At 42.7% G+C, this 140,849-nt stretch overlaps 11 protein-coding genes across 12 annotated transcripts; 5 read left to right on the forward strand and 6 right to left on the reverse strand.

The window, feature by feature from the left end:
* The first annotated feature begins 5,591 nt into the window (after window positions 1–5,591).
* Window positions 5,592–13,919, forward strand: fip1l1b (FIP1 like 1b (S. cerevisiae)). Its single transcript, XM_071532068.1, has 16 exons — window positions 5,592–5,865; window positions 6,251–6,305; window positions 6,470–6,545; window positions 6,708–6,820; window positions 7,578–7,642; window positions 7,846–7,953; window positions 8,095–8,225; window positions 8,961–9,079; window positions 9,511–9,561; window positions 10,381–10,480; window positions 10,700–10,856; window positions 11,077–11,158; window positions 11,627–11,682; window positions 12,051–12,240; window positions 13,079–13,225; window positions 13,310–13,919. Exons 1-16 carry the CDS (start codon window positions 5,787–5,789, stop codon window positions 13,449–13,451), a joined length of 1,671 nt encoding a protein of 556 aa, XP_071388169.1. The 5' UTR covers window positions 5,592–5,786; the 3' UTR covers window positions 13,452–13,919.
* An 11,454-nt stretch (window positions 13,920–25,373) lies between these two features.
* chic2 (cysteine-rich hydrophobic domain 2) lies at window positions 25,374–31,465 on the reverse strand. 2 transcript variants are annotated; one of them, XM_071532084.1, is made up of 7 exons: window positions 31,340–31,465; window positions 30,335–30,537; window positions 29,618–29,672; window positions 28,789–28,944; window positions 28,575–28,631; window positions 28,388–28,447; window positions 25,374–27,940 (listed from the first exon to the last, which is right to left on the reverse strand). In XM_071532084.1, the coding sequence occupies exons 2-7, from the start codon at window positions 30,466–30,468 to the stop codon at window positions 27,890–27,892; spliced, it is 513 nt and encodes a 170-aa protein (XP_071388185.1). In that variant the 5' UTR covers window positions 30,469–30,537; window positions 31,340–31,465; the 3' UTR covers window positions 25,374–27,889. The 2 variants fall into 2 exon arrangements, with proteins under 2 accessions (XP_071388185.1, XP_071388184.1); XM_071532083.1 differs by lacking the exon at window positions 31,340–31,465 and having other exon boundaries at window positions 30,335–30,622.
* rhbdd2 (rhomboid domain containing 2) lies at window positions 31,082–32,791 on the forward strand. The gene has a single exon (XM_071532082.1). The coding sequence runs from the start codon at window positions 31,346–31,348 to the stop codon at window positions 32,417–32,419; it is 1,074 nt and encodes a 357-aa protein (XP_071388183.1). The 5' UTR covers window positions 31,082–31,345; the 3' UTR covers window positions 32,420–32,791.
* Window positions 32,792–33,097: 306 nt separating this feature from the next.
* Window positions 33,098–35,732, reverse strand: LOC139654861 (OCIA domain-containing protein 1). The gene is made up of 8 exons (XM_071532080.1): window positions 35,565–35,732; window positions 35,217–35,301; window positions 35,046–35,099; window positions 34,857–34,904; window positions 34,633–34,762; window positions 34,283–34,455; window positions 33,919–34,086; window positions 33,098–33,800 (listed from the first exon to the last, which is right to left on the reverse strand). Exons 1-8 carry the CDS (start codon window positions 35,613–35,615, stop codon window positions 33,763–33,765), a joined length of 747 nt encoding a protein of 248 aa, XP_071388181.1. The 5' UTR covers window positions 35,616–35,732; the 3' UTR covers window positions 33,098–33,762.
* Window positions 35,733–54,883: 19,151 nt separating this feature from the next.
* slc34a2a (solute carrier family 34 member 2a) lies at window positions 54,884–64,269 on the forward strand. Its single transcript, XM_071532069.1, has 11 exons — window positions 54,884–54,986; window positions 55,771–55,899; window positions 56,187–56,330; window positions 56,507–56,618; window positions 57,022–57,214; window positions 62,166–62,261; window positions 62,354–62,474; window positions 62,595–62,762; window positions 62,862–62,978; window positions 63,492–63,616; window positions 63,700–64,269. Exons 1-11 carry the CDS (start codon window positions 54,884–54,886, stop codon window positions 64,267–64,269), a joined length of 1,878 nt encoding a protein of 625 aa, XP_071388170.1.
* Window positions 64,270–68,772: 4,503 nt separating this feature from the next.
* Window positions 68,773–70,770, reverse strand: bglapl (bone gamma-carboxyglutamate (gla) protein, like). The gene is made up of 4 exons (XM_071532081.1): window positions 70,631–70,770; window positions 70,138–70,527; window positions 69,894–69,990; window positions 68,773–69,486 (listed from the first exon to the last, which is right to left on the reverse strand). The coding sequence occupies exons 1-4, from the start codon at window positions 70,689–70,691 to the stop codon at window positions 69,384–69,386; spliced, it is 651 nt and encodes a 216-aa protein (XP_071388182.1). The 5' UTR covers window positions 70,692–70,770; the 3' UTR covers window positions 68,773–69,383.
* Window positions 70,771–78,122: 7,352 nt separating this feature from the next.
* On the reverse strand, window positions 78,123–82,290 carry LOC139654867 (endoplasmic reticulum resident protein 27). Its single transcript, XM_071532087.1, has 7 exons — window positions 82,233–82,290; window positions 81,880–81,965; window positions 80,512–80,649; window positions 80,301–80,417; window positions 80,027–80,152; window positions 79,594–79,791; window positions 78,123–78,164 (listed from the first exon to the last, which is right to left on the reverse strand). The coding sequence occupies exons 1-7, from the start codon at window positions 82,288–82,290 to the stop codon at window positions 78,123–78,125; spliced, it is 765 nt and encodes a 254-aa protein (XP_071388188.1).
* Window positions 82,291–92,138: 9,848 nt separating this feature from the next.
* On the forward strand, window positions 92,139–94,469 carry LOC139654856 (retinal cone rhodopsin-sensitive cGMP 3',5'-cyclic phosphodiesterase subunit gamma-like). Its single transcript, XM_071532073.1, has 3 exons — window positions 92,139–92,269; window positions 93,328–93,443; window positions 93,685–94,469. Exons 2-3 carry the CDS (start codon window positions 93,340–93,342, stop codon window positions 93,800–93,802), a joined length of 222 nt encoding a protein of 73 aa, XP_071388174.1. The 5' UTR covers window positions 92,139–92,269; window positions 93,328–93,339; the 3' UTR covers window positions 93,803–94,469.
* Window positions 94,470–97,398: 2,929 nt separating this feature from the next.
* LOC139654858 (retinal cone rhodopsin-sensitive cGMP 3',5'-cyclic phosphodiesterase subunit gamma-like) lies at window positions 97,399–97,849 on the reverse strand. The gene is made up of 2 exons (XM_071532075.1): window positions 97,746–97,849; window positions 97,399–97,516 (listed from the first exon to the last, which is right to left on the reverse strand). The coding sequence occupies exons 1-2, from the start codon at window positions 97,847–97,849 to the stop codon at window positions 97,399–97,401; spliced, it is 222 nt and encodes a 73-aa protein (XP_071388176.1).
* Window positions 97,850–100,752: 2,903 nt separating this feature from the next.
* Window positions 100,753–103,177, forward strand: LOC139654857 (retinal cone rhodopsin-sensitive cGMP 3',5'-cyclic phosphodiesterase subunit gamma-like). The gene is made up of 3 exons (XM_071532074.1): window positions 100,753–100,796; window positions 102,467–102,582; window positions 102,679–103,177. Exons 2-3 carry the CDS (start codon window positions 102,479–102,481, stop codon window positions 102,794–102,796), a joined length of 222 nt encoding a protein of 73 aa, XP_071388175.1. The 5' UTR covers window positions 100,753–100,796; window positions 102,467–102,478; the 3' UTR covers window positions 102,797–103,177.
* A 1,791-nt stretch (window positions 103,178–104,968) lies between these two features.
* On the reverse strand, window positions 104,969–134,280 carry rbfox2 (RNA binding fox-1 homolog 2). Its single transcript, XM_071532070.1, has 12 exons — window positions 133,194–134,280; window positions 116,764–116,970; window positions 116,308–116,478; window positions 115,679–115,732; window positions 115,450–115,542; window positions 111,332–111,419; window positions 111,003–111,059; window positions 110,682–110,826; window positions 109,955–110,000; window positions 107,122–107,213; window positions 106,780–106,852; window positions 104,969–106,652 (listed from the first exon to the last, which is right to left on the reverse strand). Exons 1-12 carry the CDS (start codon window positions 133,434–133,436, stop codon window positions 106,608–106,610), a joined length of 1,314 nt encoding a protein of 437 aa, XP_071388171.1. The 5' UTR covers window positions 133,437–134,280; the 3' UTR covers window positions 104,969–106,607.
* Window positions 134,281–140,849: the final 6,569 nt, after the last annotated feature.

Raw genomic sequence — 140,849 nt, forward strand, 5'->3', positions numbered from 1 at the left:
TTGAATGCCTCATCCATAGTTTAATACATCCATGGTTATCACGAGAAAACCAAATGTCGTTTCCTCTTATTAGGCTACGTATCATTTTTTATCAGAGATCAGGAGTGCCATGCCAGCATGCATAGATGGCGTATGACAACTACAACAACGTAACTGCAGCAAACAAAACGGCCTTTTGTTTTCTCGAGATAACGAGATAAATGAACCCGTTATCTCGAGAAAACAACCTTTGTTATCTCGAGATAACGAAATAATTAACTCGTGATCTCGAGATAATTAAAATAATAATTGCAAGCACGGCAGTTCTCGGCATATATGGTGACTTAATAATAACTTAATAATTAATAATTCCCAGACAGTGAATGTCTCACTTCATTCTCACATTCTCAAAAGTGTCCTTGTTTTGCGCCAGTGACCTGCAGTGATGACAGCTGCCACTTGGCAGTAGAGTCTCCCTGCAGAAGACTGCTGACTTTCTGATGGACTTGGTCTCACTTTTCCCAGCTTTAATCAATATTATCTTAGTGAGATTCAACGATTACTCATGGTGTGAGTGCATCCAAATGTTTGCATGTGCACATATGCGTGGGGGGTTGATGCGTTTGCGTCTCTGGGCCTGTGTGTCTCCTCTTGCCCCTAGGGAAAGGTTAAAGTTAGTGTTAGCTGGAAACATTGGGGTCTTTGTGTGATTGCCCTGCAGCAGGGTTATGCCATCCATCCCCACATGACATAGATAGCTGTTAAATAAACCAACAGCAGAACATCCCTTGTGCTGATTTTCTTGTTTTGTTTGAAATAATTCTCTGGAAAAATGTGACCAACGATGTTTGAACCGCTGGTCTCCCTTATCAGATCAACGCCATTGGGACAAGGCACTACACTATGTGGTCTGGTTCATGGAGCAACTGACTTGCATACATACACAGGAATCTCCATTCAGGCAGCGTGGGGTTCAATTTTAGTGCGCCGTCCAGTGTTTTCCCTCCTGATGTCTACAGTATATGCAAAGCAGGTGAACTGTCTGCTCTTTTACCAGATAAGTGCAACAAACTGGACAGTTCCTATGTGTCCTGTCCACCGTGACCACAAGCCACATCAGATAAAGAGGCTGTTTTGGGTGGGCTGCTTGAAACTGGGATTAGGACGGAATAATCTGAGACATGCACCCTGGGGTGGGGGTGGGAGGCTTCAGAGCAACAGCTTGGGGTGTGAGAGGACAATAATAGACAAACCATGTGCTTATGAAAGATGTTTTTGTAGGCTGCAGCAGCTGAATGGGGTATTTCATAGCCGCACCACAATAAGGTTTGTTGTTTCCCACTCAGTAAATGGGTCTACTTCCATATCGTAGCGCACTTCCGATACAGAAACCAGGCTCATAAACACATACAGCCATAAGTACTTTACCCACACTTACTACTCTGCTTTGTTCCTGTGTAAAAATGAATATTAATGAAGAAGAATGTGCTTTAACAGGTTCTCTTCCTGACAGGTTTCACTCGAAAGCCATACAGTGAGCTGATCAGACTCAGCTATTCATTCTCCAGCTGAAGGCCTGCTGCTAAATATTCCATGTTCACTGTAACAAGCTATTGTCACACAAAGGAAACCCCCGCCTCAAAGTGTCAAAGTACAACACACTAGTTCACAATAGTCCAGCTGTCCATATGCTTGGGTCGATGACGATGTCACTGTGTGTGTGTGTGTGTGTGCGTTTGTGTGTATGTGTGTGTGTGTGTCCATCGGGATCATCCATATGTCTTCTGTCCCCTGCGTTCACATGTCATTTGAGCAGTTTATATGCCTGTCCCTGTTGCATTATTCATCACTGAGGTGAGCGTCTATGGCAGATCAGGGCTGACTCACTGTGTGTGTGTGTGTGTGTGTGTGTGTGTGCGCCCGCAGTGTGACTCACTCTCTGCTTTTAGACAGATGAGGACAGCCGCCTCACAGAGGGCAACAGAGGTTTTATACAAGAAAAATAGCCACTTAGATTAGATTACGTAATAATAAAAAAAAAAATCCTCTCTCTCTCCCCTCTCCCTCTCTCTCCCCTCTCCCTCTCTCTCTCTCTCTCTCTCTCTCTCCTCTCTCCTCTCTCCTCTCTGTCTCTTTCGTAGTGACGCACACACTCATCCTAACTCAATCACGTGCAAATGCAGCTATCCGCACACACACTCAGGCAAGCACGCACACACACCTGCTATGCCTATAGTCACGCAAACACACGGACACACACACTTTTTAGAGTATACCTCATCCTCTGGTATTATGATTGGCCAATCGCTCAGCGTAACCTTTTTTTTTTTCCTGATGCAATCCAACTCTCTCTGTCTGCTGACTGGGCAATATAAACCTGATATCTCTATCCATTTGTTTTTCCTCTCCTTTAACACGGCCAGTGCGGTGGATGCTCTTCGACCCTCTCCATGTGGTTGTTAAGTGTTCATCCATGGTTCAATTGCGGTCGTTCTCATATCAATCATGACCAAATGAACTGATCTAACCCAGAGGCGGGTCAAAACCAAAACATTTCCTCTGAGGAGCAAGATAAGGCCTTCGATTCCCTCTGATCAAAATCACTTGGAATAAATTCAGTAATAATCAACACCATAAAAAAGAGACATTGCCCTGTTATCCTGTGATGTATCTGTGTTGTACATGATGTTGTTTTGCAGTGAAGTTCTGACGCACCGACAAAGGACAAAGTCAATTATTTCTAATCTCCAATCTTATTAGCCCGTCATTAGAGAAATAACAGTTTCTGTAATCATATCTGGAAGAATTACTCCATGTTACGAGCTGTAAGCCAGGAATAGACTCGCATTTCTTTTTCACGACAGATGGATCTTTGTATTTCCAGACAAAGGAAGAGAAACTGCCACACTAAGCTGTCATGTGTGGCATTGCACTGGTAAACAGAGTGTGCTGTGATGACCATATGCTTGATCCAAAGAGATGATGTGGATTGAGAATGTGCCAGGACACATATCTGAGTAAGCTAATATCAGTGTGTGTAATTACCAATAGCCCAATGATCGCCCTCTGTCTGGATAAACCTGATTAGCATCGACTAGGCTGTAAACCATCCTAATCCACCGTAAGGAGGGAGGGAGGGAGGGAGGGAGGGTGCGTGGAGGCAACAAGGGGGAGAGATGGGATGATACGGAAGGCTGAGAGGTGGGAGGATAAAGCAAGGAAAAATAAAGGCAAGAGAGGGGAGGGGGGAGAGAGAGAGGGATGGAAGGTGAGAGGGAGAAGGATGATGGGGAAAGTGAAGCATGAAAAAGGCAGAGAGGAGAGAGAGTATGGAGGAGGGAAGAGAGAGAGGCAAAGAGGTGGGGGGGTGACTGAAGGTTGAAATGGAGAGATGGAAAAAAGAGGGGGAGAAGAGGAGGGAATGTAATCACAAAGGCAGACGGGGGTAACAGACAGAGAGAGAAGAGTATCAGATAAAAAAACAGATTGAGAGAGAGATGGGATGGGGGGAGACAATAAATGAGACAAATGCAATTTACACGATCAGTTTAACTGGGAGAGCATTAGCATTATTTGTGTGTGTGTGTGTGTGTGTGTGTGTGTGTGTGTGTGTGTGTGTGTGTGTGTATGCCAAGAACACAGAGAAGTCCACACAAAGCTCACAAGTACTGTATGGTGTGATTACCAGAAAACAACTTATGGTCCTCACATAGAAATCAATCAATATCCTCACATATTTAATGTACAATGAGTTTGTGTGTGTGTGTGTGTGTGTGTGTGTGTGTGTGTGTGTGTGTGTGTGTGTGTGTGTGTGCACATGTGCAGGTCCCTGTGCATGCATGCACATTAATTTCACTTAAGCATCATAAATTAAGATACACGTCAAAGAATGTGAGAAGGCTATTATCTACTCCTTATAATTAGCATTGCAAGCAAGTGATAATAACTAGGGAGAGAGAGAGAGAGAGAGAGAGAGAGAGGGAAAGAAAGAAAGAAAGAGAGAGAATCCATAAAACTATAGAGTCCCTTCATAGTTTACTGACAAAGCTAAAGTGGCCCCACTTAACTGGTCAATGGCCATAAATGCATTAACAATCCTCTTTGCATTAATGGGCAACGTATCTTGCGAACAGAACCGCAACACCAATCACGAGTGTCCAAAATGAACAGTCAGCTTATTGATGATGAACCCAAAGCTATCGTTTGATTTCATGTATACACAAAAGGATAATAGACGGAAAAGTGAGTACGAAATGAAGCTGGTCATACATTTAAGCTGATGTAAATCAAACAGGTTTGAGTTTTCTTTTGGAGTTTAGAATCTATGAGTCTATGCTTTGTGTTGATGTGCAATGCAAACAACATTTAATATGAGTAGGTGATGAGTGAGTGAACAACACATTGGACCAACATATTTTGATTCAGGTGCTGATGGGAATATTGTAATTTATTCACACCTTGAGCACATATGAAAGATCCAAAAAACTGGTAAATACCTCTGGAAAAGTTGAAATTTTCTATGATACCTGAGTTGCCAAGATGTGACATTCAGGGGCTGGAGAGAGCATGCAGCCTTGTCAACAACTAATGGTAAAAGTGTTGTATTTTATCATCTAATGTTGTTATTTGGCCCTTTTTTTTAACCTTTATTTATCTAGGGAAAGTCAACTAAGCTTGCTTGCTCTTCAATGCCCTGCTTCCAGGGATTCAACCCTGTAACCTTTTGCTCATATAAACCCGCTTCTCTAAACTCTAGCTGTACACATTATATATGTAACTAATTAGGGTAACACTTTATAATAACCATCATTAATAAATGGTAAATTGATAGTTAGTTAAACTTTAGTTAATAGTTATTTTACTGTTAACAAACAATGAAATGATCATTAATAATGTTTACTAATTATTAGTAATGCTATAATTTATGTTATTTTATCATTCTTTTATCATTGTATCATAGCTGATAAGAGACGGTAAAAAGGGTAAAATGCTATGATACAATATATAATTTATAAACAAATTATTTTATATTACACAAACGAATGATAAAATAACATAAATTATAGCATTACTAATAATTAGTAAACATTATTAATGATCATTTAATTGTTTGTTAACAGTAAAATAACTATTAACTAAAGTTTAATTAACTATCAATTTACCATTTATTAATGATGGTTATTATAAAGTGTTACCCTAATTAGTGTTGTTGTATTTCTATTTTCATTCTGTTTCAATTTTAGTTGTCACACAATATAGCCTAATATGCAATAAAATATACAACAGCGTTTGACTAATACATTTATTTAAACATCAATTACATGCCTGATGCACATCATAGCACTGTGGTGCTCAATTTCTAAAATACAACAGCACCTAAAAAAAACTATTTTAAAAACTTTTGTTTCAAGGTCTATTTTGTTATTATTGTCGATACAGAGCACCTGAATGCCCCTACAAGTGATTATTTACAACTTCTGCAGCCCCAGTCGGAGGTGCCGAGGAGGCCTTGAAGGCACCACACGTCACTGCCCGCCAGGCGGCGCTGTCAGTTCCCCACCGGGGACACAAACCGTGACCTTTCCGCGGCGCTACCAATCTCTTCCGGACACACTAACTTGTGGAGGCTGGAGGAGATGAATGTATGAAGAGATACTTTTTAGTACATATCCACAGTTCCCCACGCGAGGGAAAATATCGTAGGTGTTTTTGTCGTCTTCTGCTGTTAGGAAGCTTTGTTGAAGGTTTGGTGCGTTGAAGTGTGTCGGCTTGTGAATCTGGTGTTGGTGTTTTCCTGTCAGCTAAAGATGTCTGCGGAGGAAGCGGACAAAACAACCACCACTGATGCCAGTGCTGGTGATGAAGAGGAGGAATGGCTGTATGGAGGTAAACCGTTAGCTAGTTAATGTCCGCAGACATAATTCCTGGCGAACAAAGGCATGAGATAGTGTGTAAATTGCGCTGGTAATGAATGTTAACCAGTAATAATAGCTGTAATGAGAAAGCTAGCCTGGGCGCTAGCAGTGCCGTGTTTATTTGCTTTTGCTTGGGCTTTTCAGCTGTTGCAGGTGTAGTAAATAAAACCTAATTTGACATGTCGTGAGTTAGTGTCTTACCTTCAAATCTGGTAAATACTGCTCTACCTGGATGATCTATCTCGGGGTGTGCAGCATTGTTTATACACGAACAGCTAATGGCACTAGTGCTGGATAAGGTGAGAAAAAGCAACGTTAGTGCATCTTCATGAGGTATTTTGTTTTTCTTCTTTCAGATGAGTCTGAGAGCAAGGAAGAGGACGAGGAAGCCAAACTGAATGCTGCAGTCAGGTATTTAACATCCACGATGTTAAATGAGCAAAGACATTTCTTCCCTACTTTTCCTGATCAATATTTGCCTATTATTTGAGGATGTCGTGTGTCACTTATTTGGTTGCTGTGTCCTGTCTGTAGTTTAAAGCGACATCATATTTAATGCTTCGTTTCGTCCTCAGTGCACCAAGCGATGCTCCCCTTTCAACAACAGAGGATGCCTCTGCTCATGCCACAGGCAACGGAGTGGCTTCTGAGGTGGGCAGCTTGCACACACAGTCATGCTCTGTGTTGTAACGTGTCTGGTAGATGCATCAGTTTTGCCCACTTGCCTCCCAATCCCTTCAAACGTCATTCCTGTCACTGTCTTCTTCTGCCCACCTAACTCACTCACACGCTCCCTGCCTTTCTCTCTCTCAGCCCTCTGGTGAGGCTGCGGGCGAGGATGAGGACAGTGACAGCGACAGCGATGATGACGACGATGATGTCCGCGTCACCATCGGAGACATAAAAACTGGGGCACCGCAATACACGTAGGTTTCAGTCATGTTTTGCAGATTAGTTAACCAGTTATAGTGCTAGTTGAAGTGTTGCAAGGTGGGGTGTGTATTTCTGACAAGAATATTTTTTAGGTAAAGTGTAAACAATTAGAACGGGGAATTTTCTATATGTGTTTTTTTAATGTTTTTTTTTTTTATTGTCCTCACTTACTCACTTAAATAAGCAAACTTTTCTGTGTCGGTCTGTTTGTTCTACAATCCAAATAGAGTTTTGATATCAAAATAAAGTGCAGTATTTGGCATTTCAAAACCCTTTTCTATAGTTTTTACATCTCTATATGAGAATAAAATATATGAATATAAGAAAATTTCCTGGCAAAAAAGTAAGCCATGGGCCTGTTGTAGTATTCAATGCTGATTTTCATGAATAATGTTAGAATATTGTTGGCCATGATATGAAAGATTGATTCTGGCCCATGCCTAGTGTTCAGTATTGGTGTGATTTGGTGCTTTGACATGATGTATAACTAGCTTGTCCCGTCCACTAAACAGTGGTTAATAGGCATCATATAAAAGTAAATAAATACTGGACACTAGCTGGCACTGATCTTGTCATTGCACAACATTTGTTGATCAAAGAGCTTATAGTTGGTGTATTCTTTCAGGACTGTTCAGGTTACTTTCCTATTGGAATGTTTTGTTTACTCTAGTATATGTGGTATATATGGTAATTTAAGGAGATCCTTGCTATGTCATTGATGGCCTTTTAATACCGTTTTTTTCCTCCCAGACCATATGGAGTGCCACCCGTCAACCTCAACATAAAGACAACAGGCTCCAGACCTTATGGACAAGGTGTTGCTCTCTATTCTTAAACCAGAAGCTGTTGACTTTTTCTCTTTGGCTAACTCTATTCTATTCTATTCTATTCAATGCCCAGAATGTGCATATGTGTGGGTATTTTTATATATCCAGTAGTAAATAGTTTGAACAGCTTAATGAAAGCCTCATATCGGACTAGTAGAAGTCCAACAGTGTGTTGTGTTTGTTCCCTGTAGCCGCTAAGCTGAAGGGAGTGGACCTGGACGCTCCTGGAAACGTCAACGGGGTTCCAGTCCTGGAGGTGGACATGGAGTCCTTTGAAGAGAAGCCCTGGAGGAAGCCAGGTGTGTGTGTGTGTGTGATTAATATTTCAACCTGCAGGAACTAGTGTGCTGTGTGCTGTGGTGCATTTGGGGGATGTTTGGTATTATTGACGTAGACATGTGATGTCTAGAATGTATTTCACAAGCTGTGTGTGTGTGTAGGAGCGGACCTGTCGGACTACTTTAACTACGGCTTCAACGAGGATACGTGGAAGGCCTACTGTGAGAAGCAGAAGAGGCTGCGCATGGGCCTGGAGGTCTCCACTGTCGGGTCGGTGACGAGCAAGATCACCGTAAGAGACCGCCTGCATCTCTCCCTCTGTCCACTCTCACATTTCTGTCTTTCTTTCAGCTCCCTCTTCATTTCACCTGCTCTCTATTTCAGTTATAAGGGCACTTTATAAACCTTTCCCTCTCATCGGTTAAGCAGACTGAGCAGTTTGATAACTGCCTGAATGTTTCAGTATGGGAGATAAGATACTTTTCTATCCATCTGTAATTACCTTATTTTACTCCTCTTCATCCTCCTTCCCATTTCCTCCATTTCCTCCTTTGCTCTTTCTTACACCTAGGGATGCACATACAAAAACCTGGTATTGGACATTGGGGTGATACCAGACTAAAATAGGCTACCGGACCGGTAATGAGAAATTTTCCTAGTTATGGAATCTGTTATCAAGAGTAGGTTACAGCATGACAGAAATCAAAGCAAATTGACATTTCTGCCTTTTTCACACATTTCAATTCAGGATTCCAAATGGAGAAAAGTGGATTATATCTCAATATTTTTTCTCCAACATCCCCAAACTAATGATATAAGTCTCTCTGTTCTTGATATCGTCGTAACGTAATAGTACATGGAATCGGTATTGGCGCTGAAAGTGATATCCTACAGCATGTTAAGCATACATACATTTGTTTGGGCTCTTTAATCTAAAGCATTTTACGGAACTATGAGTTGATATGTTGACACAGATGGCCTCAATGTCCAAGATGTCAGTAAAGACAGATTGTTGACTCTTTCCCAGGTTCAGCAAGGCAGGACAGGCAATGAGAAGGACATGTCCAGTCTGCCTATCCACACCTCCAAGCCAGACTTCACATCTCCAGCCAGCCTGTACAAGCCTGCCATCAGCCAGGTCACCAGGTAACTCTTCTGGAAGTGTCATCAGATCATAAGATGTCTGGAAATAAAACAAGCATGCGTTTGTCACCGAAAGTGAGGGAATGTGGAAAGTATCTGAGCTAATAATCTTTGATTGTTGGGGCTACAACAGTTAGACAGGGAAAGACAGAGACGCGCAGTAAAAGGATAATCCTAAACTATATTTTGGAGAAAACTGGAAAGCAAAAACATTGTGTTTGCTTTTCAAATTTAATATGCTCAGACACTACTGCTCTCCTGGACACACACACACCAAAACACACCTGGCTTCCTCCAGGGTTTCGAGTTTCCCTATGCCAGAAATAGGCCACCATCCCATGACCTGTGTGTGTGTGTGTGTGTATGTGTGTGTGTGAGGGACAGTGTAACTCTCTCCCTCTCTCTCCCCCTTGTGCTCTGTTCCGAAATGGTAGGATCTCTCCCCCTCAGTGGACTGGCCCGGGTGTTCAGGACATTTATTATACGTAAGTGGGCATGGCCTCGTCCCTATGAGGTGGAATGGGCCTGGTGGGAAGTGTGTAGTTGTTGTATTGGGGCCTGGAGTTTTTCTTGACCATGGAACGTGACCACAGAAAAACTCCCGGTGCCATTCCCTGACAGATGCATCTTTCTGTTTTTGCCAATATTTCTTTGCTGTGGTGGTGGTTGTTGTGCATGTCTCACAAATTCTTTGATAGTGCATTGGAGAGAAAGTGATTTAATGGATACCTGATTTCAGTATGTGTGTTACAAATAAGACGTCTACATTTTTACTAAAAAAGTGATTTTGTAGTAATTGGACTAATCATCTAATTGTAGCATTTTGTATTGCTCAATAAGAGATTATGGAATCTATTCTGGGGCGAATGTTACAACCCCTAAAATCTCTTCTCCAGGGACTCAACATGGGTTATTGCTTTAGATTGATTATTCTCTGTGCTGACGGTCAGAAGGCTGGAGCAGGACGGCAGGGTTAAATCAATGACCAGTCCTAAAAAGTAGCTATAGATGTAGTCATCATCAAATGTTATGACTTTGTCAAAGCTTGCAGTCTGTGGAAGTGTTTTATGACCACAATGTTTGGGACTTACTTCACCTTCTACCTTCACATGGCACGTGGGTAGTTCAGCTGCCTTGAGACGTACAGGACATAGGTGATGGTCTTTGCTTTGTGTCTCTGTGTGTGTGCAAGTAGATACTGTGTATGTATGTATGTATGTATGTGCGTGTGTGTCCTTAGTTTTGACTGCTGCTCAGCGCCTTGTTTTGTATTTTTTTTTTTTTTCTTCATTAAATCTTCCCAGGAAGACGAGCGGTACCATCGATGTGATCGGCGGACAGACGGCCACCATCAGCAGGGTGGAGGGGCGACGCAGACACAACCTGGAGGGCAACAATATCCAGGTGCACACAAGCAGCGCAGACTCCCTCTAATGTAAAAAACACCCTGAATGATATTGGACAACAGTGTTATTTGGCCATTTTTGCACCGGCTGAATATTGGTATTCACTTATATTAAACTGACACGCTGTCAGAAACTGTCTGTATTGGCAGATTAATCAATCAATTATGTTTTAGTGAGGTGTAATCAATTAAACCTCCCCCTGTCTGTTGCGGTGCAGGTGATCTCGGAGCACTCGTCATCGGAGGCTGAACCCACTCCGGCCAAGATGCCTCCCTTCTTCCCCCCCGGTCCCCTCCCCCCGAACATCCCCCCTCCTCCCTTCCTCCCTCCTCCCCCCAACGTCAGCGCCGCACCCCCGCTCATCCCCCCGCCAAGTAAGACCACCGTACTCCAGTCACTCTGCTGTTTTTCTCATTTTTTTCTATTTATTTGCCTCTCTCTTGCTGCATTTCCATTTGATATTTATATATTTCTATGCAACCTTCCCCTCTCTTGCTAATATGTGTTTTCATGTGTTTTAATTGTTGTTGAACACTGACTTGTTTTATCAGTCGGTTTACCCCTCTCTCTTTCTCTCCTCCCTCTCTCTCTTAGGATTGCCCATTACTGTCCCTCCCCCTGGTTTCCCTCCTCCACCCAGTGGGCCCCCTCCTTCTCTCATCCCCACTATGGACAGGTAACACACGCACACACACACTAACACACACAAATTAAATGAATACATTGAATATTACTGAACTTGAACTGATTATGAAACAGGAAGAATAATTTGAACTTGAATTGAATGGAGTACAATTGAATAAAATTTAATTCAGTGGGGTTTACAATAGAGACACAGTTAACTGTCAAAAAATAGGTCGGTATCACACCTCCATTGAAAAATATACTTGTTTCCCTTCTTGAGAAACTCTCTGTATTGATTGGAATGAAAAGAAGACAGGAAATACGCGACTGAATGTATTAATTACAGTCTGCTAATTGATTCATTTTCGACAAAGAACTTTGCCACACAGCAATAGATAGGGGACACTTTTTCAGCCGTTTTACACAGGTTCACACATTGGAAAAGCACACACACACATGCACAGTACCATTAAGCTATAGCATGTAGTTGCTGATTAGTCTTTGTTCTGTGTTTCCGCAGCGGTCACCCTGGAGGTTATGATGGACGCTCTGTCCCACCATACCCCTTCCCTCAAGGTAGGGAGCTCTACCACATGATGTGGTATTCCAGTGCTACAACTTGTTTTCAGTTCATTAACGTACGCTAAGATCCCTGTGGGGAAATTGGGTCATCGCAGTAACAGAGGGTAAACAGGATGTACCAAAATTATATAAGCAAGTATATTGTCAAAAAATAATTACAACCAAATGTGTTGAAAATAATACAGCAAATAAATAGAGGTGAAGATAAAGTATCTTTATTGCCAGATTTAATGGAGTGTGCATTGCTAGCGATTCACATTATCAGGTGTATGGTTGGTGGAAGTGTGTGCACACATTTTAACACACATTTTACCGTAACCTAACAACCAAGTATTCCGCTCCCCTCCTCTTTACCTCCCCAGGTGCGTACCCTCCTCCCATGGCCGGAGGTGTGCCCCCCCCTTGGCCCCCCATGATGGACAACTCCAAGTCCTGGGACTACTACTCCCGCCGTGAAGAGAAGAGGGATAAAGACAGAGAGAGGCCCCGCGAGAGGCCGCATGAACGGGAGAGAGAGAGGGAGCACAGCCCCTCAGCTATGAGCTACACCAGGTGAGAGACACACACACACACACACACACACACACACACACACACACACACACACACTCTTAATCTTTAGGAGACACATTTAAAAATACCATAGAGTGCACTAACATGTCTGATTATTCTTGAACAGTTAATTTGTTATATATTTGTCTCTATGTTGTGCAGTCATTTTGCACACCCTGCATATGTGCTGTAAATTCATATTTTTTCATATTTTGTTCATTCCTATATTTTTACTTACTTATGTGTCAGTTGCAGTATGCTTAGAAGCTACAACATGCAACTTTTGGCTGAAGTGTATTGTTAGTCCGGCCCTCTTCCTCCTCCTCAGTTGGTCAAGTTCCCACCCAGACACTTGTCACTTGTCACTTGTCTACCTTGAAATGGCATCTAGCCTGAGGCAGAGGTAACCGGCGTCTGTAAAGCCACCAAAGGTGATGCAGAAGTAGACAGTGAATGCAGCCAATCAGTAATAAAATAAAGCAATGCTGATGTTCATTGTGTTTATCTTTGCTGTTGTTTCACCTCTTACTGCTTTCCACAATTGTTGTTGTTGCTGTGACTTCCCTGCTCTGTGGCCACTAGCCTCTCCTTGATAGCCACAACCAGCTCACCACTGGCCACACCCATAGCAAATGGCATATGTCCCCACACTTCCCGAACATCATGCAAAGAAACCGGGCAGTCAAAGATACACACAGGCTTATTATGTCTAATATCATCATTTGTTGTTTTATTGTGACAAAATGTTGCATATTGCAGCTTTAGCCACAGTATAGCCAGATTGCTCCATGCATGTAAATGTAACCAATGAAAGCTTTTGTCCTTTTAATCGCTATAGTGATGAGGAGCGCTACCGTTACCGTGACTACCCGGAGCGCGGCTACGGAGAGCGGCATCGCGAAAGGGCGAGCCGAGAGAAAGAGGACAGACACAGAGAGAGGCGGCACCGGGAGAAAGAGGAGGGACGCCACAAGTCCTCACGCAGGTACACACACACACACAGACAGAGTTGTCTGTCTTTTTCTGTCTCTCTCCCCTTTCCTGACCACCTGCTCTCCTCCGTCAGCAGCAGTAGCAGGAGGAGGCACGACAGCGAGGAGGGCGACAGCCACCGGAGGCACAAACACAAGAAGAGCAAGAGGAGCAAGGAGGGCAAGGAGGCCAGCGAGGAGATCAGCGGAGACCAAGAGAACCAGGAGGCCATGGAGTGATCGCCACCACCGCCATCCGTCATCTGTCTCCGTTCCCCTCTTATCCCTCTCACGTCTCCCCTCCAAGACCAGAGAGAACGACGGGGAGGGAGGTGAGCGTAGACCAAGAAAACCAGGGAGTCACGAAGCGATCGATGCGTCCTGTCATCTCCTCTCCATCAATCTCCATTCTCGCTGTCGTTCATCCTCTCCATCTCCATCATTATGTCAGGCAGAGCATTTTGATCTATCCTCCACCCCCCCACCTCCCCCACCCCTTCTCCTCAGCCCCCCCCCCCCCCCCCCCCCTTCTCAGAGCACTGCTGTAACATTAGATCATGCTCAGAGATTTTGTGTCGTTTCACCTTGCAGTCAGGACGATCACCAGAAATTGGTCTTTTTCTGTCATTTACTTTGTTGTCCCTTTATTCTTGTCCTGTACGAAGACATCTGTAGAAAGTTGTCTGTTTGTTAAATTGGATTAAAAACAACACTTTTGATAAGATTTGTCATGTCTTTTGTTTGGATTTGAGTATATTTGTGTTCACGTCCTTTCACGTAGACACTGCCGGATATACACTGATGTTTTAGGGCAGTTTTGGAATAAACAGTTCAGTGCGGTTTGGTCTAGAAAGGGACATACTGAAGTTTTATGTTAAGAACCTTCTGCGAAAGTGATTTGTTTTATGTAGAACTATAAAATTGCTCCCCAATTCTGATGAGACCCAAAGTTCTTGTATTAGTTCCTGTATTAATGGGGTCAAACACAGCAGTTATGTCTGTACTTTGTGTGATGGTGACGGTTATTGGTATTAGCCTGCACACAGCTTATTGGTCAGTGAGAGGTAAACACAAGATACAATAAAGTACAGTGAGGGGAGCAATAGACATAAGCGACTGTCAAATACAGTATGTTAAAGCCCAGGGAAAGAACTATTTGATACCTACAAAAATTACAATAAAAAACCTTCCCCCTTAACAGTAGTAATATCTTTGATGTATAGTCTAGCACTTTTTCTCTCCTTACTATCAAATGCAAATATCACTGCTCTTAAATACCTTTGTCTTTCTTTCACACTGCAAATTTGTTTGACCTAGCTTTTTTTTTTCAGTTTAGTTTGCCTGTTTACTCACTCATTACTTAACTTTCTTTTTCTTTCTTTTAACCTTTTAACCAGTGGTGGAACATGATGGGCCCCAGTGCAAATATTTTACTGGTCTCTTCCTCACATGCACACACGTACAATACACATACGGAGAACAAAGGATATACTGTATATGTAGAGCCTGGGTGGTTAGTGTGGGTGATTGGTAGTGTGCTATAAAAGTCTCAGTGACTGTTCTTAGCAGTCGGAGGCCCATGTGCAGGATCTGGAGGCCCACCGCAGATTCCTTGGAAGGCTGAGTCCCTCTGGATTTGGTCTTTTTGCCCGACTGTGGAGAAACGGATGCATGCAGCAGATCATTCTCAATGATGTTTCAGATGATTTAGAGAACAGTAACGATTGGGTAAAAACACTTTGGATTTTAGCTTTTGTCAGGGCCCTAGCTATAAATAATTGATGAATGCAATCAACAACCCCATTCAGTACTAACTACTACTAATTTCTAATTCCTAGATCACACCAGCCACACATACCTCAAACCAGCAGGTAGCCAGACCTAAGTTTGTTTGCAACAGAGACCATAAATTCTACCAGAGAGGAGAAAATGAGTCTAGGATACAGTGATGATGAAGGAATGGCTTAGATGAATAGAAAAAGCTGCTGTTTTATATTCAAAAAAGTGGTTACGGTGCATCTGTAAACATCAGCAAGTCCCAATGACAGATCAGACAGGATGAGGCTGAGGTTGGGGAAACAGTTAACAGCTATACATACTATACAGTATATAACAGTAGCTTCGAACAGAGTTCCCTGAGTAGGTGATAGGATTAGGATTCCACCCATTCCTCTCAGTTGACCCTGGGTTGTTTGTTTTGTTACATCAGCGCTGCAAACGGGGAATATCTGCTGCTGAGGTAAAACGCATTTAAGGGGGATAGAAGCGAGACATTAAGCTTGTGCCAGAGGCAGTGGAGATACACCTCAAGAGAGAAAGGAAAGCATATCGTGGGATTTCTGGGAGATAAACTGACTGGCGTGTAACGAGAGAGAGGAAAGCCTGAGAAACAAGAGCCATATAAGAGGATGAAGTGTGTTGCTGTTGTTGTGTTGCTGGGTCTTTTCTCACTGGGACGCGCTGCTCCTCTGTCCAGCTGTGAGAGTCTGGTGAAACCAATCGAAATAAGCAGTGAAGAGGTAAGTGCATGACGCCGTGATTTTGCCTCTGCAATGGAGTTGAATCCATTCCAATCCACCTGGGATGAAGACACTGTGTCCTCTTTTATTTAAAGAAGAGTCAGCCAGCCATCCTCCTCCTGTTTTTTGTAAAAAATGTGAACACTGCACAAAGACACAAAATAAAAGTGCTTCTAAGTGCAGTGCATGACTGTAAGTGAAGGCACAGCACCAATATGTCCTCTTGTCCTCTTGTATAATGTTTCAGCGAGGCTTACTGAACTTAGGAAACTTAAACTGAAGTTCTGAAAGACGAGAAGAGTAAATACGATAAATTCTCCCTTCTCCTTTCCCAGTCAGAATAAGCTTCGTTAGCAATAAAAGTGACATTTCTACCAGATCTCCAGTCATCATATTCCGAGGTCGATCATGGGCCAGTTGTGAAAGACTTTGTAGAGTGGGGTGACAACCACTTCCTGAAGTTAAATGTTAACAAACTAAAGATATGGCCATTGACTTCAGGAAAACCTCCCAACTTCCCAACTACAATCAAGGGCTCACTTGTCGAGATGGTTGAGTGCTGCAAGTACCTGGGAACAGTGATCGACAAGAACTTGAACCATGACCTCAACACATCTGCAATCTGGGCCTGCAGAGACTTCACTTTCTGCACAGACTGAACACTTTTAATGTGGACAAGACATTGATGGCTTTATTTTACAAATCCTTTATTGAGTCTATTTTAACCATTTGTTTAATTTCTTGGTATGGGAACCTTACAGTGCAAAACAAAAATCGTTTGTTCAACATTGTTAAAGTAGCCAGCAAAATATTTGTCACGCAGCAGCTCTCTTTAACAGATACCTATGACAGACAAGTTTTGCGGAAGGCACGGTCGATCCTGGCCAGCTCTGACCACCCACTCTTGGAGGAATTTGTTCTTCTCCCCTCTGGGCGGAGATACAGGTCCCCCAGGGTAGAAAGCAATAGGTTTACATTTCCCTTTGTTCCAAGTGCAATAAATGTGCTTAATTTGCACTAAACCTTGACTGCACTGCTCAGCAGCACTTTATTATGGCTACCATTCCCATGGTTTGATACTTTTAACGAACAGATACATTTTTGGTTGTTTGCTGTAACTGTTGTGATTAATGTCCCATGTCCTCTTGTATGTTGTGTTTGTGTTTTTGCCCTCTACTGCAAATCAAATTTCCCCTCGAGGGACAATAAAGATCTGAACTGAACTGAACTGAACTGTACATGTATTTCATAATGAGTAATTGAAACCTTAAGATGAAGCTTTAGGTTCATTTAGATTTAGGTTCAAAGTCTTGCAGTTGTATTGCCAGTCCAAATCAATGGAAGTGTGAATGTTACATAAAATCCAAAAATACACAAACTTTACTGTTTTTAAATGTACACAACACTGCAACTTAAAATGTTTACAAAATGAGATGCAGAACCATCGTTTTCACTTTCAACATCACTCTATGGATATTCCAAAAATGAATCCTGTAAATGCGAATCACTGAAAAAGTAGGAAAAGTAAGGAGTCATCCAAGACTGATGTATTTAACTGTATCACTACAAGTAGTTGTATCTGTTTTACCACATGAGGAAGTAGGATAGTCCCATCACACAGTGCATGTTGTGTGTGTGTGTGTGTGTGTGTGTGTGTGTGTGTGTGTGTGGTCCAGATGCTGGGCAGGTGGCTGTACATCGGGGGCAGCTCTGACCTGCCAGGCAGCCGCTCTCTGGGCCGCCTGCTGACCAGCGCCTGGCTGGACATCACTGCAACCACACACAGCAGCATCCTCAACCTCGTCCAGACTCAGAAAATGTAAGGCAGCTCACCATACTGGGAGCTCAAATTTAAAGGCTGCAATGTTGTTGCTGTCAGATAGAAAATCAAGTATCTCCAGAGGAATTTAAAAAAGATTTCTAATGGTCCAGTTGATGTCAGTATGCTTTTAATATACTTATACACACTGTGCAAAATATATTTGACAATGTAAAAATATTACAGAGAGAGCTGTAAATAGTGTGTGTGCGTGACTGCTTGATTTTGCTGTCTGATCAATTAAAGTGCCTATCTTAATTATTAGGCCCCGCCTGTTGGGTTTTCTCTTCGGCAGTATTGCATAGACATTCTGATATTATATTCTGATGCAGCTTTTGCCTTTATTCCTCCCTTTACAGATATGGCCAGTGCTCCAGCTTAACTTACAATGTGACTTTTGAAAACAGCACCATGCTGATTGGTGAGTATAGAAGAGCCATGACTTGACAGTGAGATGACTTCAAATGGAATATCTGCATTAAAGCATTCACATAATCTGCTGTGATTTCCTGTGTGTGTGTGTGTGTGTGTGTGTGTGTGTGTGTGTGTGTGTGTTTCACAGAACAACCATTCTATCTGAAAGAGGTTTACCTGGGAACTGACTGCCCTGACTGTCTGGTGGTCTATGAACACATTATCTCCGACAAAGATACCTTTACCAGTCTTCTGCTTTTTAGTAAGAAAAGTGTGATAGTGTGGAGTCTGAACACATACAAAAAGCTACAGTATATAGCCATTTAGTATGGAAAAAAAATCCTTACCTGACTATCCTTCAGTATCTTTATTCTATCAGTATCTTTTGAACAGTGCCACAATTAGTTTTAATTTTGTAAGAGCATGTGTCACGTTTTCAAATATCTCATTTTGGAATGAAATTCCTCAGATTGTCCATTTTGATTTCCAGGTAGGAGAAAGAGCGTCTCTCCTGCTGTTCTGGAGATATTTAAGAGACAGGCCGAGTGTCTCAAGATGCCGTCGCCAATGATGATAGACATAAACTATGGTGAGAATCTCAGTGAACATACTGCAGTTCCAGAAATTCATACTGAGCGGTTTGTTTTGTTGCTGACTCCTGTCCTTTGTGCACAGAAATCTGCCCGGACAGCACTTCACCCACAGCGGGGCTCGACGGCCTCAACTCCTTATTAGAGGCCAAGATGGGGCATCGAGTGGCAAGACTGCTGGATGCTTTCTTTGATATGTTTGTGAACTGATTTCTCATTTGTTTTTACTTCTGTGCCATCAGTCATGTTGTAAGAGCAAGGGTCGCTATTTTGTCAAATGGTGGACATTCACTGAAAAACAAAATAAAAACGCAAATGAAAGTACTTCACTCTCTGTTAAATGTTTGTGTGCTGTCTCTTGTATGGCACAGTTCTGATTTCTTCACTTGTCTAAATCATCATTTCTCAAAACAAGACTGTGAGGAATGTGTTTGAAGCACAAACTGAGGTGTAGATCCAACCAGGGATGGACTGGGACAAGAACATGGCCCTGGACTTTTTGACAAAGACCAGCCCACATCCAGCCTGCGAATATTCCACACCATCCCCACCCCATTGACGCATACATGAATACAGCAAGACTTAATGTCACTACTTATACAGTATATATAAATTAGTACTACATACTACATTTGTTGCAAGCAGACCACCACTGTGAGGATACCACAACAGATACAGGCTGCTATATTGTGCAGTTAGTGCATCATGATACATTTTAAAAGGCGATATCATCTGTATCAATACAGATGAAATCAGTCAGGGATTGCCATTGCCATTTTTATCACTTTAATTTGGTAACTTTCATCAATATATATTTAAACTATAACGTTGTCTAATAACAATAAACTACAAACAATTAGAAGGTGGAGTAAAGGGGTGGGCATCAGGGACGTGCAGAGAGTTCTTCAGGGGCAGGTGCTCAAATGAAAAAAGGGGCATCTACAGTGTCAAACAGTCTGTGGAATAATCTCTGTGTTTTAGGAGTGCAGCAATGCGGTGTTGTTATCTCCCTTTACTCATCTGTTATATTTGCTTCCATCTCTTGTCTTTCTGTCTGTCTCACTGTCCTATTCTTTCTCCCCCTCATCTCTCTGCATTTCTGTCTGCCTGTGCTAAATATTAAATACAAAAAAAACCCAAAACATATATATATATATATATATATCTTAGTGATGAATACTCAATTATCTTATTATATTTCTATCATAATAGTATGGTCTCTAAACAAAATGTAACAATCTTTATTGGATAGATTTTAAGATAAAGTCACTAAATCTATTTTTTTCCTTGCATGATGAAGGTAAGTCAGCTGCCCTGCCACTGTCTGACTCCCCAGTCTGCCTCTCACCTGTTGTCTCGAGTTCCTCTAGCTGCCCTCTGCTTTACTTTCTCCTTTACTTTCACCCTTGTTGCTGTCGAGGGCGTCTTGCAGCCTTGCTGCATCTCTCTGTGCTGTCAGTCTCACTTGTATCTTTACATCGTTACATTACAGCCTTTGACATTATTATCTACTCTATTTTACTGCTCAGCAGCTCCTCTGGTCCAGACTGTCCTGCTCCTCCTCAGGACGAGTCATTTTCCTTCTTTGAAATTATATTAATCTGGATTGAGGGAGCAAACATTCAGAGTCAGAGTTAAAAAGTTAATATTAACGTTATTTCTTTTGCTAGTGACTTGTAGCGGGTGTAACATAGTTATTGTCTCGTTTTAGTCAATCAAAAAATGTTGTTGACGAAAACTATAGCGCAGCTCTGTCGGGCAGGGGGGGTGGGGGGAACGTCCACATGTGAGAAGGACAGAGAAAGGGGCAATGCACTGTGCACTGTGCAAACAATTCATTTGTGTTTTGCAGTTGCTCAAATACTTTCGTTCGTATCGCTACAATTTATTAACTATTCGGAAAATGCCTAAAATAAAATAATAAATTTAGATTGAAAGGGGCATTTTGTTCAATTAAGGGAAAAGGGGCAGGTGCCCAAGCACCCATAGCCCCCCCCCTCTGCATGTGCTTGGTGGGCATGTAGAGAGAGGCACTGAGGCCAGAGTCCTTAACCTCCCTTCAGGACGGGGGAAGGTGTAGAGAGAGGCACTGAGCCTCTTGATGCCGTTCATCACCGGCAATAGAAATGCTGCTGGTGCTTGCACTACTCTCTTTGTTACACACACTCAAACTCTATCCAGGGAACGCAAACACTCACTCTGAATACACATTACATAAAAAGTACAGGCTGTTTGCTATTTGCTGGCAGGGTCACTAATCTGCTGAGAACAGACACAAGCACATCTTGTGAGTTTTCTGTTGGGTCACATATAACATGGTAGAGAAGAAGCAGTGCTGGATGTTGTTCAGAGAGAAAGAGGTAGCAGCTTGGCCTTGTCAGTAAATAAAAACACCCTCCAGGACAGCGTGGTCAATTTCATTCTGATCTGCTGGCACATCGACTGATCATGGATTTCACAGCTGGCAGAACGATGCAGCAGCAAACTGGAGCCTCAGTTTAGAAACCAGACCGCCTCACAACACAGTGGTCCCACTATCATATAGCGTAGTTTGTGCTTTATGTTATTAAAAATGTGTTATTGTACTTTACTTTTATTGTACTTTTTGTATTTCATAGCTTTAATCTTTGGTTTTACTGCTCTATTTCTCCACTTCACTATTCTCCTGTCTTCTTGTTATAGTAAAGCACTTTGTAATCCACTCCACTCCACTTGAATAGCACTTCAAAAAATAACAAAACAAGCAAGTAAGTGAGGGAGTAAGTAAGTATGCAATACAAACACTAACACTAATAATACCAATCAAAAGTTATTTGGGGCCAATGGGAAATGGCATTCATCCTGAGTTCAGGGCTAATTATACTGTCTGAACAGGATCAATAAAACTCTCCCTCCCTCCTCCCCTCTCATAACCTGATTACAACACATCTGTAAACAACCCAGAATGCTGCCACATCTGTAAATATCCCAACTCAGAAAGAACCCAGAACCCACACAATCTGGGATGAGCCTCTGAAGTTTGCAGCACCCTAGAGACATCAGCAGGCCACAAACAGACAGTAGGTGTAAAAAAAAAACTCAGAAAAAAGAAGATTTCTTTAATAGAAGTAGATGTGGCGAACCGCGATGGAGGCTGTTTATGTTGCTGCTGCTGTGCTCAGTCTTCTCTCAGTGGGACAGTCGGCTCCTCTGACCAGCTGTGAGAGTCTGATCAAACCTCTGGAAAACCCAGGAATAGACAAGGTAAGATTCTCTGTCATCTCACCTCCTGACCGTCTCTCTCTCACTCTGTCTTCCTACCTGTTACTGTCACTGTTATCCTTTGTCAGTGAGCTTCAAGCCATCTGATTTTGTAGCTCTTTGACAAAGCTGATTATCTGCCTGTGTCCCATTTGTCATCTTGTATAGTGGCGGGAGTCTACTTGTTTGTTTCAGATGGTGGGCATGTGGATGTACATAGCCGAGGCCTCTGAGCTCCCAGGGGCCAAAGAGCTGGGGAAAGCCTTTCTAGAGAGCGGCTGGGTGAACACCACTGCTGGCTCCCAGAATAACACCCTGAATGTCCTCCAGGTTCAGAAAGTGTAACTTGAAGCCTACTTGAATAAGACTGCATCCAAATTGTTTGACTTTACACTTTATTTCAGGCTCAGAAAGTGTATCTTGAAGACTACTTGAATAAGATTGCATCCAAAAAATTTGAGTTTACACTTTATTCCAAAACACAATGACTAATTTTAGGGGGAACATTTTGGGGCCAAAAATACAACTGATCATGTCATTTAAAATGTTAATATCTTGTAAACAAAAATCTGGTTGGAAGCTCATTTTGGAATCAAACTCGTCATGTGTCGAGTGGTATTTGTTTGCCAAATATCCAGGTGTTTTAGCGTCTAACTCTACTTTTGTTTCTACTTGTGAAAGGGTTGGCCATTGCCTTACGATCAAATTTAACATGACCTTTGAAAACAACAATTTCCATATCGGTGAGTAGGCTAATATGTGGATGAATAATGTTGTGCAAATATGCTTATTGACACGATGCACCTACAGATTTGGACTTTGTCTCTAGCATTACAACAGCACTTTCTGTGTGTGTGTCGAACAGTACACCCTATCCGTGCCTCTGAGGTCCTTCTAACTACCAGCTGTCCCGACTGTCTCCTGATCCACCAAAAAGCCATCATAGGAGGAACTACATTCAGTGGTCTTCAGTTCCTGAGTAAGACTACAGAAATATGTTAGATCAAATAACACCACGATGGGCTCAGTCAAGTCTGGGAAAAGCAGAACTGGAATTTACTGCAAGACCGAGCGCTGCTTTAGTATCAGTTTTGCAGTCAGTTTTCCTCAGTTTCAGTTTTCCTCTTTATGGAAAAAAATATTTGACCAATATAGGTACTGGTCAAAGTTGGGTGATAGATGATTTGGGGCTTGAAGAAGTGAAAATGAAAATCTCTAAAAACATATTATAAATTTACAGGCCCTAAGAGAAAATAGTCCTCCAAAGAGCACCTGCAGATATCAATCCTACAAATACGACCCCAGCAGGGCTTCAGTTTCCCTATTCTTCCTCCTGGGTAGCGTCAGTTTGCTTTAAAAAAAAACAAAAAAAAAACTAGCTGGTTCTCAGTGACCCTGTACATCAGTTTGACATCTCAGTTTTGCGCGCAGGACAGATTCTGCCCTCTTACATCTGGCTGTAAGACGTATTAGTTTATGTTATGTTCACTACGACAAAGTGAACTGTCCAGACAAGGGCATGTGGTATTCCTTTAGGTCATCCTGTCATGAACTAATGCATCCCCAACATTTGATATAGAATCATCAACATCAGCCCATCATTACATCAATTCTGTACTTATATCTCTGAAAGGTATTTGTATGGCCTCATATAATCCCATACTCAAAAATATGGTTTTAGACTTAGAGGTGGGATATCAAGGGAAATCTTTTTGGATATCTGGTCTGGATACCCTGCAGCAAAGTACATTTCTTCTGTATTTAGTTCTTCTTTCTCTTTCAGGCAAGAGAAGGAGTGTGAGTGCTGCTGAGCTGGAAGAGTATAAGAAGCAGGTTGAATGTCTCAATTTACCATCGCCTTTTATCATGGACCCACAGAAAGGTATGAACTTTGACCCTCGTTGTCTAGTTGCTAAACCTTTAAAATCCAGATATGAATTGCAGCATGGCGCCCCCTGTTAAAAGACAGCGTTTCGTTTTTCACATCCTTTGAGGCCGTGGTTTACATTTGTAATGTCTGTAAACACTGGAGTAAAATAGACCTGAATTTTGAGTTATCAGCTGATTCAGTTCCAAAAAGCCAACTTTACAACTACAAATAAAACACTTCAAGAATATACCTAGTGTTAGATGGTCAAATTAATTCCTGATTGTGCCTTTAAATTAGAGCTGCAGTATTTTCATAATTATGGTGTAATTAAACAGGAACAAAATACAGTATAGCCTATGGTAAATTGTGTTTTGTTACACAGAAACTGCTAAAGCCCCCCCCCCCCCCCCAAAAAAAAGGGTAAACAAACTGGCCACGCTGTCATTTATTTGTCCAACTAAATCAAACAATCTGACCAGAAAACTTTCAGTCAAGGTCAGGTGAATGAAAGGTCTTATTATTGTCTAATTATACTGCAATGGCAGCAAAAGAGAACAGTAATCCAAAGTGTTTGTGTTTGTGTTACTAGTTGCTGGCTTTGGCTATGGGTTACGATGAATATTACTCCCCAGATTTGCCCACAAACAGGTCGTTCAGACATCCAAAGACCTTGTCTAAAGGTATCAGTAGAGCTGGTAATCCACTTCCTGAAACATTCTCAATTATGGAGACAGTATGAGATGGAGACGGGGCAGCAGAGACTCGGGACAGAAGATGTTGCCTCTGTCTGAGCCATAGCAGACAAGCGGGTGAAAAGGCCATTAACCTCTTAATAGTGAATTTTTTCTATTTGCCTTTCCCTTTGTTGGCTGTAATTCTCTAGGGATGTGCATTCGAAATATGCTCTCTTCCTTGGAATAAGGGATTCACGCTTGCATCTCTCTTGCACAGGTGTCTGCCCCGACCTGCAGTCTGCCTTCCCAAGGTGACGAGGTCATAGATACGTCCCACTTTGGCAATTTGGATACAGAGATCATCAGGCCTTGTGAACAAGCTTGTCAGTACTGACGGGGGAATAGCAACGTTACTCAACATGATACGCTTGGATGGTGTAGCGAAGTTAAAGGAAAAGAAAGTGTCAGAAATGTCACAACATACTCAGTAAGAGGCCGTGTCGGTCTCAAGTGATTAATTCTGCCAATAAAGCACTATACTAAATGCATATGCCTGGTACAAACTGGGACGTATGAGTTTATGTTGTAAGATTTTGTTTTCAGCAGTAAGTGCTGCTGTTGTATTTGTAGTGATATATAAGAGATACCTTCAATTATCTCTCCCTCCCTTGTAGCTCCTTTGCCATGCTAGTCTTTTGTCAGTCCAACAAAAGCCTTGCATCTCTAATTTGTTTTTGACTGTAATTGACAGCTGAAGTTTTCATGATCTTGACTCAAATCATCAAAAAAAAGCATGGGCATCCACCGGAGAATCACCCTGTTGTAGCTGCAAGAGATGCATAAGCAGCCATGTTTTCTGTTCATATATACACAGACAATACCTTGTACTAATCTAGCAAGCCATCTGGGTTTGTAAGCTCGTTTCATTTTGCATAATACAAACTCGCAAATTGAACTGGCTTGTCCAGGCTAGCCTTATACAGAGTGGGTTTGTAAATTTAACTCTCAATTACAGAGAAAGAAGCCCATATCTTGTTTATGGGTAGTTTATTACTGTACATACACCTGCTCATGAGTCATACGTACATATATTATATCGCGCTCTGTCTCTCACACACACACACACACACTTTCAGAATACTCTAGAGATTATATAAAAAGGACTCATTTGCTGGGCAGGGTTCAATCACGGACTGAGATCTACTGAGAACATTTGCATCTGCATACACCGTGCACACACACACACACAAATATCTGCATATGGCCTTACACCTTGATTTACATAGAACAGACCACCAATCAGAAATATAGAAAAGTGACATATGAACCAATAGGCAACCCAGTGGTAATCAAGTGAATTAGGGCGTTTGTCATATAAACCAAGGCGATGTCTGGGCTTGGTGGGTCCATGGAACAGGTTTTTCCTTCACTACCCAAACAAGAAGAACACTGGGCACACTTTGCACCCTTAAAAGAAGGTTAGGTCTCTTTCTATTAGGGGCAGGTGTCAAATTCAAAACATGCTGCGAACAACTCCTTCAAAGAATCCGTTTCACAACTATTCAAGTAACATCTATGTGTATGTTTGACTCCCATAGTGTAACTTTGGAACATACCTGAAAGCGAGATTTCCCAATGCTACATTTGTTTCGTTTTTCTGTTATAATCCCCTGAGTGTGACCCATACAATCACCAGAGCTGAGTGACCTGAACCTCAGTGGCTTTGTTCATATTCTTACAATACATCATCTCACGTGTAGTTATGACCAATCTAACATACCTGGATGTGTTTGTACGTATTCAAATCAAAAAGTGTGTTGAGTTGGGAAAGGCTGAATCCACATCATTTCAAGATGGCCTTCTTTCCCTGATCCCCTACTTCCTGTCCTACATGAAGGCAAAATTGTTCTTCCGTGTTACTAAACTAAACTAAGATGTGTCCCTCTGTGTGCACTTATGACTGGATTTGTCTGATAAAAACAAAAAGGGGATCTGACATGCTTGTCACCTCTGACATCTGAAGGTAATAAGTCAGGACACATCTAAAACTGAAGTGCTTTCTCAAACAGGACACATCCCAGCTCACACATATAAGCCGAGGTCAGCGGATAAGGAAAGGAGGCCATGAGAAAGTGTAAGAACAAAGCTATTGTGTGCTTTAGTGTTGACACAGGACCACAGTGCAGAGCCCAAAGAAAACAACCATAGCATACCTTTAGCCAAAATAATCAAGGCCTGTTTCATGAACACACACACATTACATGTGCATTCACACACTTACTAATGATTATAACTCAAGTAACAAGACTTGTTATGGCGAAGAAATATTTCAAAGACAGAACCCTGCTTTACAGAGTAAAGAGCATCTCTCTAGGTCTGATTTGTCTGTTTTGCTAATGTGTCTCTCAAACACACACACACACACACACACACACAAACACACAAACACAGTGAACAGTTTTTGCAAGCATTGACTGCCCCAGTTTCACCAAAACAGGTAAACAAAACTAAAGATACTAAAAAAAAAAAAAAAGTAAAGAAGTTTCCCGCTCTGCATCACCAGTGGGCTTGTTTTCTGCTTAAGTGTTCCACTGCTGCTTTGAAGCAGTTGCTAGGCAGCCAGAGACAACAGCCCATCACCTGGACACACATAACGCTGAAAATACATTGTTCCAGGTACAAGTGTAGCATACAGATCCATTCATATTATGGAGAGTACAGTCAGACAGTGTGATTGTCACTGGGTTAAGGGTGATGCACAGTCAAAATTGTGCAGAGATATGAACGGAGGGGGAGGATAAGGAGTTCTGGTAGCTGATAAGTGTGACATGGAGTTCAGCTGTTCTGGCCGTTTGCCTAAGATGTTCCTACAAGACTAGTCTGTCTGCTACAAGGTTGATTTGGATGAAAGTTCCTCAGATGTTCGTACGCACGCGGTTCCTTTTGAGTTCCATGTAACGTTGCCTCCGCAGCCTCTACAGAGGATCCACAACACCAAACCAACTGTTCCAAAAGCACTGGGGTGTATTTTTTTGCAGGTGGAGTTGGCGACGTGATAGCAAATAATACATGAAAGTGTTTCAAGAGATGTATCATGTTCAGATTGTGCCATGTACTTAGGTAAGGGAAAGGAGGGGTGACAAAAAAATTCCAGTTGTAGCACACAGAACCCAATTCGAGAGTCCGTTCTCCAGGTCCGAGGTCCATCGTGCTGCCCAAGGCTGGGTCTCCCTCGACGTCCCACAGGCCGGTGTCGGTCAACATGGCTTGACAGTGTGAGAGGGTCCCTGCTACTCCAGGAGTTCATGGTTCAATGGTTCAATTCGCTCCAAAAAAACAAAAGGTGTGGGGATGTTGGGCTTGTAAACAAGTGTAGGGAATGTGTGGGTCGGGCAATGGGTCAAAAAGGAAGGTGGGGGGGATCGATGCTACCCTGTAAACATAAAATGTTGGTGCTTTTTGGGAAGGGCAGTTACTGAGGAGCATTACAGCCACTGTGGTTCTGTGATTGAGCTGGGCAGCGGCGGAGGTCTTAGCTCAGCTGCAGTGTGGCTAGTCCGGTCTGAAGATGGGGATCTTGGGTAGGAACTCTATTAGGATTACCTGGAGGTGAGAAGAGAGAAGGCGATTAGTGGCGAAAAACGGGTGAGAGAGGATGTGCAGCTGCGCTTGTCTTGATGGTGAAAAAGTATTCTGGCACATTTTCACCCCCGAACAAGGCGAAGTAGGTGGACAGGTAACACTGGGAATGAGGAAATTCCAGCAATGCTTGCAGTCCTGAGAACAAAGATTTGTCAAACCGTGACAAAGGCCACATGCCAAAAAGTGTAAGAAAAATATGTATGCATTTGTGAATATCATTTTTCAAAGGACGATTGAGAGGTGTGTTTTTTTTTGGATAGTAAAACATATTTGTGGTTTGTCTTTTTTACTTACAGATCATGGTACACACATTTGTGGATTACATTTTTATATTTATTTATTATTGATGGAATCCTACCCCCATACATGTGTGACAGAGTCCAAACACGATGCACAACAGATACTTACATATTCCATCATGTTGTTGGTTTCACACTTCCTTTTGCTTAGTCTCCAATGCAAACACAACTGAGAAACAGAGAGTAAGAGTGGTCAGCAATTCGAACCGTTCGAACATATGCTGCGTGGCACACTCTTAACACACACACACACACACACACACACACACACACTCGTGCATGACTCGCCTACTCACTTTGTGGTAGAGTCTGCTGTTCTCCCACTCTAGTAGCTTCTCTATAGATCTTCTTGTCTGTAAGGTCAAATAGAGTAACAATGGCGTCAGATGATATTCTCTTTACTAAAAAACAGCATGTTAACATTTTCTTCAACTCTTGAACTGTTCAGATGTTTGAGCATTGGGATGCATATGAAGAGATATGGAGTGTGTGTGTGTGTGTGTATCTCACCCTCTTGCTGAGGCAGATGACGGGCCACAGGCTGAAGCCCAGCGTGCAACAGCAGCAGAGGCAGCCACACAGCAGCCAGCGCACATTCACTGGTAGCGTCTTTCTCAGGCAGCCATTTACACGGTTGATACTGGCTTTGAACTCCTCTGGCGCCACCTAAGGAAGCACATGGATGGTGGTAAATTCATTAGTGTTAATCTTGTTAATTCAGTAGTATTTGGCATGTATGAATGCTTTGTGTTGTTTTTTTTCCTGCATTCTTTATGCTGCCACACAGATTTGATCTCAATGCGTTTTATATGAGTCATCGGAGGGATGAATGCATCATTCTGGTCTGTGTTTGGAGAACAATCAAGAAATCACAACATACAGAGCTGACACTGCTATCTATTTGGAAAGATAGATAAGCCTGTCTGTTCCTAAGTGTTTCTGACGCCAATGGTGAGTAACCTTGCAGGCACTTCCCTGGTCCAATGTGAAGCTTTATCTCCAACCCCTCCCTAACTAACCTCAGTCAGTCAATCAATCTTTCTGTGTAGATTCATAATGTGAGTCACCCACAGAGATTAAATGCCAGGGAATTTCCCAGCACTAATTAGAAGTGAAGAAGCATCTGAGATGAGTGGTGAAACGTCATCAACTCTTCATTTTAGTGGATTTTGTTTCTATTTTTTCAACACCTCATTCAATCAAATTCTAATTAAGGCCCCCAACTTATTAACAGTATCGGGCATATAAACACTAAATCTATGCTAACTAGAACGTAATCTTGTGGCGATGCCGTAGAACTTGAACAGATGGTATTGATAGGTTAAAACAAGACACTCACCTTTCCTGTAAGTGCTGAAGGAAATTCCGACTCAAATTTGTTACTAAGTCCAAACCTGTGGGGGTGGAAGACAAAGTGATAACGTTAGAAATTTGCAAACATAATCTGTATTTGAATAACAGCCAGATTCGTGCAATTCTCTCTTCAGGAGAAAACGAATCGAATCGGGGCGGCTTTAATAAGTTTGCCAGCAAGTATCATGTTGAAGTTGAAGTGGCACTATGTTAATTTGCATTGTCCCTATCAAATAAACTAATACATAAATACCACACATGAGGAATGTAACATTACATGTTGTTATGCACTGGGTAGTGTATACTTTATCTTAACGCTAGTAAGTAGCATAACGAGTCTGATCATATGTCATGTCTTGAATTAGGGGGACGTATAACGAAACAACGTTGACAAACTGTCTTGACTTGATGTTGACATAACGTTACTTCACTTCACATTACAACCTGGATACAGCATAGGTACACATTACCTCGGCCTGTGCGTTAGCTAGCTAAAAACGAAAGCTATCGTTAGCTAATGTAAGGCAGAACCGAGGTTAGCCACTTAGCTCGCTGCTAAGTAGTAACATTAGCTGGTAGCTAGGTCACCAGCAGCAGCTAGCCTAGCTATCCGCAAGTTATCCACTGAGGCCGCGGGTAGTAATCGTTTCACGGCAACGGTAAACCTCGTTATCGGTGCCCGTGAACCTCGCCGGTTGCTTACACAGTGACGTGGCCGGATCCTCGCACCACGACCGGGTCCGGAGCGTACTTTAGGAGCTGCTCCTCCGCGGCCCTGTCCTCGTCCTCTTCTTCCTCCTCCTCCTCTTCGTAGATCTCATCAAAGTCCTCCATCATGGCACGACTCGGCCTCGCGCTTCCCGGGAGAGACGCCGGGAGAGACACGATGCCGACGAACAGTGAAACCTTACCGAGAAACGAAAACAAAAAGAACTGTAAAGACAACCACAAAATATCCGTCCCAGCGACGATAGTTCACATCGTTCTTCTGTAGGCTCCAAAACAAAACATCAACATCCGCCGCAGTACCCAGACGACACCGGAAGGGGGACCGACGTGCTTGCGTCATGAACTCATGTGCAACAAATCAAGGCTGCGAGCCGCTGCGTCAAAATTCCAGAATAAGGCCGGAAGTTGAGCGACTTTACCTTCAAAATAAAAGCGTAAGAACTTTTAAACCAGTAGGTATCCTTCCAAACTATCTGGTATAAGTTTTGTGTCTGAGTCTCTGTGAATTGTGCAGCCCTATATATGGCAGCCCGCATAGGCATTAGTGGCTATGCATATATTGTAAATGATTTCCCTCCTTAAATAAATCCTTTATTTTTAACTTGGTAGTCTGCATTCCACTAAAGGCGTCGCTGTTCGTCAATAAATGATTTATTTTGAAATTTTTGACCAAAAGCCATTTTTGATATTCTGGCTAGCCTGACACTGGTGCTACGAGCTACGACTGAACTACAGTCGTTTTAGTTTCGTTGTCAAAATATTTCAACAATGTTTGGAAACTTTTTTTAGTCAACAACGCCTGGTCATGCGCAATCGTACTCACACATAGACATTTACACATATACAAAGTAGTATGTATTAGGACAATGCGGAAGTGTGGCGACATTTCACTCACGACTATCACCTAGGTAATATAACTTTTGTATCAGTTTCTTTATCGCGGATGTCCAAAGTATCTGCCAAGCTACGCACTTAGTACCTGAAAATGATCTTACAAACTGTCAAAGACGTGGCTCCCGAGCTCACCAGTGGGATTCTAGCAGTAGTCTTTTTATCATGTACTTTGTTTGTTATCACAACCTATTTCAGTTTAACCCAGGCCGTCTTCAGTGTTGGTGCCAGTGTTTTTGAAAACGGACACGTGCACAAGCTCTTCACATTTCCTTTCTACCACAAGTCGTTTGCCCAGCTGCTTCTGAACATCGCAGTCCTGGTGCTGCTCTGTGGCAGTTTGGAGAAAGGTGTGGGCACTGTCCGCTTTCTGTTTCTGTTCCTGCTGCTCTCCACCTCCACGGGGCTGTGCTATGCCTTCCTGGATCTCCTGCAGAGTGACACCACACAAAGCCACGTCCAGGGCTTGGTCCCTATAGCCCTCGCCTTCGTGGCCGTGACCACTATGCACACACGCATGGCCAAAGGTTTCCTCTTCGGAGTCAGTGTTCCCACCATGGCTCTCCCCTGGGTGTTTCTCATCATTGCAACTGTCCTCATCCCGCACAGCGTGCTCCCCTGTAATATCATCGCCATCCTGGTTGGATGGATGTATGGCAAGGGCTGGTTCTCTTTTCTGGACATGTCAGAGGCCAGGGCTTGTGTACTGGACAAGATGACACCCTTCAGGTTGCTGAAGAGCATCAGGGGCGTTGTGTATGTCCCCGCTTCCACCGATGAGCGAAGGAAGACCCTCCTTCCGCAGATCAATCCCACCCCCGGGTCCTACCCGGTTCAAGCCTATGCTCCAGTGTCCAGCATGAGCACTACTGAGCACACGCCAAAGATGTACGAAGGCTGGCCAGACTCAGTCAATGCCCTGTCTAGTCCCGTCCTGCCTCTCGCCCCTCATGGACACGGCTCCGCACACAGCTTTGGGCCGGGTCACGGACACAGTCCAGAGCACAGCTTTGGGCACAGCTGCAGCCACAGTCATGGTCATAGTCATGATGGTCATGATCATGGTCATGATGGTCATGGTCATGGTCATGATGGTCATGGTCATAGTCATCATGGTCATGGTCATGGTCATGGTCATGGTCATAGTCATAGTCATGATCAGCTATAGTTATGGTCTTTTGTTTGCTTTACAATGGATCTCATGTGGTGGTTCGGTATATTCTCGCCTCAGACAAGCCAGGCATTCTGTTAATGCTCCTCATCCATGTGTCTGTTTTTCACCGTTAAACCATCCAGACTCTGATGGTCCACCTGTGGTCACTGTCAGCACCACTGCCATAGGATTGTGTGGCCTGAAATGCTTGGACATATTGTTAATTTGATTTTATGCCGTTATTTGTGGATTCCTTCTCTGCCTTTACTGTTTATTGAACTTTATAGGACAGGCTCTGAATGTTGAAAAGTTATGGGTGATTTTTTTATACAAATATAAAATTTTATACAGTTTCAAATATGTTCTGTTTTTATCATTTGTATTTTGTGTTTCTACAAATAAACTGATATGTATAAAAACTGGACAATTTATTCCCTGAAAACAAGGTCTATTTAAGAAATAAAGGCTACGGACAATCCTGGCCTCACTCACACATTCTCCTCATGTTGTATCCAATTTTACTTAACTGCTTTCTTGCTGTGAAATACATTACCATAATTCTCTAAAAAAAAAAGGTTAACCAACAAGCTCACCATCAACTGGTGCAGACCCCCCCCACTGAAAATTGAACAAAATGTGAGCAAGAGCGCCCAGATATATATATATTTTTATTTTTTTTTATTGTGGCAACAATGAGCTCATTACTTGTGTGTGCATAAAACTGGCGACTGATGCACATTTGTTACCTCATTTTGGTTAATTTTGTGAACAAGCTGCGTGCACAAATTAAACTAATTCAAACAATATAAAACATTCTTACTTTTAACATGTTCTGGCCTGCAGCTGCTCCCTCTCCACCCAAAAGTAACTCTTTCCCTTCTCCAAAGTCTGTCAAGCTCGAAAGGCGTCAAGATATCACTGCTATTAATTTGTGTTTACTTACATCATGACGCTGTTCATGGTAGTTACAAGTGAACAGGAGCAGCCATACCTTCAAGTCTGCACTGCTTGTGAACAATCTGTATCTTGTGCGCATGCAACTTGCGCTCAAGCAGTACAGAACTATGGCCCTATTATAAAGTTCCCTTTGTCCATTCACACACTCCACAGGACTTTTTACCAGTGAAGATGACAACAAAATGTCCAAATCAATCTTAATGCACAGAGAAAGACAGTTTTAGTCCTGAAGCAATTTGGTTTAATTGACTCACTGACAAAGATCTCTTCATCATAAACACATACATTTTTATGTTACTTGAGGCTAAGTAACACTGGAGTCGCACGGCCACTGAGCCGTCTATGTCCTGCAGTATCAGTGACCCCAGAGTAAGCAATACATCTATAGCTCAAATACAGGCTCATTCCTCCCAGGTGTCTCCATAGATGTTCTTCTTGGCTGTAACAAGAGAGAGAGGACAGGAGAAAGAGTGATGACCATCTTCCACAGACTGGCTCAAAGACAGAGGCTGCATTTGAATGTTAGTGTTTTACGGATCTCTGCAGTGGCATCTTACCGTCTTTCTTAGCCGCGGGTCTTTCTGGCTCCCTCTCCGGTGGAGTTTTGAGCAGCGTCTCGGCCTTCTGGGTGAGCGTGACCTCGTAGTTCTCTCTGTTTTTGAGCCTCAGGTCCTCATAGAGGATGGCCTTCCTCCTGGGCTCATCCTCTTCCACATACGACTGGACTGAAGGGGATGGGGAGAAGGCGAGAGAGACAAGTTACAGATCTGTCACTCATCTGCACTAAAAGCTTGTTGACGATGTTAGCTGGTAGATGAGTAGAATCTGATGAGAATCTTTTCATTTAATGAAAAAAATAGATCTGGCTAATATGACTTTACTCTGCTTTCTGTTTCTGTTGTTTACTGAAATTTGGAGTACCTGGAGGGTTGAAGTCATCTCCTCTCCCTGTCTGCTGGGGCGACTCTGCACTGTACCCATAATCAAAGTCTCTGGTGTTGTTGGGCATCTGGCTTGTGGATTCTGCTGGCTGGAACATGGGGTCAAATGACTGGGTGTTTGGGTCACTCAGCTCTGACTGGGGACCTTGGGAACTAGAGGGGGAGAACCGAATAGTAGTAAAAGGTTAGCTGGTGGATGAAATGAGTGAGAGTAAATGAGAGGAGAGAGCAACGGGAAGAGCAATGAGAATGGATGTCAAAAACATACAACAATGTACCTGTTAACATTAAAAGTACTGATTTTGTGAATGTGGTGTGTGTGGTACTGACTGTGGAGGAGGCAGTCCTGTCCTCTGTCGGAGGGCCTCTCCCAGCGGTGAGTTCTCCAGCCTCTTAAACTTCTCCTGGCACGTCTTCATGTACGACATCTTCCCCGCCAGGTAGCCACAGAAGCCGGCAACTGGAAAGACAAGTAACACGTCGCTCAAAGAAATAACACCCACACAAATGCTACACAAATCTGCACTATAAAGAGACACAAAAAGTGAACTTACAGGCCACTTTGGGAAGAGATCCAAACCTTGGAGACGAAGTCAGAGTTCCTACATACATAACAGAATACAGGGTAGATTTTGAGATTGATTTTTTTTATTTTACAGCACTTAACACTTCAAAAAGCTTATTTCCTATTGCAGTTAGGGATTCCTCCCATGATAGAAACATTAAATGTGGTATGGTCTTACCTCTAGCAACTAGTGCTTGAGTGATAGCCATGCTGACCACTGAGAAGGGCACCGCTGTGAGGGAGGGAGAGGATGATCAGACTTGAACATGCTCTGTGCTCTCTCCACATTACAGCCTCGGTTTAACACAGAAATTGGTTTGACATGCATCTGTGCAAGAGAGAAACTTACACCTGTACCAAAAGCTCTCCTGGTTGCACTCCCTGAAGATTCTCCTCTCGTCCTCTGTGGGAATATAGTCCATACCCACTGGCCCCTGCATAAACACACGCACACACGTTAACTTTGGTTAGCTAGAAATGTATCTTACCTCAGTTGGCAAACCATGCAGGCAACCACACCTTCCTTACAAAATATACTGCCTACGTGCTGGACTAGTTTGTCGCTAAGGAGATTAACAAGCAGCAGGCAAAGTGACATGGCATGGTGTGGGTGAGACGTTTTAGCTACACTTCACCCTACTTGACTGATGGTTAGCTAACAGCAGCTAGCTAAAGTAATGTGAGTTTAGCTGTTCACCTGTGCTCCGCGTTGCCGATCCTCCGTAAAACCGGTGGAAATAGGTGACATGTTGAAGGTAATGTCAGTGCTAGTTTAGGATTTCAAAGCATGTAAAATGACCAAGTGTATGCCGCTCACCGGACTGAGTTCATTAATGTTTGGTACAATGTCATAGCTTCAACTAACATTGACATAACCCGGAAGTAAAAGTGCCACTTGTAGGTTAGATGAAGCGAGAAAGTAGGGAATTTTATTTTAGTACTTTTACTTGATAGAAACCACTTGGAAAGAGTTGTCAGAGTACATATACAGCATGTACATTATTTCTAAGACAGTCTACATAGTTATGAAAGAGTACATTGGTCATTAGCGACAATGGGCTTTTAATGCTGGACAGTCAAACTAGATCTTTTATTTTGAAATGTGGGATCTAGCCCGGAGGTAAATAACAGCTTGATCAGACAGGCGCCTTTTTGGTGTGGGTTATATTAGAATTAACATTTTGTAACTGTGACAGATTTCCTACCACAAGCAAGGGTATCCATAAACCATTTCAGCATTTCTCTACAGTATTTGACAGAAAAGGAACAGAGTGGGGAGGGAAAATGGGAACTCCCGCCACCTGCTGGTTGCGTTCAAATGTAAAACAAGCCACAGTCATTTCCCCATTGGCAGATACAGTGTCTGTATCTGACTGATGAAGACATTTTGGCCAGGCGTCATATGTATCAGCTTTCTCTGTATTGGAAAAATACATTTCAATTGTCGCGCTATTAAATTATATTGACAGTAATATGCCAACAAACTGGTTGGGCAGACTGGTTTAATCTGAGGTGACACATCAGTCAATTCTCCACCGCAGGGCCAAGGGCTCTCCAGGGCCAATTTAAAACGTTTATAGTACGAGATTAATAAAAAAGAAACTGATGTCCAGTTTACAGATAAGCTCTGTAGGCAACACAATTTTAAAAATCAGTACTGTGGGGCTACTATATACACTATATACTGGGTATCCGCGGGTCATTAAAAAGTATGAAAAAGCATTAAATCAATTTAGCAAACATTAAAGCCTTAAATGGCCTTAAAAAGTCGGAAATTAGATTCCCAGAGGTCTTAAATATTTTCTTTTATCATTTTAGCAATAATCAGTAGGGTAATAGTTAACTGGCTTGTTGCACAAAATAACCATAATCAGCGGGGGCTTGCAAGTGTTATTGATCAACGGCAGCACTCCACAGTTACCTCATGGTACCTAAACAAGCAGTCCGGCCCATACTCTGTTTTGGTGGAGATGATCCACACCCCCCTTGAGTTCGGTACTTCTTTCAGTTTCATTTGTGCAACCATGGCAGGTCTCGGCAAAAATACATTTGATGGAGAAAAAAAATCTAGCGGATTTTCAGCAGTGGCGGCGCCACTGAATGACTTCACTGCGCATAAATATCTGTCAAGCAATATGATATCAAACAACCTGTCGCTAGTAAGCGGCTAAAGGATATAATTGGTTAGCGTTAGCTACAGCTCGAGCTGCTAGACCTCTGGGTTAGCTGATAACAGAGCAGCTAGCTGTGGGATGTTTTAAACATTTATAACAGTTTGCAATGGAATATGTTTCCTCTTCACTTGACATGCTGAACTGTAACACTACTTGGCAAGGTGGTGTGTGTTGTGAAAACATCAGTTCATACTTAGTCAGTTTCAGACCACCGTAGCTCAGTGGGAGGGAGGGGTGAGAGAGGTTGGGTGGAGCTGGGGGCTGTGTGACTGGTGGAGGAGCACCTCCTTGGGACACACTTTGCCGATGTTGTTGTAGTTCCTGTGGCTGCCGTTAGATATTACTAAAGTGCCCATGTTACTGATCCCTTACTTGTTTGAATTTCTAAAAAACATCTGTATATTAATTGTAATTTATTATAGCCAGTAATTAGCGTGTGTCTGTGTTGGCATACCGTAGGAACTGTAGAACATTATAATTCTGATTCAGGCCGGAACAAAGTTGATGCATCGTTACTGGATGCTTGGGAACTTTAGAGTGAAACTAGAAAGGTGCATTTTCTGGAGAAAATGCGTGTGATTGCTGAGAGTGCAAACTGTGGCTTGTCGGTAAAAAACACTGGTGCAGTTTAGTGTGGGTACAGCTCACCCTTTCAGTTGGCTGTCTGCGACTGGTCTATCACTCTCCTTTTTCCCTCTTTCTTATCCTATGGCTGTATTTATGTCACATATTTATGTCTGTCTCCACTTCTTGTCTCATCTGCTTCACTCTCTCCCTGTTCTTCAGTTGCTGTCTCACTCTCTTGGTAAAACAGGGATAGGTAACATCAACTGACTGCATCTACATACTGGTGCTGATACTGGTCCTACATATGTACCAGTGGCTGTGTGTGTGTGTGTGTATGTGCATGTAATGTTAAAACTGTGAGAAATGTGGCAGTTTAAAACACTTCTGTGAAGGAGCTGTAATGAGTGTCAAAATGATAAGTAATAATGTTAGAAATGTACTAAAATTTCATATTAGTAACAAGTACAAAATATGTAGGAAGGCTTATGTATAAAAGGTGGAAGGAGTACGAAAGGTATGAAGTAGGAAGGCTATTTTTTGAAGGGTAGAGTGTAGAGGTGAAGGGTACAAGGAGTATGAAGAGTAGGTATATATTCAGTAGAAAAAAAAACAAAGTAAGAAAGTGACAAGTACTAATGTTAAAAATGTACTAAAAAGTAATAATACTAAGAAGTAAAAAGGTATGAAAATATGTAAAAGACATGTTGAAATGGAGAAGAGTGAATTAAGCAGAAGAGCTGCATGTGTAAGAGAGCAGCAGAGCAGCAGAAACTACTGTGAAATAGAGTGGAACACTAGTGTCAAACAAACGTTAATATCTCAAAAACTATACATCGCATCGCTTATATATTGACATTGTGAGTGAGAGCAGAAGTAGCTGAAGGGTTTGATGTATATGTGTATGTAGTGTTAAAGTTGTGCGAACTGTCACAGTTTTAAAATGTGTGAATTTAGTAAAAAGTACAGCTTGTACAGTGTGCTAGAGTGTGTTATGACATCACGCACTCTAGGCTGGCTCCATAGGATCCCATTATAAAGGTTGAAAAAAGTATAAAACTTAAACTGTGATTTCTCAAAAAGTACAAAAGGTATCAAAAAGCTGAAGAAGAATAATAAAGTACTAAAAGTGGTGACCCGTTTAAAGTTTGAATTGAGTGTCTAGCTTAAAGTATGAAAGAGTAGTTAGAGTTCAAAGAGGGCATGGTTTGAACAGTCCTCCCATAGACTTGCATTGTAAAAATAGGTACTAAAAAGTTGAATAGTTCAAAAAGTATAAAAGATATAAAAAAGTTGAATACAGGTAATAATGTCATCAACAAGCTGCACAGTTTAACTTTTGAATAAAGTTTCTAGCTGAAAGTATGAACGAGTAGTTAGAGTTCAAAAAGTGCTGACTTTGAACATTCCGTCCATTGACTTCCATTATAAAAAAAAGTGGAAAAAAGTAGAATATCTTAAAAAGTAGAATAGATATAAAAAAGGTGAATACAAGCCCGCATGTCCTAAACAAGCTGAACATTTAGAAGTTTGAATGGAGTTTCTAGCTTAAAGTATGAAGGAGTAGATAGGTGCCAAAAAACGTACAGAAGAAAAATAATAGAGTGAGAAGATTATACCTGTGATTGCTGACTCAGCAATCACACAATAATCCAAACTCATTTTGGGCATTCAATCGGAACCAATCAGAACACGGCTTCACTTCAGCATGCTTCCATTCTGACCGATTATGACATCATTGGAGCTGGACTGTGCTCTACCAATCAGAGCCTGTCTCAGCTGCACTGATGACAACACAATCAGAATTCTGGTGTTTGGTCGCAGCAGCCCAGGGGATAAAAGGCCGCGCTCGAGGTCTTGAGCTTCATACCTTACCTCGGTAAGGTATCCTCCCCTGGGCGCTGGTAAAGCTGATGCTTGGACCGCGGCAAGAGGCTCTCTTTGGGAACCTTTTTACACGGCCCTAATTTCAGACCAGTAGCTATTGGACGCTTTGGGCGTGTTTGGAGACTTTCTCTTTATTTGTATTTTTTTTCTAGCTAATTTTGATAGTTTGGACCAGGTGGCGTGGCGGCTAGTGAACGCGGTTCGTTGAAGAGCTGGTGGTTGGTGCGAAGAGGCGCTGTCCGTGTCCCGCTGAAGCCAACCTACCAGCCGCTCCAAAGGTGCGGTCTGGCGGTTAGCGACGGCGGTTCGTTGAAGAGGCAGTGGTTGGTACGAACAGATGCGGTTCGCCACCCGCTGAAGCTAGCCTGCCAGCCAAGAGCCTGCAAAAGGTGGTCTGACTGGTTGCAATCGAGGTGCGGTTTGCACCCTGCTGAAGCCAACCTGCCAGCCGCTCTAAAGAAGTGGTCTGGCGGTTAGCGATGGTGGTTAGCGATGGCGGTTCGTTGAAGAGCTGGTGGTTGGTACAAAGCAATGCAAACCCGCCACCCAGTCCAAACTATCAAAATGAACTAGAAAAGGTTACATTTTCTGAAGAAAATTTGTGGGCTTGCTTCAGCAAGACAGGTTGAAGACAGTTGAATTCATGACAAAGTGTTTAAATGTCTGTACATTTTGAGTATTTTGAGCTGCTGTTTGAAGAAGTAGCTGTTAAAGTTATAGTTGTAGTAGTAGCAGCAGTAGAAACAGTAAAACACTGAAAGCCAGTGAAAGTCTATAAACCAGCTAGAGTGGAGTAGAGAGACTGCTGACACTGTAGTAGCTGCAGTAGTAGTAGTAGTTGTCGTAGTACAGCATGAGAAGTTTCACTGTTTGAAGTAGTTAAAATGTGTAACTGAACAGTAGTAGGAACACTACTACTAGGTAATACTAGTAGTAGCAGTAGTAGTGTAGCAGTAGTAGTAGTAGTAGTAGCAGTTGTAGCAGTAGTAGTAGCAGTTGTAGCAGTAGTAGCAGTAGTAGTAGTAGTTGTAGCAGTAGTAGTAGTAGCAGTTGTAGCAGTAGTAGCAGTTGTAGCAGTAGTAGTAGTAGTAGTAGTTGTAGCAGTAGTAGTAGTAGTTGTAGCAGTTGTAGCAGTAGTAGTAGCAGTTGTAGCAGTAGTAGTAGTAGCAGTTGTAGCAGCAGTAGTAGTAGTAGTAGTTGTAGCAGATGTAGTAGTAGTAGTAGTTGTAGCAGTAGTAGCAGTTGTAGCAGTAGTAGTAGTAGTTGTAGTAGTAGTAGTAGTTGTAGCAGTTGTAGCAGTAGTAGTAGCAGTTGTAGCAGTAGTAGTAGTTGTAGTAGTTGTAGCAGTAGTTGTAGCAGTAGTAGTAGTAGCAGTTGTAGCAGTAGTAGTAGTAGTAGTTGTAGCAGATGTAGTAGTAGTAGTAGTTGTAACAGTAGTAGCAGTAGTAGTAGTAGTTGTAGCAGTAGTAGTAGTTGTAGCAGTAGTAGTAGTAGTAGTAGCAGTTGTAGCAGTAGTAGTTGTAGTAGTAGCAGTTGTAGCAGTAGTAGTAGTAGTAGTTGTAGCAGTAGTAGTAGTAGTTGTAGCAGCAGTAGTAGTAGTTGTAGCAGTAGTAGCATACAGTTGTAGCAGTAGTAGTAGTAGTAGCAGTAGTAGCAGTTGTAGTAGTAGTAGTTGTAACAGTTGTAGCAGCAGTAGTAGTAGTAGTAGTAGTAGCAGTAGCAGTTGTAGCAGTAGTAGTAGTAGTAGTTGTAGTAGTAGTAGTAGCAGTTGTAGCAGTAGTAGTAGTAGTAGTAGTAGTTGTAGCAGTAGTAGTAATAGCAGTTGTAGCAGTAGTAGTAGTTGTAACAGTTGTAGCAGTAGTAGCAGTAGTAGTAGTAGCAGTTGTAGTAGTAGTAGTAGTTGTAGCAGTTGTAGTAGTAGTAGTAGTAGCAGTTGTAGCAGTAGTAGTAGTAGCAGTAGTAGCTGTAGCAGTTGTAGCAGTAGTAGTAGTAGTAGTAGTTGTAGCAGTAGTAGTAGTAGTTGTAGCAGAAGTAGTAGTAGTAGTAGCAGTTGTAGCAGTAGTAGTAGTAGTAGTTGTAGCAGATGTAGCAGTAGTAGTAGTAGTAGTAGTTGTAGCAGTAGTAGTAGCAGTTGTAGCAGTAGTAGTAGTTGTAGTAGCTGTAGTAGTAGTTGTAGCAGTTGTAGCAGTAGTAGTAGCAGTTGTAGTAGTAGTAGTAGTAGTAGCAGTTGTAGCAGTAGTGGTAGTTGTAGCAGTAGTAGTAGTAGCAGTAGTAGCAGTTGTAGCAGTAGTAGTAGTAGTTGTAGCAGTTGTAGCAGTAGTTGTAGTAGCAGTTGTAGTTGTAGCAGTTGTAGCAGTAGTAGCTGTAGTAGCAGTTGTAGCAGTAGTTGTAGCAGTAGTAGCTGTAGTAGTACTACTAGTAGTAGTAATAGTAGTTGTAGCAATTGTAGCTGTAGTAGCAGTAGTAGTAGTAGTAGTAGTTGTAGCAGTTGTAGCAGCAGGAGTAGCAGTAGCAGTAGCAGTAGTTGTATTGGAAGTAGAATCAGTCATTGTGCATGTTGTGGTAATCACACCTGTGTGTGTGTGTGTGTGTGTGTGTACTACTATGTGTACTACTACAACCTTTTTAAGGGTTGTAGTATTATGGGTTGTAGTAAAAGCAGCAGTTGTAATATCAGGAGTAGAAGCAATGCAATTAGCAGTAGTAGTAGTATTTGGACTATCAGTATTAAAAAGCTTCAAGCTTGGTGGTGTCAGAAGGTAATATTACCCACTGGATTTGAACCCACAATCTTCTGCATTGCAAACCTTTTCACTGACTACTAGGCTACTGAGCCCACTGGGAGGGAGTGTGCTCTCTCCTTCTCTCTGCTTCTCCACTGTCTCCCACCATCACCAGGTGTTTTGAATCCTTTAATCACACACTTTCTACTGAAGGAAAAAAAAGGCTGTGTGGAGACTGAATTTGTTTGAAAGTGGAATAGTCTGAAACAAATGTCCATAGCTCAGAAGAGAGAGGAGGAGTAGCAGAACAGTTTGATATGTAACATGTATGTCTACTGTTAAAATTGTGGAAATGACTACAGTTAAAAGGAAACAATCTGTTGAAAATCGACACAAATACTATTGCACTACTTTTGAACAAACCATCATAGCTCAACAACTACATATTCCATCACTTAGATATTTATATATAATATGCCCATGTAGTGTGAAAATTGTGGGAACTATTACAGATCAAATATTGTATTTGCAGAATGAAAAATCGGCAGAAACAAGGCAAAATGACTATAAAACACAAGTGTTGAACAAACGTCTCTAACTCAAAAACTACAAATGCTACCACTTAGATATTTACATTATGAGAGAGAGGAAAAGTGTGTGAACAGTTTGATATAAAATATAAGTATGTGCTGTGAAAATTGTGGGAATAGTAGCAGTGTAAAAATATGTACCGCATACACCTGCCGAAATGAGAGAGGAAGGCTGTAAAAAAAACAGTTTTAGACTAGTGTTAAACAAACGTTCGTAACTCAAAAACTATAAACGCTATGACTTAGATATTGACATTTTGAGTGGCACAAGAAGTAGCAGAACAGTTTGATGTGTGATATGTGTTTGTAGGGTGAAAAATGTGGGAGCTACCACAGTTTCAGAACTTGGAATATTTAGGGTAAATGTCCCTATTAAGCCCACCAAATCCGCTTTTCAGACATTTCTAATATATACTGCCCCAATTTAAGTGAGAACATTTTAGTTAAAATGAAAGTCTAATCTCTCATTTGAAGTGTCAATAATTCATTTATACCAATTTCTAATGTTTTTATTGTTTGTCAAAATATGTCAAAAGTCTGGCATGGGCTTAATGGGTACCTAACGCACCCTTTAAGCCCATGGGTGTTCCAAATAAGCCCACTTCATGATTTGTTGATAAATAAATATATATATAAAAAATCTTAACAATACAAACTTGTTCTACTCAAATCTGTAATCTCTTAGCTCTCAATAGCTATTTTCATTTTGTCTCCACTCCTATCCTATGGCCTGTAAATGGCATTTGAAATAGGCGTGACCAGCCTTTTTGCTGTGTTGTCAACACAGAAAAAGCTAAACTTACAACATGTCTTCTTTGGAATGTAGCCAAAAAACTATTTACGAACAAATTCAAAACTATAGTGGAAATTACTTTTCAATACTTCATCTTTCAATATGTGTTGTCATTTTGTCTGTATCTCTATCCTATGGAGTGCTGTTGGCATTTGAAATTGGCCAAAATTTCTGGTTCAGCCAGCTGGTTAAAAGTGCAGATATTTTTATGAAGATTTCTGAAGACCGACTGACTGAAAGAAAAACAGTTTGCAGGTTCAATACTAATGTTCTAAGGATAGTAAATGAGTCAATTTCAGGATTTACAATTAAACAATAACTTTAATAGATTTTCAAATGTTAATCACATTTAGGCTAGTAGTTGTAGAACATTGTAAAAACACATTTTAAAACCATTCAATTCATTGTGGAGTAACATTAAAACATACAGCGAAATTGTGAGGAGACATCAGTCATAACATCTTGAAACTCCTGTATCATTAGCCTATAACTTAAGCAAAATAAACAAGAAACATGTCAACAGTTCTGCAATTTCTACATTCTCCTAGGCTAAACGTAGGCCTATGCTCTCTGAGGTGAGTGTATCGTTTTAGTTAGGCTATCATTTGCTCCATGTAGCCTATCTTAGTAGTGTAACATAACATAGGTTATAGGGTGGTCTAAGCTTTATTTTGTTTGTTTCAATCTTTTGCCCATGTTGTGGTTGTCTTTGCTTGCCAGTCTTACGCTAACAAGTCTTTGATGGCTTTCATCTTTTTTCTGTACAGATTTTCAATGACCTCATGATTGCGCAAATAGAATGGTCCAGGTCCCTCCAGCTCTGCTTTGCAGAGGATGAATTTACGCTCTACATCCTCAATCTTGTCCCTGGATGGGAGGAAGAATGTGTTGTTTGGCCCTCTGTCTAGGAACTTCATCACATACCGTTCACCCTCTGGTGGTGCTGACTCGTTGAGTGATCGTGCGATGTAATATGCCGCCGGTTTCGTGAACATGACAGCATAGTACACGTCTCTCTCCACTGTGAAGGTTGTGGTACAGGTATCTGTATTCTCATTTGCCTCTTTGCTCACTGCCTCGTTGCCCACTGCCGCCGATGCATTTGCCTTCTCCAGAGGAGCCTTGTTGCTCTTGGTCTTGCCATCCTTTGGTTGTTTCTTTTTTGCTGCCTTCTTCTTTTCACTTTCCTCTAGCCGCAACAAGGCTTGTTCAGATGTTAGAGACTCTCCATATTTTAGAGTGTTGATTCTCTGTCTTTTGGCTGGATTGCTCTTCTTGGTTGGCATGATGCGTTGCAGGAAGAAATCTTTGATGCCAATGCCTGATGAGGATGAAGAGCTTGAAGTTGCAGAGTATGCAGACGTTGATGGCTGGGGTTGTGACATTTCATCATTTGCAGGCATTGCAACCTCAATATTGGTGATGTTGAGAATGTTGGACCCAGCAACAGTTTCTACACTGAGGATAATCTGGGACATGGATTCTTCACCCACAGATGCTGAGCATTGTGCAGTTGGAGATACAGGGGTGGCAAGGGGTCCCACTGGAAAGTTTAGTGCTGTTTTCCTGGCTGGGCGAGGTTGTGCAGGTGGAGACAGAGCGACCACATTGGGTCCCAGAGGAGTATTGTTGCTTGTCACAGCTTCTGCCAGAGGCTGTGGTTGTGCTTGGCCATCTTCCATGGTGAAGGGTGTGTAATCTTCTGTGATCACCCTGTCTGGACAGTAAGGATAAATGCCAGTGCTTTTAAACCCACTCTTCAGATTCTCACCCTTTAGACCTATCTCCAACACCGCCTTCAGTTTGGATGAGAAATCCTCTTTTCGGATCTTGTCCCTGGTCACACGGGAGTGCCACCGCAGCTTTGTTCTCCACTGCCTCTTCACCTCCCCGAAAACAGCTCTGTCGAGTGGCTGAAGAATGTGGGTTAGGTGAGAGGGCAGTCTCAGCAATACCACATTGTTCTGTTTCGCCTTTAAGGCAAGGCTGAGGGAGATGTGGGAAGCGTGTCCGTCAAATATTAGCATTCGTGGGAATGCTAAGTTAGACCACCTCTCAGAATCCTTGAGGAAGATGTGTGAGAAGTAGTCCTCGAATACGACCCTCTCCATCCATCCATGGTCCGTCATGGCGTAGCGGGCACCCTCTGGGCCACCCTCACACCAAGATCCATAGAGGTGTTTCCCCTTGTATACCACATAGGGTGGGAGGGTCTGTCCTGCTGCATTGCCTGTTATGCAGACAGTGATCTGTTCCCTCCCGCTCCCGCCTGTGTTTTGGTACACGTTCTTGCTGCCTCTCCTTGACAGGACTTTTCCCTCTGCCGGATCTGTGATGAAGCCTGTCTCGTCTACGTTGTAGATATTTTCAGGCTTATCCATGACATCGGCTTTAACCATCTCCTTTTCGAGGAGCGCAAACCAGCCTCTGAGAATGGCTGGGTCGGATGTGGCTTTTGCCCTTGCCTCTGGGAACTGTTCCAACTTCCTTATGGTCAGTTCCGGATGGTCCCGCATGAAGCGTTTAAACCATTTTCGGCCGGGTCTTCTGTCCTTGAAGGGGGTTTGAAGTTCCTTTGCGGTCACAAACTCTTGAATGAGATCGAGAAGATCCGTCCGGGTAAAGCCCCAACCCCACTGGCAAAGGACCTGAAGGGATGGAGAATGACAAAGCATTAGTCCTGGACACACGTGCGTGCACACACACACACATACATGTATGCATGCATACACGCACGCACACACACGTATGGACCACTGGATTAGGCAAAATCACATTTTTCATGACCTCATATTAGGCTGCCCACTGTTTCATGTTATCTTTTTCTTAGCCTATCAGTCACTATAACCCTACCTGAAGACACTCTGAAATCTCCTGCTCTACTGCTGGACTCAGGTAGATCACATGTCCCTGTTGTGCATCAATGCTCAGCTGCTCCTTCACTCTCTGCCTCAACGACTTCCTGTCTACTCCATAAGTTTTTGCCAGTAATGAGAGATTACGCATTGTTCCCTCCCTGTACAGACGGCATGCTTCTATCATGCGTGGGCATGAACTGTAGTTTTTTCGTGTTTTAGTCATCTCAAACTAAAACTCATCTGAAAAGTAAAGATTAAAAAAATTGTGTTAATGTTAGGATAGAATATAGGCCTATCCAGAATAAATTAACCTATGCAATATCACTGATATTTAAATATGGGTATTAACTATGTGGATTATGGAGCTGATTCATCAGGTGAGGTCAAAATTAGGGAGGAAAATGGTTCAAAGGTCAAAAGGGAGAAAATCCCTATTGAAACACAGTCAAGTGGGCTTAATGGGAGCAGGTGGGCTTAAAGGGAACATCAGTGAATTTGTGGTTAAAAGACAGAATATTTTATTATACGCACATGACATTAACAAACCAACTATATGAAATAAATCTATATATGGTGCACTAACATAACATGAAAAGTATAAATTGATCATGCAGAGAAGTAATTAGCTATACTCATTTACATCCACCCCAGACAGTGTGATTTTTTTGCTAGTGTCCCCTTTAAGCCCACCAGGTAAAAATGTTAATTAAAAAATAAATAAAGATAAACAAACACATTTATTGTCTATTTAACAGTATAATAATATAAACTGCATACAAAAATGTAAACTATACATGCTTATCATGCTTTATGTCAATGCAGTGAACCATACTATGCAGCTACTGTACTGATGCAGCATGTGCTCTGTTTGCTAGCATGCTAAAACTCATATTTTGATTTAAAAAAAAACAATATTTCTAATTCAAGTAATATTCTAACATATGTCTTATTCAAAACACTAATCACTTAAATTTTGATAACAAATGAGTACTTACCAAAAACAGGAGTAGAAATATGCAAAAAATGTAATGTTCTGAGGATACCAAAATGACCAAAGTTTTTTTGCAACTTCTTCTGGGATCAGCAGGCGCATGTCACACACATGTGTCGATAACTCAATATCGACAAATCTGATTGGCTTACAATAAAAAGTGTAATTTATATAACAAGCATCTTCATTGGAAGAAACATCACACAGCAAAAAATGATGATGTAGTTTTTTTTTATTTGACTCAGAAGTTGCAAGTGGGCTTATATGGTTAGTGGGTTTAATAGGGACGTTTACCCTAGTAAAAATCACAGCCTCTAGAGTTCCTAGAATGTGTGATGACATCACCAGATCTCCATTCATTTCTATGGGGAAAAATATCACGTTTAAACATAAATTGTGAAAAAACTATAAATCGCAGCGCTTAGAAAAGTAATATCACACTATTCCCGAACATGCTGAACGTGTGAGAGTTTTTGAACCACGTCGATAGCTCAAACGGTTCGAGCCGCATTAAAGTTTAAAAAAGTGTCCGGAAGAATAAAAATAAGTATGACGGAGAACAATAGTTGAAGCAAGCCCAACTAACTAGAGAAAAGTCCAAACTACCCAGTCCAAACTATCAAAATTAACTAGAAAAAAAAATGTTTCTAGTTAATTTTGATAGTTTGGATCGGGTGGCGTGGCGGCTAGCAAACGCGGTTCGTTGAAGAGCTGGTGGTTGGTACGAAGAGGCGCCGTTCGCGTCGCGCTGAAGCCAACCTGCCAGCCGCTCCAAAGGTGCGGTCTGGCGCTTAGCGATGGCAGTTCGTTGAAGAGGTGGTGGTTGGTACAAATAGACGCGGTTCGCCTCCCGCTGAAGCTAGGAGCCTGCAAAAGATGGTCTGACGGTCGCGATTGAGGTGCGGTTCGTGTCCCGCTGCACCTGCCAGCTGCTCTAAAGAAGTGGTCTGGCGGTTAGCGGTGGTGCTTCATTTAATGCTATCTTATCTTATCTTATCTAATCTTACAGAGTTGTAGGCCCTTGTCAAAGTCCACAGTAAGAGCTTTACCAGGGGCTCCAGGGAATGCGGTGGGTACTGCTGCTGCTGCTGCTGCTGCAGCAGTACTTTTAAGCCGCGTGGTATTAGTCAGTAGTGGCAAGCAACAACACTGCTGCTGCTGCTGCTACTACTACTGCTGCTGCAGCAGTATAGGCCTAGCAGTGGTAATTCCAGTAGTTCTTATTACAGATATCTGAAATATTTTAAAGTAGCATTTTGGCTAGTCATAATGTAATGAGCGATATTGTAAATTAGCATTTAGGATATCTCTCATTACATTATGACCAACCAAAATGCTACTTCAAGATATCTCTAATTACATTATTACTAGTGAAAATGCTAATTTAAGATATCTTTTTTTACATTATGACTAGTCTACTTGAGGTATCAAACACAAGGCAGAGTCTAGTTTGGGATGAGGTTGTGATATGACTGGCATGCTTGGTGATTAATGACATATGTGACTTCGATAGTGAATGTCCTGTATCACAAACAACCTGAATTGAACAACATTGAACAACTGATTGAAAATGAGATTAATTTTGTTTTGTATTGCCCACATTATCATGATTTAAGAATGAGACTGTTTAATAAAGTGGAGCACAAAGATGGAGGCAAAATGAAAAACAAAACAAAACATAGATTCTCATGGATTATCACTTTAGGTGCCTACAAAAAGTTGCACGAGAGTCATGGGTAGAGTCTTGCCAGAAGTTTAAAGGCCTAAATTACTATGGATACCTTACACAATGCATTGATACTGCAGACAATTCTTTCTTGAATACTAGAAAGGTGCATTTTCTGGAGAAAATGCATGTGATTGCTGAGCGTACAAACTGGTGCTCTTGACAGCCCATAGTAATGAATACCTAGCATATGTGGTGTGTGTAGGCACGTGTGTGTGTGGGCGTGGGCATGTCCATGTGCGTGTGCGTGTTTCTCAACATGACTAACCGTGGATCATCTGTTCAAATTTAAACAGCTGAACCAAAGTGTAATATGTGTATGTAATGTTAAAACTGGGGGAAATGTGGCAGTTTAAAACACTTCTTTGAAGGAGCTGTAATGAGTGTCCAAGTGATAGGTAATAATGTTAGAAATGTACTAAAATGTAACAATAGTGAGAAGTAAAGGGTAAGCAAATTTGTAAAAGACACTTTAAAATGGAGAAGAGTGAAAAAATGAGAAGTGTGTGTGTGTGTGTATCCAACAACGTGAGTGAGAGAAAAGCTGGAAGGTACTAGTAGTAGGGAGAGTAGGAAGAGTAGGAAGGCAGTGACAAGTAATAATGTTAGAAATGTACTAAAATCTAATAATACTAAGAAGTAAAAAGGTATGAAAATATGTAAAAGACATATTGAAATGGAGAAGAGTGAATTAAGCAGAAGAGCTGCATATGTAAGAGAGCAACAGTGCAGCAGAAACTACTGTGAAATAGAGTGGAAATGTACTAAAATGTGGCTCACGGAGTAGGGCGCGTACCATAAGGCTCAGTCCTTCCCGCAGCGACCTGGGTTCGAATCCGGCCCGTGGTCCTTTGCTGCATGTCCTCCCCTCGCTTTCTCTCCCATACCTTCCTGTCTCTCTCTCACTATATCTCTCAAATAAAGCATAAAATGCCAAAAAAAAAAAAAAGAAATATACTAAAATGTAACAGTACTAAGAAGTAAAAAGGTATGAAAATATGTAAAAGACATGTTGAAATGGAGAAGAGTGAATTAAGCAGAAGAGCTGCATGTGTAAGAAAGCAGCAGTGCAGCAGAAACTACTGTGAAATAGAGTGGAAATGTTCTAAAATGTGCTAAAATGCACTAAAATGTAATAGTACTAAGAAGTAAAAAGGTATCGTTAGTAGGAAGGCTTATGTGAAAAGCTGGAGGGTACTAGTAGTATGAAGAGTAGGAAGGCAGTGACAAGTAATAATGTTAGAAATGTACTAAAATCTAATAATACTAAAAAGTAAAAAGGTATGAAAATATGTAAAAGACATGTTGAAATGGAGAAGAGTGAATTAAGCAGAAGAGCTGCATGTGTAAGAGAGTGCAGCAGAAACTACTGTGAAAAAGAGTGGAACACTACTGTAATGTCAAACAAACGTTAATATCTCAAAAACTATACATCGTATTGCTAATATATTGACATTGTGAGTGAGAGCAGAAGTAGCTGAAGGGTTTGATGTATAATATTCGTACGTAGTGTTAAAGTTGTGTGAACTGTCACAGTTCAAAAATGTGTGAATTTAGTGAAAAGTACAGCCTGTAAAGTCTGCTAGAGTGAATTGTGGCATCATGCACTCTAGGCTGGCTCCATAGGGTCCCATTATAAATGGGAATTAAAGTGATAAAGTACTAAAAGTGGTGACCCGTTTAAAGTTTGAATGGAGTTTCTAGCTTAAAGTATGAAAGAGTAGTTAGAGTTCAAAGAGGGCATGGTTTGAACATTCCGTCCATTGACTCCCATTGTAAAAAAAGTGGAAAAAAGTAGAATAGTTTAAAAAGTATAATAGATATCAAAAAGTTGAATACAAGCCGGCATGTCCTAAACAAGCTGAACATTTTAAAGTTTGAATGGAGTTTCTAGCTCAAAGTATGAAGGAGTAGATAGGTGCCAAAAAACGTACAGAAGAAAAATAATAGAGTGAGAAGATTATACCTGTGATTGCTGACTCAGCAATCACACAATGAGTGTGATAAACAAGTGGGAAAGTCTGTGGAGACATATAGACACACAGGAGATACTGCTAGCTAATCCAGAGATGGGAAAATGGAAATTTTCACAACAATAGCTGGAAGAGAAAGATTTCCAGGCATGGTTGCGTGCCTTTGACATAAATGACGAGAAGCCTACTGTGCAGTCTGTCAGAAATCATTTAAGATGCACTATTGGCATCATGCTAGTGATTTGTTCCCACTCCATTCTTTTTCATCGCTACAGTGGCCCTGCCATTGTTAAAACACTAAAGTGGCGGACTTCTTCTCACCCATCAACACTGTGCTTTTTTTGCTTTCACATACTGCTTTTGTGTAACCTTCATGGTTACGGCTCGGAGTGGCATTAAAATGTCTTAAAAGTGGTATTAAAAAGGTCTTAAAAAGCATTCAATTCAGCCAAAATCCTTCCACTCATTTTAATCTTTTGTAGCCTATAATCCTTACATCTGTTTTTACACATCAAGTCCTTTCTTTCATTGTATGAAATATTTGGCCACTTTGTAGGATAGATTCTGTTAGTTTAAGACTTGGCTTAATCTGTGGATTTTAGACTCTCCTAACTTTTAAAACGTCACAATTTTGCCTCATTCTTCTGCCTCACTCTTCTGAGCAATAGCAGCAGCATAGGCATCTGACTATAACAATAATCTATTTGCATCAAAACATCAAAGGCTTTTCCAATAATAGGCTGCTGTCCTATTTTGGTGCCTTGTATTGGAGATTTAGAATGGAATTGAGGGCAATTTGAATTCCCCACATTTCACATATCCCCCTCTCAAACTTTAGAATTCAATGGTGCAATGTTGTAATAGCACTGTATGGAGAGTAGGTGATGCTGTTGCACTGGCACACTGTTCGGCTATGAGGACCATGGCTGCCGTTTAAAGTCATAACTTTTAATATCTCCTGTTTAGCTCCAAATCCTACTATGAAAAAAACAGTGTTTCAAACCTTGGTGAACTTTTGGACAAATTCGAGAGAAATAAACGCTGGGGATTCAAGACAGTAATGTGTGTGTGTATGTGTCTGTGTATAAGAGAGAGAAAGAGAGAAGGGAGAGAGTGAGAGAGAGAGAGAGATAGGGAGAGCGAGATCACAATCAATAGGCTTACATTAATTGATGGTCTGAAAATAGAAGTGTACTGTTTCCTTTGTTGCTCCATTTATCATCCATTCACTTTTACCCGCCACATGACTTCTGAGCCAGCAGGAGGGGGTCAGGCCAGGTCACTTCTGGCACCGAAATTAGTTTGAGTCTGTGCCTGTGTGTTTGTGTGAGAGAGAGAGACAAACAGATAGAGAGAGAGGAATAGCAGGGTTGTTGAAGCGGATGTTGGATTCCCGGGCGTCCTCACCTAACATTGTCAGGTCAGTTGAAGCAATTTCCATGGAAACTCAACGCATCGTTGTGGCCCTAGGCTGACTCTTCTTTCCTAAATTTTCTCAGCTGTCATCCGCTGTTTTACAGGCTTACAGTGCAGTCAGAGGTATTTTCAATTATTGAGAAATGGCTAGCCTTGTTAAGAAATCAATTGATTTCAACACAAGATCACTTTCCGTTACAGAAATAGGACATGCCCACGCAGACGCACACACCCAAACACAAACTCAGTGACATCACCCCCCATCACATGCCAACTCAGGTTGGTACTGATCGACACACGCACTGTACATCCTGTCACCCCCCCCCCCCTCCCCCCCTGTGGTGTGTCTATCTATTAGTGCGGTGTAAACCATTATCAGAGGAGGAACTCTCCCTGCCACTCCTCTCCCACTATAAATCACAGGGCCGCACCATGGAGACAAGGCTATCAGAGGTGACATCAGTCTGAAGGCAGCACACTCTGTGACTTCTGGACAGAGTAAAAAATACTTAATACCAGTATAGCAGACTACAGAGGTGCAGGTGAAGGCAGAGGTTTTTTCGGGTAGAATCTGAATCTGACTGCGACACAGCCCTGCAGAGAGCTTACAGCGGTGTCAGGTAAGACAGCTAATGAAGATTTGAAAGGTGTGCTCTGTTCACCACGTGACACCAAGACCGTTCTGCTGATTGGACGGCTGCTCACCCCCGGCCTGCACCGCCCTCCTCAGGCCCCTCAGCCTTCCAGCATTTCTACACCTGAAACACAGGTGGGCGACTTGGACCATGGACACACTGCGCCTGCCACAGGTGAGGGCAAACATGGCTTCTTTTAATTTGCAAGTATGCTGTACTGCTGTCACCTGAAATCCCTGTAATTCCAATTTTGGTGTTTTATTTTAACTGAATTGAAAGTTTAGATCGGTACATGAAACCAATTCAAAATATCATTTTAAAATGTATGGTTCGCAAGTTGAGGTTGTCTTAATTGTTGAAAAATGTACTCCTTGGAGATGTATTGTTTTATGTTTTTACTTCACTGCAGTGGCATGATGGTAAGTGATTGTCATTATCTGTGGTGTCAGTATTATGGAGTATTATGGTAATGTAAGATTGACTTGATTTACAAAGTCCCATATTTTGAATGTAAGAATTTTTGAAATATATTTTGATAAATGACATAGATGAGTTTGTAAATGGATTTTTTTGCAGATAAGATTTATGACACCCACATTGTGTGTGTGTGTGTGTGTGTGTGTGTCTGTGTGTGTGTGTGTGTGTGTGTGTGTGTGTGTGTGTGTCTGAACTCTAACATGGTGTTTCTTATCAATCTGAGAACCATGGCCAATGAAAGACTGCTAGAGACCATTTCCTAATATTAATGCAAAATTATGTTATAATGACAGAACACATTTTTAGCTTTGGCTTGGAAACAACTGCGTCAGGACCATTCAAACTCAGCAAATGAAAGATGGAATTCAAGTTCAATGAAATGTATTGATACCATTTAAGATTACATTAGATAAAGTAATTACAGAAAATGGGCTTTGATAATTGTTATGATGAAACCAAAACAAAATAAGTAATCATAATCCATTAATAAATTAGATTTCATGACCTTTATTTAAATGCAATTTCTCAGTAGTCCATGAATGCCTTATCAGATTACTGAAGCATGCCTCAGTGCAAAGTGTAACTGTAGCTTCATATTGAGACACCAAGTAGTTTTTCCTCCTGTGTCAAAGCTGCTGTTGTGAGTGTGGAAATTTACCACAGCCAGGCCATGTGGCTCTGGAGGAAGATCAATATCCCAGCATGTGAGTGAAAGAGTGTGTGTGTGTGTGTGTGTGTGTTTGTGTGTGTGTGTGTCTGAAACTTCTGGACCTAATGCCCTCACACCACATAATAATGGTTTATAGAATTGTTCACGTCTGAGGCCAACACCCAACTCTATCTGAGGTTTCCTGTGAAATTGACATCAGATCTATAAAAGGATAATGGTGATTGGCACGGTATGATTAAGGTTGATTACACTGACATTCGGTCTGTTTAACCAGGATTAGGCGTGAAATAGTAAGACACTTGCTAGGTTGGAATATTTGATTTATTGCAATCTCTATATCTAACTATTGTTTTTTCCCCTCAGACAATGGCTCCTAAACCCAATCTAGAAGAAGACTGTAACGAGAGATGTGAAGACGAGTGCAATGGTACTTTTTACACTGTATGTAGAGAGGGCAGTTGTGTGTGTAGCTGTAGAAAACAGAACATAAGATATACTCAGACTGTTTCCTCTCAGAGGTCCAAGAGAAGCCTGTTTCTATGGCAGCAGCACATTCCACTGTGGCTCTGATCGAGGGCGAGCCGGAGGATGCCGACCCATGGGACTTACCGGAGCTGAAGGACACGGCGGTGCCATGGTCAGGTGAAGAATTGTAGCGTCACTATGTAACATTAAGTTTGGTCTGACCCCTGTATTTGTAAAGGAAGACCTGTGTGAGCGCCTCAAGAAGATGCACATCAGCAATAAGTAATACATTTTCATCCCAATCGATGAATTAAATATAGATAGATATGATAAAGTATCCCACTCTAACATTGTTACATATTCACACAGGATAAGTCTTTTCCTGAATGTCACTCAGCACCAGGAGGAACTCGCTGTTAGTTGGCAGGCCTTCCAAAGCGTTATTGCCTCATTTGAAGGACAATAAATCAAATCAGTGGTATTGAACCGATTATTTAGAAAGCAGACAGAGATTAGACAGTCATAAATAATAATCAGGCTGTGATCCAGACAGTAGCCAGACAGACAGCAGAGACGGTGCCAGCAAAACTGTGGCACAGCACAGACGGTCTGTCAAAGTTATAGTGAGGTGAGTCACAGTGAACACGGCATGTGTAAAGGTTATGTACTATCAGTACAACTTACTATAAGAATGGTTAGAGTCGAATCTGAAAAATTAATATTATCATCATATGTTTTTGTATTCTATTCTATTCATTGATTAAACCCATATGACCTCTTTTCTGCCCTCCTATCCCTCTCTCTCTGTCTCTCTGTCTCATTCTCTCTCTCTCTGTCTGTCTGCCTCCCTCTCTCCCCCTCTCTCTCTCTTTCTCTCTCTCTCTCTCTCTCTCCCTCTCTCTCTCCCTCTCTCTCTCTCTCTCTCTCTCTCCCTCCCTCTCCCTCTCTCTCCCTCTCTCAGCTCTGGACACCAGAGGGAAGGTGCTGCGGGTGTCACTGTCGGTGGGGAAGGCGATCCTGCTGCTGGGGTTCCTCTACATGTTCATCTGCTCCCTCGACATCCTCAGCTCCGCCTTCCAGCTGGTTGGAGGTAAAAACACTCGCACTTGTCTGAACAGCATGTGCAGTGATGTGCAGCAGGGACTTCAGAGCCAATGCACGTATTTTGTGCACACACACACACACACACACACACGCTCTCTCTCAAGTTGTACGCCCCATAGAATCTAGTAAAATCACAGCCATAAACTCACATGTTCTATCATGAAGTGCACTTAGAAACACTCAGGGGTCTCTCACATCAGATCCCTCACATTTTTCCTCTCACCCTCCACAGCATACTGTGTAGTAAAGCCTTCCTTTGTCCCCCCTGCCCAGGTAAAGCAGCAGGCGACATCTTTCAGGACAACTCTGTGCTGTCCAACCCTCTGGCTGGTCTGGTCATCGGAGTTCTGGTCACCCTGCTGGTCCAGAGCTCCTCCACCTCCTCCTCCATAGTTGTCAGCATGGTCTCCTCCGGACGTGAGTGCAAGGCTACCCCCCCCCCACACACACACATACAGTAACTTTAACTCTGAGTCTACTTGAGTAGGACATTCTAGTACTCTTTACACCACTGAATGTACACACACATACATATACATGCATGATGATGATGATGATGTTGGTGGTGGGGGATTGACCTGTGTGTTTGGCAGTGCTAACGGTGCAGCTGGCTGTTCCTATCATCATGGGCACCAACATCGGAACTTCCGTCACCAACACGCTAGTAGCCATGACACAAGCTGGGGACCGCAATACCTTTCGCAGGTAATCATTTTTAGATCAGTGAATGTTACTATCATTTAATGCACGATGGCAGTCTCCTTTATATTGCTGGCTCACGCACTTTCTCTTCTGATCAGACAGCTCAGTGGAAAAATAATGAATCAGAACACTGTGTTCTGCTGTGTATGGAAAGCAGGTGCATTTCTTGCAGAAATAAATTGGGCAAAAACTGCTCATCCTGTAACAGACACTGAAGAATCGTATTTCACGCTTTCATGGTTGTGGCAGTCCAATGAAATACGAACACCAGTCACAAAAGAAGCACACAAATCCTTTTCTCTAGTAGTCCAGCACTTCAGTAAAAGTACATACTGTATGTAGTTCCTGTTACGAAGATCAGTCACACTACCTCACACTCATCTACACTCTTTTCCACTGTGCCCAGGGCTTTTGCAGGAGCCACGGTGCACGACTTCTTCAACTGGCTGTCTGTGCTGGTGTTGCTGCCACTGGAAGTTGCTACTGGTTATTTGTACACGGTCACCAAGCTCATCATCGACTCCTTCAACATCCAGAGCGGAGAGGCCCCAGACCTGTTGAATGTCATCACCGATGTCCTCACCGAGTCCATCATACAGGTAGGATGTCATCAAGTGTCACTGACGTTACAAATCCCTCAAAGACTTTATCTCTGAGGTAGGATGTCACTGCCATTCCATTTTAGAAATTGTTGAGTTGATGGATACACCTCGACTTTTGCCAGGATCGACAGTCTCTCTCTCTCTCAAACCAGGTCAACCAGCTGTATGACTTAGACGCAGAGTCTTCAGATCTTCCCTGAGCCTTAGCCAGTTTAACTAGGACCTGAATGTCATCAAAGAGAGAAAGGAAAATAGTGCTGTTTCTGAAACCAGGCACGTAAGGTTTAAGATAAGGTTTAAGATATCAAAGTCCAGGAGATGGTGAACATAACTGTAGCGGGGGTGACACAGTAGTCAGTTTGTACCGGAGTCAACAGGTGTCAGAGGCATTATCCAGATGGTGGGATAATGAATTTCCACACATTTCCAATGCCATAAAGTGGAGAAATGTGGTTTGTAAAGCCAAGAAGCAGTATTGTACATATTATCTACAGGATGAATGTGGTCGGTGGTAATAGGACAGTAAAAAGCAGTCAGGCTGTCATGACGGTGCTATTGATTGATATAGTGAGTGCTATTGGAAAACTGCACGGGAGACTCAGGTGAGACTCTAGACTGACATAGCTGCAACTCTGTTCCAATGTGAGAAGGTTTCTGACCAATTGGTATCAAGTGGTTAGCCAAAACAGGACATTTTGGCCATGGAACACAAGGAACACAAGTGGCAGAGGGCCATTCTGAAGAAGTTTAAGAAAAATAAGTAAGATTTGTACTGCCACATAGCACAAATAAACCATAATACATCTGTGGGGGTTTGGTAGCAGTGACTAAGCAATTACTTTGCCAGGCGCTGAGATTTCTGGATTTCAAAACACACTTTGTGGGCTGTACACTGTTTTGGCAATATCAAAGTTCTGCCCTTGACTATGACTTTTGAGTTGCCCTAGTGTGGTGGAGCTAGTCAAGGAGTTAGCACTTCCAAACCATCCTTATCACCCAATTCACCCAATTTTCTTCCTAGTTCTTGATGTAGAGCTAGTTTTGGGGTCAAAGCTTGCTCCATCTCTTCCAATGCAATTCCTTTCTTTCCTTTCACCCACTCAGCCACCCACATATGTGTAAAGATAGGAAGGAAGGGGATTTTGTAAATCCCTGTGGGAGGCATGTCCAAGTATATTGGTGCCCCTCATAAGCAAAAGTAAAGATATACTGAGAGTCAGGATGAATGGGTATGGAGAAGAAGGCAGAGCACAGATCTAGGACAGAAAACACACAATGTGGTGGAATAGAAGCCAGAGGAGTAGGAGGGTTAAGAAATGGCATTTAAAGAGGGCAGCACATCATTTATAGCACTTAAGCCTTATGTAAAACATCAAGTTTCTTCCCCAGGTTTTCTTACAGACCAGACTGGTGTATTACAGGGACTATTAGAGAATGATTCCTTGGGCTAGTAATGATTCAATTAGTGGTTTTATCAGTTTTATTACTTAAGGGTATATATAGGGGATATTGGGGCTTTCTGGCAGTGGTTTGGTAGCCTAGATTCTTTGAAGGATGAAACCGAGCTTGCTCTCCTGATCTCCATGGGAAGGACGCTCCAAAGTCTGGGGGCGTTGATAGCAGAAGCCCAGTCCACCTTTGTCCTTAGTGTAGACTTTGGAACAGCCAGGAGGTTGTTGCCTGAGCATCTCAAACCACCTCGTATCTGAACTGATATGCAACTAGCAGCCAGGTCATGCCGTGCCTTAAAAGTGATCAATAAAATCTTAAAATTTATTCTAAAATACATATGCCAATATAAATAAGATAAAATAGTAGTAATGTGATCATGTCTTTTAGCTCCAGTCCAATGGTGGAAACGAAAGCATGAATTTTTCTAGGTCACAGAAAGATAAGAGCGGTTTGATCTTAGCAATATTTCTGAGCTGGAAGAAACACGATTGGCCCGCAAATGTCAAGTCAGAAACATAAACATAAAACAGCTAGTATGAGTCTCTCAGTCGGGCCACAAAATTTCTAAAAACTGTACTGCGCATGTGGCATTGTGGGACACGGCTGAGTCTGCGCGTTGCATCAATTTGAGTTTAGCTCGTTTGGTAAAGCAGAGGTTTGATGCAGCATGTAGACATGTGTGTGTGTTGGAGCCGACACACAGCCATGCTATCCAGGGCGTTTTACAAAGGATAAAGGGAAAATCAAGTCCTTTATAAATGTTGTATCTGCCTTCTATTTCTGTTTTTCATTTGTGGATTTTGAAATAAAAATCAAATCACCATTCTTATTCATTTTTTAATTTCTGTTTCTGAAAAAATACACAGACCGAGATCAGGACTTAAATTTGAACTTGAATATGAACTTCTGCTCGCTGAATCGTTAAATATGTATCCTACTTTGTGTCACTGGTTGACTATATAACATAAATAAAATAAAAACAGAAGGTTAAGGTTTATATGTATAAGTCAGTGGCCAAAATTGAATTTGTTTATGTGAACACATACTTTAAAACTGTATCACCAATTTCTAACCCTTACCCACCTGGAAGTAAGTTCTTTATGACATCACACTGATATGTCCTTATAGGACACACCATGCCTGCCATGCCTGAAGCATGATCAGGTCATTATGAGGTCCCACTTCAGAACTCCAGAACTCTGTGTCATGTGAATTTGACTGTCATTTGAACTTCTGATGAACCTGAGAAACGACAGCAAGACAAGACAATATCTGCTGAACTTTCTTTCCAACACTTACAATAATTCCTGTTGTAAAACAAGCGAGCATACGAGCTGATGGAGACTGAGACTTCTTCTTGGAATCACTGTGGTGCGGTGAGAAGGAGGAACTACTTTTTCAAAGGCTGGACTTGGAGGAAACAGCGTTTCACCCCCGGCTTCAAATCTGGGGCTCAGCGGTGCTCTGGCTCCAGGTCTGTGCTGAGGAGAAAGAACAACAAAAACAAGAAGAACAAAAACAAGAAGAAGAGATATAATGCCGCTATGGAAGAACTAAGAAAGGGCATGCTCACCCTCAACCTGTACTTCGACGCTCCGAGCTTCAGAGACGCTGCAGCTCACATGAAGCTGGAGCCACAGCGCCGACGCTGCACCCTGCCACCGGTGACACCGACCTCTGAGGCTCAGCCAGACCGCAGCTCCAGATCCAGAAGAAACAGAAGGACCAGGCGTCCGAGCTTCACACCAGACTCTGTCTGCTACCAGGACTCTGTTACCTTCCGCAGACCTGCCAGGAAGAGATACATGGAGGATCTGGACTATGAGCCACAGATGAAAAGGAACTATATGTTCTGAACAGTCCATGTCAGCAGGACTGATGGAGGAGAAGAGCATCTCTACAACACCAGAGGATCTCTTCTGTCCTCAATAAACATTCGTGTTTTGCATGACAACTCTGTGACAGCATTTATTGTAATCATTACATATTGTAAATGTAGAGTTGATAATGAAATGGAGGAACCTCCTGTCTCTTCAGATAAGGTTTTTGTAATTAATAATAAGCTGCAGACTGACTGTATGTGATACTGTTTTTTGTTAAAAGCATTTCTATCTATAGTGGAGGGAACATTCATAACATTCATGCATCATATATCAAAACACTCTCGTCAACTCATGGTGTATCTTCAGTGACCACTGTCTGGTTAAATATTGATTGGACTGTATATCAGCATATGTAAATTTATATGTATTCTATTATTTTAAGACAATGCTTCCTGTTTAATGCAGACTATTACCTGCAGTCAATAGTAGCCAATGTCTGAAAGCCAAACATCGCCCAGGGGAAACAGATAATAGATATTCCACCTCAGGATGGTTTGCTCTATAATTAAGTAAAGAACCAAAAACACTTGGAGAAGAAAAACAAAAAAACTTTGACAGCATTTTATGGAATCTTGTAACTGTGAGTGTGCCTAAACTATTCATCATGGCCTCCCATATTACAGGATTTACTGTTCAAAAAGTGCAAGATGTTATGGATAATTGTGATTGTTGACAGAACAGACTGCAAAGATGTATCCTCCCTCCATGTTTCATCAAAATTGGTCCAGCAGTGTCTAAGATATCCTGTTTGAGTTCAAAGTTTTGACCTATAATTACAGCTCCCCCATCAGGCCAATGAGTGATTGTTTAAATCGACAGAACAAAGTGCAAATATGCATCTTCCCTCCAATTTTAAACCTAAACCATTCTAACATTAACCCCAACCCTAAGATTAGCCCTAGACCTGCCTTTGGAATAGAGAAATACAATCTATCAGGAGTTCCTGTGATGGTGGCATTCATCGCAGCTAAAATGTCTTTAGTTTACAGGTTAATGGGAACAACAAGTCCAATAGGTCAAAAACTCACCAGTGCCTCACTGGTTTGGAAACAGTAGCACAGAGCAGCATGGGATGGAATTTCTTTTGCATAAACAAGCTGGATTAGAGAGGGGGAAGGAACATTGTTCAGCAGTATCTTGAGTTAGGACAGAGCGCTGGGTATTGATAAGGAAATCAACAGGAGTATTCTGCTCTTCCACTGTCTATAAACCATACAGACTACAGTCCTTATTATAAGTGGAGGCAGAAAACACACAGATTAGTGTCGCCATCAGGGTCACCCATAATAATGTTTCTTTGCAGCTTGTGCCATATAGTCATAGCTAGGACACAGCCTTGAGTGGGATGCTGTGTTGGGCAATAGGCTTGTTTAGGTTCCTCCTGGTAACTCCCACGCTTCTGTATTTTAGGATATTCATTTCTCCAATGTCCTCTCTCGTCACAATAACGGCAGGCTGAATCAAAAAATGTTTGCTGTTTTGCTGCTCCTCCAGATGTTCGCTTGGCCTCGAACCTGCAACCATTAAAAATGTGTCCCCGTTAACCCATCACAGAGATAAGATACCATTATATGACATTACTGTCTTTGTCATATCATCTCTCTCTCGTTCAGTTGGATGAATCTGTCATTAGTGGGATTGCCACTGGAGACCCGGCAGCCAGGAATAAGAGCCTCATCAAGAAATGGTGCCAAACCTTCACCAACACTGTAAGCCCAGAACATCCTCACTATATAACAAATATTCAATATCATGAAGAGCATGAACATGAAAATCTTTACAAACTGCCGCTCTGTTTCAGACCTTAATGAACGTGACAGTTCCTGGTATTGAGAACTGCACCTCTCCGTCTCTCTGCTGGGTCGAAGGCAACCACACCATCACACTGAAGAACGTTTCGGAGACGTACAACATCCAGAAATGTATGACCAACACATTTAGAGATGTAGATACAATTCGCCTCCTGCATGTATCCATATTTTATCACTTCTGTTTTAACGCAGAACGTTCATGCGGTACTGTCTGCGTCTGTGTGTCCTCAGGTAAGCACCTGTTTGTGAATGTGACTCTGCCTGACCTAGCGGTGGGTCTGATCCTGCTGGCTCTCTCCCTGTTGGTGCTCTGCTCCTGCCTGGTCCTCATCGTCAAGCTGCTCAACTCCATGCTGAAGGGACAGGTGGCCGTGGTCATCAAGAAGATCCTTAACACTGGTGAGCAGCGCTGGTTGTACCTATTTATGTTTTGAAATGCAATGAAGTGGAGATATTTGCGTGAGATGTGTGTGTGTGTGTGTGTGTGTGTACTTGCAGATTTCCCGTTTCCATTCGGTTGGGTCACTGGTTACATCGCCATCGTAGTCGGAGCTGGAATGACCTTCATTGTCCAGAGCAGTTCGGTGTTCACTTCCGCTATCACTCCACTTGTTGGTGAGGCCATCCATCCATTCCATCCATCCATCCCTCCATAACTCTATCCAGCTGTCCATCCATCCATCCCTCTATCCATCCCTCCATCCATCCATCATCCATCCATCCCTCAATCCTTATATCCATCCATCCATCCATCCATCCCTCAATCATCCATCCATCCATTCCTCCATCCATCCATCTATCCATCCATCCATCCATCATTTACCATTAACATTACCATCCCTTCCACCTCTCTCTCTGCGTGTCTTTAGTGGTTCAGTATTTTTCTTGTTGAGTGAAATCTGTATTTTAGATCTTATGACTTGAAGTGAATATAAACAATGTATTTTCTGTGTAACCAAAGTCTATAGAATATATATGCTAAAAATAAGACATAGAAAATCGGAAGGAAATAGGAAATGATAGGAGTAGGAGAGAGAGTGAGCGAGAGAATGTGTGTGAGTGTGGGTGTGTGTGTGTGTGAGTGTGTGTGTGTGTGTATTTTAATGACTGTTCCATTTCTCTGTATAGGAATTGGTGTGATCAGCATAGAGAGAGCGTACCCATTGTCACTGGGTGCAAATATTGGCACAACCACCACCGCCATACTGGCAGCCATGGCTAGTCCTGGAGACACACTGGCTAATGCTCTACAGGTCAGTTATCCACACAAACACACACACACGCTTACCATACACACATGTGACATATACTGCATCCCGCCCTACTCTCATTCCAGATCGCCCTGGTGCACTTTCTGTTCAACATCTCTGGCATCATTCTGTGGTATCCGATCCCCTTCACCCGCATCCCCATCCGGCTGGCTAAAGGCCTGGGCAACATCACCGCCTCCTACCGCTGGTTCGCTGCCGTCTACATCATCTTCTGCTTCTTCGTCTTCCCTCTCTTTGTCTTCAGCCTGTCGCTGGCCGGCTGGCAGGTGCTGGTGGGCGTGGGCGTGCCTCTGCTCGTCATGCTGATCGTCATCGTGGCGATCAACTTGATGCAGAGGCGGCGGCCCGGGTGTCTGCCCTCCTGTCTGCGCTCCTGGGACTTCCTCCCTCTCTGGGCCCACTCCCTGGCTCCCTGGGACGGAGTGGTCGCTGTGATTACCGCCAAGTGCTGCTGCTGCTGCAAATGCTGCCAGGTTGTCACCGACGAACAAGAGCACACAGACAAAGATTCTGTGGGGAAGAAGAAGAGAGAGCATGTGGTGGAGATGTACGATAACCCCGCGATGAACGCAGAGCAAGAGGTGGAAAATGAGAAAAAGATAGACCTCACGATTTTGAAATCCACCCAGCTTTGAGATTCACAGTACTGTAGTTGCACACCAGATGCGATTTCATGAGGCGAACATTCATTCAGTCTATGAGAAAGTAAATGTGTGCGCACGGCATGATGGGATAGGCTGCAATGCAAACCGGGCTCATGATGCGACAAGAAAAGTTGGGAAAAACTAATATTATGCAAATGAACAGTTGTGGTGCAAGAACCAAACACATTTGGACAAATATCCGGCTCTCAAATTCTCCACTCATTAACTTTTTATCCCTAGTTCCACTTCATTTTTGAATGGAAGATGGAAGACAGAATTACTACAGCTGTGTCGAGATTTCCCAAATTATATGACCCGTCTCTGTCAGTTTATAAAGCACTTGAAAAACAAAATAATGTATGGAGGAAAGTGACAGATTCCTGGTGTGTAGTGTTACCTGAAGTAGCTTCAAATATTCTGTTTGCTAACTATAGCTCTAGTAGGCTAAACAAGTATGGGAGCTGACTAGCCTGCCCACCCCATCACATCCGAAGAGCTGTAGATACTTAGCTAGCTTGCTAGTGTAAATCAGAATTACAAGGTTTTTATTTTATTTGGGCCTAATGAACTGAATAAAATTCAAACTAGGTCTACATAAAAAAATAATGTTAAACAAACTCAATGTTTTACCCAAGGTCACACCCAATAAAACACCCACAAGCCATGACTTGATACAGTGAAGCGACACAAAGCGAAGTGGTCATGTTGCATGTGCTGTTAGCTTGTGTGTCTTATAAGCTGGTAAAATGTAATAGGCCCTTTTCACAAACATGGCTGCCATACTTTGCAGGGTGTAGCTTGGTTCTCATTGCCAGCAATGTGAAGAAGCGAACCTTCTGTCACCCATTCTGTCTGTGATCAGTTATTTTGTGTTTCAACATAGTGTATAACACAAAACAGGTGTTGTCACTGACATATCTTTCTGTTTCTGTTGTTAGACGACTACGCAAGTAACTGTGACTGAAGGTAGCAAAATGCTAACTGGCTAACCAAGGCTATCGGTTATTTCTGTACTGTTAGCATTTTGTGACCCTCGAGCAAATCACTTTTTTTTTTTATAGTTGTGCAGTCGTCTGACAACAGAAACAGAAAGATATGTCAGTGACGACACCTGTATTGTGTTTTACATTATGTTGAAACACAACATAAGTTACCACAGACCACAGTTATGAGCGACAGAAAGTTCATGAGAGCCGATCTGTACCCTGCGGAAGTACGGCAGCCATATTTGTGAAAAGGGCCTGTAGTCCCTTAAGATGCCACGGCCCTACTGTATGGCACCGGTGTGAATACAGTAAGATGCCTCTTATGATGAACACAGAGTCAATAACTCATTTATAAATATCAGATCTGCACAAAGCCAACCATGCAGGGTCACAGGTTGCCTTGGTAACAATGCATAGACTCATGCTGCAACATTTCGTAACATCTTTCACCTTTTGTAATGATACCAAAAAGTTTATTACTGTGTATCAAAGACACATTGACATCCTCAACACATCGTTTTAAGGTGTAACTTTGGAGAAGATTATTTTGTACTTGAAAAGGATAATTGTATTCAAGGAATATGTAGTTTGAAATTACAGATGAATGTGCATCTAACTTAATTTATTCTATGATTTTAAGTTGTTGAAAGATTGCTGAGCTGTGACATTTATAAACATTGTGTTTCTATAGTATATGGAAAAAGAGGTTTTGTACATAAACATTAAACTTAATTGAACACAAATGTCAACATTGTCCACCGTCACTTGTTTTCCTCTCACCCTTCAGAGATCACTAGATTCATCTCTTGTTAGTCATTTACATTTATCCCTCATTTGCCAACATTTCTTACTCTTACTTCTTACTTCTTCTTCTCTCTCTCTCGCTCTCTCTCTCTCTCTCTCCCTCGCTCTCTCATTCTCTCTTGCCATATAGTTAAGCACTATATGAACAGTGAACAGCTGGGAAGGCAGAGACAGAGAGACAAAACAAAAGAGTAACAAACACTTGGATTTGTTGCCCATTTCAAGTCAGAGGTATATAATCATCCTCATCATCTTTGGAACAAAACAACACTGAGACTGTCCACAAGACACACACGTACATTGCAGTCCCCCACCACCCCCCCACCCCACCACCACACACACACACACACACACATTCCTGGATTTAAGTGTCTGTGACAGCGCAGCCAGTGTCCAGTAAACTTCCACTGACGTTCTGACTGCCATACAGTCACATGGCGTAGCAGCAAGCCATGTGCAAAGAACATGAGACCGATGATCAATATGTCGACATCAAGGACACATAGCTCTGCCAACGCTGATGTCACGACCACAAGTCGCTGCCCACACGGTCAACTGGTGACACTCGCTCATCTCTAATAGAGTGGGAGAGAAGGTTTTCTACACTCATTCACACACAGGAAAACAGAAGACAGAACCCGTACATTAGCACTGACATCGGTATCTTTACGACCGGCCTTATCTCCCTCCCACTCTCCAGACTCTCTGGGTTTGCACAGAGGAGAGGGAGATGGGAGTGCTATCAGTCAGCACATGGGCTTTTCTGCTTACTCCATATGGCTGTCTAATGCACATTGTTATCTTATCTGTCGTTTAGGACGGGAAGAACATGACTAAGAGGGCTGAAAACCTCACCTGCTGAAATCTGAAAGGGAACGATTGATTTCTATGCGCTGTGCTCACACTTGAACCCCTTAAGGATTACACATTTTTTGGATTAACATCTAGTTTACCACACCTGTAAAGAAAATATCTCATATGGAACACATTCCAGATTCAAAAAACTTGGAAGAATCTAGTTGTTAAAGACGCAAAATTGTCGCTTTTATAAATTTAAGCTTTTTAGGGCCCTAAAAATAAGCTTTAAGACAAAATAAAAGTCTAAAAATGTAAAGACATGAACATGAGCAGTGAAATTTCAAAACAGCTTTTGATTCATTCTGACTAATCAAAACAAAATAAGATAAATCAAATCTAATGTGCACTGGAATCAAGACTAGTAGAATGTTATAGTTAATTATACCTGACATACTGTATGTGCCCCTCATTCAGTTCTTGAACTAAACTAAACTAAACTAAACTAAACTAAACTAAACTAAACTAAACTAAACTAAACTAAACTACCTTCCCTCACATTTCAGTAAATTGTAGCCAGTGAAATAAAAAGGTGGAAAAACTATGGCTTCCTCTTTGATCATCAAACGACCACCAATATGAAAAAAATCAATAAAAATCAATTATAATTTTGGGGTTTTAAATACCCTATATCTTCATGTAACTTTCATCAGTTTGATATTACTCACTTTAAAGGGCTGGGCATTTGGGTGCTGCTGGTTATAACATACAGATAGTACTGAACCTATAAAATTATGCACATATCAGCTGAGGGATATGAGCCAATATGTAGGTAATGCTATGTAATTTTAGGGGGTTCAGTGTTATTCTGCTGTTCTATTATTAATTGTATTTGTTTCATAGAATTAATTTTATCCAACACAGAGGGGGAAGGTTGCCCTCATGTCATAACCTCCCAGTATCTCTATTAGGTATTCAACGCTGACACTCCAAATTATAATCAGCAATTAGAGGTCTTATCACAGCATATTAGATAAAAGTCAAAATAAAAGTAAATCATTGATTTTTCATTTTCCTTTATATTATTTTAGCATATCTAGAAAAATATCATGGCGATGAGGAAAATTTGAAAAAACAAAACAAAAACGAAAATACAGTTTAATCTCAAAAGTCCTGAACATATTCATAATGCAAAAGTTAGGTAAATGAGGTAAATTATGGTATTTACGATAACTATGTTCATCCACACATCTGCCTCCTCTGACCTTCTAAGCCAGTACATGTTAAATTATGGGCCGCGGCCTAAAAGGCGCTAGGTGCCTGTATCAGGTGGGTTTCCATATGGCAAGAGTGCTAATATGTTTTCATTAGCCTGGGTCCAGTGCAAGACTGATTTTAGACTTGTGTCCCGGACTGAAAAAGTTAGAACTGTTCTGAACAAATGTGTCTGTTTGAGCAACACTGCCATCTGGTGGCAAACATGACAACAGCACACAGTCCATCAGAGCCATGTGAGGAGAATTGTACTGGCTCTCTACCTTGACTGTGTCAAGAAACATTTATATGGACTTAATGGTGAAGTGTCTCACTGTAGGAAAAACTACATGACAGCTCAATGAGGGAGAGTAAGAAGAAGAAGAGACTGATGATGATGATGATGATGATGATGATGATGATGATGATGATGATATTTTGTAGCAGCTCACCCTTTTATATCAGGAAGCTTGGTGCATGTATGAATATTGCTCAGAAATTATGTTATTGATCCATTGAGGAATGTGGTTCAGCCAGCATTAAAGATGCAATGTTGTAATTGTTCAGTCAATGATATTGAATATCTTCAATATAGCACAGGTTACCACAGGAAACACATTATGTTTGGATTAATCAATAATAAAGACAGTTTCACCAACACAAAATAATTTATTTTTTTCAAATCCAAAGGGAATTTGTGGTTACAGTCATTACAGATAATTGATGTGCGTATCACATACACTTCAATACTCAGTACTACCACTATCATTACCACTACCACTAAAACTACCTTTACTAACTACTTACTACGTCCGCTAGTTACTACAACCACTACTACTAGTAACACTAAACCACTGTATAAAAAACACTGATACATTATTATACAAAACATCTGCATTTTTAGCACCATTCATTGTATTACAAGTGTGCAGAATAATTTAAACTTGAGTGGGCTGCTGCGTACTTCACAGGCTCTCGTATCCATGTGCCTCTCTCTTGAGTGAGTCAAAAGCCTGGAACAGGAATGGCCTTTTCATACAGGGCCCGATAGCTAGTATTAACCAGCACTTGGAGGGCAAGTTACACGTGTGCCTCAAAACCTCCATCTAGCATCACAACACGGGTCAAACCCACGTTTAGTTTTTCTGCTCCTTGTCTGGACTCGGGGGGGGAGTGGTTGTGCCGTTCTTCAATATGTAGCCTCACTATGACAATATGACAGGATTTTCTTTTAAAAACAGTTCGAACGAAAGAAGAGTCTTTAGTTTAGAAGGGCACGGGTCCGTAGTAAGCGGTGTATGCTGCGACGATGCCTTGAGTGTCGGCCATCTCGTCACAGGCGACATCCAGCTCACACACCTCTCTCAGGCTGGAGGGCAGAAGGGAAGAACGGGTTAGAAGGTCTACTCACACAGTGTTTTCAGCATCCTAGTCCTGTGGTGTGTTTTTCACACCCAAAGAAATGCCATGTAAAATTATTATTTGACCTCAGGTAGTAATTTCAACTTCCTCAACCGCTTAGTATTACTGTAATTCCACGCTTTCCGGCAGGAAATGTATATCGAGCTAAATCGGCACAACTAATCAGCATATAAAATCCAGCAAAAGCCAAGTGCCCAAATTTATTACAAGCCACACACTTGCAGATGGTGTGTGCAACATAAAGTATGTTAGAAGCTTAGTGAGTCTGGGTTGATTAACAGTGGTTCCAAAGTAACAGTATTGCTCAGTATTTGGCCATGGAGAAGTAGGAGTTAGACAGTAAAGAAACAGTACCTTTCCAGCTGGAGAGGGCTGAGGTCTCCTGCTGGGGCAGCTCTTCTTCTCCTCAGGAGAACAGCGGCCAGGTCTCTCTTCATAACCACTGCAGCAGCTGAGGGGATGAACATCAACTCATCAGTACAGACAGATCAGAAACTCAGACAAATTCTCCTATTCTCCTATTTTACTTATTCTAAAACTCTAAAAAGTTTTTCTGAAATCATACAAGGATACTGTCAGAAAACAAACAAGGACATACCTTCAGTGCTGGCTGACTCTGATGAAGAGGAGGAAGAAGAGGAGGAAGAGGAAGAATCGGACGCAGAAGAGTCTGATGCGGAGGAGTCGGAGGCTGAGGAGTCTGACTCAGAGGAAGAGGACTCGGAGGACTCGGAGGACTCAGAGGACTCAGAGGAGGAAGAGGAAGAGGAGGAAGAGGATGAAGAGGAGTCGGACGCTGAGGAGTCGGAGCTTGAGTCGGAGTTGGACTCGGATGACGAGGAGGAGTCAGAGTCTGAGGCCGAGGATGAGGAAGAGTCAGATGAGGTGTCAGCGGTGTCAGCGGCAGCAGGTGCGGTGTCAACGGGGGCAACCTCAGCAGCTGCAGCTGCATCAGCGTCAGTGTCCACGACAACCTCTGGTTCCACAACTAAAAATCAGAGAAACAGTTACTTTACATTCAACACTGAGAATAAGAGTGAGTATGGTGATGTATTTGAATGCAATAAGCAATGAATGGCTCCCTTCCTCACCTCCCATGGACCAGCACACTGACAGAACAGCGCAGATGGAGAGGAGAGTCAGAGTCTTCATGATGCTTTGGAGTTGGTGCCTCGCTGTGGACTTTGCTTGACCGGTTGGTTTCTCAAGGGTTTCTCTTCGCTTTCTCTCGAAGGCTGCTTCTGCTTCTTTCCCTCCATTCAGGGTCAATATATACTGTAGTCCACCCAGAGCCACACAGCGAGGTGACCCTCTGATTGGTCGGGGAATCAAATGTCAACGGTTCCGGATCCACTTGTCATGAACGCTCGCACAAACACCCACGCAACCCCTGGCACAGAATCCCAAAAGTCTTGTTCACCCACACACAAACTTACACAGCCACAAACGTTACTTGGCATCCAGCTGTATGCAGCCTGTCTAGACCTTATAGGCAGTGGAAGACAAACAAGTTGGTATGTAAAGGTATCAAGGAGGAAGGAAGGAAGGAAGGTGATCCCACATTCGGAAATGGTACACCACCCTCCCCACAGTGCACATGCACTCACACACACATCCATACAGAAATGACTGATTAGAAATAATCAACCTAATGATTTGAATAATTCAGATGAACCTTCCATAATTGTAAAACTAAATGACTGAATTTTAAAATAGTTTCTCTCTGTGAGCTTTGGGCATACGGAGCACTATTTCTGTCATAGATTCTGAATCCAACAAAAATGCCATCATTTCCATGTCAATCATTTTCTGAGGTCAAACCAATCTTTTTCGTACCGCTCTTGTTTACCAATCCTGAAATTCCAGCCTGTCCTCACCCTCCATCACTGGACTATAAATAATATGTGTACCCCTAACAGCCGGAGGGGGTCGGAGTCGTTATTGCTCTTTCTATGTGATTGGATTTTAATCAGGGAGACCCACGGCAGGGTTGCCTCTTCAACATCAGGGTTGCCAGTTCAGCTGTTGCTGTTATGTTACTCTACTCCTTGCCCCAAATCTGATCTCCCACCCCCACAAACCCATAACTACAGCCTGGGTCGACCACACGCTACTAATCGAGTGACGCGGAACAGCACTGAGCCTCATTATGCGACAGAGCTTAATTAGAGTGTTTCAGTGTCCCACCAGAACCGCAGTCAGTCACTATATTCAGCTCCAGCCCGGTCCAGGCCTTGGCCAGATCCACCGTTTACTAACTCTGCAGCATCCAGCGGCCAAACACACAGCCTTGCTCGATGTATTTCAGCATATGCACAGCTATAAATAGGCAACGCTTGTATGTTGAATACACAGCGATATGCATGCGGGTTTGGATGCAGCTATCTGTTTGTGCTATGCAGTCCAAGTGTGGATTGAAGCTGCGGTCTAAGATTGAAAATGGTTTGTGGAGATGTGGATACGGACCAAAACCATATTGCAAGTTAAATACTGTCGAAATGCCCAATACATCTGCACACATTTATCATATAACATATATATCTCAGAGGGCCACTTCTATTGCACAATGAGAAATGCAAGTGGGCCCGGGCTGCTGCAGATTGACCTTGCTGCCTGTCTTGCTTCATAGTCTGGTTTTATTCCTGGTGTCAGGGATTTGTCTTGGACCGTGTGGCATGTAATTTCAATGTCTCGTCCAGTGTCCATTTTTGTGGATGCATTTCAATGCGGGGGGACACAGTTGGAGAAAACACTTGCCACAAAGTCCCCAGTTGGGCAGGAAGTCAGTGTCTAGGCCCTTTCTGCTTTGGATCCGTTCCTGTTTTGTTGTTGCATCTTGGCACTGAGATCACTGGCAGTGCAAACCGCACGGTAATCTAGACAAATGAGGAATGCTTACTGTTTTTTACTGATGCTCCTGGTTTAGAGTTCCACGGTTTTATACGTTCTCTGTCTGTCAAGCATGCACGGGCGAACTCACGCACACATGCACACATGCACACATGCGCACGCACGCACACACACACACACACACACATCATCACTAATATTACTATCACTCTGTCCTCTTTACTCTCAAACAAAGTGGTAATGTCAAAAGAGCTAATAAGCACAAAATTGACCTTAAAAATTAAAATCACACACCCAATGCACAAATCCACAGGACATACAGAGCGTTTTTCTAATATCATGAAGTTGCTACAGGAGATGAACTTTGTACCATATTTGACCTGTGATGGTTACAGAGCATGGCATCTAATATAAAAGCAGCGGTGATGTTCAGCTGAATCACTGGTATGAGCTGACAGCTACTGTCATACACAATTTCCGTAGTTTCTGAGTATGTGCATGTTTGAGTGTGTGTGTGTGTGTGTGTGTGTGTGTGTGTGTGTGTGTGTGTGCCTGTGTGTGTGTGTGTGTGTGCGTGTGTTCATGTTCGTGTTTGTAAGTTTACCCTTGTCTGGAACTCTAAACCTGGAGCATCAGTGTGTGTGTGTGTATGTGTGTGTGTGTGTGGGGGGGCATTAGACATTTATGTAAATGCACTCACTATTGTGCATACATGCTGTTTATTAATTAATTAATAATCACTGATCTATAGAGCATCCCAACATGTATCATTCATGTGTTAATGCAATTATGTATTAATATGATTCTGTATATTTCAATAGTTGAAAACTGGTTAAATCTACATGCAGTGCTTAATCATTGCTTAACTAATTATTTTCCCCACTTTATATAGCTTCAGCAGAGGAATTTCATAATTGTTTATTACAGATTTCTTCTCTTCCCCCCTCCCTCTGCAGCATTTTTACCACCTGACAACAGCATCTTTGTGGAGATTACTACAGGATTACTACATGATAGAAACAGACCTGTTTATGAAATGACCTTGAGTTGACACATCTGGAGACTAAACTGGGCTTCAGACAAGGAGACAGGAACAGAGCAGAGCTCAGCTACATCTGGCCTCAAGCTTTAAAACGCCACAAACAAAATCCACCATCAAGCACTGAAGCCCCACAATAACAGAGGCAGCAGGTTATCTATAGGTTCAGGGAGTGTTGTTAACACTCAAGGTGCTATGTAACATATACAGAGTCTGTATGGTGTATAACTGAAGATGTTTTTTATTGTAATGGTATAAACAGTTCTTAAATGCAAATTTTCCTCCTTTCCCCCCGCAGCTTCCCTCTACCTCCATGAATCACATGCATCTTTATGGGAACAAACAACTGCTAAATGACCAGTTACAGAAATGCATTCAGGATTTGCACGGTAAGCCATTACCTCGTCTGCGTCCTTGTGGAAGTTCATGACCTACATTTCCTGTTTTTCATGATCTGATGCGGTTCCAATATTGTATCCACAAATGGAACCTTTATGTTCAGAAAGAGAGGGGGATACTGATAATCTTTTATTTAAACAGAGGTTAAAATGAACATTAAGCTTTTTTATAACCATATTGTTTAGGATTAAGGCCACATGTGAAAAATTTATTTGAGTTCTGAGATTAAAGTCTCAGATCTTTATTCTCAGAATTCTGACTTTAAACTGAGAACTTAAATATTTGTAATAATGTCTACTGAGGACTGAGGATTACTTTTTGTGTAGAATGACTGATGTACTGTATATTTAATGTGTAATGGTATTAAACTTGATTTAATTTTGATTTAATTGAATTGACTATGATTGTCTTTGTCACCCTTGTGGTTGTATTTTTGCAGATTTTTCATTTTTGGCAAAGGCAAGGCAAGGCAAACTTTATTTATGTAGCACATTTCATACACAAGGCAAATACAATGTGCTTCACATAAAACAGAAAAAATACATAAAATGACATTAAAAACAAAAAGAAAGAAAGATGTTGAGCAGTCACTCACACTGGTGACACCTCTGGTCAGTCAGTATAACTTCTCTGAGAGTGACTCCCTCAATTTTTCCTCTCAAAAAGGAAATCAATTTATATGAGATCTTGAAGGATTCTTTGAAGGATTCTTCGAAGGAGCCTAGAGTCTTTCCAGTGGTCTTACCCCACCCTATAGGCAGGCCCCACAGCCCCTATAGGACTTGTAAATGTTCCTGTAGAACAATACACAGATCATCTAAACAATTACTATTATAAACTTCAAGTATTGGTACTTTCCCTTATAATGGGTTTATTTCTATACAGCATACACTTAATTGTTGATGCTTCTAATCTACATCATGTCCACCTCTATGATTATTCACATACCCATTTGTTAGTCTCCATTGAGATCAGAAAATAAGGAGTGAAGGAGGTGTGTCTCCATGGGCTGTAGAGCATGATGAAGATCTGTGTGACCTTTTGTTCTCAAAATAAATCACTGTCTTTGGGAGCAACTGTGTTGCCGACATTCTGTTCTTTTTGAGTCAGACTCCCATTAGGGTTAATCTGTTAAATGGAACCTGAAGTTTAAAATATTTGTGTTGAAATGCAATCACAGCAAGGTGCGAGGCATTCATGGGCAAACTGCTGTAATACATTAGCTGAATCCCTGTTTGCCCAAATGATTCTTAGTTACTTGTTCCAAAAAACAAGTGGAATGCATGCTTTTGTTCTCTGGTATGGAAAGGTCAGCAAAATTCAAAATTGGCTAATATTTGAATGGGAGACATACAGCAACCATGATGTTTTAGACATGTGGCACAGGGCAGAAGTGTTGACGGTCATTGGACCTACAAGTGTTCCACTCATTTCACATTAGATGTGGTAATAATTTTGCTGATGTGCAATACAGAAGAAAATCTTCCAGTTTTACCTTGTTCTTTAAGGATAATTGACATTTAGAATTTTAGTAAGTCATTTTATTTTCAGGCCATTTGAGGTCACCATCAGCCTCACTAGTGTATCCTCCAGCCTCACTAGCACCTGCAGTTACATAATACCAGCGGCTGAGCTGGAAACTTCAGAGCTTTCTTCATTAGTGCGCCCACTGTCACCATCCTGAACTCTAACACATCACAGCTAAGGATTTGAGCCATCGTAGCTGCTATTATAGCTGCCACTCGTGTCATGCTCCTCATATTCACTATCCTGAGAACCATCGCAGCCTCTAACCTCAAACCCAGCCTAGGAAATGCCATGCTCAGTGTATTCAGAGCTGCCATAGCCGCCGTCCTGGGAGCCAGCGCAGCCATTGTGAAAAGTTTTATCCCAGAATGACCACAGTTCCCATCCTGTGAACTAGCAAAGCCACTGTCAATCTGCAGCGCTGCTGTCCTGTGCACCAGCATCAACAGTAAAAGAACAATAAATTAAAGCTTTCACATCTGGTTCATTGTCTTGTGTAAACTGGGACAACGCACCAAAACGCCCTTTTAGCATTTGTAGTGGAAGTTTCTGATAAAACACACTCTGCTGCGACTGCCTAAAATGGTCATAAGCATGTGTAACTGGTGCTTGCAGTACTAAACTACTCTGGGTTGTTGAATCTGCACGTTTCAGCTTTAAATGTGTAAGAGGCACTAGCTCAGAGTCGGGCAAAACTACTGAGAATAAAGGCTGGTTAAAAAGATCACAGGCTTTAATGAATTAGCTTTTGTATTTATTTTTGCATCAATATGTATGCCTGTATTTTGTGAGCATTTAATTTTTTTTTTGCATATTGATGTGTGTTTTGGATTAGTGAATAAAGTGATCATGGCTCCTCCTTGACACTCTGATGGATGGGTCTGTATAAGTGTTGCAAACGTCAAATCCTGTAACCTGATGAAGCCTCGTTTGGGCGAAACGTTCTAGTTGGAGTGGGTGAAATTACTGTAAAGCACGGGACAGTAATACACTGTGTGCAGACGTTTCTTTTTCTCTTTGTTCAGAGTTTCTCTGGTTCAGCACCAGTTCTACAGGAACTTTCATGGGGATTTTTGCTCTGTTTTTCTTTGAGCATCAGTATATTTAGCTTGAAACATCCATACTGTCTTAAAAACATAAATGGTGATTTTGAACCACACACGTCTGACTAAGCCCAAAGACAGGAATTTAGCATCACTTGTTAAAAAATGTTTTATTATCACTTTGCTTTTTACTCTTTATAGAAAGTGTTTTTATGATGTCTGCTCATTCAAATATGGAGAAAGTAACTTGTTCACAATACTAGCCTAGTAATTTTCACATTCTGTAGACTGAAAATAGTGTAGAATCCACTTTTATTGTATTTGTATTCAGATTTAAACTGTAAACCATGGGAGGCTTTTCAGTGATTTTAGAGCTAAGAGATTATTGTTAGGTGTGATGTGAAGCCCGTCGGGGCTTATTGCTTTCATAAAATGACAGTACATACCAACATACCATTGTGATAATAAATAACACAAATGTTCAGCAAATCTTTTATTTTTAATCAATAATAAATAATAAATAACTAAATCTAATTATTCCACCAAGCAATAGAGTTCTAGTACTGGTATGATTGGCACATTAATATTTAAATTTAACTGTTATTTGGGCATATAAAGTTATATAAATAAAGTTTACTTATTTACTTACTCCACCCGTCAACAATGAGAACTGCAACTGTCTGTTTTATAAATGGGTATTATCTTACAGTTTGTCTGTGCTACATCACCTCATCACCCATACATGTTGCATTCCACAGCCACAAACATACATGCTCACATGGAGCGCTTTACATGCCGAGCTACACATACTGTATATTTCCATCCGGCCTCTGAGAAACTCCCACCTGCCAGCCAGTGCTTTCCCTGTTCCGGTGGTTGTATCCGCTTGGCAACGCAACACCACTAATTACACCGATCCCAGTCTGGGCCTTGAAATTCCCTTCTCTTCTGAAGGAATTTTTTTTGGGATAAGCCCGATATTTTTCACTCTTGATGTCTGCAGCCCATCTGTTGTCCTTTTATAGCACTTTTATGGCCCTTATTGCTCCATTTCCTCTCTTGTAGCCCTCGTTTAGAGCGCTATATGTCTTAAAGTCACATCTAAATAACTTCGTTTTGGAGTTATTGGCCTACAACTTTCAAATGTGTGTGATTGCTACCTCTGCAGTTAACTTACATACTGCATAGGGGTTACTTAGGGTTAGTTTTTCCTATACTGATTGCAATCTTTTACTTATTAACACACTTTTCTATCCAAATGTAGGTGAAAAACTACTACCAACTGCTGCATCTTGTGCTCTCAGCCCGGCTCAGTCCGTGCCCGTCTCTCCCCTCTCTGCTCTCTGTCACTCTCTCTGCGGTTGGTCTGTTGTGGGTCTGATGATAGCATCAGTGCACAGACTAACAAACTCCGCCAGGATCACAGCGACTCGTGGCCAGTGACCTGCGGTGGGCTCTCCGGACCGCAGACAGGCTCACACTCACAAACAGACAAAACATAACATAAGGGACATAAGTGAGGGCACAGTCACACACACGCACATATGCAAACATGCACTTTGCATAGCTTCCTTTGTGTTGGAAAAAATGTGAGACAAACACAGACAGTCCAACGCAAAGCTATTCTCTTCCCACAGCAGAAAGAATTCACACAAAAGGTCCTCTTTTCCGTTTACAGTTATTTATTCAATATATATTAATTCATTCACGTTCGTTCGGCCACTCCTAGAGCTCTGTTTTGGCTTCTGCTCCTGCCTCCTTCACCTCCTGAAAAAAGAAAAAAAGAAGTGATATGTGAAGTAAAGCAGATATGAAAGAGGTTCGTATGAGGAATGCCTTCATTTCTGCTTTTGTTTTGTATTATCAGAATCTGTCCAGGAGTTGTGTACATTCATCTACCTGCAGGCTGGTCACAATGGTTATAGTTTAAGGGTTTGTTTATTTGTTTGTTTGTTCATTTTCCATTTTCACAGACATGGATTAAGCCTAGTGCAAGACTGAAACCTCTTTCAGTCGAGAGCTGAAGAAAGAAAAGGCTTCATTTCAGATTTGGATTTATCCATGTCTAGAACAATCCCCTAACATGAAGTTGTTTTATTTCTTTTAGTATTTATTTGCTGAATTTATTCTTGCTTCATGTCAGACTACTGTCTACAGAAGTTTGGAATTATTTTATTTTAGAATCATTTTCATGGCATTTTGCTTTTTTCAATAGTACAGTATACAGAGGAGAGAGACAAGAAAAATACACAGGATCCATACCCAGCATGTGCCAGGTGCATATGTGGGTATCTGTCCAGGGAATTAAAACAGTAAGTTACAGACAGAGCCATTCCTTTTTAAGGCACTGCTCCTGTTGAAAGCTCGCACAAAATATATGGGAAACTGTGCTCAAACTGCAACCTGAGGTGTACGTCCATAGAGGCAGAGAAAACAGCCCCGGGTAAGCTTTCAAGCTTGTAAAATGGTTTTGGTAACAGTGCATTGGTCATCTTGACTGTTGGTTATTGTGGAAGCTGTGATGTGCAAAGCAGCACCCGAGGTAAATGAAAAAACTGTTTAACTGGAGAGAGTAGCTGAGCCTGGATTAAAGGAGGCATTTTAAAGAAGTATGGAAATATCTATCCTATTGTTATGAAATCCTTTTTCAAGGGACATCAAGGAATTTGCCGATCTAATTGTTTCCATATAATTTTATCTCAGTCTTTCAGTGATACTGTTTTAGTGTTACTCCTGACACTACCGCTGGTCCCTCTGTCTCCTTGTAGGTCCTCTCCCTATGACACCCAGTGGCTTTTGTGGCACATGTGCTTTGCATTGAACGGGTGTAGTGGGAACTTAATCTTCACCTCTAACTGGCATTTTTGTCATCTTTCCTTAAGCCTCTTTCCCACCAAGCAGGACCAGCGGAGCAATTTGTTCATTTCTTTTCATTCCTTTTTTGCTCTATTGTTTTTCAATCCGTGAAACTCCTTGTAACAACTCTGGATTTGCCAACCAGACTGCTGGATTAATTTAATAGTGAATGTGCCTGCTTTGAGAGAGTTGGGTTATAATAAACAAGATGATTCAAATCTACAACATTGTGTGTGCCTTAGGTATCAGACCACTTTCAGTACACAGAGTTCTACCTGGACAAATCACATTGTTAGAAAAACATCCAACCATCAACAGTGTCTGCCTACTGCCTGCTCACCTTCAGATCCCCTCGTAGGAAGGACTGGCAGAATTCCCGCACACGCTCAGTAGAGATCTCCCCCTCGGGCAGGAGCCATTTCATGTCGGAGGCTCCGTCGTAGATGCCGACCCGTGGGAGGTCCCGCGACTTGAGGCCGAAGTAGCCCAGTGAGCGGGAGTTGGACTTCAGCGCCCCGTTTACCAGTACAAACAGGAACTGACACAGAGAATCAACACTCAGTACATCTGAATTCATGACTACTAAGGATTCAATTAACTAACCACAGCAAATGGAATATTTAACTCTGAAATTAAAAAAATCAATTTGTTGTGTTTGATTCATGGCAGAAAGTAGGTGTTGATTTACCCAACCAGAACTCTGTGACACAAACCAAACAAACCAAATGAAAACAGCAGCTTTGCAGGTGAATCATGTCCCTCACTATTCTCACCTTGCCTGTGAACTCTGGAGCCAGAGCTCCCAGTCGGGCCGTGAGCTCGGCGTAGTCCTTACTCCCCCTGTTGGCAAACAGCAGGAGGTGTGACTTCACTTCTGAATTGAACAGGCCCACTGCTGTCTGTGGAGGGAGAGAGAGAGGAAAGACGGAGGGTAAAAGATGGGAGAAGTGAGGCGCTGTGGCTTGAATGCGAGACGGAAAGAAATAGAGTGTGAGAGAGAGACAGACAGACGGAGGTGAGGACTTTGTGGCAGTGATGAAGACGTACCACTTGGTTGTATTCTGTGATGTAGCGGAGCTCGTTGATGGTGATGAAGTTTACAAGACCTTCGGCTTCCACCTTCTTGGCCTCAGAGAGGAGAAGGTTCTCCTGGTGGTTATCTGCCTGGACACACATCATCATCATCATAAAACTCTTTGCAAAACCTGCCTGATTTATAGAAATGGCCCGCAGCAGATTTCGTGGTGATGTGGAATACCTTTCTGAAAATGGCGATGGTGTCTGAGGTGATGCTGAGGTCAGCCCACACTTCTTTCTCAGCGCACATAGCTGCAGGCACAGTCTCTACCCGCTTAGCAGCAGCCACAAGTTCCTTGTAGCCATGACTCTCCTCTCCCTGAGACACAGAGGGAGAAAGAGGGAGAGAAGCAGAGAGAGAGAGATGGAGAAATAAGGGAACAAGGAAAGGAGACGAGAATGACTCAAAGGAGGATGAATCATACCATCTATTTTTGAGGTTTAGATGAAAACACACTGCAGCATGTGCTCTGGAAATCCGCTTTATCATCTTACAGCCTATAATATGCGTTCGTTCCCAGTGACTCATTGGAACAATATTTTGGTCACTTATTGCCCTCAGCATCACGGTTCAGCTATTTGTTATCCTCATATGCTCTCTCTGCTCTCATCTCCTTCTCTCTCTCTCTCCCTCTCATGAACCTCTCCCTGTGTTTACACTTGTTTACAAGAGTGTCAATCGAGCCAATCCCACAAACTCTCAGATGCGTCTGAGTTTCCTGCGCAGCGGCCCGCCGTCTTCCCCCGCACACAGAGTTTGGCCAAAGGGCTCAGCAATGTGGGACAGCCATCCACCCGCTCTCTCCCTGTGTACACAGCACCAGAGGACAGGAAGGCACTCGCGATGCCAAAGGTGTGGCCACAGGAAATATATCCTTCCCCCTCTAAATCTATTCATGACAGCATCACCAAGTCTAGTCTCGCCAAGTGAAAAGGGTGCAAAGGAATGCTGCATTTCAAAAAAAAAAATTTTTTTGAGACCTTTACAGCTCCGCTCTTGCCTAATTTGCCCTGGTCGTGTCTGGTTTGCCACATAGGCATGTTAGCATAATACACTGAACCCCTCACACAGTCCCTGTGGGTTTCTTCTTAACTTGTCTCAAAGCTTACTTGAACCCATTGCACATGCACTGCAAAAAATTTTCATCTTAACAAGTCATTTAGCTTATTGAGTCCTAACATCATAATTTTCTTAAAACAAGTGAATGGGGGTTGGATAATTTCTCTTGTTTCCAATGCAAATCAATGCGTTTTGTAGAATCAAGTGTCATTTTCTTGATAGTAGCGCAGTGATCTGCCTTAATCTGACTTCTTTCAAGATACTGACACTCATTTCTAGAAAATTCCTGAAACTGCATTGGAAGCAAGTGGAGTTATCTCACCTCATTGGCTGAATTTTTCTCTTGTTTGAAGAAAAATAAGATTTGAAGGCTGAATATGAGACCAAATGACTTGTTAAGATGGAGGGTTTTTTTTTTTGCAGTGTGGCTCTGACTTTTTCTCTCTCCCTCGCTCATTGCTTATCATTGTGTTCATTTTCCCGTCTGACCTCAAAGAACCCGATCACCACCACTTCAGCAGAGTCGATGAAGGCCTCGGCAGCTTTGGTGTCGGTCAGCCTGGGGAGGGCACCGTCTGATAGAGACATGGAGATACAGCAGACAGACAAGTCAACATAGCTCTGCATGTTAATTCTCTGGACATGGAGAGAATGCGTATTACAGGCCCAGTCATATTTTCATGGACACACAAGACATTCATTAAAACACGGTGCACATGAAAAATCGTATTAACAAGTTTGACCAAAGCTATAGAGCATAGAGAAGAGCTGCAGATGTAGGCTACCAGAGGTCAACGTGTATTTAACTCAGAAGACAAACCATATGCAGCAGGCGGTCTCACCTTTCTCATTGGCGATGGCAGAGGAGACCAGGAGGGACAAGAACAGAGAGATCAACATGTTTGGCGAATTCGACTGACAGGCAGACAGGTAAACAAAGGCGAGCCGAGGAATGCCCACAAGACTTGGTAGCTGTTTGACTCTGTGCAAGGCGTCGTGTCCCTCTGTTCTGTCTCGGCCCCTCAACATGGCAGCGGTTCGCCGAAACTTCTCTAGATTGTGATTGGAGGCTTCATGGGAACCAGCCAGGTGTTCTTGATAAGGAGGGGTGCTGGGGTTGTTGGGCTACGTGTCACTGTGTTCGCTCAGGGTGACAGTGGACAGGCGTGTGTGTGTGTGTGTGTGTGTGTGTGTGTGCCCTGCCCTATGGGACCCTTTGAATGCAATCTGAGGTCTAGACAGTCAAGAAATGATGCAATGAATTTCCTTGACCTTTGTTTCTGCGTCTCCTCTGTCCACACAACATCCCACACCTTCGTGACTCATGTCTTTTAACATTGACACGTCTCGTCAATGGTTCTTTTTAAGAATCCTTTGGACTCAATGTTTTGTACTGCAATATGTTACATAAATGTGTTGTGGGTTGGAGGCTTGCGTGTCTGCAACCTACTGAAATAGCAGGTTGGTTAATACTCTCCTGGATCCCCAGGCAGGCTGGATATAACTGGTGAGGAAGCTTGTGCAAGCAAGTGATGGGACCAGAGATTAACTGGGATGCAGTTTGGCTAATTCACCACATGAGGGACACAACTCTGCATCAAATCCAACCCTCCATTCAGTGTCATGTAGACGCTCAGTTAAATAGATTTTGCATTAGAGTAGGAAAAATGTTTGCTGTGTATTGGGAGAATCATTGGAATATTTTTTTTTCTATGAAAAACTATTAAATATTTTTTTTTCTATGCAAAACTATTAAGGTTGTTTTACAGGCCAGATCACAGGTATTTCTTTGCTAAAATCAGTGAATGTAAACCGGATTACCGGATGCATTCTTAGTAAACTTCCCCTTGATAAAGTAAAACCAAACTATTTCATTAGAACAAGATTTAACCAAATCAGCTGAATTCATTACAATTAAAGTTCAGAGTGCAAAATGACCTCTTAAAATTTAGTGTTGATGTGACTGATGAAGAATGCAACTCTGAACTCTGAACAGTTACAATAATGCATTAATACTACCTTTGTAAAATTCACACAGCACTGTAGAGTTCACCCAATGCCAGAAATGAGAGCATCTGATGTGAAATGATATTGATAGATGGAAAAGCTGATGATCCAGCCTCTGCGACCTGAATGGGTCTCTGTCTTGTTGTTTACAGATACACATGTCAGCAGCTTATCATGACACTAGTTCCCATGTTGAAAGCTTGTTTGGCACAGTCAGGTGCGTCACATGTACAGGTACAGAGACTGAGATAGCTCATAAACAGCTTATACCGTCTTCATGACACTTAATGACCCTCAGCCAGGTTCTGCTGCCCTCAGCTCGGGGAAAAATACCTTTCTGTACTCAGCAGCTACAGAAAGGAATCTATTGCCATCCCATATTAAAGAAATTGTCACTGTTAATCAATTTAAAAGAGCAGTGAAGGGATGGCTGCTGAGCTGCTGACAGTCAATTATTAATTAATGCGTTTTTTGAATGTTAGTTATTTTATATAATGAATATGTTAATGTTTTTTATGTCTTAAGTGATTCATGCATTGCCAAGACCTGCCTGTGTTGACCATTGCTTTTTACAACGAGGACCACAATGGAAATATTTATATGTGTATGGTTGTGGCCTAAGGGCCTTCAAACCTATGTGTACTTTAAAATCTGTCAAATAAAATCAATCAATCAATCAGTCAATCAGCTGGCCACCAGTCCTATGTGGTGCAGTGATCAATTGATTAGCAAAGTCATATGATCACCATTTAAGTTAATGTAATACGTACTGTTTACTTAGATTTTTTACAGTACAGTAAGTTCACAATTCTTGTTTTTTTTTTTGTTTTTTTTTTCTCAGCTTTGGCTCAACAAATTGTTCGTCACATTACAATCCCTCTACCGATGAATGCATTCATGCAAAAATGACATCTTTAAAGTTAGTGTTTATTAAAGTGTGCTTATTAATGAAAACTGCCATGATGCCAGAGATGTGCTTATTACACTGATAAAAAAAATCAATCAACCAACCATTCAAATTATAAACTATGAGTCAAGACACAAGATACAAAACATTTAATTAGATAACTAATTATCTTAGAGGGAGGGAGAAAGAATACAGATGTCTCTGCCCAAAGTAGCAACAGTTCCCATAACCACCACACACACGCTGTCTTGCGTGTTGATGTTAAAACAAAAGCCTAAAGCTGCAGACAGATTTTAGTTAATTGCACCATGACCACTACTCCACTCAAAATAAAGAGGATGTTTTGCATGAAGTCTGAATGTAGACACAGTGGTGATTTTGTAGAGATTTATCTCTCTGAAAAAGAGATTGCAACAGGCAAGTTACAAGTTTGGCCAGGAAAAAACATCAACTGAACTGTCATTCAAATGCAACGACCAATTTCAATAAATGAGTTAAGTTAAGTTAAGATATAATTATTCACACATCATACATTGTATTTTGCAATTCTGATTAAAATACATTGTTGCATTCATTTTCTGTTCTCGGCTGTTTCCATGTAGTGAGCGGCTCTTCAGAGAATCATAACTGGATTATAATAACAACAGACGCCAACAAAGCTCTTCTGGGTAAAAGTAGTGTGGTCCCAAGCTGTGAACTTGTCTGAACTTGCTGTGTATCATAATGATGGGACTCGCCCCTGGTTCACAGTGGTGCGGGGCTTTAAAGGGCAACACTAATGCTGCAAATTAGAGCGATGCTTAACGTCATAGACTGATGACTTCTACGAAATTCACAGACGTCACAACAATGACGCATGAGCAACTCTTGAGACTTCATGTAAATACCTGCAGCTATAATCCTGCACAGCACAATGAAATAAAGTAAAGATTTAACTTTGGAGATTTAACAGTGTTGAAAGAAACTCACTTGTCAGGCAGAATTAATATAAACTAATATATAAATTCAAATCTAATGAATTATAAATTGCATTAATACATTTAATGACTTCAAGCTGGGATGGTTCCTGCGCAATCATGAAGCTTTTAATTTTTCTAGCCTATTCACTGTCTCCACTGGGTTTCTCTCATTAAGTCAGAGTAAAACTCTCTAGGCTATTTCACTCTCAGTTGAATCCAATCAAAAAAGCTTCTTATAGCACTATACACTTCTTGATTTTGCCACTCTCCATATAAACGTCTCCTTTGAGATGTTATTTCACAGTCTGCTGTTTTAACACTCCAGCCACATTCTCAAAGGGAGCAGCGTTTTGCCATCTTTAAGTTACAAGAGTGCCGACACATGCTCATGCTTTGCTGCAAACTAGACTGGGCGTTTGTAACATTCCTGACACGAAAGGCTGCCAGAGAATGTTAGAGAGCGGGAAAAAATAGAGAAAGATGGAGAAAGAAAGGCAGAAGATATAGAAAGAAGGAAAATATAAAAGATGTGAAATGAAAAAGATCTGTTCTGGCAATTTCTGACTCCTTGTGGACAAGTGCTGAGAATTCAGACTCACAAAGGAGGGTGGAGTCAGTTCAGGTTCACAATATGTCTCATTCACTAATGTAACTGGTGCTATGAAGAAGCGAAGGGAAGAAATTAATTAATACAATTCACACAGCAAAATGCGAAAATATGCTTCTGCCAGAAATGTGTGATTTGCAACACAGGCTTATTGATTTTTTCTGCCTCTGTAGAATGTGGTGACCTTTGACCTTTTGATTGATGAACTGCTGAGCAGGTCATGATGGAAGCAGCAGCTGAGTTTGCAAATACTGTTCAGCACAGTGTCAACCAGGTTAAATAGAGTGACTGTAGATAAACTCATAAGCAGCTTAAAGACCCTTTGTTCTCACGACACTTGGCTTGTTCTGCTGTCCTCAGTCTGTCACCAGTCCTTTGAGGTCTGCTAATGAAATGACAGAGTCGACTGATCACCTGGTGATAGGACCAAACATATTGTATATCACACCAAACTGAAGCCTGTGTTATTGTGACCGTGTTGGACGATCACGGCAGTTTCACACTGGAAAAACACTCCATCAACAATTCAAATATTTCATAATGATTTAATTATAGTAGGTGAAGATGTGGGCAAATTCATACTCAAGCAACTACAGGGAGAAGTGCAAACATCAATGAGGGAAGACAAGGTGCAACAAAAACTCTCCAAGCTTTAAAGGTTCATCATATTAAAAACATAAGTTTGGTGCAAATGGATACAAATGAGATACAAATACAACAGGAAAAAGGGGTTGTGCAGGGCTCATGAGTACAGGTACCACTGATTAGAAAAGGGTTAACTAATGATAAGGTTAAATTTAGCATTCCAATAACAGTATAATATATACTGCACATTCCATAAGCCAGTGTAGAATTCATAATTTCATCAATATATTTACATATAGTACAAAAAGACCCATTTATATTACAGGTAATCAAGAGTTCATCCATGCCAAGCAGATGTGCACATCTGCAAATGCACATCTGCAAATGCAAATGCAAATTTTGAACACATTTATTTTGAGAAATTACTTGAGAGTAGTGGGGTTGTTAGTTTTACATGAATACCTACACAGGATTCCACTTTCGTACACTATCCACATCCATACATTACTTCAATGTGGATATGTAATTTCAAATTGTTATCATTAGTTATCCCCCCACCCATCCCCACCCTCATTTACCCTTCCCCTTTGCATATATTTATATATGCAAAGGGAATATATATATATCTTATATTTTCTCTTTTGTGTAAGTGCTGTTTTTGTTTGTTTGTTTTGTTTTACCAAAACATGTTTTTAATTTCACAAACTATTAAAGCTTGGACAATTATATCACTGATACTGTTGTTTCTCGTCTTCCCTGTAAATCATCTTAACTCCTGTGGAAAACACTGAAAGTGTGGGTTTTAAGTAGTGGCGGAGCTTTTCAGAGAAACTGGATTATGATCACAACAAACACCAACAAGGCTCTTCTGGGCAGGGTGAACCTGGTCTGGTCCTAAGCTGCCTGAAGCTATAAAGGGTAAGTGGGTATCATGATGATGGGAATAACCTGCAGGTCAATACTAACATCACAAACTAGAGCAATGTATTGAGGAGTGACAACTTCAGACACACATAGATACATTTACATCAGCGCTGTGGGACTCTGATCACACACACACACACACACACACTAAAAATAACACAATAACAACATAAGGATTGTTTAGAGTTCAGTGCTGTGACCCTGTTCACAACATGCTAATCACGGATATTACTGGTTGTGAAGCTGCTTCTACCCTTCACGCATCTTGATGACTACTGTCTGAGTACAGTCAGGTCACTCAAATAATATTTCATATTAAATACATAAAAGTAAATTAAAACAGCAGTGCAAACTTTGGCTGGTTTTGCAAAAATACCAGATTTTTAACTGATTTTTAACTTTTAAAATCTGATATTTTTGCATGTGTCTGTATCAGTCTGTATGTATCTGTTTACCTAGAAGGACACTAGAAAGCAGCATAAGGAAACACCAACACTTACTGCACAATTACTATATGGACATTCCTCATTCTGTTTTCTGTAATTATGGCAGCCTGGAAGTGTGTGCGTTTCTATTTTCAGCTTCACTCCTTCTCCAATGTTTCTTGTAACTAGTGGTAAATGAAAAGGTGGGTAAACTGTGACCTCCAGTTGGTGAAAAAATTCATTAATTTATACTTTCGCCCCATTAAAAGGCCCTATCCTCATATAATTTATATCAGTTTGATACTACATACTATGATATATATACTAGGAATCTATATAAAGGTTTATGTCAGCCTAAAATGGAAGGTTAACTCTATTCCTCACATAAAAAGGTGGGTACAGTGAGTTCAGCTGCAGCATCCCTGCTTAGAAAAGAAAAAAAGAAAGAGAAAGAGAGACAGAGAAAAAGAGAAATAATGCCATAAAAAAAAAGAAAAGAAAAGGATTAGCTCTGTCATCTTTCAGCTCCGGTGTTCAGTATTCCTCAGAATCACAGAGGAACGGATTCAGCTAGAAATATCTCTCACCGCCTAATCGGCTCGAGAGGATGGATAGATGGATGGACGGATGGACGGATGACTGGATGGATAGGTAGATGAATGAATAGGTGATGAAGAGGGAGACATGTGAGAGTATATCTGGCAGCTATCTGATCCTCAGAGCCGAGGCCAAGTTCCAGTAAACGCCCGCAGGGAACAAAAACTCTTAAAGGTGAATGTGGGCAAATGCTCGACCATCAGGAGTAACAGGAGACACCTGACGACTGTGATGTGTAATGATATGAGGAAAATGAAGCTTAATGACGTACAGTAGGTGTTATTCAGAAGCTAAATCCTCTAAATCAGCATGATAATCTGTAACGGACTACATGATCTGTTCAGTTTGCTTGCTTTCTGACTGAGTGGTGACACATAGATTCAAAAATATAATCATATAAATAAAAGTATGAGCATTTACAGCTGATGGGTGTCATTTACAGTGTGGCATTGTGAGGATCGGTAATTTTCTGTTGTCGATTCTGAAGAAAAACAAATTTTTGTTCAGTATTGATGAACATTCAGGAGGTTATTGTTGCATCTTGTAGGGTAAAAGCAAATAGCCTACTCTAATGTGAAATCATATTCTATTCAGTTTCCAGGGCCTGAGAAGTCCCAATAGATCAGCTAGGGTTATTGCTTCTTGTAAGATTACAGGAAGACAGAGTGGAGTTTTTAGTGGTGAGAGCAGTTGGGGTGATGAGGTGGTGTGTGTGTGTGTGTGTGTGTGTGTGCGTGTGTGTGTGTGTGTGTGTGTGTGTGCGTGTGTGTGTGTGTGTGTGGGTGGGTGGGTTTGAAAGTAAATCTTAGGCCGATGGATTACTGGAATTTGGATTATAGCCAGGTCGGGGTAAGAGTTAACGTGTCACCGTTTTCTCAATAATCAGCAGTTATACAACGTTTAACCCTGTTAGGCCTTGGAGCACCATTGGCGTTTGAACGGCTCACTTCATGCCATGTGGCATTAATCCCTGCAGGCCGCTCCTGAGCTTCACCTCACACTGTCGATGGCTGTCTTATGCAATGTGCACCCCACGTGCAATGTTGAGGTTGTAATGGAGATAAAAATCATTAAAGCCATAAAAGAGGATTGTTGCAGGAATGACTGAGATGACTGGGGAAAAATTTAGAGACTGATTTGCACACGAGTGACTGCATGATAAACAAGTCAACAATGTCTGAAAACAGAGAATAAACCATATAAACAGACATGTTATAAATGGACATGAGAGTGTATCTATGCCCTTGGTCTGTCCACTTTTCAATGAGGAACATCCATGACAGTTACTGCAAACTGCAGTGTTTGGTGTGTTGTTGTTGTTGTTTTGCTCATGCTTGACCAATATGATGTGGGTCAGGGTCACTGTGTCAGCTGTGTGGGAGTGTTTGCATTATGAATTTCTTAGGTGGGCTGGAAGGTGCTTAGGAACAGTGTGAGGGTCAGGGTGCACAGAGGATGGGGAAGCCCTCTGACACTTCCCTCCAACTTCATTACCAGTATGATAATGACTACATATAATCCTTCATCTGTGTAGGATGTAGGAGGGCTGTCAGGAGGAGAGTGGGTAGTAAAAGGATAAACATTAAGATGTTTGTAGTCCTTTATATTTAATATTAGCATTTTGGGTGGTATAAGGTAGAAATGATTTAGAAGAATATGTAGATTTTATAGTAGAGACTTGTAGTTTTGACTGGAAGGAATGTTGAGGAAAGAAAATTGAAGTCATTCCTCCAGTTCTGTGCAAAAAAAAGTGTGCAATTACAATTAATCTCTGCTGAGATACAATATAAAACAAAATGCTTAGTCATAGATTACAGCACTTGAAAGTTTGCCCTGTCCTTTAATATCCTTTTAGGGGATCTGAGTTCATGTGACCCAATTGCACATTTTCTACAATTAGTCAGTACCCACTATAAAAAAACACAACATACATACAACATAAAAAAGTCTCTGTACAGCTTGTAAATAGTAATCCTGGCCACCGTTAGATCAGGGTTACCAGGGTAACCCTCACTGGCAAAGCACACACACATGCTGTAGCAGTCTGCACAGACCTGTAGGGCCGAGTGCCATGTCTGACAGCCAATCGTATTACAGCAACTAATCTGCCAGCCCTTCAGGCCTCTGACTGCGGTCCTGCGATCTTACCTTCATGTCAGAGCAAAGAGAAGATTGATATTGAGGAGATGACTGGTCAATATCCAGTAACACCTCGTCATTATGCTCCATCACCTATGATCCATCATCCAGGCTCTGCAGTGAGATTTCTGACCTCTGGCCTTCATATCTGTGTTTCTCTCTAATGCAGGCCTACAGAAATTTGAGAGGGAATGTTTCTATTTTTGTGAAGTGAGAACATTAATAATTGATTTGAGAGTGGAGAAAAAAAGAAAATCATAGAAATATTCAGAGTCTAGTCTTGCATACACAAAACACTTGGGCAGTCTTTCCTCCTAGAGACTGTATTTGCAACTACAGAGATTTTGTGTGTTTCACATATTTATATGTTGAAAATAGGGTACAATTTAGCATGTTTCATGGTCAGCAATAATATGGCACTACGCTGCTGTACATATACACTTCTGATAAATAAAGACAACAGGCATTTTTATTTTGGTTTTCAGAGTTATGCCTTAACATACACACTCAAACTGAAATACAGACTCTTTATTCATGACACCAACCTAATCTGACTGATGCGCCCCAGTTGGTCGGCTCATTAGACTGCTGTGTTGCAGATGGGCATATTAGATTAGTACTGCAGGTTCTTTTGACTACTTTTCGACCTCGACTGCCTGTTTACTCATTATTTATTTTGTTTAATAATGATATGACAAATGTCAGCTTATTATAGCTGTAGCCATCCACAGACATTCACACTTTTGGGTACCATTAATTACATTAACGAGTAAATGATCAGTTAAAGATCAAACATTGAGGAGAAGTGGGGGCTATTCAGGATGGATGGGAGGATGGGTGCTGCATTCAATTATTGAAACTATACTGGGACATTTTGTCATTGATATTATTAGTTAAATCTGATCATTGTACTGTTGCGCTCAATGGCCATCTGGAATACAACACATTCACTCCAAAAGTTGTTATGAAGTCTTTTAAATGATTTCTGATATTTTTAAATTATAGTTTTAATGCTTTATTCGACATCAAACACCTGCTAAAAAATACACGTGAATTAGTGAAATACAGGAAGATCGGGAACACTATGGCTTATCTGACAAATAAATGGATGATACTGATAGTTTAAAGAAACTGAATTAATGAATTCAGTGGCTCCTGCCAATTTAAATATGATTCGTAAACATTTCAAGATCAAACAGTTAACAGGAGGCACAATTTATGAGCTCAGAGACTCCAACATGTGCATTGCATCTATCAGAAATGTCAACACTGCATGGAGGAATAGAGCGTCTGTCAAGTCTGGCTCTTCCTTCCTTCCTGCGGTGAACTTCTGACTCACCTCAAAATCTTACTGAGTGTTTTTCCAACAGGCCAGGTGGACCACTGAATATCTTGCAGACTCACATGTTTGGCACCGACGCCCAAAGAGCACATGCGTGTTAACTCTTCCATAAGTCTGTCTTAAAATACACTGTGCCCTTTGATCCCTTAGATTGTTTATGTCTAAGGGCAGAGGGGAGAGGAGAGAGGAGAGAGGGAGGGTGACAGAAAAAAGAGAAGAGAGCAAAACTGAGGATTGGGAATGAGCGAGTGAGCGTCAGATGGGATTAGATGAACGGGTATAAAAGGAGAGGACTGGTAACGAGACAGACAACCTGCAGAAAGGAAAGGAAGAAGAGCTAGACTCATCTTGATCAAGACACATCTCTTCTCTCAGCCCGAGACTCAGGTAGGAGGAAACAGCGACTTTTCTTACAGCTTGGATTATTGGCAGTAAAATGCAGGAACTTTTTACCATTACAATTTAGCACTTGTGCAGCTGCAGAGATGCTTCTGGATAGGATGCTTACAAAACATATAAAGTAGAATATAACCTCACTATACTATGTAAATACAACTTGCTAAATAAACCTGCAAGGGTTTTCCTCTGTCAATCCTAGCATGATTGTGGTTTAAGGAGGAATGTTGAGAAGGCTTGTAGCCAAATGACCTCAGGAACTATTACCAGAATTTGAAGTGAGTCATCCTAAATTATACTGACAAGTTTAAGTATGTGGTACAGTAGATTACTGTTTGAGTAGCAGAGTGGTGACTTAAAACTGGGTTATTTGAACCACAAATGCATGCGATTTCACTAAACCTATTACAGCACTCAGAGCAGTCTATGGTTGACTGAAGCAGACAAACACAGCCGAGCACAACTGCCCATACTGATGGCTAATGTGTCATATATGCTTTATATAGCCTTTGTTCAGTGGAGTTGTAGGCCAAAAGTATGCAGGAGCAGCCTGAAATTGGTTATAATAGCAACCAGTGAAGAGCATCTTTGTAGAATCAAAACACTTGTAAAAACGAAATATCTGATAGTCAAGGAATGCTTTTGTGCTCTTGGCATAACTCTTAGCTCTTTGCATAACTTTGTTGATGACTTGAGATAATCCTGGAAATTAGGCCACAAGAGTTTAGCAGTACAGTCTGTGACTTCGCCAAGATGATTAGATGTAGTCAGTGACTTCACCAAGTCTAATCCTAAAGCCAGAGTTTAAAAATAGACTGTGCAGGCTAATTTTACTCTGTGTGAGTCTAAATACAGTAAGTAGTTGCACAATATAGGAAATGAAGGAACCAAACCATGATATGTTTCACCAAGACATGATCTTGAGGCTTTTTGTTCATTTGTTTCCTCCAAAATGTTTTCAACTCTTCGTGAGGAAACATCCATGCAGTGTGATGGCGATACGCAACATGGTTAACTAACTGACAATCTTACTTCTCTTTCTCTCTCAGTAACTAAACACAATGGCAGATGTTGCAACTCCCGCTGACAAGAGGGCTCCTCCCAAGTTCAAGCAGAGGACCACTCGCACCTTCAAGAGCAAGGCCCCCAAGCCTGGCCAGAAGGGGTGAGCTGGACTTAAGATGACTTGGCAGCCAGACACACTGCCACCCTGTAATACAATTAACACTTAAACAACTTAATTATCTTACGTGGCTGTCTTTAAGTAGCTTGCAAATGTCATTTATTTGCCACACTCTCATTTTAAAAACTCACATTCAGGCAACTCATATTCACAGTCATTGCTCTCTTACTCCATTTACGGTGGTGGATGTCTCATGAGATCACTCTTTTTTTTACCCAATCAGATTCGGGGACGACATCCCCGGCATGGAGGGTCTTGGCACAGACATCACAGTGGTTTGCCCATGGGAGGCCTTCGGCGACATGGAGCTCAGCGACCTGGCGAAATACGGAATTGTCTAGACCCCCCTTCCTTTTTCTCCCCCTCTCCTTTTTGACTTTCCTTCTGAATCTTCCACTGCCACCCTTCTTCTCTTCTGTTTCCCTCCACCCTGCTCATCCCCCCGCTTCTCCCCTTCTGGTCCCCATTAATGAGGCTGTCAAAGGTTTTGAACCGACTTTTGTTATGTTATGCCACATTGCACAAGGCACCGCCACTTTGGGCCACTAATTAGTGCTCTCACACAAATGCACATTGGTATCTGGAGGCACGCAGACACATTTGACCGCCATCAACAAACAACACAGCACTCTAATACCCATTGAGAATATTACTGTGTGCTGCAAAATATTACATGATCAAAATTGTATCGAGAAGATATATTCTAATTATCTCTCTAAATATGGAATCTATATTTATATATGGTATACTGATAACCCTAAAATTGTTTACCTTCTCTGCCACCCTTCACTTTGCTTGTGCATGTCCAAGAGGAGAAGAACAGACTCAATATTTTCTATGAATAAGTGGGTTTGACAGGCATGACAGCAATAGTTTCACTCATCTCTCCTGCCTTTTACTTATCCTCACCCTCTCTCCTCAAGGCCAGTGTTATATTTATAAATGCAGTGAATGAGATTCTATTTTTATAATATGCAAATGTTTGTGTCCATGATAGACATACTGTGTATCCAAGAGGACCCCGCCTCAATAGCCATGGGAGTCAATTGAGACTAAAATGCACAATAAATGTCAATATTTTCCCAAGAAATGAGCTCCTGAATTTGTTTTCTCTGTCTTATGTGTTAATGTATGGGACCATCGGGGCATATGAGTGCTGGAATGAGTAGATCACCAATGACCTTGAATAGCTGGAGTGTCTTTATCATTTTAGACAAACACAGACCAGAGAAACAGAATCACTTCCGCCCAAATTGTGGTTCTTAAAACATTTTCATCTTGGGACGGATATGGCTATTAAAATATCCTTGTCCTTTTGTCGCATGGGGACACACAAGAAACAGACACGTGACAATTTTTGGTCCTGCACCATACATGAAGGAACCTGCTTTAGACCACGACCTAATGCATAACCAAAAGTAGCTTTGTCCTTATTTGGCGGTCAGACCAACAATATCAAAATGGAAAAATTAGATGAAAACATTCCATAATGGCAGTGTATGTTAAATCTTCAGCAATACTGTACTTCTTTACTACTGCATGTCCATTTTAAATGTTAAAGAAAGGTAACAACTGTGACGGCATATAGAGTAGACAATACACAGGGGAGAAGGAGTCAGAGATATTTTGAGTGTATATACTGTGACCAAAAGTGACCAAAAGTAGGCTACAAGCTGCTTATCAGGCTTATGAGCCACTATAGACTTGTGTGTTTACATGGTAAAAGTAGTTTTTTGGTGAGTGTATACAAGGGTATGAAGATGGTGAACAGTTGGTGGCTTCAACACAGAAGTGAAGATAGTCCGAGCAGTTATCAAATTAGCTAGCAACCTCAGGAACAACACCTGTTTGAAGTGAACTAGGGAAGTTAGTTAACTTTGTAAGCTACTAGCTAGCTACCTATCACTACGAACCGCTAATCCCTTAAAATAACCTTACATTTACATCACCCCTTAGTTCATGCAAAAGCCCCTTAAAATTAGTTAAGCGAGTGATTACCCCATCGGAACCCCCTTAAAGTCCCACTGAAATGGAAGTTAGAGCGTCTTTAGCTTCTGTACTGTGACGTATTTCCCAGTGAAACGGAATATTTGAGCGGTGTACAGTTACAAGAGGGATTTAAATCAAATCCTTTGCATTTGATTGGACCGCTAAACAGTGGGCGGGGCTTAGAGTTTTGTGCAATACGGAGCTACAGAGAGAAACGGAGCTACAGAGGACTGTTGGCTCCACACACACCTCCCTCACCTGTTGTTAGATCAGGAGGAGGACAAGGGAGAGATGAATGAATTAGACCTCAGCGACATTGTTTTGGAAATGAAAACAAAGTTTTTGCCCACTGATATCCAAACACACATCTCTTCCTGTCTCTCTCCATATTGCTCTGTCAGCTACGACCCAGAAACGGTGAAGTGTGGTTTTATATGACCAGTGGCTAGCTAGAGGTTGAAGAATGATTGATGGGTGGACGTCATGATATTATTGGTTGAAATTGGTTGGTTCATGCTTATGTAAGCACACGGCATATTTTGTTTTACAGGAAGAAAACATGACTGGATTTTGATATAAGAATACAAAGAAATTGATTTTTTATTTTATTTTTTGGCATATATTGTTAAATAGGTGCACAATATGACCGGGGATGTGATCTAAAAGGGTTAAAAATGCATTTTTCATTTCATCTCGACTTTAAACACTCCCTTAATTTTTGACTTTCTAATATGAGAAATTCAGGGAGACAGGAACTTTCCCTTAACTCTTTAATAACCCTGTAAACCATGCACAAAAGGCAAAACTGTTTTAAAAGCTATGCTATTTTTAATGGATAATTAATGTTTAGCTATGTAATGGAATTAATTAAGGACATTTCAGGGATAAAATTAAATTTGGGTGAAATTTGGCTTTGTTGTGTATGCTAGACAATGGGCCAAATATATTAAAATGTGAACCCATATCTTGATTCTTGGGATCCATTCATTTTTAATACATTTTTCAAAAGGGTATCTGTGAAATGCTTAAATGTTTATGTCATGTGCATGTACAGTACTGGACTGTAGGTCTCTCTTCCAGGTAGAGTTTCTGACCCCAAGTGTTCAAAATGGCTGCTGTGTGAATATATGGTCAACAGAAAAGACTAAAGAGCATATTTTCTTTGGAGAATATTAACATTTATTGTGTGTTGATTTGCTCCTATCTCTAGTGACAAAATGCTCTGGACTGGAGTGATCTTACTAAATAAAGTGCACTGTAGACATTAACATTGACAGAAAAAAGCATTTTATTCAGCCAATACACAAATAGACATCTGGGCATGCAGAACAAGTACCTCAAGGAGAAGAGGTGGAGGACGAGGAGAAGGCAGGAGAGGGGAGCAGAACAGTGCTGGATATCACAATAACAGATAGCAAACCCTCTGACGTGATTAGAAAAAATGTAGTCCGTTTAATTCCTTCTCTCTCAGGAAAGCACCCGCTCAAGTCCAGAGCTGCTGACAGCTTTCATTAAGAGACCAGCAGGGAAGAGAAGGGAACCAAGGAAAGGAGGAGAGAGGAAGAGGGGAAAAGGAGGAAGAAAAGGGATTTAAGGAAAACAGGTGATTGGAAGAAGTGGGAAAGGAGGGGGGTTTAGGTGTATCAAACCAGGTGTTTGAGAGTCATGATGGGAAAAAGGGAGAGTGAGAAGGAAGAAGGGTTAAGGAAAATGGATAAAGGACAAAGGGTGAAGGGAGTTGGTGGAAAGGGAATGAGACAAGAGAGAGCTCTGGATCTTTTTTCCAGGTCAGATCTTTAAATTCCTTTCCTTTTCTCAGGAACACACAAGTGAAGAGATTTTCAACCACTTCATCAAAAGGGACCAAATGAAGGAAAGCCGTGGTCATGGAAGATAAGGTAAAAGGGTAAAGTGGTAAAATGGAAGGTAAAAGGCAGAGGAAGGGGGTCTAGACGATTCCGTATTTCGCCAGGTCGCTGAGCTCCATGTCACCGAAGGCCTCCCATGGGCAAACCACTGTGATGTCTGTGCCAAGACCCTCCATGCCGGGGATATCGTCCCCGAATCTGATTGGACGAGACAGAAAAACCTCTTATGAGTATAAAGATAAGAGAAAGATATCACTTTATTAATCCCCTTGGGGTAATTCGGGAAAGACGGTAAAGCTGAGAGATACAAATTTTTGCTGAGATTTACACACTGAGCACTGTGCAGCCTCTTGTGAAAGAATTATAGTCTCTGTGTGTGTGTGTGTGTGTGTGTGTGTGTGTGTGTGTCAGCCTAAATCCAGCTCACCCCTTCTGGCCAGGCTTGGGGGCCTTGCTCTTGAAGGTGCGAGTGGTCCTCTGCTTGAACTTGGGAGGAGCCCTCTTGTCGGCGGGAGTTGCAACATCTGCCATTGTGTTTAGTTACTGAGAGAGAAAGACAAAAAAAAATGTTTCTGAGCCTAGTCCTGTAGACCATGAAGCAAGAATTTCCCCTTATAGAGGCATCTTTAAAATCATTCCCCATGTTAGTCGTGAGCACGTTTCTCTCTGCCACTTCGACAAGCCCATCAACTGGTCATCAAAGTACACATCAACAGACTGAAATATATACGCAATACCCAAAATACCTCTAAGATCATCTATTTATCTCAAGTAAAAAAAAGGGGTTAACTGACAGGTACAGGAGACCAACAACATTATCTACTGTGATTATGAATTTCTGGTATGCATCTCTTTTTAAGAGCCTGGCCTGATCTCTTAACAGTACTGTAGATAGAGTGATCTACAGGCAGACCAGCACAGACACATACACAGAATTACCATTAAGTATTCTCAGTGAAAAACCTTCAACAGTCCCAGTTCAACTCCACCTCAAAGATAATACTCTATCAAGGAATCACTGTCTCAGTTACTCTCTGTCTCTGTGAGCGGCTTGTTGCAAAAACAATTTCAAGCAGCTCAGTCAATCTAGCGAAGCAGCTAAAGCCTGTGATTCTCAGCACCATGCACCTAAGATGAGAAAATTGCAGTTTCAGCCTACCTGTGGTTGCAGTTGCACAGTGTGCTGCTGATGGTGTGATGAGTTGGTATCAGATGTCTTTCTTGCATGTGTCACTCCTCTCTCTGCCTCCCCTTTAAAGTCCTCCAGCTAATCCCATCAGATGTTCATTCTGTCGTTCTTACATTTGTCAGCTTTGCTCTCTCGTGTTTTCAGCCCCTCTTATGTCTCAGCTCAGCTGCAAATAGATGAGGCAAAGATTAACCAGGGATAAATATAAGGTGTATTCCAAGGTAGATATTTCAGTCAACATGTGTCAACATTTTTTATACAGGTGTCTGTTTGTGGCAATAGTGACTGGGAGTAATTAGCATGATAATCAAGTTAAAGCCAACCTAAACAACAAAAAGCAACAAAAAGGAAATGGAATCTGGCAAAATGTGACTAAACATTGCATCATTGTGATTTAAGAGGTCACCAATGGCAAATTAAGCACACAAAAAAAAACTACTTTCAGAGTCAGTAACATTCATTGTCTGTACTCTGTCACCCCCCATATCAACCATATTGTATGCATCCATATACTTCTGCAGCCTGAGAACCCCACCCACTTGTGAAAATTTAATATTCTAGTAAAGTCTAGACACAGTTTATCTTTGTTTAATCACAGAAACCATTTTTTGTTCAAAACACCATGGCTGACTTGTTGAAAGAGCAGTTTCCCATCTTGGACAATCTTGCATTAAGTCTCACAGCAGTTCTGGTCCTTACTCCCTGTATTAAGCCACATTGTATTATAAATGAACCCACATCAATATTGAAGTCTGTATCTGTTTTCAATGACCAAATGGACCTGAATTCAAACCTAAGTTAGATTTGGAGACTGAACTACAGAAGAGCAGCCTATTTGGGAAATTGTAGATTTTTTTATTTTTTTTTTGTACCGCAGCCAGAGGGAGGGGGTAATATTCTGAGAAAAAACTTAGAATTTCTGAGATTAAACTCAGAAATTTGTCAGAAAAAACTCTGAAATTCTGAGATTAAAGTTAGACATTTTTAAGAAAGGAGCCAGGATCAACCAGGTGTAACACAGTCATCTCCACACCACAGGCACCGCCAAACAGGAGGTACAACAAGCATGGCATCAGGTAAATTTACCTATCTAGATAGTGAAATTAATGAAGTTGGTACCTTATGAATCATAAACTACCAACTTCATTGCCTATGAGTTCAGAATAGAGTAGGATTGTACTCATCATGCAGGTAATGAATCACTTAGTGACAACTTAAAGTACACTTAACCTTTCGGATTTGAATCCCTCACCTCATTTAGGGCATTTTATTTGTAGTGGGACTGAGGTTAAAGGACAGCATTGTAGCAGCTTAACTGTCCCCCAGAAGAATAAAAAAATTTTTTTTATATGAATTCGGAAACAGATTTAAAGTGTCTGGAAGTAATATATTCAATAGCAACAGTGGAATAGTCCCTTATAGGAGCTGTAACAGGAACTGGTAATTCAATAGCATCAGTATGGTCAAATGATTCATTACTGTGAAGACTGGAATATTTATTTGTAAGAATTCAAAGAGATTTATAAATGACATAAAGTTGATTGGTAGCCCCATGTAATTCAATTCCCAAGTGTTTGATTTGCAACTGTAAAGCAGGAACATGAGTATTGAATTGAATTGCAACTAGTTTTTATTAAATAGTGAAATGTGGCTATAAATTACTGGAGACTAACTGCATCTTTTAAAAAAGATATGGTAAATTTGCTAAATGCTGAGTAACAACCAGTTTAATTTATAGCAATGAAAAAAAATACTAGTGCCTATGTTTCAGCAACTTGTGAGGTCTGGGGACTAAATACTACAGCTTGCTTTACTGCTACAGCTGACTTGCTTGGAAAACTTTACAATGGAGCTGGTATGCATCTAGAAAACTGCACCAGGCTGGATTATTCTTCCAATCAGGCGAAGGAAAACATCCTGTACTCAGACAAAGGCTCATATTGTTCAGTGTTAAAAATGAAAATCCTTCTTAGTTGTTCTTTGAGTCGTCTTATGTAAAAAAAAACTCCTTCACATGGGATGGTTCATCCATTTTTATCCCCCACAGACTAATAGACTTCAATAGCCTTCATCTTTTGAGCTCTCCCTTAATCTAATAGAGGAGAGTGAGGCCAATTAGAGGGAGGAGGTGTGAAAAGGGAGGACAGTGGAGTTAAAGAGCGTGGGAATGACAGTGAGCATGTTAGGAGGATTAGCAGGAGGAGTATAAAAGACAACAGTAGGACAGAGACCAGAAAGACACAAGCAAGAAGCTCATCTGAGAGACACAGCGTCCCACTGCAGAGACAGGTAGGACCAAACTACGGCTTTTACCCTGCTTGGACCTTTGGCTAATAGTTCATTACTTTCTCCATTAATGGATATAGAACATAAGGTTAAATCATGAATGAGATCTGCAGAAAAGCGCTTAGAAAAGATGCCTTCAGATAAATAGTGAGTGGTAGAAGTACCTTTTCTATGGTAGAACTGAATTGGCTTTTATCTAAAAATATGTGAAAGGCTAAAGTATCTGTACTTGCAGGTGTTGTTCTTCTAGTGGAAGCCTTGGACTATTTGACTATTAACTTCTCCTCATTCAGTCATTTTGCTCTAGATAAAGCAGAAGGTATTGTTGGTCTTTTGTCACTTACTAATCTGACAGACAGAATGGACAGAATCCTAAATATCAGTGCTTGAAAAACCCTGAAGAAAGTCAGGGAAAGATGGATTTCATGAAACATTGTCTTACTTGCATGGTGTGAAGAGGAAGACTTACCTATGATTGATGTTATTTTCAACACATCCTGTGTTATTTTTCTGCTCAACGTGTGAATGTTAACTGAACATATGAAGTGTTCTAAATCAAATTAAATTAGATATCTCTAAAATATAGAGGATATTGTCTAGTATTTTGCCTACCAAGGATTTACTTTATCTACAATCATTTCCATAACTTGATTTCAATTTGTGCTATCAATCATTTTGTAAGAAGAGGTGTCACTTTCTCCAAATGGGGGATAAGAAAATCTTCAGGTGCAGAAAACACAGGATGTTACTAGCTGTGTTGATCCTGACTAGACAAACAGATAAGTTAGCATACATAGGCACAATTTATATCTGCACATATTTAATGATCAATGCAGACATCTTTCCCTCGGCCACTGGATAGCAGACATGCAGCTAAAATAGCCATACAGGAAATATTGTATATTGACTTGATTGTTTTAGGTTATTGGTCTCTGTATAGAAATTTGTCTTGGACCATGAGAAAAGTTGCTGTCATTCCATTCCGTTCCATTTCACACTACATTAGACAACAAGATATGTGTGAAATTGCAAGAATTATGATTGGATATCTGCTGACTTTATGGCAGATTCCACAAAAACATATGATTTGTGTTCAGAGTAAACATCATGAGCACAAAGGAATGAGTGAGGTCAAAGTGCCTTTCAGCTAAGAGCTTAGTCAAGAGCTTTGCTGAGCTTTCCTGTAAAATAAAATGTCCAGTCAAGTGAGGTCAGGAAGGAATGGGATTAAAGCAGATTGAGAATTAATGGTTTAGTGAAAAAAATCTCCTTGCACTCTGGGTTTATTACTTACACAACATTCCTGTTGACTTCAGCCAAACTTGGGAATTAGGTAAATTGGTTGGTATTTTGGTCCTGAGATGTACAGTGTGTAACCTGGCCAAGAGTAATCTCTAAAGCCAAGATGTAAAAATAGACAGAGATTAGGCTAATTTTTACTCTGGGCACACAGAGCGGGGGCTGTTTGTGTAACAGGGTCTTATGGAGTTATAAAACAGCTTTAGTGTCATTTCTCCTATCGCTCACGCTGGAGGCAGCAGGGGCTTTGGGCTGTTGGGGAGGGGGGGGGGGGGGGGGATAAGGACATGCTGAGGAAGAGCAACTGAAGGAAAAACTCTTTTGCACATCAAAGCCGACTCACTGACCGTCGTTTCTCTTTCTTTCTCTCTCAGTAACTAAGCACAATGGCAGATGTTGCAACTCCCGCTGACAAAAAGGCTCCTCCCAAGTTCAAGCAGAGGACCACTCGCACCTTCAAGAGCAAGGCCCCCAAGCCTGGCCAGAAGGGGTGAGCTGGGCTGGACAGGCACATACCCAATGAAAAACCCAAGTGTTAACATTCACTGGAAAGCAGGTTTTGACGTGTTTCTTGTTTTTCAATCAGATTCGGGGACGACATCCCCGGCATGGAGGGTCTTGGCACAGACATCACAGTGGTTTGCCCATGGGAGGCCTTCGGCGACATGGAGCTCAGCGACCTGGCCAAATACGGAATCGTCTAGACCCCCTCCGGTCTTTTCATCCCTCCTTGCACTCACTTTCCTTAAATCCCATCCTCCCCCTCTTCTTCACCTCTCAGGCACTCAGAAGCTCTGAACTGACTGTCGGTGTTACATTACACCACGCTGCACAAGACATTTCTCTGGGAAACAAAGCAGATCTAAAATTACTTGCTGAGCAATACATGACAAGTGGTAAAACTGATGGATGTGATTATATAAGATATATATTGAAAATATATACGTATATATGCAGTATTGAGGAATTCACGGATGAGAGCTTTTGTACATAAGAGGGTTTGATATCTCAACCAAAGTCTTGCTCCCCTCTGCTACCTTTTCCTTGTCCTCACCCTCCCTCCTTGGAGCCATGCTTTCTTTATATGCAGCTGAAGATGTAAAGTTATATATTTTTTTGAACTGTGAATTTGTGCACACCGGAGTAGAGCAGATCAGTCAATAAATATCAATATTTTCACAAGAAAAGCCTTTTGTTTGAGTCTCTTTTAGTGTGTAATCAATATGAGCCTAATAGATGCTGATACGGGAAACATTTTAGGCTTTTAGAGAAAATAAAAACAGCATACATCATATTATCTGCATATATAACATGGGTTCTTCATTAAAATTAATAAACCAAACTACTCATACCGGCACAAAGTGTGTGCGTGTGTGTGTGTAAAATAATATGGGCAACAAAATAATGCATGTCCAGTTTACTAAATAAACAGAAATGAAAACAAACTGAATGCTTAATCACAACAAAACAATTTTTATATAAAACATTTTATATGGACATTCAATAACAAAATAACATAATGGCAGTCAAGGGGATATAGACATGACAGAGGGGGAGGACCGGTCATTGGAAACCATAGCGACTATGAAGAATGACCACATAGCTAATATAATACAATGACAAGAAAACCCGTGACAGGGAACCGAAGCCGCCCCGTGTTCGTGTTCGGAGCGGCCATTTTGTCCGTCAGCCGGCCTTCTTTGCCAAACAGCGCTGTGCTCTTCATAACATTTACTAGCCTCCTGACGTTAGCATCAAACGGCTAGCTGCCTAGCATTCTCTGTAGGGTTTAGTGGTAAAGAAGAACGCAACTGGGTTCTGCTGCTCAGAAGTCGAATGTGAAAGACACAAGATCATGCAAAACAATTTTTTTTTTTTTTAAACTCGACAAGTACTATCGCTCATGCTGGTTGTCCATGCCTTCAGTGGCTCAGTAAGTCCGTCTGTGTGCATTTTGTGTAGCACTTCTCAAGTTGGGGACCAGAAAGTGGAGGGACCGTTAGCATCTTTGGCTAGGTTTTCATATTTTCTTTTTTCTCCCTCCCCATGTTGTCCAGAGCACATTCTGTAGTAATATGGAACTATTAAAAAAGTCAAATGTAATGACTTCAACAAAACCCAACAGCAGCACATTTATGAGAAGAAATAATGTTATTGACCTCTAGAGCTGTTTTTCGTGTGTGAGAAGTGGTAAACACAAAGGCAGCCATGAAATGAGTTACTGAATAAAAAAAAAAGTTAAAGAGAAAACACAACTTTGCAGCATTTTAAACATTAGTATTTCTTTGTACTTAGTTCATATCCCACAATGACATTATCCGTGTTAAACCATGTCGGAATATTAACTTTAGTATGAGTGATAACACTTTCAGATATTTTACCGTATATCTTCAAACAAACCTGGAGCGGCCACACTGGCCAAACTAACAGATTTCAGCATTGAAATGCAAGGAGTCTCCTTTAAAAACATATAAAATAAAACAACAAACTGAATAAAAGAAGAAAGTAATTGGCTTCAACCCTTGAGAAGTGCCACAGGCCTGTGCTCATTCATTCCAAAGGGCTCAGTCACCTGTAAACTATGGACATGAAAAAAAATATATATGTATAAGGCCCAATGTTTTCAGCCATTCCTGTATATTCGGAAGTACAATTAAATCTCATGCTAGCAGACCCTATCATCATTAACCAACAGCAAAACAAAAACAAATGAAAAAAGCATGGACCGAGAGAAAACAAAAACAGTTTGGTAGTGTTACATGCATTCCTTATTTTTCCCCTCGCTGTAACGACTCAGGTCTTCCCCTCAGCTCGAGAACGTTAAAGCAAAAAAAAAAAAAAGCCAAGCCGGATGAATGAAACCAAACTCGCAACTTTTACAGATAGAAAAATAGAGCGTGAACCAAAGTAACAAAAAGACAGCAATAGGATTATCAAGGATCATGATAATAACAATAACAAAGATAATATATTTATACATATAAGCAGAAAAATGTGCTTTCTACAAATCTTTGGAACCAAAAAGAAAACAAAACAAAAGCCAAAAAACAGCCACATTTGGAAATAGAGTATAAGGATATTAGAAATATGCACAATAGTATGGTGTTTTGCATTTAAATATTTTCTATCGGCTCGCTGACAGAACCGCTCTCTGCTGACAGCGACTCGACTCTAATTACCAACTTAATGATTTGTTTCAGGAAGACTCGTTTAAAGTTTGACTTGCTCAATAAAAGATGGAGCATGAGGGGAAATCCAAATAATAAATATCTACGTTAAAACGCTCAAAAAGGATCAACAAATACTTGAACCCCGGGGTCCTGGTGATGATTCAATGTCGGTTATGTTTGGATCTAAGCCTAACATCAACTAAGCAAGGAAAACATTTTGCTCTATTCGGTGTAGTGTTGTGGTGTTTCTGTAGTGTTCAGTGGTGCTTACACATTTAGAGTGTAGTGAAATCTTGTGCCTGGGAGTCAATGGTGGAAAATGAATTATATAGATGCCCATTTTCCCCTCAAGGTTCACAATGGAGTCTAAATGTCCCGTAACAGCAAAGTGAACGCTGTGTACTCGAGTCAAACAAAAATGATGGTAGTAATAATAATAATAATAATAACAATAATAATAATTTGGTAACTTTTTTTTTCTCTAGACTAATTTCTTTGCATATCATAACAATTTTTAAGTTTAAAGGTTCACCATTTCCACATACTAAGAAAACTTTCTGAGGTGATTTCTATCGCGCCGTCTTCGCTCCCGAGCCGCCGTGTTTTTTCCCCGTCTTCCTCTCATCAGAACGCAGCGAGCGATCCCCCGCCGTCGCTCTCCGCCCGCGTGAGAGGGAATTACAAAATCCTTCAGCGGGTGTTTTATCATTTCACTTGACATCGTTCTGGTTTCAAAATGGTTTTTTTTCCCACTCTCTGCCTCTCCCAAGTTTTGCGGACGGGAAAAAAAAAAAAAAAAAAAAAGACCCTCAGTTCCATGATTGCTCGTTTCCCTCTATTTTCCTTACATGTTGAGTGTGTGCAGGCCACACACACACACACACGCACACACACACACACACCGCTCTTGGCTCGTTCCTTTACATGGGCGACAGCTGTTTAAATGTCAGTTATCCATGCACTAGTTACAGCCTTTGGAAGAACATCTGGGCTCCATCTCGTCTTGTGCTGCTCGAGTGTTGAGGGAATAAGAAGGGGGGGGGGGGGACTATAATACAGCCGTGCAATAGATTAGGCGGCCATTTTAAGTCATTCTTTTTTTTTTCTTCTTTTTTTTTATGTAAAGGCCATCCGTCAGTCTTTTAATACAGCATTCCTCTATTTTTTTTGTAGTAGCGTATATAAGAAAAAGTGGGGGACTGCACTGGGGTGGGATCTGAAATATCTTTGCCGTGGCAGACTCCACACGCCGTAAACAGGGTGCAGTCCGCCTCCATGACAACAGAGGGAGCTCTTTCAGAGAAATTCAATGGAAGAGAGGAGCTCCTGGGAAATGTAGTGTCCGTTAGTAGGGGGCGAATCTGCTGTAGCCCCCCCTGTACAGTGTGGCCTGGGGGAGGAGAAACAGAGAGAGGCCGGTTAAACAAAAGCACACAATGCAATCAAATGACGTTAAATACTTGAAAATGTAGGCTCATTCATGTCATCTTGTATGTTATACTGGGGGATGATCGTACCATGGCTCCGACACCGTAGGCAGCTGGGGCGAGCGCAGCATGGTACGGGTCTGCCGTATACACCCGTCCATAGCTATAGAAAGAAACAGCCAATATATATATATATATATATATATATGTTAAGTATCAACATTTAAAAGGGAAAATAAGCAAGATTTCTCTGTCCCAAAGCACAAAATCATTACTTAACGATGGCTTTCAAAACTCTTTCCGGCCCGCACTCTCGTTTTTTAACCAGCCCCCCCCCACACACACACACCTACTCCCCATTTTCAACCGCTCGATGATAAAGGACGCCGCTAACAGAAGTTTTGTTTGAGTTGTGCCGGTCTGCCCACTCACCTGTCACTGTAAGCTGCCGCTGCAGCCGCCGCCGCCGCTGTGGGAGTCGCTACTGCGGTCGGCTGGGCGTAACGGTACGCTGCATAGCCACCCTGTGAGGCGGTGATGGAGAGAGAGAGAGAGAGAGAGAGAGAGGAGAGAGAGAGAGAGAGAGAGAGAGAGAGAGAAAGAGAGAGTGGGGGAAGAGAGTGATGCAATGGAAGGACAGATGGGGTAGAAGGAGAGACAGAAAGGGTAAATTCTGGTTAAAGTCTGCCTCGTCCCTCTGTGTGCTAACAGGCTAGTAGTGAATCTAAAGGGTTACATTGTGAGAAGAACTGCTGAGAAGAGAGCGAGAGATTAACAAGCAGACAGTCGGCAACACTGGCTAATCTGGTGCAGTACAGCATTCACAAGGATGTAGCTCAGGCTCTGTGTGGGTCTCCCCCTCCATGACCAACAAAAACTAGACCAGAGGGAGGGAAAAAAATGCTCTTTGACTGTTTTTAATGGATTGTACCGGCCGTCCGACATTCAAGTGTATTATGACTCCCATGGTGCGTTTGTTTACTTGTTTGACATGGAGGAAGAGAGCGTTCATACCCATAACTGTGCCCCGCCCCGGTTCCCCTACCAAAAACACACAGTTAAAGAAAGGGGAAGGGGTGGCAAAGATGATTGTGTCATTATTTATGTTGGATGGACAGCTGATGGACAGACACACAAAAAAAATACTACAGGTGTAAGGAAGGACAGTCAGCCAGTCGGATTAAAGGGGAACACGCGCGCACACACACGCACGCATACACACAGACTCAGGGGGCCAGCGACCAGATCACTGGCGGAACACAGCATGCTTTCCCAAACTCAGGACGCACAGTAGATTAGGCCAAACATCCCTATAAAAACAACGCACACACCACTGCATTCTACCCTATAGGATCAGTCATGACCAAGTCCCCGCATTCAGGACCACACACTTGCTGCTATGGGGAGGGGGAGGGGGAGGGGGGAGGGGGAGGGAAGTGACTGAGGGAAGGTGGGGAGATATAAAAGGAGGGATGAAAAGAAAAAGGGTGATATCAAGTAGACATGAGGAGAAATCATTGAGGAAAGTGAGAATGGAGAATAGAAAAGGAACAGAAAGTACAGAAATAGTTTTCAAGTGTTGACTGAGGAAGGGAGGAGGGAGGAGGATGGAAGGGGGAATGGAAAGAAGAAGAGAAAGAAAGAAAGGAAGAATGGGGGGGGGGGGGGTTACAGAAGGAGGAGAAACAGGGGGAGGAGGTGGGAGGGAGTAGGGGAGGAGTAAGCCTTGTAAGTATGTCTGCATGCCGACATTGATTCAGTTAGCATGCCACAGGTGAAACAGATAGGGAGATTCCGGGAAGGGGTCTGAATTAACTGCTGTAATTGGATGAATAGCCTTGTTCTGCCCTACATTGCTTTTATTGTATTGGATAATTGTCTTACTGCTCGGTCTTATTTATTTCATGTCTATTCGTTTTATGCTGGCAGTGCATCATCTTGCCTGAGGCATTATGGTATGTATGGTATGTATGGTTAGTATGCGATATGTAGTTTTAACATCTGAAATGGACTTCGTGAAAATAAAATTAAATGGGATAGCGTGACCAGATGGCCTGGCATGAAAAATAATATTATGGCTTTGCTTTTCACCCCAAACATCCCCGTTTTAAATTATTTCTTTATCATTATATGCTTTCTGAACTTGCAAAAAAAATCTAGGTGCATCACAGTTGCTTAATAGTATTTAATAGTAAGTGTTTGCTTTGTGTGTTTTGATGCATCAAGCCTCGAGAACATGATGTTAATTTGCACATGCAGAAGGCCATGTGTTCTGGTATGGGCTGTTGAAAATCTGGTCCACTCGACACTATAACTACCACGAAAAATTTAATAAATATTTGCACATTGAGGAAGAGATAGTAACCTAATTTACATATGTAGATAGTGGGCTGGTGGCATGGACATGGATTACACTTGATCCAAGACTAAAGATTTATCCCCAATGAAATCTCCAAGTGACCCACAGTTCAAGTATCTAATTTGCACTGACAAAATTTACATCTATCTCCACTGCAGAGATTTTGTAAATGTAATTTGTAATTTCCATGCTGAATATTCTTCAGTGTTTACACAGTCAGATTTAAACTTAATTCTTTTCTCCCCCTTCCGCAACTCCACCCATGTCAGATTCCAGTGAGTTAGTAGAAAAAGACAGAGAAGGCATTTCAATCTCAGATGGTCAATAATGTCTAGCAGCACGCAGTCATTGGAGACGAGGAGGATGCACACTGGCTCTCACACAAAGTGTGTAAACCCTACCTGGGGCAATCTGCCACTAATGTCCTGAAACACTAGTCTACAGAGAGAACAGAAACAGCTATTGTCAACCTGGTCACACACGCACACCATTAAACACCCACACACTCATAATCACATTGGTACAAACTTACTCACAAATGCATAGAGACAAACCACAGAGCGGTCTACTCATGAATGCAGAACACTGATGAAAGTGTGTGCGCTGAACTCTAATAATTCTGTATTTGTATGCATTAGGTGTAGAACATTTTCTGTGAGACTGTGTGTGCATTTGGAAAGTAATAAAGTAAAAAGTAATTGGCATTTATAAGAAAATATGAGAATTTAAGATTCAATCATGAGCCTGTATTGTGTGTGGCTGTCATGAATCAAAGCACCCACAAGTACACAGCTCTATGGGTTCGGTCCATGCCGTCTCACACTTGAAAACCCCACAGACAGAGGGGGGGGAAAGGAGGGAGAGAGAGAGAGAGAGCGCGTCGAGGAGAGAGAGAGGTATACTTACATAGAGATCAGCGGCACCGTAAAAACCATCCTGATAGGCCATCACACTGAGATAGAGAGAGAGAGGAGAAAGCAAGGGAAAAGGGGAGAGAAGAGAGAGGAGTGGTGGTGGGATGTTGAAAGGGAAGGAAAAAAAATGGTGTGATGCGCCACCGTGTGGGCATTGAAGGGAAAAAAAAAGTGTGACGATTGAGGGAGAAAGGTGGGATAACGGTGCCAGAGAGATTGTGAAAAGAGAGAAGAGAAAAGAAGGGTGAGATTATTACACACCGTGCAACATGCAAGACAGAATACCACCTCTTTGTATACAGTAACACCGACGTACAAGTGCTACTACTGTTACTTCTGCCAGTAAGACGCTGGCACAGTGTGTCTATTCCAATAAAATACTGCTGCGTTTGATTTAAATGTACATCTTGATAAACAATCTTGTCCTTGCTGTTTTTGATGTACAAGGAAATGGTATTTCAGTTCAGCACACTATCATTGTTATTAATTAAATTAAAAAACTATTAAACACTCACACAGCATGCACAATGCTGAAGTACTATTTTCAAGTAAGAAGACATGCACTTAAAGAACGGATGTGTGGATGAATAGTGTTTGTTTGCTTGTATGAGTATGTGCCACTGCTTTCATTATCAATATACATTTTTGTGTGTAGTTATCTGTTTTTGTGTACTTGTCTGTGTGTGTGTGTCTGTGTGTGTGTGTGTGTGTGTGTGTACCCCGGGTAGGTAGGGATGGCAGGCTGGGGCACAGCTGCCCTGACGGCGCTGTACACTGGCCGGCCACGACCCCGGAGATGAGCACCCCGAAAGGTCGCAGCGGTGGAGGCAGCTGCTGCTGCTGCTGGGTACGGAAACCCTGGTACTGAGAGAGAGAGAGCGAGAGAGACAGAGAGAGAGAGAGAGAGAGAGAGAGAGAGAGAGAGAGAGAGAGGAGGGAATTCAGTTAGAACAGTTGGAAAACCACCATGATTACACGATTAATTTGTGCTTCTCGTCTTCAGCAGTCACTGTATATAAAGCTATTCCTTCTTGTCATACCTGTATAGAGCTCAGGACTGTACATGGCTCCAACCATGGGACTCAACTTCCATCCAGCTATAGTATAAAACAATGAACATGCAGCATTAATAGTTCAGAAAGTGACAAACAATACTTAATATAAGTTCAAAACAACATTTCATAGGAAATTCACTGAAATAACATGGAATTTTTATGTGCTTCTCTGCCATTTATTTCACTGTTTAAATATAAGATATATAAGACTTCCTTCCAGCTGTGAGTACTCTGCTGTCAGTGTGTCACTAGGCATCAAAAAGTATTTGAAGAAAAAGAAAGAAGTGGTCGTCGTTACGTACATAATGCATTGCCGTATGGTAGTGCTGCAAGCCCCTCTCCATTAGAGTACGGGGTGGTCATCTTCTTGTTCGTCATCACTCTGGCTGTGGCATTGTTGACCTGCGCACCAGAGAGAGCGGTCAGACGCAAACTCAACCCACGTCAGTGGAAAACACAAGTATGGGGGCTACAGCAATGATGCAGACACCAATCACATCAAGGTTTGTGTTATAATCTGTCTTTAACTGGCTGTATCTGTCTGAAACACGTAAGATATAACCTGCACATGAGTGTCTTGAAGATTGGAGTTTACATATTAAGTGTGATGAGTCATTTGACTTAAAACATTTGAATTTTACTCATGACAGAGGTTAATTCTGTTGATGAGCAGCAATGGTATTTGATGCATGCGCTTCTTTTTGAAGGAGAAAGACATTGAAAACAAGGATCCTGGTGAGTAGTCAGGCAGTTTTGCACACAAACAATCTGACCATTGGCACACAGAACAAAAAAAACAACAAAACATTTCAGAACGAAGGCATTCAAAAAGAAATCCAAGACCATTCCATTGCTACCTTCAAAACAAAAAAAAGAGGGAAAAAGAAGGTGAAGTAAGCGGCAGATTCATCAGTTGAACACAATGCAAAAAACATCAATCGAAGAATTCATACACAAATTACACGCAGCCAATCAAGAGCGCATCGCATGACCAGAGGTGAGCAAAACTAGCCAATCAGCAAGCATCAGATGCAGCAAAGAGACCAATCAAAACAGGTTGGCAGCCCTCCCAATCAAATACACATCATACAGAAAAAAGGGAGGGGGGGGGGGGGGAGGGAGAGAGAGAAAGACAGAGAGAAAGACAGAAGTAGAGGGATGCAGGAGGAGGAGCCAGTCCACATTAAAAAGACACGGGAAACACATACATGATGGCCGGAGAGAAGAGAAAGAGAAAGTGAACAGTCCATCCAAATGTGCAATTCTTCTAATGAACAAACCAAAATGAACATCAAGATGCGGTATACACACACACATACGAAATACATCTGACCATTTGCCTACATTGGATCTAACTGTACATGAGCAAGAATGGAGAGATGGATGAATGGGCGAGAGTGAACACAGAGAGAGAGAGAGAGAGAGAGAGGGAGAGAGAGAAGTCTAGATAGAGACAGAGAGGATGGGGGATGCAAATATCATTCCTCAAAATCAAATCAAACCATGGTTGTGAAACACTGCCAGGCATTCCAGATCAGTGTCGCACACTAGAAAGACCTCGAAGCACACAACCACCAACACACACCATCCAGAACCAAACTGATCAAAAAGTAAAACAAGGACACCTCTTGAATAAAAATCAAAACAAATAAAATAATGCTGCCCTTATTTAATCAATTGTGCAAATTTTAAAGTTTTAGGTGACTTTGTTGAGGCTTACAAATGTTTTCATGGCAGCTTTATTATTAGATGATTAGTATATTTTACATATGAAGAGTAGATTGGATTTGAAGTGGGGCATGTACTACTTGTCCACTTTGATCTTTTGTTTGAATGTTAAGCCCAAACAACTATTTCTCTCCACCTGTCTGCAGTCTACCAAGTGGTAAAAAAAGTGACAATCCTCAAGTACTACAGTACACCATTATATTGAGACAACTATCCTCTCTCCAATACAGCTAACATAGCACTCATGCTTCAGCATGCTGTCCCACTAAGGTGCAGAAATGCAGCTACTGGCTGACACATGACACAGAGAAATGACATAGTACTATATGACGCCATACAGATGACGAGAAAGAGAGTAAACCATGCAGGACACAGCTCTGGAATTATATGCTTAATGCAGTTAGAGAGGTGATTGGAATGAATGCATAAGAAGTGGTAGTCATAGTTGTTGCACTTGCAGATAGATGCAGTACATTCAGTTACACAAGTGGCCTTAATAATGCCATGCGATCAATGGCTAATCTCGTAATCAACGTTTCATTCACCACCTCCCCAATCAATCACAGGATTAGCCAATCAGATTCTTTCAAATCAATCAATCAAGCCCCCTTCAGTCAAGGAGTCCTTCGTTTGTGTGTTGGGTGCATTTTATTTTATCTGGACGGATGGGGTGGGGGGGAGGGGTCATTCAAAGATGATGCCATGTGTACACAACTTACCGTTGCCAGGGAAACGGCGTGAGGACACGCGAGCAGTTACCGTGGAGACTGACAACAACAACAACATACAAAAATCATCAGGGAAATAGAGAAAATATATGTAAGAAAGAAATGATGAACCAAAAAAATAAAACAAAAAAAAAATTGAACAAAACAAAACAGAAAAACAAAAACAAACCAACGAGGTAATGAAAAGCAACCCCCACCCTGTGGTAGAGAGGAAGTGATGTGACAGGTCACGTGTCAACAGTCACCTACAAGTATCAGCCATTTATCAACAATCTAACCTCTATTGATTTAAACCCACTACACACACAGATTATCAAGGGGAGAGATGGTAAAGGAGCACACAAAGGAAAACACACAATGTCACAAATTAAAATCTAACTTGGGGAGGACACTGCGCAACATGACCTAGATTATATTCACATCATTTACAAAAACAATCACTCAATATCAAACTTAATCCCTTTATCCAATGAACATACTACCTGAGTACATCACAGGACAGGGAAATGTACAGAGAGAGGTGGGGAGGAGAGGTGGAGGAGGAGGGGGGGGGGTGACAGACAGACAGCTGAGGAGGTTCACAAATGCGGGTGCATATGGGGGGAGACACACAAACAGGGAGAGACAGACAGACAGACTGGCATGGAGAGAGAGAGAGAGTGGAGAGAGATGGAAGAGAACCAAAAACAAAAGAAAAAGGAAAAGGAGAGGGAGACGACAGCAATCTATTGAATTCTCTTCACTCGTTCACTCTCTCTCTCTCTCTCTCTCTCCGGCCTCCGTGTTTCCTCTGCACGCCCCCGTGTGTAGACACCCACGCACAGACAGAGAAGAGTGCAGAACGTTTGAGACCATGCAGAGGGGCTTAGTAGCAATTAAAAAAAAACACAAGAAGCATGATTCCAAATCAAGAGCCAAAAGCAAATGGCGAAAAAAAGAAAGCATGGTGTGTTTGATCTTCAAGGCCATTTGGAACTGAAATCTGAGGTCATGCGGACAAATTAAAAAAGACATCACAACAAAAATGCACTTCCATGAGATCTGGCGCTCTTTTTGTGGTGGATGCAAAAGTGTGTGTGTGTGTGTGTGTGTGTTTGCGTAAAAGATGGATTTTATCATCCATATTGTAAGTACGAAATTATACAATCAGCTTTATGAAGCATCAAAAATGACACCCCACTTCTCACGGCAGTCTCATTCCCAAACCCCCCCCCCCCCGAAAATACCCATCATGCATCAGTCTCTTAACACATCAAACATAAACCTGCTTCCCAAAAGGCAAACCCCTTAATATTAAGTGAAAGAGTGAACTCCAAGACAACATCTGACCTACAGCTAATGATCTATCCATGCAACATAGCCTCTTACAGACACCAGCAGGCACGTTTTTTTGTTTTTTTTATTCAGAGGAAAATAAAGGCTAATAATTTCCCTTCCAGTCGTGAACACAACCATAAACCAAAATGGCCACTCGTCATGATCATGGAAGAGGTGGTGATGGTGATGGAAAGGGTGCAGGAAAAAAAACACACAAAAAAGAGATCCTACATGCTGTGACGTAAGCGGCTATATCGTCGGCAACCGTGCCTAAGTGACTTCCCGACTGGCCATGCCTGTTGTGTAGCCACACCACCCAGCATGCTTTGCAAACCAGACCCACGAAGCTTTAAGATCAAGGTGCAAATGGACAGCCCACAACGACGACGGCGACGGCGATGGCACAGACATCGACAGGGAGTGCCGTCGGAAACAAGACATCTCTTGTGTGTGCGGCAACCACTGCACCATGCTATAGTGAAGCCAGAGGGGTTAGAGTTGAACACATACAGCCCATCCCGAAACCTTCTGCGGGGCGGCAACAACCGGAAAACAAACTCATTCTCACTGTCTGGGACATGGAGGGAAACAGAGGAAAATGGCCACTGTTTTTTTTTTTTTTTTGAAAAGAAGGGGGGGGGGGAAGGGTGGTGAATTACCTCAATTTTACGACCCTCCACCAGGGTGCCGTGAAGCTTCTCCCGGGCCCGCTCCGCGTCGGCGCTCGTTTCGAACGTTACGAAGCCGAAGCCCTGCAAGCGGAGGAGAGGGGAAGAAGCGGAAAAGGAAGGGGAGGGGTGGAGAGGGTGAAACGGAGTCGAAAACTGCGGCAACGCTTATTGCTGAGTGTGTGGATGTCAACAATGTGGAATGACGTTGTGTTTTTACCTTGGATCCCCTCTCGTTGAAGATGATCTCCACGTCAAGGATTTTGCCGTATTGCTGAAAAAAGGTAAGAAAAGAAGAAAATAAAGAGGTTGTAGCAAGCAGGCAAGTCACATACCGCGTCTGGCCATGGGGTGTCAGTATTGTTCAAGCCTGACAAACTGGCATCGATCCAGCTCTGTTGGTCTTTTCTTCCACCATATATGCCTTGCCTCTGCTCTTTTCTCTGCGCCATATTAAAGGGGCATTCCTCTTAAAATAAAATCTGATTTATAACCCGGACTTGCAGTAACCTCGTCCACAAGCTGAAATTTTTACAAACAAGTGATTTGATTTGTCGTTTTGTTTCTCTGGCCAAAATAGGACTAACAGCTGATTCCTTTCAATTGAAACAGGCACAGCAGAACCTTGTTTTCATTCAGACTGGGGGTGAAGGGAAATTATACGGCACTGAATATGATTGTGAAAAGAAATTTGAGGTCAATGTGCTGGGGGCATTGAATGGGGCCTCTGAGTCATGTTTTTTTACAAACTGCATGTTTATAATCCGATCTAAAGCTACTCTTCTGGGTTACTGCTGTGATGATGCATGGGTGAAAAGTGGGGGGAATATTCCGGCCTAGTTTACATACCCCGAACATCTGCCGCAGGTCGGGGTCTCGGAAGCGGAAGGGAATGTTGGACACGTGGAGACGTTTGGGGGTCCCCTTGGCGTCTGAGTCATCCCCGATGCTCCCTCCGCCGCCTCCTCCCCCCGAACCGACCCCCGACTGGCCATCAATCTGGGAGGAGCCGTCTGACTGCTGGGGCAGAGGGATAAAAGGAGAGGGAGGCGAGAGAGAGACAGGGAGAGGGGAGATAAGGAGGGTGGAGAAAAAAAAACAAAAGCCAGGCCGGGTGGTAAGAGATGGAAGGAGAAGCAGGGAAGTGCAAAGCGATGTCTTATTTCTTGCCCGTGACACATATTCCTCCACATTCTCGCCTCCGCAATCGCTCTCGGTGTCCTCTCTAAGCAAAATATAAAAGACCCGATGTGGGCTGCGCACAGAGAGAGAGAGAGAGGGAGAGAGAGAGAGGCTGGCACTCACTTGGGCACTGAGGCTGTTGGGGGCGTTGGCGGAGGTGTTCGCGGCTCCGGCGGCCTCCACGGGGCCCTGGACGGCCCCCGCCGCGTACAGGCTGCCCCCGTAGTCCAGGGCCAGGCCGTTCTGGGGGGGCGGCGGCGGAGGCGGGGGGAACGCGGAGAAGGGCGGGGGCACAAGACCCTCCTGGCCACCGGCACTATCCTGAGAGCCCTGGCAGAGAGAGAGAGAGAGAGAGGGAGGTAGGGAGAGAGAGAGAGAGGGAGAGAGAAAGGAGCGAAAAGGTAAGTGACTGGCTGGCAAAACTCCACAGTATCTTTTACTGAGAGCATCACCAGACCACACAGAGACCACTTTCCCAAGAGCTTCAGTCTAAAAACTTGTACAGGCGTGGATATTATATTTCCATTCCCCTCTGTGTGTGTGTGTGTGTGAGTGTAAGTGTAGGTGCACGTCTACAACGCCCCCCCATTAAATATTCACTGCAGCCACATCTATTATTGAGGGTCAGATGCCTCCGTGCTTAGAGTGTTGCACAATGGTGAGTGTCGAACGCCTGCACATGCACTCACTAACGCCTCCTCGCACAAACCACCTCTGACACGCAAACACCCACACACCTAAACGCTCACAAAGACCAACTGTTAGCGAGGAAGCCTGCCCAAGTATTTCGCGCTCACACACACACACACACACACACACACACACACACACACACACACACACACACACACACCACCCCAGAAATACTCAAGTAAAGGACATTCGAGCACGTAGGAGAACAATACAGGCTCCCACAAAACGCACGGTGCAACAGGGGGAACCACACAAATACAACACACATACACACACACACAAACACACACACACACACACACATTCCTTGGCTGTTGGCAGTGGGGCATCGCTACCCTAAATGGTAATGGTTAGGAGAGCTGGGAGAGTGGAGGGAGACAGGCAGGGAAGGGAGAGAACAGTGGGGGAAGGGGGATGAACGGGGGAAAGAGGTGATGACTGATGAAAGAGGTATGGCCCGTAAAGACGTAAAGATAAACCTCCCATCACTGTCATTCACATCTTTTTTTAACTCTCTGATAGGTGGACTCAACAGCCAATCAAATGTACTGAAAAAATAAGGATACTGTTATTATTATTATTATTATTATGACTAGTAGTGGCGGTAGTAGCAGCAGTAATAATAACAGTTTTTATTAGTAATAGTATTGGTACTATTATGTTTATTTTTTGTGCTGCTAAATTGTGATGAAGCAATGTGTTTCATTGAGTTATGTGCATTACAGAATAAATACGCTCAAAAAAATATGCATGGCTCCATTGAGTGTGTGTGTGTGTGTGTGTGTGTGTGTGTGTGTGTGTAACAGAGGTAGGTGAGTGAGTGAGTGATGGGCTGAAGCGATGTCCCGCTGTGTCGCACAATAGATCTCAGTCCCTTTGGGAGTGTTAAAAGTGTGTGGGAAGGTGTGTGTGTGTGTGTGTGTGTGCGCGCGCCATCTGTCTCCCAGCTTTTGACCTTTATCAGCATCACACCTGTGACACAGTAGCCAGGTCCCTCCACTAACAAACTAGGGGATGCACATGGGGCGACACAGATCGCCTCCATATCAAGACATGAGACCGACTAGAGCTGCATGCAGTCAATATTTAGGTGGAGACTTTGTCTTGTAATTGGCACAGTGAGGTGAAAGTAAACACAACTGTACTTACTTTCTGTATCAAACGGCATCTACAGTATCAACAAGACTGAAAATAATGGCTCCTTACAATGAAAACTACAGGTTTATGGGCAGAACTTGAAAAATCAACTGAGCACTGCCTCATTCTGACTCTGAAGTCTGAGCATCATTCTGCACAAAGCTTTTCTAAACAGACAATAATTTGCTCTATTACAGGAATGAAATGTGGTTTTATGTTTGCCTATAAGAGACTGCAGTGTTTTCATTAGGTCCTTGTTGAACTGCCATGTCTGAATGCCTGTGGTAGGCACATTTATAAACCAGCTGATGGTCCGTAAGTTACTGCTCCTGCTGCGCTGATTTTTCACCGCAGCTGCATTGGTAGATTGCTTTTTCCATGTACCTACATTTCAGAAAGATTGTGGAGGAGTGTCATGAGCTAGTAGATTCATTCAAATTCACAGTTCCCTGGTTTCCTGATAGGTAGCTCATGTCATTTTACACCACTAGATTGTTTGACTTAGGCTTTGCATATTGTTTGTTGAACTTCTTCCTTCTTCGTGGGCTTAATCCTTTGTTGAGGATGTAACGTTACTGTAGTAAGCCTTGGTAAATGTATCTTGGCCGTACTGGTAGTTGTTAAGATGCAGTAGTGAGCCATTATTGGTGACTTATATTTCAATGTTATATTTCCATTTGCCAAGACACTCAGCCGGCAAGCATGTAACTAGAGACAAGCTGCTTTTTACTTGTTCTTTAACAAGGACATAGGTGTCAAATGGTTTAGAAATACCATCTCACCATTGTTTTCCAATGTGAGATTCAGAACTAGTACTAGTACTGAAACAATCCGATGCATGCCCAAGTCGAGTCAAGATGACTCAGTAGGTTCATCATTTGATGAACCATAGTTGGAACAGTGTATGGGTTTCCAGCACCGGAAGAGTAACTGGAATCATATAGCGATATACGACCTATAATGACTCAAGGGCCTGGACTAAATAGATCTGCAACAATTAAGACAGTGGTGTGATGATGGACACACAATGTTACTGCTAAAGCTGCCATCTCTTTTCTTACGTTAATTCTTAGGTTCATTCAGCAAGCCAAATTTGGCCAAAATCTTGTTATAACAAGACTTATAAGCAATTCTCAAATTTATTGCTGAGTTTTCAGTCTAAATGGCTTTCATCTAAGTACATACAGTGTAGATTGTAAATTATGAATATTGTTTTATAAGGTGCTTTTAGGCCAGATGTCTTTCCAGCACTGCTCCACCCTGCTTTGTTTTTAGCATTTAGAAACTGTAAAAAACATTCCTTATAGGTGATGCTGACTCTCTTGTTACACACCAGCCTATCCATTGTCTTCTCTGTATGTTCTGGTGAATGCCGTTTAGACTGAAAGCTCAACAATAGATATAAAACTTGTGTGGATCGATGCAGACGTTTTCCCTTTTCTCTTTTGACCTTGATGGTTGGAAAGAAAAATCAAGGCACCCTGAATTCATTGTATTTGCTTAACATGCAGAGACTGAAAAGAGAGTAAGAAACTAGGAAACTAGACTGGGTAGATAGGGTTCTATGACGAAAATGATGATAAATGATACACAGGATAACCTTGCCTCGCAGCAACCCATCCTGAATTAACTGTATTTGTTCCCAATGTGGAGGTGAAAATGATAGTGGGTGGAGCGAGTCATTCTGGGTCGCCAGGTAAGAGCTAACCTGGATTAGAAGCAGAAACAGAGAAACTAGACACGCTCCTGTGTCTTGCTAGAAAGGGAAAGTTGATCACCCAGCTTGGGTCAAGTAGAGAAATTGGGAAAAGCAGATTGATTCAGGGGGGGGGGGGTGATACATGGCCGACATTTCAAGGCAATGTAGAGTGACGGCGCTGCCTTCAACGGGGACAGGAACTGGCAAACTGGATAGAATCAATGTCAGTCACGTTCATTTGTATAGCCTTTAATCACAGTTACCGTTTCAAAGGGCTTCACACCGCCCACGCCATGAAAACGATAACTGGAAATGACACCCCACACCCTGAGATCATCACTGAGGACAAGGAAAAACTCCGACCAAACCTCATTAGGGGGAGAACGATTGTGAAGGGCGACTCAGAGAGGAATCCCCCTACCAGGACGGTCATTGTGGATAATAGAGTTGTGAATAAATTAGTTATAATGACAGTATAGTTAATGATATAGACTACAAGGCCCCAAAATGTTGCCTGTTTATCACAGCTGTATGGTCGAACGTGGATTAGATCAATCCCATAGTACAGATCAATTCTACGGTATATACAACTGTGCAGACGGCAGCGGGCTCCAAATCTCCATCAGTCAAGTCAAAGTCATCAGTCAAGTCAATAATCGCCTTATGACGGCTGCTGCTCAGACTCAGAAACAGATGACAACCTAGCAGGAGAACGGACAACCCCAGCTATTCCTTCTGTCGGACCGAAATAGGAAACGGGGAAAACAAGCCAAAACCAGCCTTCTATTTGTGTTCAAAATGCTGGCCTTTTCAGAATAGATCCATTTTAGCCTCACCTCACCAAACAGCCCTCTCTCTGCCTGATACACAGTGTCAACAGCCCGGTATCTACAGAAATAGTGTGCGCCTGCGTGCCGTTTTATTTTTTTTCCCCCTCTTCTCTCAAACCGTCAAGCTATGCGCTTTTTGTTGACTGTGACTGGCCTGTGCGATTCGCTCAGGATAAAAGCATCTACTGAATAAATACATATAGATAGCAGGATAAAAGGAGAGAGAGAGAGAGACATAGAAAGAGGGCGTTCTTGGTCAGTTTGAAGAGAAAATATTGCCCAGTAGACAGAAAAAACTGTACGCTGTGCATTTTGCGTCAGCGCTCATGTTTGCGGACGGTTTGTTTGTGAAAGTGTACGTGTCCGTCATGTGCATGTCGGCGTGTGTGTGTGTGTGTGTGTGTTTGTGCATACACGCCCATGTGCAAGCGTTAAGGGTTGTGTAAGTGTGTGTGTGTGCGTTGGCCAGGCAGAGCCAGTGACTCAGAGCGGTAGCTGTAGCTGGCTTACTTTCGGGTCAGTTAGCAGCAGCAAGTGTGTCTGAGGAGGCATGTTATAAAATGCTCTCGTCTGCAGCAGTGTCACTACGCTACAGAGGAGAGAGAGGAGGAGGAGAGGAGAGAGAGGAGAGGAGAGGAGGAGAAGCATGGCTAAGAGCGCTAACTAGGGCAGCACTGGGTCATTTCACATGAATAATGACATTTCAGGATCTTACTTTCCCGGGCCTACAGCCATTAGTCTATAGCCTAATTCAACAAACTTGACGACGGAAAATGTGATTCACGTTGTTAGCGGCGGCTCATATTTTGGCTCAATAATCGCATTAACTGGCCCGAGTTGTGTTCGATCGCAACGCCGGGCTTTTTGCCGCGCCGCGTTGTTGCCGGTTTGTTACCCGAGCCGCAAACAGCTGGAGAAACGTTTACAATGTGTCTGTGGCATACCGATGAGCCAGGAGACCCCCTCTTGTTAAATTATTCCATCCCAAGTCAACCCCTCCTCCACCCCTCTCCTCCATCACTCTTCCTCCTCCTCCTACCCCCCCGCCCCCCCCGCCCTCCTCCTTCTCTTCTCCTCTTGCTGCTGTTCTCCCTTTCCTCCCACTCTCTGCGCTGCGCTTTGCTTTTTTACGCTTCATAAAATCCAGACGGGACCCTTGCATCCGTCCCGCCCCCACGCATGTCAATCAAGCCCACTGCCTCATAGCACCAGTATATCAGTTGTGCCTAAGCTCCTCCCCCCGACTCTCTCTTCCATCTCCTTATAGGGTAATATGTCTGCTTGTCAACAGACCCCTCCCACTCCACCCCATCCTTTTTCCTTGTAGGGTCTTACGTATGATTCCCCATACCCATCACTCACACACACACACACACACACACACGCCACTCCAGGCAACTCCCCTTCCCTTCCACACACTCGTGCACGCACACACAAACACACACAACCCCCTCAACCAATGACTTTCCCTGTCATCTCCCCACTAGCAGTATCAATGGTCCGCTCGGCTCCAGTGCAGCATTTTATGAAAGGTAAACACACCAAACAAAAGACGGCTGACTTTATTTGTCCACATATATTTCTCATTAAACCCGCGCACCGGCCCAGACAAACACGTGTGCAGGTGAACACACAGACCCGCAGACAGCTGTGTGTTCGCACTCCCCCTCCTATACATTGGAGCATGACCATGAAACGGGTCGGTCTAGTTTCAGGCCGAGGGAGGCCTCTGTGACAATACGACACTCGGGTGGCTGTCCCATGTGGTTTAGAAGTGTACACAAGCCACCCAGATGACAGTGTTGTCATTGTCAACGGCACCATCCAAAGAGTCAGCGAGGGACAACCCCTATCCATTTCCAACATGGGCTCTCCTGAAAGCCACGCAGATGCATCACAGCAAAAATGCTTTTAGAGCCATTATGGATGCAAATGGCTGCTGAAGAGGCAGAGCGGTTACACTGAATTTAAGCAATTTTGCAGCGGCTTTAATTCACGCTGTTAGTAGCGTCGCCACGTTATTTTTAGAAGCGCGGCGCAAAAGGTGTTCGGCTCTTGCCTTGACGAACCGTCCGACAACCTTTATCAATGAATGACTCATGCGCGTCGCCACGGCAACAAGGCTCATTGGGATCATTCAGCGGGCCGTGATTGTCAATCCTGCACAGATCAATAACCAGGGTGAAAGAAAAGAATAAATCAAGACCGAGCCTGATAAGCTGAACATCCTTGTGACCATCTTTTTACAGTTTATGCAAGCGTGGCAGAGTGTGTGTGTGTGTGAGTGCACCAGGTAGGCGTCTCTCCCTCGCCTCGGGGCATATGCTTAGGTGGGGCTCTAGAAAATATTTCAGTCTTTTGCTCCGTCTCTCCTTCGCCAACTCTCTCTCTCTCTCTCTCTCAGCCCAGCGCAAGCCAAAAAGTATTAGCATAAAGTACACTATAAAAGCACACATAAATCGCAGGCTATAATTTACTCAGTGCTGCACTTGCCTGAAAGAACCCAAAGCCCTCCCCTATTCTAGTCATAAAGCAACTTTGAACACTTACACACACACACACACACACACACAACTGCAAAGTCAGCTCTACAGTCTGAAATTGCGTCACTGGGCAAACTAGCTCTCTCCAGTTGACCTACAATATCGCCTCATCACAGTATATCCATCTCCCATCAACTCGTATCTCTCCATCTGTCTGTCCATAGCAGCATAATCTGGCCTTCTCACCACATCTAAGGGCTTTCCTGGTAAATGAGGGTGGCCCGTCACCTTTAAAATCAATTTCCATTCTCCTGCTCCCATTCTCTCTCCCTTTTCTAACCCATCCCCCTCTTCCAGGGGCTCTTAAAGGAAAACATTGAGATAACAGCTGCCAGGGCCCCAGGGAGAAAGAGAGGGAGGAGGGAGAAAAGAGGTCAAACAGTAAAGAGAGCAGGAATCCAAGGTACAGCTGAAAGAGAAGTATACACGCAAGCAAAGACAGGAAGGAAGAGACACACACACACAGACACAGACACACACAAAGTCTGACTCACACCAAGTGAAATGTAATGATATGAACGTGACACTTCACGCACCAACTTTGCTGCCCACTGTGTGCTTCAGCTTCTGTGTGTTTGTGAATGTGTGACACACAGAAATTACAGTGAGGAGGTGTTAGCTGAACAGAAGACATCGAGAAAGGGAGGAAGAGAGAGAAAGAAAGAGACAAAGAAAGCAAGGAAGAAAGAAAGAGAGAGAGAGAGAGAGCGAGAGAGAGGGAGAGAGAGACAACTGTTCTGTGGACACCTGTCCCTTTCGCTCACAGCCTTGAGGGATGTACAGAGACAGCTGCAGGGGCAATAAAGAAAGAAAGATTTTTTTTTTACTTACCTCTCCTCCCCCTATTCCTTCACTATTCCCTCTCTTTCACCCTAGAAACGTCTAAGGAGTTTAGCAGATATTGTGGACACAGACGGAGCGGAGGCCCATACTTGGTCATCACCGGGTCTCGCTTTACCGACTCAACACACTGTACGTTGGGACGGATTCTACACAGCATACATAATACATGGCAGAATACAGTTTCTGGCAGTGGCAGCACTAATGTTCACATTGCGTGCGCTCCTAGCCCTGGGCAGGGGAACAGATGCCATGACAATGGCGTACAAAAACAGCGCCGCTCGTGCGTTTCGGCACAGAGAATCCTGATCGTGGCGATGCGATCTCCAGCCTGCATCTCTCTCTGCGATCTACGCGTAAACACAGCCCACTACACTTCAGTGTTGATGTCCCCGGCGCTCGGCAATTGGCCGCCGATTCCCCAAGTCCCATCTGAAATGTCCTGACCGGACCACTCTAGTAAAGGGGTCAAGTAGAGTCCTCATCTGTTAGTGCTTAATTAACATTTCATGCTCGATGACAGTCCTGTCTGCTCTGATGCCGCTTAATGTACAGTGAAGCCCGAGCCTCGGCAAACGGATACAACACAAGCGCACACACACACACACACACACACACACACGGAGGAAAAGATAGCGAGATCAACACTCACCGACAACACGGAAGGATAGTACAGTCCCATCATCGTATTCTGTGCAACAACTCCAATTGTCGTCTCTCTTCTTTCTCTCTTTCCTCTTCTCACGCTCACTCTCTCTCTCTCTCTCTCTCTCCGAGCCCGTGTCACCTCTCCAGCTCACTCTCTCCTGTCTGTGTCTGTCTCCCAGATTCAAAATCTCCCTCTCTCTTCCCCCGCTCGCTCCGTCTGCCCTACCAATCCCCCCTCCCCACCTCCTCCGCTGGCCTCTGTCCCTGTCACTCTCCCTCGCTCGCTTCCCCCCCCCTCCCTCTCCCTCTCTCAAACCCTCTCTCTCTCTCTCTCTCTCGCTTGCTCCTTTCTTTCCCTCTACCCCCAGCCTTCTGTTTTGCTGCTGTGCCCTTGCCTGCTCATCTCGCTCTCCCTCTCTCTCTCTACTCGTGTCTCTTCTCCAGTCTTCTCCTCCTCCTCCACCACCCCTCTCTCACCCAGATAGCCTGACGCTTCCCCCCTCCTACTTCTCTGCCTCTGTCACACCTGCAAACTTTCCCCTCCCCTGCTTCCCTCTCATGTCGCAGTCCCTCCCTCCTCTCTCTCTCTCTCTCTCTCTCTCTCTCTCTCGCACACACACTGTTTCTCTCTCGCCCTCCCTGCTCTTCTGTTCTCTTTCTCCATGTAGGTGAGTTAACTGGGGCTGCTGGCACCACTGGGATAGGAAGTGAAGAGTTTCCTTCTCTCTCTCTCTCTGTCTCTGTCTCCTCACACTTGGGCTTCTGCTGCTCTCCAGGCTCTTCCCTTCAGGAGCCTTTGATCACATCATTCGCACACTGCTGCTGACAGTTTAGCACCTCAGTGTTGTGGGAGCCTGCGTTGCCCGTCATTGTGTTCTCGCTCTCTTTGTTTTTCCCCTGGTCAGATAGGGCCAGTTCGCACAAGTGGCCTTTAAAAAGGTCTGACTGACTTCTCTATATTCGCACAAAAGTAATACATAAAAAAGGCACCGCATTAGCCTTTGTGATTCTTTTGTGAACGCTGCCATTAGAGATGCAACGCTTCAAAGCGGCATCATCTTAGGACCCGACAGTGAAATCATACCCTAATTGGCTTCCAGGCTTATGCAATAAATCATCCACTGAACAGCATAGCAGTGAGCCCAAAGTATCAAAACCAACTAGGATGAATCTGACACGCTGGAGCGTATAAGAACGTACAAGTTAAGGCTTAAGATAAAAGATAAATTGCAGATAACCAGCGGGAGCGTGGAGATGGATGTTGAATGGGGGTCAATGGGCGCCGCAGAAGGCGAGGGATGAGGGGATTATGGGCAGAGCATGAGAGGATGAGTGGATGAATGGGGGATGATCTAAGGATTAACCACATAAACTGAACAGTCTAATAACACAATCAGCAGGCTAATACAAACTCAAGTAAACAGATTGTGGCCCTGCGTGTGCACGCACGTACACACACGCACGCACACACACACACACACACACACACACACAATCTGCAATACAGTAGGCACTGCATTTTCATTTTGTATGGGCTAGTGTGTATTTGTGTGTATGTGTTGTGTCTGTCTGTTGATTGAAGCGTCGGCTCTTTGAACATTTAGCTAACGTGCTAAGAGATATTGTGTTGAAAAATTAATCAGATTAAAATTCCAAGAGGATTAACAATATTGTGGATATACAGAATACAAAGAAAAGTAGGTGGAGGGTAAAACAGGAAGAGTGAAGGGTGTGGAGGCATGTCTCCTCCTACACAGCTGAGAAATGATAATCTACACCCCCACCTTGTGGTTTAGAGAGCTTGACTGAGCCTCTTTAAGTCTGTACATACATTGTATCTAGATAGGAATGAACTACTGGAGACCTAATTAACAAGGAATATTCACTGGATAATATTAAAGATAGATTTTTGTACATGTTTGAGATGAGATTGTTGTCTTACCTGACTATGAGACGGGTAGCCATGGTAACCAAGGGTCAAAGGGTCATTGTTCTGAAAGAGAAGAGAGCAGATGTTAGGATACATGGACAACAATCTCAATTTGTCAAGCAACAACACAGTTGGCCTACAAGTTACTTAATATCAGCCTCCCCTCATAGCAAGTCCAACACTTCTTACAAATTGTATCACACACACGTGCACACACACACACATCTCTCTCACTCCTGTCATTCATTCTATCCAGCTTCATTCTTTCCGACCCGTCACCCTTCCTCTTTCATGGCGTCTCTTTATTTGATGTTCCAGTTAACTGTGGCATTAATGGCTCCTAATCAAATTAATTCTGCCGGTGACACACTCCTGCTATCTCCGCAGTCAGTCTCCTAGCGAGTTTTCACCCCAACGGATCCATTGTCCGCTCTTAAAGACGTGATAACGGGGGCGAGAGGGAGAGAGAAGAAAGAAAGACGGGGAGAAAGAGCGAGTGCCACAATGGCTCTTAAATCATAAATAGGTCAGGAGTGTCAGTGAGCATGCCGCCCCATTGGTGTGATATGGCATCATGAGCTCTGATGCAATCTCCAACACATTCTTCCCAATGTTCTGGCTGCGCACAGCCGAGGGTTGCAACACTCCGATCAAACATTTGGTTTGAGTACTTGCAGTAAAACAAGAGAAGAAAAACGCCTCTCACTGTTCGGAGCCACATATTAAATAGAATTTATGTCCCTATTCCCTAAAATAGTTTGTAACTCACTTTATTCCCACTCATAATACTGTGTTCCGGCATTTATGCTAATGTATCCATTAAAAAGTGAGCTTTTCACAGCAATTACTACTCGCTTTGAGGGGGGAAAAACATATTTGCCTGTCTCTGGCTTCATATCACCAGATTAGAAAACAACTCATCTCCTCCTCCCCCTCTGTCCCTCCCCCCTTATCTCCCTTTCATCTGGAACCAATGTCCCTGGTCTGCTCTGTCCCCAGGGGGAACACTTTGCTCTGCGCGCATCGCAGCTTGAATTCTCCTGATTAATACTGTAGCCATCTACCTCCGAACCCCACGGGGCCATTTCGCTAAAACTAAGCACGACGTTCCAAGGGGAGAAAGGAGCGTCTTCATGATTGAAAAATGCAGTTTGCGTATGGCTCTGAGTCTATCTGAAAGCCAAAAATGTACTTAGTGCACTGGCTTTGGGAGGTAGAAGCTCTAAATAATGAATCACCTTTTAGAGGCTTGAATAACATGAATAAAGTATAAACCGTATTTTACAGCGAGGCCAAACTCTGAACTCGATGCATCAGAGGTATGCAGCCTGTCTCTATGAAGACATCCAATGGAGAAGAGGATTAAAAAAAAAAAAGAAAACATTTTATGGGGTATCATACAGTGGCAAAATGATGGGGGGAGGGGAGAAAAAAACACATCTGGAATAAATATGAGCAAGAGACCAAGGGGCTGCACAAATATAAGAGGAAATGGACAGGGTCAAAAAAAAAAAAAAACAGCCAAGTGGGATGAGGGAGCAAAGACAATGACTCATACATGAGCAGAGTCATGTGCTTAATTTCCTTAAGGAGCTGGGACGGGGAAGGGGGGGGGGCATGATAGAGGGAGGGGGGTGTATGTGGAGGCCATTCAAGAGGAGTGTGTATCCACTCAGTCTCACACTCGCAAGAAAGTGGTGCCATCAACAACATAAAGCCCTCTACACTCCCATCAGCAGGTTTTATACTGAGGTCTGCCGTTTTTTTTTTTTCGGGCAACAGCCAATTTCCGTCTGGGTGTGGAGGGGGGAGTGGGGGGGTGGCTAAAAGAAGAGAACAAACTGCAGGGAAAGACGGGGTGAGCAATCAGGAGAAAGTAACAAAATGACTTGAAGTCAACAGATGGCGAAGGGGGGAGGATGGGGGGGGGGGGAGCTCGGGGGGCAGGGAACAGGATAGGGCTTGATGGAGGCGGAATAGAAAACCTCCGAAGAGAAGCATGGGATGAGAAGTGCAGTGTGTGTGTGTGTGTGTGTGTGTGTGTGTCTCAAGTTGAGAGGAAGCTCAGTTACCTCAAACGCTCCAAGTTTCTCCTTCACACCATCAATCCACAGGACTGCAGTAATCCCTTGTATACATGAACCCTGCCGGCACCCTCCAAAAACTACAGGTGGTGCTGGGTGTGGGTGTGTAATTGTTTTGTGTGTGTGTGTGTGTGTGTATGTGTGTGTGTGCTCTTCCCACATTTCCCCTAATTCTTGAGCCAATTTCATCACAAGCCTCCTGTCTATTGAGGGGTGGACAAGAAACTACATTTCATGCCTATGAAAGTCATCCTAGCTAACTGCAAAGCGGGGCTCGCCGTACACTCAAGAGGATGTGAATCCATTTCATCCACTGAGCACTTATGTGCTAAGCCCCCGACCAGCCAGCCAGAGGATCTGAAGTTTATTTTCCCTCAATATACTTCACATCCGTCTGCCTGTCCACAGTAAACCTACACGTGCTTCTTCCAAGGGCCTCCTGTCTGGAGAGAAAGTGGATTTGGAAGCTTCTTCAGACGGCTCTAAGATAACTTTTAACTGTTTACCTACGTGGGCCGCACTCAATAGCCAACTGCAATTATTTTATGTTTATTGCAAGTAGGGCTGGGCAATATGGACAAATTAATATAATGATAATCAGAATTATTTCAATATAAGTATATAACAAATATCAGCTAATGCGCAAAATTGCATGTTAAATGATCAAGTTGATGTTCATTGCATAAAACTGCATGGTAATTAAGTTTGATAAAACTGTAATTTTTAAATAATATTCCTTAATTTGTTTAAGATCTGATTTTTTTTAGTTAGGATTTGCTTTTTATGATTAATTCAGAAAACAGAATTGTAAATCACTGTAACAATATTCTTTCATCACAGCACGATTCTATTGAAAGACGATAAACAATAATATTGAATTACTGCCCAGCCCTAAGACTAAGCAGTAAACAAGCCTGAACTAGGCTATACTCAGTCCTCATCAAAACCAGAACCGAGGGTAACAAACGACATAATAACTGCAGCAGTTTATTACATGTAAGGCAAACTGCACTTATAGCACACAATCATCCTCTAGAGCAAACCCCCAAAACAAGCCTCTCTCTCTCTCTCTCTCTCTCTCTGAGTCTCTCGTACCCATAATTCAGTCAACAGCACACTGCCGGCGATCCATCAAAGAGAAACAGGCCCAAAAAAAAAACCTAAAAACTAAATAAATATTCTCAACTCGCAGCAGGAGTACATTTTTCTTGCTGACGTTTTCATTCTATTTCAGTGCCGGGGCTGAGATGAAAGTACAGAGGGGTGATCCACCTACATTAATGTCCTAGTCAAGTCATTTGTCCTCAGCGCTGTCACCCCAGGCAAGACCTTATTAGGTTAGAGAGGGCCCCGGTTCCTACACAGAGTGACAACAAAACATGGGCCGCTCAGCGCGCAGGATGGAAATCGAAGCAGACAACCTCTCAACATTTCCCAAAATCTGACTCGGGCTGTGTTGTTATGAATCCCCCCCACACACACACACACACACACACACACCCCTGCCCCCCGTCATCCTGAAAAATGCAATGCTTCCTGAGTGCAGTGTTGGAATGTAAAATAGATAAGATGATGTGTTGTTCTCCTCGTTCACAGAGCGCCAATTGGTGGCCTCTTCAGGAGAGTGAAAGGTTAACTTGTTGGAAATCCATACTATTGGGTGAGCATGGGTGTCAGTGCCAGAGGGGAGTTCAGTGTGTGCGCCTGACAGCTAATTCCTATGAGTAGCAGTGAACGTTTGAACTCATGTCGCTGAACCCGCTCGGCTATTTTTCATTTGCCCGCGTTAGCTGAGCATTCAGTCACGTACGGCATGCTGCATAGATGTATGCATGCACTGCTGCTCCACTAAAACTGTGAGCATTTGACTTGACAAGAGTGCTTTCCGCCCCCGCTACGTGATGAGATCATACCCTTACAGACTAATGAGAAAAGCAGCAGTGTCGATGGCCATGTGGGGAAGATCCCATTATTGGGCTGCGGTGGTGCAAATGGATTGCTCATTACAACAACCACACCCCATTGTGCTGGCCTTAGTCACAGGTCAGAGTTCACCGCTGTGCTGAGTGTCCGCAATAAAGGAAATGGTTTAAAAAAAAAAATGATGGATGGATGGATGGATGGGAGGGAGGGGGGGAAGGGAGGGAGAGTCAAAAGTGCTTCACCAGGGCCAGGATACCATTTGCTGTCATATTTTCCATCCTTCACCCTCCTGCGAGGTTCAGCTTTACAGAAGTGCTAGTGTGCATTTTTTATGGCCGTTTCTTGGAAAGCCAGGCGCTCTCATTTTTAAAAGTAGGAAAGTTGAATGTCACTCAACCTAATTTGCTTCTAGAATATTAATGGTGTCACCGGGTCAGGGGAATAAAAATACGTCACCGTGTTTTATATACACACCGGGACAGGAGGCTCATCATGGCGTGTGTGCATGAGGCACAGGACGGGGTGGAAAAACAGTCTGTATGGTAGCAATCCTTTAAAAAGGTCAATCTCAAGCCTTTGTTTACAAATCGACACCTAATACGGCCTTCATAAACCCTAATAACAGAAGTGTTGAATTATGCTGCTGAGTGCATGTGTGTGTGTGTATGTGCGCATTGCATTAATCCTCTCCCTTAGATAAGGATCTCAGGGATCAGTGTGGTTATAATGCCCCCTCCAGTACGAGAGGTGATCCCGTTAGCCCGAAACAAAGCCTCTTTACTGCCAGTGATAGGGCAAATCTGTTCCTGCTCCCACTGAGAGAGGGGGGCACCCCCCCTCCTTCCCCTCTCTCTCTCTTTCTCATTTCCGGACTGTCCAGCCAGCTGACGTTCAATACTTTTTAGGGGCTGAAGCTATTGATCTGTGTCTCTCACTGACACACAAACATGCACACACACTTCCACTCTTGTCTGTTTTTAAGTGCATTGCGTTCCTAAGCCTGTCTTTCAGCAATCCTGGACAGCTGCAATGTAAAGCCAGCCATTAGTTTTCCAATACCGAAGAGCAGCAACCAGGCCACTTCACCTCCATTACCGCTGCTTTCAATGGCGGAGAAATAGCTTTCTATCTTCCAATGGAGCTCTTAACCCTGCGTAATATAACATAATGATGTCTAGAGCATCCTCCTGCCTCCCTGTGATGCTCTATTAAGACATGTTTGGACATTTTTTTGGAACACTGGGGGAGGGGGGGGGCAGCTATTTGATTTTGTTGACATGGAGGGAAATATAGGTTAAGATAGTCTATCAGATTCACCAGTCCAAGTGGAATGCGAGGTTGTGCTAGGAACTGTACGCTGTAGCAGTAACGTTCATAAAATCAAGGGTTTGGGAATCAAATTACTTAGAATGATTAGGTTTGGGGTGATTGCCCCTCATAAAACTAGAGGTCTTTGTTTACCTCCAACACCCCTCCTCCTCCTCTCTCCCCCTCACCCCTCAAACATCACACAAGCAAACACTGGCATCAATTTCCATTCTAAGCCAAATGTTATTCACACCATTATGCCACATGGCAGAGAGGGGTTTACTTATTTTTTTTGCATAATAAAGGTCAAGTTTGTTTACATCCCCCTATACTCAGCTGGGAATCCGTCTGGGCTTACTGATAATCATAAAACAGAACAGGCCCTCTGGAGAGTTTTGAAACAACATAACAGTGTCTAAGCAACAATGTAACAGCAACGTTGTAACATTAACAATGAATGTGGGCCATTGTGATTCCTCCTTAGAAACACTGAATTAAAAGCATGCACAGTGTTTTTTAGCTTTTAAATGTGGCGGGCCTACTGTTCCCTCACTTGCTGCAGTGTTGCGAACGGACTGGGCATGGAGCAGAATAGATGGTGGGCAATTGGTGGCCTCTCTCGTGTTTCTGCTATCACGGGTCAAACCGCATTATCGGCCCTAGCGGTCGACCCATCGGGCTAATTAGTTAGACCAGTGAACAGTATAAAATGCAAACGTGATAGGCTAATTGGGGGATGGTTTCATTATCATTGCTGATTAGTATTTACAAAGTGCCTTCATGTTATCAGGCTATTCTGAATAAAAATACGAGAGATCAGACTAGTGTGCTTTACACAACACCGTGTTTTGGGCAGAAAGTCGTGCCAGCAAGCATGAAGCTATTATGGACAAAAGAGTCTCCTCTCACCTGGCCAACCTCGGCGATCACTCCCGAGCCGTCGATCCGGGGACGCTTGCACTCCGCCCCGGCCGCCTCCACCAGAGCGGCCGGTGTCTGGGCGTCGGGCTCCGGGTCTCCGCGCTTCATCCCCCGGACGGCTGCAGGAGCGCCGCCCGGGTTGGGATGCACTCCGGCCATGGTGTCCAGCTCTCTATCCCGGTCCATCAGACTCCGGGACACAGGAAGCATGATGGATGCAACGTCGGTCGACATTAACATTTAAAAATCTCCTGATGTCCCCTGCCTCGATCTAAATTGGGATTTTATATAAAAAAAAAAAAAAAGGCTGCCACCTATTCTTGGCCACCTCTGTGCTAAAGCCAGCCGGTGGTAGATTCCTCCCTGCTAGTTAAAAATAGTCTTGCAACTGAAAGTTAAAAAAAAAAAAAAGGCTTTAGCTTTACTGCATACAATGCCTAATTCATATACACGGTGTTTTCCACTGGGCCTTTGTATGACCCCCACTAAGAGTTGATGTATCTTGAAATGTTTTGGCTCTCTGATCAAGCTATTTGATCCAAGCACCGCGCTTGATTTAAAAAAAAAAAAAGTAGCTTATCAACACTGCTTCCCCTACTGCAAAATACAGCGGTTCAAATTAACAATGTCCCCTAAAAAAATAGGCTGTTCAGTTTAATTCCCAGCTATGTTACAGCCCCTATGTTTCCTGACCGTGTATTTGCTGCAGGCTGCCCAAAGGCCTAACGCTATTTCAGATCATAACAAACCAATTAAACAAACGCGGTTCAAAACAATGGCTCGTGAACACACCGCCCAATTACCATTAACGCTGTTCTGTACACGAGCTAGCTGCTTCAAGAGCATAACATCAACAGCCTACCGCAACCTCAAGACGAAAAATCCCTAAACATGTCTTCCCTGTCGCCTTTTTTCCTCCCCGTGTCTATTAGCCAGACTTTTACCACAGAGCAGAGGTTTACTGAAAGTCAATCCTCGTCAGGAGCTCGCGCTTCCCCCCATGTTAGTCCTCTAGGCTGCGCGAAGGGAGGAAAAAAAACGATTTCCCCAAAAACAAGAACGGGGGCTGCGGTGTTTCCTTCTCCCTCTCTCGCCTATTATTTTTTTCCCTCTCCGCTTTCCCGGTGTGTTCTTGTGGCGTGTGTGCTACAGAAAGGAAATTGTCCTCCCTCCCTCCCCCTCTCTTGGTGTAGTCATTCCCCTCCTCCTCCTCCTCCTATCTTCCGCTCTCCCTTTGAACATTGAGCCAGGCAGCCATGCAGGCATCAAATACACGCAGTGTGCCGCAGTGCTTCCATACATTTCACTGAGGGGGTGGTGGGAGGTTGGGGGTGGGGGGGGTCGCGTGGTCTTGTGAGACTCGTATGCTCATAACCGCCCCCCTCCCCCTAAAAAAACCCCCCTTTGAATCAAATGTTCTATTCTTAAGATTTCTACTGGCGCACTATTTCTCCTAGCTACAGTCTTTGAAATATCTTTTTTTTTTTTTTTAAAGCTGCATTTCAGCTGCCGCCTGTGGCCACATGAGCAATAGAGAGAGGGTGGGCTCCACATCAAGTACAGCTCTCTGAAAGATTTCCATTCCAAACTCATTACACAATAGTTGAACCAATGCACAGGCCAAGGTCTTCAGAGCCCAGCTGTGACTCATACAGCATGGAGTACCTTATGTTCCTCCGGCATTTTTATCGCTTGGATGACACCCAGTGGTCAAAGGCTACAATGAGAAGCTAATACTTCACCAGGCAAATACTGTGTGAGCAAGCTCGGGCCTCACATAAAATACTCAGTTTAAATACTGCCAAGTTATCTTGCTCAAGTTTGTATAATTTTTAGTAAAAAAAACCCAGGAAGTGCGTTTGAGTCCTGATGGCGCTCGGTCCGTAGGGGCTGAGCGTTAATGTAAACAATTGGTCTCCCACTTTTTTTGATGGAGTGGCACTTCCTGCTATAAAACCAAGTGGCTGCAAGCTTGGGAACAGAAACACACACACACCCTCAGCTTCCTTTGAGAACTTTTATTGGTGGTGAACGGGTGACGCCTGAGGCCTGAAAAGAAGAGAGGGTGGAGGAGATAAAGCTGGATTACAATAGAAATGTAGCTGTGGTACATTTTTACAGCGGACAAACACACTGTTAGTGCTGCTTACCAGATCATCATATTGGCAAACTTGTAGCGTCCTCCATGTCGTAACTGAAAAACAGGAAATGGATCAGTCTTAATAAATAATTCAAAACACTCCTCATTACTAAATCATTGTCCCGCTGTCATATTGAACGGCTGCCACTCTCCACTCTCAGGCTGTTTTCCAGTGAAGAGTCCTACGGGGCTCAAGGCAGGGGCGTTCTTCATGCATTCTTCCAGAGTTCGCAGAGGGTGTGGCGGGTGATTAAAGAATAGCGCGATCCTTTCTCCTTACCGTCACTGGCCGAAGCATCCCTCGACACACGGGCCGTCGAGGGGCGAGCACACTTCGGTCGAACACATGAAGTAGATCTGCAAGGGAAGAGGGAAGCGAAGTAGTGGAGCATTAGATGCGGGTCCGGCCTCAGGACCTATAGTACATAGTGTACTATGTACAATTCTGGCCGAGTCCCGATTGTCACCAGCTGTTTGTCAGTTTATAAAATGGCCTTTCCATGTCCGTTTGTCATGAACGCTGATTTAAAGATAGAGCTGCATATGTTTTCAATTACTGCATCTATATGCCTAAGCTAAATAAAATGCGAAGGGAACCTGTGTGAACATCTAGCCACATTTGCACTCCAAGGGTACAGCCATATGCTTCTGTATGTCTTGCCATACCACATAAAATTAGACAGGGGGTCTGTGTAAATGTCTTGCCAATTTCCATTCTAGGTTTATAACTGTATGCATTCAAATATTAGGTCTTGCTACAACACATAAAATGGGAGGGGATGCATGTATAAATGCCTAGATGTATAGCCCTGTGTGATTTTAAATGCCATGTCTTGCTAGAACTAACATTATGATTTTCACATCCACCCAAAGGAGTTCCAGTTCAGTTCCAGTTCAGAGCCTGCACAGTGAAGAGGGTGTGAGCGCCTAAATGTCTCTCTTTCCCCATCAGCATTGGAGAAACCATTTAAAAAATTCAAAATTATTAAAATTAGACAAGTCTAAACACTGTTTTTCGCAGATGGACTCTCACTATTTACGGAACTGAAGGGCCTCCACCTATCCTCACCTCCTCATCCAGGTCAGTGGACTTGCCATCGGGAAGGAACTGGAAGGTGCTGATTTTGAACCTGCGGGTCTGGCCCTGAGGAGCGGGTGGTGGAGGGGGGGACAGCACCGTCTGCTGGGGGGCAGGGTCCAAGGGGTTGGGACATCTAGGGAGAAGCAGGGGATTTAGTAAGTCCATTTGAAAACATAATAGAACAATAATTTTGGAAAATTCCCCAATCAGTGAAAATAAAAGCTTACAACAGATACTTGTGTGCCCTTATTTTCCTTCCGTTTCATCCATTTCCCCTATTTTTTCCCCCTGATGTTCTCTTCAGCACACCAGCTGAGGGACAGGAGCCAGTCCAACCTACCCGTTGTAAAGCAACACCCACACAGCTTGTCCGGAGCGGGGATAGGCCACACAGTAGTGCACCAGCAGCACCAAACTGGAGTCCGGAGGGTTGAGCAGTCGCACCTCCAGGTAGAGGGGTTTCCCCAGCAGCATCTGCAGGGGCTGGTGGTACTGAGGGTAGTAGCTGCCGTACTGGGCGTCTGGGAGAGGAGAGAGGAGGTGTGGGAACAGGAGGAGGTTACTGCTCCAGGCAAATTTCACCCACTCAAAACCAGGTGCTAGTTCTCCTACAGCTGACCAGAGCTGACATGTCGGAAGTGTTCATATGGTGTTGAAAGACTCTTTTACAGCCACTAGACACTATTAAGATGATGGTTACTTCCATCTTGACTGGTATAAACATGACTCAGATTGAAAATTACATGAAGCTTGGGTCCAGGGACAACAACAGAATTATCTATTTCTTGGATATGCAAAACAGCCATTAGGGTTGAAGACCATCTACCTTTGGCAATCCTGAGCTGGACTCCAAACACCCCCTGTGTGTGAATTGAGGGACCCAGGGAGGGACTTTTGACCAGATAGCCCACCGTGACTACAGTACCTGGCAGGTACCTGCACTCTACCAACAACCTGAGAAAGAGGGAGGAGACAGAAAGCAAATTGTCTACACAGTGTGCTTTTTTGCAGAAATGCATTTGAGGTAAGGCTACATTTCCATAAAATATATCCGCTGTATTTCTAAGTGATTGTGAATTATTTTGAAGGAATATGACACGGAGAAAAATGGTGTGACCTGACAGGAGAGTCTCTGGTAATAGTCCCATAGTTGAGGGTGATGGCCTGGACCATGTTGAGGACCTCCACCATGTAGATCACTATTTTCCCCACCTCCTGTCAAGACAGCACATAACAAGCGATTGGGTATTTTGCATGACATAAGTAAATTAAAAGTCTTTTTGGGTGACAGGAACAGGTCAGTTTAATCAGGCAGTTAAACACGCAGTTCTTATTCAGGAACATGCCTACGCAACATTTGAGTATTCTGGGAAAGGACGATATAGATTGATTAAAGCTCACAAGTCTCCGTGCCCCGCAGCCATCCATTGGGATCTTGAACAGGGCGTAGTCAGAAGTCACCTTCTGAGGTTTGCAGGTGGAGTTGCCGGCAGCAACCAGCAACGCAGGGGACAGAGGAGGCTCGGTGAGGGAGGCAGACACAGAGAAGACAAAGTGGCGGTCAAGAGTGCACTCTGGAGGAGGACACGCGCGCACACACACACACACACACACACGCAGTCATCCAAAAGGTCAGATGAACAAAAGGTCAGAAATCTCAGGAGGCAATTGATAATGAGACCCAAGGTATCTTATACCCTTTTCACACTCTGTGTCACTGCCAGCTTGAATCATGCTGTGCCGGCCCTGAATATGCCTCTTCACACATCCAGCAGCTGTAGAGCTTACATTTCCGTGCACAAAACAGCTCAACTCTACTCGGCTAAGTGGCGTGAAAATGCCAGTGGGGACACAACTGCAGCTCACCATCCATAGGGTAGTAGCAGGCAGGGGGGTGCTTGCTGAAGCAGCAGCCCATGGAGAGGCACTGCGGCTGGGATAGAGAGCCGCGTCCGCAGGGGAGACGCTGTTCGCTGGGAAGGTTGCACTCTGAGGGACAGCACGACAAATGTCAGCCGCACAGTTAAAATAACATTGAATGGGCTGAATAAAACACCCTTTGGCATATCGAATAGCCTTTCAGAACTGTAAACTCTAAATGTGTCTACCTTGACTGGACACAGGGATGGAAACTGGACAGGACAACTGAGCCTCCCTTCTTCCATTTACTGTCATGTAGACGACATTGATGAGGTGCTGTTTACCCTTTTAGAAAATAAGGTTTGTGAAAGGCTTAGTAAGTATAATAAATGGTACTATTACACAAAGGGCATGTGCCCAGCGTGAAAGTTCAGAATCAATACTTGCCTGCACACTCATGTGACAGTGTGAATTCAAGGGGAGATTCAGACTGATTTTGCCATCTTTCTCCTTGCTCGCAGAATACCCACAGTGCTTTGGGGCATCCTGAATGTTCATCTGGTTATCTTTCATGTCTGACAATGAAAGGATTAGTGAGAAAAAGAGTAGTAGAAATGGAAACATACAGTAAGTTGTTTCTGTGTAGTGCTACAAAACCATCAGGATGCATGGAGCAACTACAGCATTCAGCATGGCAAGGCAATGCCACACTGTAGCACAGTCAAAACAAAACCCAGCATACCTTTTCCCCACCCCCACTCAACTGCACATACAGCACTGTTCTTGGAAAACAGAGCAGCCCCCTGAACCGTGTTAGAATTCAACTCATGCAGAGATGATGGCAACCATATGCACCTGAAACATATACTACACCATACATACACACACACACACACACACACACACCCTTAATAACTATTCCAGAGATGGGACCAGGGGGTAGCTCCACAGTCATATGGTGAGAGAAGCAGAGGATTTTAGGCCTCGGGACAGAAGTGGTGATCTGGCCCTGGGTGGTGCTGGGAGGGGTGGAGGCGATGGTGGGGGCGATGGTGGAGGCGCCTGGCATAGGGGTAACAGGGGTATGTTGGTACGGACACTGCAGCTCCACAGTCCTATACTGCTCCATGGCCGGGTCCCAAAACCTCAGAGGTAAGGAAAGGGTAGTGGGAGTCTAAGGAGAGAGGATCAGTAGGGTCCGTTTCAACACAAGCCGACACACAGGTTAGAGCTTCATAAAAATAAATAGCGAGTGTGTAAGCTGAGCTAATGGAGTTGTGTTTGTCCTCGTTAGCATGCTCAGTTTAGCAAACGAAATTAAATTGTTGCCAATTGGGTGGCGTGAAACATCAAAGCCCCTCCCACTACACATGCATGCAGAACAAATGCCGCGTTCATGTCATATCAGTAAATATGAGCTGCCGAATTGGAAAAAATGTCCACATCTGTGTCCTAGTAGTAAATACAAGTGGGATGTGGGAATTTTTTGCAGGCTCCGATATCTCCCATTCTCCAAGGTAATAAAAATCAAAATCAGTCTCACTAATACAATCAACCCGACAACTCCGCTTAAAAAAGGGACGAATATCCGCTGCAGTTTGTTTATGGTTGATTTTAACTTCAAATAAAAAATATTCTGTTAGGTGTTCCAACGAGTTAAACACATGAACGCTTCCAAGTTGGAGCAAGGACATATTATCACATTCTTACGCTTATTCCAATATGACATGAACGTGGCACATTGTCAAGCACTTCTATGAAGACGAGAGAGAGGCATTCTGGGTATGGCAGAGCGATATGGAGGCTCTCACCCGTGACTGGCTGTGGCAGGCAGGCAGCGGAGAGTGGAGGATCACCCCCGAGCCTTCAGCCGTCTGCAACATGTAGCCACACAGCGGGGACACGCTGGAGAGGGGCAGCCATGTCTTCTTGTGGTCTGACATTACAAACAGAATCTGTTAGGTCATTATTAATTGAGAGAGTTAACCCTATAATTTCATTCTGGGTGTAGAAGAGCTGATGTAGGGCCACTCAAAGGCAAGACTTTGTGTAGACATGCACTTCTACTTGAAGTTGCTTGAATAAATATCAGCATTCAGTCTGTGAAAAAAGAAATGCATCTACTATTCTCATCAATATAACTCTGGGTTCTGTAGTTTATTCCAATGTCACCAAAGCAGTTATAGAAGAAAGAATGATACAAAACTACACCCCCCCCCCCCACCCACACACACACACACATTTGTCTCTTTGAAGATAGGAAAAGCCACACTTCTCACCAATGTAAATAGGCCCTATGTTTACACAAAAGACTCCCACTGACCTCTGACCTGGATGGAGCCCGGGGCAGCAGAGGGCAGGAAGGCCACCATCTCCCCTGTCAGACACTGGAGGGAGGGGGACAGCGGAGTGGGTTGAGTGGGGGTAGATGCCGCAGAAGTTGTGGTGCTGGCGGTGCTGGCGGTGCTGGCGGTGCTGGCGGTGCTGGCGGTGCTGGCGGGGGTGGTGGAGGGGCGGGTGGGGCTAGTTGGCGGTCCAGTCTCTGGGGCGGCAGAAGTTGGATACAGGGCCG

This window comes from Centroberyx affinis, unplaced genomic scaffold (genome assembly GCF_046629955.1).
Source record: "Centroberyx affinis isolate AG114_WGS23_722 - 3 ecotype Tasmania unplaced genomic scaffold, CSIRO-AGI_Caff_v1 ptg002161l_1, whole genome shotgun sequence".
NCBI lineage: Eukaryota > Metazoa > Chordata > Actinopteri > Beryciformes > Berycidae > Centroberyx > Centroberyx affinis.

What these genes read in the sequence shown, in the direction of transcription:
- fip1l1b (XM_071532068.1), top strand. Translation starts at nt 5,787, where the DNA reads ATGTCTGCGGAGGAAGCGGACAAAACAACCACCACTGATGCCAGTGCT. An exon ending in GGAGGAATGGCTGTATGGAG is followed by an intron (nt 5,866 to 6,250) that starts GTAAACCGTTAG and finishes TTCTTCTTTCAG; the next exon opens with ATGAGTCTGAGAGCAAGGAA. An exon ending in CTCATCCCCACTATGGACAG is followed by an intron (nt 11,159 to 11,626) that starts GTAACACACGCA and finishes GTGTTTCCGCAG; the next exon opens with CGGTCACCCTGGAGGTTATG.
- chic2 (XM_071532084.1), bottom strand. Translation starts at nt 30,468, where the DNA reads ATGATGGAGGACTTTGATGAGATCTACGAAGAGGAGGAGGAGGAAGAA. An exon ending in TCATCTGCCTCAGCAAGAGG is followed by an intron (nt 28,632 to 28,788) that starts GTGAGATACACA and finishes TTGACCTTACAG; the next exon opens with ACAAGAAGATCTATAGAGAA. An exon ending in ACAGCAGACTCTACCACAAA is followed by an intron (nt 28,448 to 28,574) that starts GTGAGTAGGCGA and finishes TCTGTTTCTCAG; the next exon opens with TTGTGTTTGCATTGGAGACT.
- rhbdd2 (XM_071532082.1), top strand. Translation starts at nt 31,346, where the DNA reads ATGATCTTACAAACTGTCAAAGACGTGGCTCCCGAGCTCACCAGTGGG.
- LOC139654861 (XM_071532080.1), bottom strand. Translation starts at nt 35,615, where the DNA reads ATGTCACCTATTTCCACCGGTTTTACGGAGGATCGGCAACGCGGAGCA. An exon ending in TCAAGCACTAGTTGCTAGAG is followed by an intron (nt 34,905 to 35,045) that starts GTAAGACCATAC and finishes TTATGTATGTAG; the next exon opens with GAACTCTGACTTCGTCTCCA. An exon ending in ACCCGCGGCTAAGAAAGACG is followed by an intron (nt 33,801 to 33,918) that starts GTAAGATGCCAC and finishes CTCTTGTTACAG; the next exon opens with CCAAGAAGAACATCTATGGA.
- slc34a2a (XM_071532069.1), top strand. Translation starts at nt 54,884, where the DNA reads ATGGCAGCAGCACATTCCACTGTGGCTCTGATCGAGGGCGAGCCGGAG. An exon ending in GCCAAACCTTCACCAACACT is followed by an intron (nt 62,262 to 62,353) that starts GTAAGCCCAGAA and finishes GCTCTGTTTCAG; the next exon opens with ACCTTAATGAACGTGACAGT. An exon ending in CGCTATCACTCCACTTGTTG is followed by an intron (nt 62,979 to 63,491) that starts GTGAGGCCATCC and finishes TTCTCTGTATAG; the next exon opens with GAATTGGTGTGATCAGCATA.
- bglapl (XM_071532081.1), bottom strand. Translation starts at nt 70,691, where the DNA reads ATGAAGACTCTGACTCTCCTCTCCATCTGCGCTGTTCTGTCAGTGTGC. An exon ending in AGTGTGCTGGTCCATGGGAG is followed by an intron (nt 70,528 to 70,630) that starts GTGAGGAAGGGA and finishes TCTGATTTTTAG; the next exon opens with TTGTGGAACCAGAGGTTGTC. An exon ending in AGAGTCAGCCAGCACTGAAG is followed by an intron (nt 69,991 to 70,137) that starts GTATGTCCTTGT and finishes TCATCCCCTCAG; the next exon opens with CTGCTGCAGTGGTTATGAAG.
- LOC139654867 (XM_071532087.1), bottom strand. Translation starts at nt 82,290, where the DNA reads ATGTTGATCTCTCTGTTCTTGTCCCTCCTGGTCTCCTCTGCCATCGCC. An exon ending in CTCCAGAGTTCACAGGCAAG is followed by an intron (nt 79,792 to 80,026) that starts GTGAGAATAGTG and finishes TCTCTGTGTCAG; the next exon opens with TTCCTGTTTGTACTGGTAAA. An exon ending in TCCTACGAGGGGATCTGAAG is followed by an intron (nt 78,165 to 79,593) that starts GTGAGCAGGCAG and finishes TTCTTTTTTCAG; the next exon opens with GAGGTGAAGGAGGCAGGAGC.
- LOC139654856 (XM_071532073.1), top strand. Translation starts at nt 93,340, where the DNA reads ATGGCAGATGTTGCAACTCCCGCTGACAAGAGGGCTCCTCCCAAGTTC. An exon ending in CCCAAGCCTGGCCAGAAGGG is followed by an intron (nt 93,444 to 93,684) that starts GTGAGCTGGACT and finishes TTACCCAATCAG; the next exon opens with ATTCGGGGACGACATCCCCG.
- LOC139654858 (XM_071532075.1), bottom strand. Translation starts at nt 97,849, where the DNA reads ATGGCAGATGTTGCAACTCCCGCCGACAAGAGGGCTCCTCCCAAGTTC. An exon ending in CCCAAGCCTGGCCAGAAGGG is followed by an intron (nt 97,517 to 97,745) that starts GTGAGCTGGATT and finishes TCGTCCAATCAG; the next exon opens with ATTCGGGGACGATATCCCCG.
- LOC139654857 (XM_071532074.1), top strand. Translation starts at nt 102,479, where the DNA reads ATGGCAGATGTTGCAACTCCCGCTGACAAAAAGGCTCCTCCCAAGTTC. An exon ending in CCCAAGCCTGGCCAGAAGGG is followed by an intron (nt 102,583 to 102,678) that starts GTGAGCTGGGCT and finishes TTTTTCAATCAG; the next exon opens with ATTCGGGGACGACATCCCCG.
- rbfox2 (XM_071532070.1), bottom strand. Translation starts at nt 133,436, where the DNA reads ATGTTAATGTCGACCGACGTTGCATCCATCATGCTTCCTGTGTCCCGG. An exon ending in ACCTGCGGCAGATGTTCGGG is followed by an intron (nt 115,733 to 116,307) that starts GTATGTAAACTA and finishes ACCTTTTTTCAG; the next exon opens with CAATACGGCAAAATCCTTGA. An exon ending in GCCATCCCTACCTACCCGGG is followed by an intron (nt 110,001 to 110,681) that starts GTACACACACAC and finishes TCTCTATCTCAG; the next exon opens with TGTGATGGCCTATCAGGATG.